Source organism: Capricornis sumatraensis, chromosome 15 (genome assembly GCF_032405125.1).
Source record: "Capricornis sumatraensis isolate serow.1 chromosome 15, serow.2, whole genome shotgun sequence".
NCBI classification, from domain to species: Eukaryota; Metazoa; Chordata; class Mammalia; order Artiodactyla; family Bovidae; genus Capricornis; species Capricornis sumatraensis.
Window position 1 is genome coordinate 50,792,835 of NC_091083.1, and position 144,179 is coordinate 50,937,013.

The 144,179-nt window shown below is 39.7% G+C and overlaps 1 protein-coding gene and 1 non-coding gene across 2 annotated transcripts; one reads left to right on the forward strand and one right to left on the reverse strand.

Moving 5' to 3' along the window:
• Window positions 1-22,281: 22,281 nt before the first annotated feature.
• Window positions 22,282-22,386, forward strand: LOC138091969 (U6 spliceosomal RNA). The gene has a single exon (XR_011145992.1). It is a non-coding gene; the product is annotated as a U6 spliceosomal RNA (small nuclear RNA).
• A 22,084-nt stretch (window positions 22,387-44,470) lies between these two features.
• GPCPD1 (glycerophosphocholine phosphodiesterase 1) lies at window positions 44,471-107,426 on the reverse strand. The gene is made up of 19 exons (XM_068986989.1): window positions 107,378-107,426; window positions 104,293-104,389; window positions 100,257-100,341; window positions 94,046-94,121; window positions 91,979-92,020; window positions 83,776-83,899; window positions 77,386-77,617; window positions 75,461-75,623; window positions 74,832-74,964; window positions 74,430-74,484; window positions 70,430-70,522; window positions 65,935-66,012; window positions 63,252-63,291; window positions 60,963-61,024; window positions 58,444-58,509; window positions 56,822-56,958; window positions 54,040-54,175; window positions 53,471-53,631; window positions 44,471-47,807 (listed from the first exon to the last, which is right to left on the reverse strand). The coding sequence occupies exons 1-19, from the start codon at window positions 107,424-107,426 to the stop codon at window positions 47,618-47,620; spliced, it is 2,019 nt and encodes a 672-aa protein (XP_068843090.1). The 3' UTR covers window positions 44,471-47,617.
• Window positions 107,427-144,179: the final 36,753 nt, after the last annotated feature.

The window sequence follows — 144,179 nt, forward strand, 5'->3', positions numbered from 1 at the left end:
AGTGGCTCACAGGTGTCCAACTCCTCAAACCCATGGACTGTAGCCCATCTGGCTCCTCTGGCCTTCGGATTCTCCAGGCAAGAATACTGGAGTGGGTTGCCATTCTTTTCTCCAGGGCATCGTCCAGACCCAGGGATTGAACCCGGGTCTTCTGCACTGTAGGCTGACTTTTTCCTGTCTAAGCCACCAGAGAAGCCCAAGACTACTAGTACTTTACAATAATCGTTCTTAGAAACTGTAACACATAAATTACTAATACTGGAGGGAAACAGGGAATATCACTGTCACTAAATTTGCTCTGCTGTTTGCACAACAGGTCAATAAATGAGAAGTTGTTGGGGCAGAGAATAATGACTTCAATTGGAAAGCTAGCTGACCTAGTGGAGTGAGCAATGGCACCCCACTCCAGTACTCTTGCCTGGAGAATCCCATGGATGGAGGAGCCTGGGGGGCTGTAGTCCATGGGGTCGCGAAGAGTCGGACACGACTGAGTGACTTCATTTTGACTTTTCACTTTCATGCATTGGAGAAGGAAATGGCAACCCATTCCAGTGTTCTTGCCTGGAGAATCCCAGGGATGGGGGAGCCTGGTGGGCTGCCATCTATGGGGTCACACAGTCGGAGACGACTGAAGTGACTTAGCAGCAGCAGTAGCAGCAGCTGACCTAGAAGATGGACTATTGTCTCAAAAAAATTATCTTCCCTCAGTGGAAATTTGGGCTCCTCCTATACAGAGATGGGGGAGGGGGAGGAGTCCACTGTGATTCCAACCAATGCCTGAGCCAGACTGATAACAGCCGTGCACCTGCCCTGACCATATCACAATTCCCCGCTGTCAATGTCCATTCCACAATCATGTGGGAAAAGGAGCAACGATATTTCTGGCTACATCCTACTAAACAGGAGTAATGAAGAGGTGACTGTGAAATAAAATTGGTCAGTTTGGTGTCCAGAATACTCCTCAACATTTTTAGTAAGTAATCCTATTCTTTTTCTTTATCTATAACTATTTGAATCTGACAAAAATTCCTTCTACAATGAAATTTTAACCTCAATACTTCTACTTTTTGAAGAGCAAACTTAACCCTTTTAAGGGTTCACAAACCCACTGTCCTCTCAGGAGTTGGGTCATTTTCTGATGACATTGGGGCTTCTTTAACCCGAGTGTGATGAATCCATGGCTTTACTCCAGCTAACCTCACAGATGAATGCATGGTGAGTAGGACCACATGTGTTCCTTTCACTTTGCAATCAACTGGTGCTCACACGCTTGTTCTCTCCAGGTTTTAAGAAGGACTTGGTCTCTAGGCTGGAAAGAATGTAAGACTAGCTCATTTGATTAACCAGGCCTGTTGAGGAAAACTCATGAACAGAGGTTAGTATATTGCCCAGAGTTTTAACATAATTGGCAACTGCTAGATATTTCAGAGCATTTATAGATTCTCCCACCTTGGCAGACACCTAGAATGGCGTACCATACAATAGTCCAAAGGGGCTAGATTTAAGTCTACTTCTGCAAACCACTCTGATCTATAGCAGGGCAACTGGCGACGCCTTATCCCAAGTTAAATTAGTCTCTTGACAAATTTTGTCAATGTTTCTCTTCATTTGTATCCAAATGAAGTCTCTTCATTTGTATCCAACTCTTTGGGATCCTATATAATTCATTTTCTCAGTTTTTACTACCTGTGTTTCTGGGTCTTGCCATTCACAAGCTGCTATGATTTTTACCCAGTAGGAACGTGGAAAAAAAGCATTTTCAAGTCCAAAACTGAGAACTAGTAGTAGTAACAGTAATAGTTGTGAGAAGAATGTATAGATTAGGTACCACAGGGTGCAAATCTTGTACCTGTAAGGGGGCCCTCTCATTAATAGTCTCGGACAAAGCAATACTCTATTGAGTTCAGCTTTTTGACTAGGAGGATAAGGTGGTTATATGGGGACCCTGAAAGGTTTAATCAGTCCTGTTTTCAAAACTTTTTGAGAATTGCCTGAATTCCCTTCTGAGCCTCTTGCCTCAGAGGATATTATTTTGGATTAGGTGTCCCAGTGTCCCTTTTAAATAGGATTTATATTGGTCATGAGTTTTTCCCTGGATGCCATCAGCCCACCCTTCCAGCTTTACCTTTTGTAGACCTCAAGGGAAAGAACTCTGTCTGAGTGTGCATGAATGCCATGTTCAAGCATACAGCATGCTCTTTTGGGACCTTGATGTTAAGCTGTCCTGGCAAAAAAGTTACCTGCATGTTTAATATACAAAGGAGATCTCAGCCCAACACTGGTATATATAAAACACTGAATTTCAGGGTGAGGTCCCCTTATTGGGATTCTAGAGTTTGTAAGAAAGAACAATTTTGTACTTCTCCAGAAATTCCCATAACCAGGATGGACTGAGATGCTTTCTGTGCCATCTTGGTATTTACCACAGAGTATGCGTGTGTGCTAAGTCTCTTCATTTGTATCCAACTCTTTGGGATCCTATGGACTGTAGCCTGCCAGGATCTACTGTCCATGGGATTCTTCAGGCAAGAATGCTAGAGTGGGGGAGATGGGAGGTAGATTCAAAATAGAGGGGTTATATGTATATCTATGGCTGATTCACATTGAGGTTTGACAGAAAACAGAAAAATTCTGTAAAATAATTATCCTTCAATTGAGAAAAATAAAAAGAATACCTATAGAGTATACTAACACATATATATGGAATTTAGAAAGAGGGTAATGATAACCCTGTATGTGAGACAGCAGAAGAGACACAGATGTATAGAACAGTCTTTTGGACTCTGTGGGAGAGGGAGAGGGTGGGATGATTTGGGAGAATGGCATTGAAACATGTATACTATCATGTAAGAAACGAATCGCCAGTCTAGGTTCGATACAGGTTACAGGATGCTTGGGGCTGGTGCACTGGGATGACCCAGAGAGATGATATGGGGAGGGTGGTGGGAGCGGGGTTCAGGATTGGGAACTCATGTACGCCGGTGGCGGATTCATGTCAATGTACGGCAAAATCGATACAGTATTGTAAAGTAAAAAGAAAAAAAAGAATACTAGAGTGGGTTGCCATTCCCTCCTCCAGGGGATCTTCCCAATCCAGGGACTGAACCCATGTCCTTTATATCTTCTGCATTGGCAGACAGATACTTTCCTATTAGTGCCACCTGGGAAGCACCCACCACAGAGTATTTTGCACCCATATCTACCAGAAACTCAATCAACTTTTCTGCCACTATCAGAGTTACCTGGGGCTTCTGTTTGGGGCCCCATCAGAGGGTTCCTCTCTTTCTACCATATGAGAGGCTCCTGTCTTCCTTTTATTGTTTTCTTTCTTATTCCTTCAGTTCAATTCAGTTCAGTCACTCAGTCATGTCCAAATCTTTGCGACCCCATGGACTACAGCAGGCCAGGTCCCCCATCCATCACCAGCTCCCAGAGTTCACCCAAACTAATGTCCATTGAGTTGGTGATGCCATCCAACCATCTCATCCTCTGTCATCCCCTTCTCCTCCTGCCTTCAATCTTTCCCAGCATCTTTTCAAATGAGTCAGTTCTTCGATCAGGTGGCCAAAGTATTGGAGCTTCAACATCAGTCCTTCCAATGAACACTCATGACTGATTTCCTTTAGGATGGACTGGTTGGATCTCCTTGCAGTCGAAGGGACTCTCAAGAGTCTTCTCCAACACCACAGTTCAAAAGCATAAATTCTTTGGCACTCAGCTTTCTTTATAGTCCAACTCTCACATGCATACATGACTACTGGGGAAATCATAGCCATGGCTAGACAGACCTATGTTGCAAAGTAATGTCTCTGCTTTATAATATGCATCTAGGTTGGCCATAACTTTTCTTCCAAGGAGTAATGGTCTTTTACTTTTACAGCAGCAGTCATCATCTGCAGTGATTTTGGAGCCCAAAAAATAAAGCCAGCCACTGTTTCCACTGTTTCCCCATCTATTTGCCGTGAAGTGATGGGACCAGATGCCATGATCTTTGTTTTCTGAATGTTGAGCTTTAAGCCAACTTTTTCACTCTCCTCTTTCAATTTCATCAAGAGGCTTTTAGTTCCTCTTCACTTTCTGCCATAAGGGTGGTGTCATCTGCATATCTGAGGTGATTGATATTTCTCCCAGCAATCTTGATTCCAGCTTGTACTTCAACCAGTCCAGCATTTCTCATGATGTACTCTGCATATAAGTTAAATAAGCAGGGTGACAATATACAGCCTTGACGTATTTCTTTTCCTATTTGGAACCAGTCTGTTGTTCCATGTCCCATTCTAACTGTTGCTTCCTGACCTGCATACAGGTTTCTCAAGAGGCAGGCCAGGTGGTCTGGTATTCCCATTTCTTTCAGAAATTTCCACAGTTTATTGTGATCCACACAGTAGCCTAGGGCAAACTCTTTTCCGAAGCCCTTCCTCCTTGCAGTAAGCACATTGTTCCTCCACCAGTGGTATGGCTAACCTCTCTTCAGGTTACTTACCCTCTGGGAATTCAATGCTGCTGCCAGGCAAGTGGTGTTATTTCTTGATCATCTTGATCCTGTCTTTGTTCCCTGCTGTTCAACACCTTAAAAACAACATCTATCAATTGAGAAGGGTTCATTCCAAATACAACATATAACTTTTGTAATTTTCTTCTTATATCTGGGTTGCTTTCACCAATGAAGTTCATATGTACCATCCTTATATTTGGAGGGGCCTCAGAGTCTGCATCTATGTAGCTCCTTGGAAGGAAAGTTATGACCAACCTAGACAGCATATTAAAAGGCAGAGACATTACTTTGTCTACAAAGGTCCATCTAGTCAAGGCTATGGTTTTTCCAGTGGTCATGTGTGGATGTGAGTTGGACTATAAAGAAAGCTGAGCACCAAAGAATTTATGCTTTTGAACTGTGGTGTTGGACAAGACTCTTGAAGAGTCCCTTGGACTGCAAGGAGATCCAACCAGTCCATCTTAAAGGAGATCAGTCTTGGGTGTTCATTGGTAGGACTGATTTTGAAGCTGCAACTCCAATACTTTGCCCACCTGATGCGAAGACCTGACTCATTTGAAAAGCTCCTGATGCTGGGAAAGATTGAGAGAAGGAGAAGAAGGGGATGACAGAGGATGAGATGATTGGATGGCATCACTGACTCAATGGACATGGGTTTGGGTGGACTCCGGGTGTTGGTGATGGACAGGGAGGCCTGGCATGCTGTGGTTCATGGAGTCACAAAGAGTCAGACACAGCTGAGTGACTGAACTGAACTGAATGCCTATAAGCTTGGCAGATTCTTTCTAGAAACCCTAAAAATTTGTTTGTTTTTGTTTTTTTTTACTCTTTGGCCTCAGTTCAGTTCAGTTCAGTTCAGTCACTCAGTCACGTCCGACTCTTTGTGACTCCATGAATCACAGCATGCCAGGCCTCCCTGTCCATCACCAACTCCCAGAGTTTACTCAGATTCACATCCATTGAGTCAGTGATGCCATCCAGCCATCTCATCCTCTGTCGTCCCCTTCTTCTCCTAGGTAATGCCAAAGAATGCTCAAACTACCACACAACTGCACTCATCTCACATGCTAGTAAAGTAACGCTCAAAATTCTCCAAGCCAGGCTTCAGCAATACATGAACCATGAACTTCTAGATGTTCAAGCTGGTTTTAGAAAAGGCAAATGAACCAGAGATCAAATAGCCAACATCCGCTGGATCATCAAAAAAGCAAGAGAGTTCCAGAAAAGCATCCATTTCTGCTTTATTGACTATGCCAAAGCCTTTGACTTGTGGATCACAATAAACTGTGGAAAATTCTGAAAGAAATGGGAATACCAGACCAAGTGACCTGCCTCTTGAGAAATCTGTATGCAGGTCAGGAAGCAACAGTTAGAACTGGACATAGAACAGCTGACTGGTTCCAAATAGGAAAAGGATTACGTCAAGGCTGTATATTGTCACCCTGCTTATTTAACTTCTATGCAGAGTACATCATGAGAAACCCTGGGCTGGATGAAGCACAAGCTGGAATCAAGATTGCCGGGAGAAATATCAATAACCTCAGATATGAAGATGACACCACCCTTATAGCAGAAAGCGAAGAACTAAAGAGCTTCTTGATGAAAGTGAAAGAGGAGAGTGAAAAGCGATTTAAAGCTCAATATTCAGGAAACTAAGATCATGGCATCCGGTTCCATCACTTCATGGCAAATAGATGAGGAAACAGTGGCTGATTTTATTTTGGGGGGCACCAAAATCACTGCAGATGGTGACTGCAGCCATGAAATTAAAAGACACTTACTCCTTAGGAGAAAAGTTATGACCAACAATGGCACCCCACTGCAGTACTCTTGCCTGGAGAATCCCATGGACGGAGGAGCCTGGTAGGCTGCAGTCTATGGGGTCGCACAGAGTCAGACATGACTGAAGCAACTTAGCAGCAGCAGTAGCAGACAGCATATCAAAAAGCAGAGACATTACTTTGCCAAGAAAGGTCCATCTAGTCAAAGGTATGGTTTTCCAGTGGTCATGTATGGATGTGAGACTTGGACTATAAAGAAAGCTGAGTGCAGAAGAATTGATGCTTTTGAACTATGGTGTTGGAGAAGACTCTTGAGAGTCCCTTGGACTGCAAGGAGATCCAACCAGTTCATCCTAAAGGAGATCAGTCCTGAGCATTCATTGGAAGGACTGATGTTGAAGTTGAACTCCAATACTTTGGCCACCTGATGTGAAGAGCTGACTCATTTGAAAAGCCCCTGATCCTGGGGAAGATTGAGGGCAGGAGGGGAAGGGGATGATGGAGGATGAGATGGTTGGATGGCATCAACTACTCAATGGACATTAGTTTGGGTAAACTCTGGGAGTTGGTGATGGACAGGGAGGCCTGGCGTGTGCAGTTCATGGGGTCGCAAAGAATTGGATACGACTGAGCAACTGAACTGAACTGAACTGAACTCCCTTTCAAAGACCTACTAAGATACACTTCCTATAATGCTTTAGGAGTGGCATATCTCCATTATTAGAATCCCAGCCAGGCTCAGCAAGGGGAATTGCATTTTTTTAGTAGTTTTTGTTTATTTGTTGGCTGTGCTGAGTGTTCATTGCTGTGCACTGTTGTTACTGTTCTCTCCTTGCAGTGCGATAGGTTTACTCTGTAGATGTGGTGTGCAGGCTTCTCATTGCAATGACTTCTCTTGTGGTGGACCATGGGCTGTAGGGCACATGGACTTCAGTAGTTGCAGCACATGGGCTCAATAGCTGTGGCACACAGGCTTAGTTTCTCCACGGCATGTGGAATCTTCCTGGACCAGTGATTGAACCCGTGTCCTCTGCCTCTGCACTGGCAAGTGGATGATTAACCACTGGACCACCAGGGAAGTCCAGAACTTCCAGATCTGCTTCTGGAGTTCCATCTGGATCTGCTGGATGAAGCTGGTGCTCTTTCTCTCTAGCCTTGTCAATGACCACCCTCCTTTCAGTAAACATTATGCTCAAGATAGTGTCAATGCCTGCCCAAGAAGGATGATGAGTAACAAAGACAGAAGTGAAAAGTTCAGTCATGTAGAGGGGGTCCTCTCAGTAAGCACAGTTTTTCCAATAAGCAAATGTTGAAGTTGAGAATGGGCTTCCCAGGTGGTGCTAGTGGTAAAGAACCTGTCTGTCAATGCAGGAGATGGAAGAGACACAGGTTTGATCCTTGGGTTGGGAAAATCCCCTGGAAAACAGCATGGCAACCCACTCCGGTATTCTTGCCTGGAGAAGTCCATGGACAGAGGAGCCTGGCAGACTATAGTCCATAGGATCTCAAAGAGTCAGACATGACTGAAGCAATTTAGCATGCACACACAAAGTTGAGAATGGCTTGTGCATCCATAGAAACTCAGTTGGTTGGCCATCTGTATTAATTTAAGGCCTCCTATGAGATATCAGCACAAGGAAAATTGCCCTGCTCCCAAAGTGACTCCCAGTCCAAATTGGGTGCCCTGTTGGATCTTAGATAATAACACTAACCAGGCCCCAGGCCCCTGTGTCCTGAGGGTTAATGTGTGTGTGTGCTAAGTCACTTCAGTCCTGTGCCTCCTGTGGCTCCTGCATTACAGGTGGATTCTTTACTGCTGAGCCACCAGGGAATCCAGAGGGTTAACATAGAAAGTTCTAACTGATCCCCATAAGTAAGGGAAACAGGAGGCAATGAAAGGATGAATATGTTGTTGGCATGGGTATTGTCAGAACAACTGTGGGTGTAGCCTGCTTGGCCAATGGAGGAGTAGGGTTGGCTAGAGGGGGATTAAATTTTGAAATAACATGTCCTCAATCTCATTTTCTCCCTCTCTCTCTTGTAGAACAGGTTTTCCCTTTAGACTGCTGTACCATAAGGCAGCAGCCATCTGACGTTTTCTTCTGATGCAATAGCATAAATGTTTCTACATATGGAATATCATCATGTTACCTGCTCTTTCACAAAACAATTCTAATTGCAATTCTAAATGATAATAATAATAATAATTAAGTGAGCCATTCAAAGGTCATTGTTCTTCTGATCCTAACAGATGTTGGGACAACACACTATTACAATAGAATATCATCTCTTTCTTAGTCACGAGCCACAGCTATATTTTGCTCTTTTATTTAAGATATGCCCCCAAGGACTTTCCTTAGGGACAGATGGAGCATTTTCCATGTTTAAATTCAAAAGCTACAAAACATAAAAATCATAAGCATATACCAATATCAAAAGCACAGACAGATTTCATCATGAATAAACACAAAATGAAAGCAATGAAACAGTTCACAAATCAGGTAGAGTCCAACAACAATTCCCCTCTCCAACAGGGTACCCCCTAACAAATGCAAAACAAATTGGCTTTTCCACTGAAGGAAAAGCCTAAACACCCTACAAATATAGAGCCTGTCAACTCCCAAATGTCAATTCTTTTTTCCAACTGCCAAGTGCTGAGGCAGCTAGTTCCACTTCAGGGAATTTTGAAGGGAAGATTCTCAGGAAAAGTGGTCTTAGCAGTTGCTAGGGCCTGACCCCAAAATTCCCCAATCAGAGCAGTAGGCCACAAGCAGCAAGGCTCCTGGCTGACTTCGCTAAAATTATTACCAAGTCCAAGCTTGCTCTGCTTACCACATAACAGGCCAATAAATCAAGAGACAAGCTGTTGAGGCAAGGAATAATGACTTTAACCTGAAAGTTAGCAGGCTGAAAAGATGGTAGACTAGTGTCAAAAAAAAAATCTGTAATAGGGGTGGGGCAGGCATGACTTATATAGCAGGCCTGTTCAGCCACTGGTCAGTGTTGACATGTGCCCCACCCACTCCCTCTCCTCTGTATAAAAAAAGCCTGAATTTGAACTGGGACAAGATGGTTTTGGGGACAAGAACAACTTAGGCGTGGTAACACATCTTCACACAGTCTGAATTCAGGCTCCTTTTATACAGAGGATTGGGAGGAGTAGGAAGCCCACTGTGATCCTAACCAACGGCTGAGTGGGACTGCTAATGGTTGCTTGATAACAGCGTCTCCTAACAGTTGCTCACTAATGGTCACTCACTTGAGGGAGGGGCCCACTTCAATGCCAACCAATGGCTGAGCAGGACTGCTACTGTTCACTCACTAACAGCTGTGTGCCTGCTCTGCCCCTATTACATCACTGCAGACCATGCAGACATCAAAAGATAATCATGGCATACTACAAACTACTCTATAAACATAGATTTAGCAACAACTACAGTAAGTCCCCTACACGCAAACAAGTTCCATTCGGAGAGCATGTTTGTAAGTCCAATGTGTTAATAAGCCCAACAAATTTAGCCTATGTAACCTAACTAACACAATAGGCTATATAGTACTCTACTGTAATAGGTTTATAATCCTTTTCATACAAGTAATACATAAACAACAAACACAAAAAATAAACATTTCTAATCTTACTGTACCCTGAAAAGTATAGTAGTACAATACAACAGCTGGGACTTCTTAGCAGTGCCAGCTTCATCACCATTGCTTTTACACTTCTTCTGGACATCCTGGGCTTGAAATAAAGATGTTGTACTACTGTTTTCTATACAGTACTGTACAGTAAAGCACACAAAAGCCCAATTCCTTGTAGAGGATGCGTGCAGGTGACGATGTACACCAGACACATGAACTAACTTACATGTTTGGACATGCAAAGGCACATTTGCATCTTTGTAAGCTCACAACTTGAAGGTTCATATGTAGGGGACTCACTGTACTATAAAAGCACAAACTTACCACAACTCACACAATTGAAGTAGATAATTTGAATAGCCAAATATCCATTAAGGACTTTGAATTTATAATTAACCTTCAGAAAGTTTCACTGGAGAATTCCAGCAAGCATTTAAAAAATAATTAAATCGACTTTACAAAATATTTTCCAAAATAGAATAAGAGGAATGAATACTTCCCAACTCATTCTAGGAAACTAGTATTACCTTTGTACCAAAGCCAGTTAAAGACAGTACAAAAAAAAGAAAACTATGGACCAATATTTCTCATGAATATAGATGCAAAAATTCTTAACAAAACAATGACGAATAGAATTCAGCAATATATAGGAAGAACTATATATCATAAACTAGTAGGGCTAATTCCAGAAGTGCAAGACTGATTCCATATTTGAAAACAAATTAACCAACATAATATACAAATTAACAAGCTATTGAAAAAAAAGTCACATAAATATATCAGAAATTTCCTAGCAAAATAAACAGGTCCTCTTTGTGGATGATGTGATCTTCTACTTAGAAAATCCCAAGTAATATTAAAAAAACCAATAATAACCCCCCCCCAGAACTAATAAGTTCACCATACAAAATCAGCCTACACTATCAGCAAATATATGGACACTAAATTTGAAAATACAAAACCATTTACAGTTACTTAAACAGATATGTTTACATGCAAATGTAACATAACTCATGCAAAACTTATATGCTGAAAACTACAAAACACAGATGAGAGAAATCTAAAGAGATCTTAAAAATGGAGGGACATAATATGTTCATGGATTGAAAACCCAGTATAGAAAAGAGGTCAATTATTCCCAAATTGGAATACAGGTTTAGGAAATCATTGAAAAATATCAGCAGGACATTTTTGTAGGTTTAGAAAATATTATTTAAAAATGTATAAGGAAAGGCAAAGGAATTATGACAGTTAAAACAATGAAAAATAAGAATAAAGGGGGGAGGAATCAGTCTGACTATAGGGCTTATTATATAGCTGTCATTAAGACTCTGCGGTTTTGGCAGAGGGATAAAGAAACAGATCAAAGGAACAGAATAGAAAACCCAGAAATCACCCAACTAAAGTGAATGCATTTTTTACAAAGGTGCAAAAGCAATTTAATATCAGAAGGATAGCCTTCTCAAGAAATGGAGATGGAGCAATTGGGCATTTATAGGCAAAGAATGAACCCTGACCCAATTCTCACACGTTATACAACAATTAATTGAAATGGATCATGAACTTTAATGTAAAATGCAGAACTATAAACCTTTCAAGAAAAAACATACAAGAGAAAATGTTTATGTTCTAGGGCTAGAAAAGAGTTACTAAATTTTGTACCAAAATCCTGATAAATAGAAGGCAAAAAAAAAAAAATATTTTCATCATAACCAAAAACTTTTCAGTGTAAGGGACCTGTTAAAGAGGATGAGCATCTCTAGACAGGGAGGAAATATTTGCAAACTACATATCTGAAAAAAAAAAAAAGAGAGATAACTGGAGTATATGAAGAATACTTAAATCTCAATAGCTTGAAAAAACCTGAATCAGTTACACAATGGGCAGAAGAGATTTTTGCTGAAGGGGATACACAGATAGCAAATTGACACACGAAAAAAATCAACATTATGAAACATTAGGGAAATGAAAAATTAAGACCACAGTGAGATAGCACTATATAACTATGATGATAGTGATTAAAACAAAAATAGTGGCAGGAAGAGATCAAGATGATGGAGTAGGGGGAAACTGAGCTCACCTCCCCATGAACATATAAAGAATATATCTACCATTCTCACTGAAAACAAACTAGAGACTGTCAGAAAGACTCTCCTACAACCAAGGCTTCCACATGGAGTTGCACAGGAAGGCAGTAGAAGGGATCAGGTTGGGACTTGAGCTCCAAGCAGCAGACACAGAAGGAAGGGGATTACATGGGCTTGGAGATCCTCCCTGCAGAGTCAGTAGTTAGAACCACATATTGGGAACCTCAGGCCTGAAATTCAACACCCAGAAGACAATTCCTCTTAGCTGGTAAGAAAACCAGTGAGGCTGTAACTGGTCATAGCAAACAGCCTCTTCCAACAACACAAGAGAAGACTCTACACATGGACATCACCAGATGGTCAACACCGAAATCAGATTGATTATATTCTCTGCAGCAAAAGATGGAGAAGCTGTATACAGTCAACAAAAACAAGACCAGGAGCTGACTGTGGCTCAGATCATGAACTCCTTATTACCAAATTCAGACTGAAATTGAAGAAAGCAGGGAAAACTGCTAGACCATTCAGGTATGTCCTAAATCAAATCCCTTATGATTATACAGAGGAAGTGAGAAATAGATTTAAGGGCCTAGATCTGACAGATAGAGTGCCTGATGAACTATGGACGGAGGTTCATGACATTGTACAGGAGACAGGGATCAAGACCATCCCCATGGAAAAGAAATGCAAAAAAGCAAAATGGTTGCCTGAGGAGGCCTTACAAATAGCTGTGAAAAGAAGAGAAGTGAAAAGCCAAGGAGAAAAGGAAAGATATAAGCATCGAATGCAGAGTTCCAAAGAATAGCAAGAAGAGATAAGAAAGCCTCCCTCAGCAATCAATGCAAAGAAATAGAGGAAAACAACAGAATGGGAAAGACTAGAGATCTCTTCAAGAAAATTAGAGATACCAAGGGAACATTTCATGCAAAGATGGGCTTGATAAAGGACAGAAATGGTCTGGACCTAACAGAAGCAGAAGATATTAAGAAGAGTGGCAAGAATACACAGAAGAACTGTACAAAAAAGATCTTCATGACCCAGATAATCACGATGGTGTGATCACTCATCTAGAGCCAGACATCTTGGAATGTGAAGTCAAGTGGGCCTTAGAAAGCATCACTACGAACAAAGCTAGTGGAGCTGATGGAATTCCACTTGAGCTACTTCAAATCCTGAACCATGATGCTGTGAAAGTGCTGCACTCAATATGCCAGCAAATTTGGAAAACTCAGCAGTGGCCACAAGACTGGAAAAGGTCACTTTTCATTCCAATCCCAAAGAAAGGCAATGCCAAAGAATGCTCAAACTACCGCACAATTGCACTCATCTCACATGCTAGTAAAGGAATGCTCAAAATTCTCCAAGCCAGGCTTCAGCAATACATGAACCGTGAACTCCCTGATGTTCAAGCTGGTTTTAGAAAAGGCAGAGAAACCAGATATCAAATTGTCAACATCTGCTGGATCATGGAAAAAGCAAGAGAGTTACAGAAAAATATCTATTTCTGCTTTATTGACTATGCCAAAGCCTTTGACTGTGTGGATCACAATCAACTGTGGAAAATTCTGAAAGAAATGGGAATACCAGACCACCTGACCTGCCTCTTGAGAAATCTGTATGCAGGCCAGGAAGCAACAGTTAGAACTGGACATGGAATAACAGACTGGTTCCAAATAGCAAAAGGAGTACATCAAGGCTGTATATTGTCACCCTGCTTATTTAACTTATATGCAGAGTACATCATGAGAAACGCTGGACTGGAAGAAACACAAGCTGGAATCAAGATTGCCAGGAGAAATATCAATAACCTCAGATATGCAGATGACACCACCCTTATGGCAGAAAGTGAAGAGGAACTAAAGAGCCTCTTAATGAAAGTGAAAGAGGAGAGTGAAAAAGTTGGCTTAAAGCTCAACATTCAGAAAATGAAGATCATGGCATCTGGTCCCATCACTCCATGGGAAATAGATGGGGAAACAGTGGAAACAGTGTCAGACTTTATTTTGGGGGGCTCCAAAATCACTGCAGATGGTGACTGCAGCCATGAAATTAAAAGACGCTTACTCCTTGGAAGAAAAGTTATGACCAACCTAGATAGCGTATTCAAAAGCAGAGACATTACTTTGCCAACAAAGGTCTGTCTAGTCAAGGCTATGGTTTTTCCAGTAGTCATGTATGGATGTGAGTGTTGGACTGTGAAGAAGGCTGAGCGCCAAAGAATTGATGCTTTTGAACTGTGGTGTTGGAGAAGACTCTTGAGAGTCCCTTGGACTGCAAGGAGATCCAACCAGTCCATTCTGAAGGAGATCAACCCTGGGATTTCTTTGGAAGGAATGAGGCTAAAGCTGAAACTCCAGTACTTTTGCCACCTCATGCAAGGAGTTGACTCATTGGAAAAGACTTTGATGCTGGGAGGGATTGGGGGCAGAAAGAGAGGGGGACGACAAAGGATGAGATGGCTGGATGGCAACACTGACTCGATTGACATGAGTCTGAGTGAACTCCAGGAGTTAGTGATGGACAGAGAGGCCTGGCGTGCTGCGATTCATGGGGTCGCAAAGAGTCAGACACGACTGAGCCACTGAACTGAACTGAACTTAAGAAATCTAGGCTTTGCTCATGAAGTTCATGCACCTTCTTGATTCAGTTCAGTTCAGTTCAGTCACTCAGTCGTGTACAACTCTTTGCAACCTCATGAACTGAAGCATGCTAGGCCTCCCTGTCCATCACCAACCCCTGGAGTACACCCAAACCCATGTCCATTGAATTGGTGATACCATCCAACCATCTCATCCTCTGTTGTCCCCTTCTCCTCCTGCCCTCAACTTTCCCAACATCAGGGGTTTTTCAAATGAGTCAGCTCTTCACATCAAGTGGCCAAAGTATTAGTGTTTCAGCTTCAACATCAGTCCTTCCAATGAACACCCAGGACTGATCTCCTTCAGGATGGACTGGTTGGATCTCTTTGCTGTCCAAGGGACTCTCAAGAGTCTTCTCCAACACCATAGTTCAAAAGCATCAATTTTCAGTGCTCACCTTTCTTTATAGTCCAACTCTGACATCCATACATGACCACTGGAAAAACCATAGCCTTGACTAGACTGACCTTTGTTGACAAAGTGATGTCTCTGCTTTTTATTTATTTTTTTTTTTCTGCTTTTTAATGTGCTGTCTAGGTTGGTCATAACTTTCCTTCCCAGGAGTAAGCGTCTTTTAATTTCATGGCTGCAATCACTATCTGCAGTGTAACTCTGCTTGATTACTCCCAGGAAAAGGATCGAAACTGCCCAAGGAATTAGAAAATATAAATAGAATCATTCAGAGCTGAAGAATCCAATGACTAAGATGAAAAACAAAAGAAAGAATTAATAGTAGTCTAGGTGATACAGAAAATGCAAAAGCGACCTGGAATATATAATAGTGGAAAACATCCAATCAGAACAGCAAGGTAAAAAAGAAATGTTTAAAATGAGAATAGGGTTTCCCTGATGGTCCAGTGATTAAGAATCTGCCTTGCAATACAGGGGACACTGGCTCGATTCCTGGACTGGGAAGATTCCACTTGTGACGGGGCAACTAATTTGTTGCACAGCAACTACTGAGCCAGCATTCTAGAGACTTCTAGGCACAACTACTGAACCCACACACTGCAACTACTGAAGGCCAGGCACCCTAAAGCCTGTGTTCTGCAGTGAGGAGCCACCACAATGAGAACCCTTTGCACTGTAGCGGGAGAATAGCCTCCACTCACCACAACTAGAGAAAGAGCAACAAATAATTTTTAAAAATGAAAACAGCTTAAGAGCTTCTAGGATATTACAGAGGTCTCAGAAGGAGATTAGAGAAAGGGGTCAAAAATTTATTTGATGAAATTATGGCTGAAAATTAACTGAACCTGGGGAGGGGAAAAAAAAACAGATACCCAGGCCTATGAAGCACAGAGAATCTCAAACAAGATGAAACGAAGATAAAATATAATTAAAACAGCAAAAGTTAAAGATAGACAATTCTTAAGGCAACAAGAGAAAAACAATGAGTCACATACAAGGGAACTCCCATAAGCTTATCAGCTGATTTTTCTGCAGAAACTTTGCAGCTAGAAGGGAGTGGCATATTTTAAGTGCTGAAAGGGAAAAACCTATAGCCTAGGATACTCTACTGAGAAAGATTATAATTCAGAATTGAAGAGGAGACAAAGAATTCCTTAGACAAGCTAAAACTAAAATAGTTTGTCAATATTAAACTGACCTTGGACTTTCCTGGTAGTTCAGTGGTTAAGAATCCACCTTCCAGTGCAGGGAACACGGATTTGATCCTTGGCATGGGAAGAATCCACATGCCGCCAGGCAACTAAGTCCAAGCACCTTTGCTCTAGAGCCTGTGAGCTGCAACTGCTGGGCCTGTGTGCCACAGACTCCTGAAGCCCACATGCCCTAGAGCCTGTGCTCTGCGACAAGAGAAGCCACCGCAAGAAGCTTACACACCACAGCTAGAGAAAGTCTACACACAGCAGTGAAAGTATGTAAAGAAATAATATTTTTACTAAACTGACCCTAAAGGAAGTGTCAAAAAGGCTTTCTAAATGGAAAAGAAAAGGCTACAAGATACACAATTTATAGGAAATGAAAACTTCCGCTAGTAAAAGCAACTACATGATAAAGTCCATCAACCGCTTAAATCAGTTAGTACAAAGATTAAAAAATAAAAATTGTAAAATCAACTATAACTGCAATAAACATTTAAAGAAGAAACATGAAGAAGTAAAATAAGACATTTAAAACACAAAATATTAGGAAGGGGATTAAAAAATGTAGATCTTTTAGAATGTGTTTGTACTTAAATGATTATCAGTTTAAAACAAGCAGATGCAGTCAACAAATATATACTCCATCGTAACTATGCATCAAAAATCTACAATGGATGCACAAAACTAGAGATAGGAACACAAACATACCATTAAATAAGGTCATGAAACTACATAGAAGAAATGAAAAGGAGAAGAAAAGAATGAAGAACTGCAAAAACAGCTGGAAAACAAATAACAAAATGGCAATGAGCACACACTTATCAATAATCCCTTTAAATGTCAATTGACTAAATGCCCCAAGTAAAAGATGTAGGGTGGCGGATATAATTTAAAAAAACAGGACCCAGTACTGGCCCAAAAATAGACACATAGATCAATGGAACAGAAGATAGCCCAGAAATAAAGCCACACACTTGTAGACAATTAATCTACAACAAAGGAGGCAAGAATACACAGTGGAGAAAAAGCAATCTCTTTGATAAGTGGTGCTGGGAAAACTGGACAGCTACACTTAAAAGAAAGAAGTCAGAACATTCTCTAACACCACATATAAAAATAAACTAAAGTCAAATAGACTAAAGACCTAAATATAAGATTCAAAGCCACAAAATTCCTAGAAGAAAACATAGGCAGAAAACTCTTTGACATAAATAATAGCAATCTATTTTTGGATCTATCTTCTAAAGCAAAGGAAACAAAAGCAAAAATAAACAAGTGGGATCTATTTCAATTAAAGAGCTTTTGCACAACAAAGGAAATCAGTGACAAAACAAAATGACAACGTACAAAATGGAAGAAAATATTTCCTAATGATAGGACCAATACGGGGTTAATATACAAAAGATATAAACAGTTCATACAATATACAGTTCATCATCAAGAAAACAAACAACGCAATTAAAAATGGCCAGAAGACCTGAATATACATTTTTCCAAAGAAGACATACATATGGCCAGCAGGCACATGAAAAGATGTTCAACATCACTAATCATTAGAAAAAGGCAGATCAAAACTGCAATGAGATATCATTTCACACCTGTCACAATGGTTACCATCAAAAAGAACACAAATAACAAATGTTGTGGAGGATGTGGGAAAAATGGGAACCTTCATATACTGCTGGTGAGAATGTTCATTGGTGCAGCCACTGTGGAAAATAGTATAGAAGTTCCTCAAGATATTAAAAAAGAACTACAATATGACCAGCAATTCCACTCCTGGGTTAGTATTTTAAAAAGCAAAAATACTAATTAGAAAAGATACATGCACCTCAACATTCATAGCAGCATATTTACAATTGCCAAGATATGAAAATAAGTTAAATAGCCGTCAACAAATTTTATGCACACAAACACACACACAAAATGGATTATTAACAAAAAAAAGTAATGACATTTTCTGGGCTTCCCTGGTGATTTAGTGGTTAAGAACCCTCCTGCCAATGCAGAGGACACAGGTTTAATCCCTGGTCTGGGAAGAATCCACCGGCTGTGGGACAACCAAGCCCATGCATCGCAGCTACTGAAGCCCACACACTTTAGAGCTCATGGGCCACACTACTGAACCCACATGCTCTAGAGCTCATGGGCCACACTACTGAAGCCCACACACTCTAGAGCTCATGTGCCACACTACTGAACCCACATGCTCTAGGGCCTGTGCTCCACAACAAGAGAAGCCACCACAATGAGAAGCCTGTGCACCACAACTAGAGAGCAGCCCCCACTCACCACAACTAGAAAAAGGCTGCATACAACCAAAAATAAGTAAACAATGTTTTAGAATTAAAAAAAAAACCATTGTGCCATTTGTAACAATATGGAAGGACTACAAGATAGGGAAAGGGAATTAAAAGGTACAAACTACTATGTATCAAATAAGCTACAGGGATATATTGTACAATGTAAGAAATAGGTTGTGTTGTTCAGTCGCTAAGTCATGTCGGACTCTTTGTGACCCCTGGACTGCTTTGCTGCATGTCAGGTTTCCCTGTCCTTCACTGTCGCCCAGAGTTTGCTCTAATTCATGTCCATTGAGTCAGTGATACCATCCAACCATTTCATCCTCTGTCACCCACTTATCCTACTACATTAAATCTTTCCCAGCATCAGGGTCTTTCCCAATAAGCAGGAAATACAGCCAATATTTTATAATAACCAACATTCAGGAAACGAAGATCATGGCATCTGGTCCCATCACTTCATGGGAAATAGATGGGGAAACAGTGGAAACAGTGTCAGACTTTATTTTGGGGAGGGGCTCCAAAATCACTGCAGATAATGACTGCAGCCATGAAATTAAAAGATGCTTATGCCTTGGAAGAAAAGTTATGACCAACCTAGACAGCATATTGAAAAGCAGAGACATTACTTTGCCAACAAAGGTCTGTCTAGTCAGGGCTATGGTTTTCCCAGTGGTCATGTATGGATGTGAGAGTTGGACTGTGAAGAAAGCTGAGCACCGAAGAATTGATGCTTTTGAACTGTGGTGTTGGAGAAGACTCTTGAGAGTACCTTGGACTACAAGGAGATCCAACCAGTCCATTCTAAAGGAGATCAACCCTGAGTGTTCTTTGGAAGGAATGATGCTAAAGCTGAAACTCCCATACTTTTGCCACCTCATGCAAAGAGTTGACTCATTGGAAAAGACTTTGATGCTGGGAGGGATTGGGGGCAGGAGGAAAAGAGGATGACAGAGGGTGAGATGGCTGGATGGCATCACCAACTCAATGGACATGAGCTTGAGTGAACTCTGGGAGATGGTGATGGACAGGGAGGCCTGGGGTGCTGTGATTCATGGGGTCGCAAAGAGTCGGACACGACTGAGCGACTGAAATGAACTGAACTGAACTGATAAATGGAGTATAACTTTTAAAGTTGTGAATTACTATGTTGTATACTTGTAACTTATATAATATTATGTATCAACTGTATCTCAGTTGAAAAGGCCTATCTATATGCTGCTTACAAGATACTCAATTTAGAGGTAAAGACACATACATACTGCAGGTGAGGGAGATGGAAAAGATATTTCAAGCAAATGAAAATGACAAGAAAGCTAAGGTAGCAATGCTCATATCAGACAAAGGAGACTTTAAAATACAACAGAAGACGAAGAAGGGCATTATATAATGATTGAAAGATCAGTATAAGAAGAGGATATAACATTCATTAACATATGTGCATCTAATCTGCTGCTGCTAAGTCACGTCTGTCGTGTCCGACTCTGTGTGACCCCAGAGACGGCAGCCCACCAGACTCCCCCGTCCCTGGGATTCTCCAGGCAAGAACACTGGAATGGGTTGCCATTTCCTTCTCCAAGGCATGAAAGTAAAAAGTGAAAGTGAAGTCGCTCAGTCGTGTCCGACTCTTAGCGACCCCATGGACTACAGCCTACCAGGCTCCTCCGCCCATGGGATTTTCCAGGCAAGAGTATTGGAATGAGGTTCCATTGCCTTCTCTGCATCTAATCTAGGAGTACCTAAATATATAAAGCAAACATTAATAGACATGAAGAAAGAAATTGAGAATAATTGAAATCCCCAATAATAATAGGGGACTTTAACACCCACTTACATCAATGGACAGATCATGCAGACAGAAATCAATAAGAAAAAGTTGATCTTAAATAACAATCAGACCAGTTGAACTTGATATCTATAGAACGTTCCATCCAAAACAGCAGAATACACATTCTTTTCAAATACACATGGAATATTCTCCAGGATAGATCATGTGCTAGGTCACAAAATAAGTCTCAATAAACTTAAAGGGATAAAAATTACATTAAGCAGCTTTACCAACCACAAGGGAAACTGGATATCAGTTACAGAAAGAAAAATGGGGAAAACACAAATATGTGGAGACTAAACAACATGCTACATAAAGAAAAAAAAGGATCAACAAGTAAATCAGAAAATACTTTGAGACAAATGAAAATAAATCTTTCCAAAGTTTGCAGGGAGAAGCAAGAGCAGTCTCACATGCTTGTAAAGTAATGCTCAAAATTCTCCAAGCCAGGCTTCAGCAATTCGTGAACCGTGAACTTCCTGATGTTCAAACTGGTTTTAGAAAAGGCAGAGGAACCAGAGATCAAATTGCCAACATCCACTGGATCGTGGAAAAAGTAAGAGAGTTCCAGAAAAACATCTATTTCTGCTTTGTTGACTTTGCCAAAGCCTTTGACTGCATGGATCATAATAAACTGTGGAAAATTCTGAAAGAGGTGGGAATACCAGACCACCTGACCTGCCTCTTGAGAAACCAATATGCAGGTCAGGAAGCAACAGTTAGAACTGGGCATGGAATAACAGACTGGTTCCAAATAGGAAAAGGAGTACGTCAAGGCTGTATATTGTCACCCTGCTTATTTAACTTCTATGCAGAGTACATCATGAGAAACGCTGGACTGGAAGAAGCACAAACTGGAATCAAGATTGCCGGGAGAAATATCAATAGCCTCAGATATGCAGATGACACCACCCTTATGGCAGAAAGTGAAGAGGAACTAAAGAGCCTCTTGATGAAAGTAAAAGAGGAGGGTGAAAATGTTGGCTTAAAGCTCAATATTCAGAAAATGAAGATCATGGCATCCAGTCCCATCACTTCATGGGAAATAGATGGGGACACAGTGTCAGACTTTATTTTTTTGGGCTCCAAAATCACTGCAGATGGTGATTGCAGCCATGAAATTAAAAGACACTTACTCCTTGGAAGTAAAGTTATGACCAACCTAGATAGCATATTGAAAAGCAGAGACATTACCTTGCCAACAAAGGTCCGTCTAGTCAAGGCTATGATTTTTCCAGTAGTCATGTATGGATGTGAGAGCTGGACTGTGAAGAAGGCAGAGTGCTGAAGAATTGATGCGTTTGAACTGTGGTCTTGGAGAAGACTCTTGAGAGTCCCTTGGACTGCAAGGAGATCCAATCAGCCCTAGGATTTCTTTGGAGGGAATTATGCTAAAGCTGAAACTCCAGTACTTTGGCCACCTCATGCGAAGAGTTGACTCATTGGAAAAGACTCTGATGCTGGCAGGGATTGGGGGCAGGAGGAGAAGGGGACGACAGAGGATGAGATGGCTGGATGGCATAACTGACTCAATGGATGTGAGTTTGAGTGAACTCCAGGAGTTGGTAATGGACAGGGAGGCCTGGCATGCTGTGATTCATGGGGTCACAAAGAGTCGGACACGACTGAGGGACTGAACGGAACTGAAGGGAAGTTTATAGTTATACAGACCTACCTCAAAAAGCATGTAAAATCTCAAATAACCTAACCTATCATCCAAAGAAATTAGAAAAGAAGAAAAAACAAAGTCCCAAATCAGTAAAAGGGAGGAAATTATAAAATATCAGAGCAGAAACAAATAATATAGAGGCCAAAAAATAATAGATAAGATCAACAAAACAAAGGGCTAGTCTTTTGAAAAGATAAACATAATCTTCGACAGGCTCATTAAGAAAAAAGAGAGTGCTGGCTTCAGCAGCACATATACTAAAACCGGAATGATATGGAGAATATTAGCATGGCCCCTGTGCAAAATGATATGCATATTTGGATGCATTCCAAACTTTAAAAAAGAGAAAGACATGAAAAAGGGGAAGGGGACCCAAATAAATAAGAAATGAAAGAGGAGAAATTATACTCAACATCACAGGGAACGAAAAAATGATAAATGGTCCAATGGTTAAGAATCCACCTTGCAATGCAGGAGAAATGGGTTCAGTCCCTGGGCAAGGAACAAGGATCCCACATGCCACAGAGCAACATGTTCCACAATTGCTGAGTCCGCGTGCTCCAGAGCCCTTGTGCTGCAACTAGAGAGCCTGCATGCTGCAACTGATGAAACTCATGCACCACGACTAGAAACTCCACAACCCACAGTGAGAGATCCTGCATGTTGAAATGAAGACCCTGTGTGCTGCGACCAAGACCCAATGCACCAAACAGATTCAATAACTAAAAAGGATACTACAAACAGTTATATGCCAACAAATTCAACAACCTAGAAGAAATGGATAAATTTCCAGAAACATACAGTCTTCCAAAACTGAACTGGAAGAAAAAGACAATCTGAACAGATCAATCATTAGTAGTGAAACTAAATTAGCAAAAAAAAAAAAAAAAAAAGTTGAGTCACTCAGTCGTGTCCAACTCTTTGTGACCCCATGGACTATAGCCCACCAGGCTCCTCCATCCATGGGATTTTCCAGGCAAGAGTACTAGAAGTGAGTTGCCATTTCCTTTTCCAAACAAAGCAAAATAAAAAAAAAAAATTCCCAGCAAACAAAAATCCAGGACCAAAAAGCCTTCACAGGATAAGTCTAACAAACATAATAAAAGCTAAAGCTTATCTTTCTCAAACTATTCCCAAAAAAACTGAAGAGAAAGGAACACTCCCAAATTCGTTCTATGATGCCACTATTACCCTGATACCAAAACCAGAAAAAGATACTACCAAAAAGAAAAAAAAGGAAATTACAGGCCAGTACCTCTGATGTCTATAGACACAAGAATTCTCATCAAAATATTAACAAACCAAATTCAATAATATATTAAAAGGATCATACACCACAATCAGTGAAATTTATTCCAGGGATGCAAGAATAGTTTGATATTTGTGAATCAATCAAAAGTGATCCATCACACTAATAAAAGGAGAGATTAAATCACATGATCATCTCAACAGATTTAAGGAGCATTTCAAAAACTTCAACATCCATTCATGATTTTAAAAAACCTCCCATCAAAGAGGGAGATTATATATGACAAAACCATAGCTAACATTATACTCAATGGGAAAAGCTGAAAGCTTTTCCTTCAAAGTTGGGAACAAGACAAAGAAACCCACTCTTGCCGCTTCTATTTGACACAGTGTTAAAATTCCTAGCCAGCAATTAGACAAGAAAAAGAAATAAAAGGCATCCAGGTCGAAGAGAAGTGACAGTAAAACTGTCACTATTTATATAGAAAACCCTAAAGTCTGTAAGCCAAAAAACTATTAGAACTAATAAATGAATTCAGTAAAGTCTTGGGATAAAGGATTAATATATGGAAATGTTTTTCTATACACTAGTAATGAACTATCAAAAAGAGAAAGCAAGAAAACAATTTTAAATCATATCACAAAGAATAAAATACCTAGAAATATAAACTTAACCAGGAAGGTGAATCACCTATACTCCAAAAAATTGTAAAACACTGACGAAGGAAATTGAAGATTATACTGAAAAAAAGGTAAAGATATCCTGTGTTCATGGGTTGGAAGAATTAATGTTGTTAAAATAACCATACTACCCAAAGAAATCTACATATTTAATGTAATACCTATCAAAATATCCATGATATTTTTCACAAAACTAAAATAACCCTAAAATTTCTATGGAACCAAAAAAAGAGACCAAATAGCCAAAGCAATCGTGAGAAAAAAGAACAAAGCAGGAGGTATCATGCTTGCTGATTTCAGGCTTTACTACAAAGCTATGGCCCCAAAAGAAACGCGAAATCAAATTTACACAAAAACCTGTACACAGATGTTGATAGCAGCCTAATTCATAATAGCTCCAACCTAGGCACAATTTAGATGCCCTTCAGTGGGTGAATGTCCACAGAACTTTGAGGACAGATGCTGCAGTTTAGACTCAGACTGTTTGTGACTTTCCAGAGAATGAATACATGATTAGGACAGAGTCAGGATGTGTGCTGAGAGGCTCGGAAAGAAAAATGATGACCCACTAGCAGAACTGAATAATGCGGTCTATAACTGGTAAATAATGAACTGCATCTGTAAGGCCTTAAGGTTTCCAGATCTGCTTCAGTCCAAAACACTTAGGAAATACAGACTCAGTAGGGCAGCCTCCTAGGCTTACCAAGCAGCATGTGTTTTTCCTCCTTTGGCAGAGATGAGCCTTGGCATCTGTTCTCCTACATTTAGAACAACCTCATAGGCAAAGTGACCCACTTTGTGGAACACAAGTTTTGTGTGTGGATTTATGGGTGTTGGTGTAAGATGTATGTGTATGTAATATGAAGTTTGCAATCCTCAGAAAGGTTGATGTTGTAAGTCACTAAGTTGTGTTAAACTCTTTGAAACCCCATGGACAGCAGCACATCAGGCTTCCCTGTCCTTCACTGTCTCCCAGAGTTTGTTTAAATTCATGTCATTGAGTCAGTGATGCTATCTAACCATCTCATCCTCTGCCACCCTCTTCTCCTTTTGCCTTCAGTCTTCCCCAGCAGCAGTGGCCACAGGATTGGAAAAGGTCAATTTTCATTCCAATCCCAAAGAAAGGCAATGCCAAAGAATGCTCAAACTACCGCACAATTGCACTCATCTCACACGCTAGTAAAGTAATGCTCAAAATTCTCCAAGCCAGGCTTCAACAGTGAACTTCCAGCTGTTCAAGCTGGATTTAGAAAAGGCAGAGGAACCAGAGATCAAATTGCCAACATTTGTGGGATCATTGAAATAGCAAGAGAGTTCCAGAAAAACATCTACTTTATTGACTATGCCAAAGCCTTTGACTGTATGGACCACAACAAACTCTGGAAAACTCTTAAAGAGATGGGAATACCAGACCACCTGACCTGCCTCTTGAGAAATCTGTATAAAGATCAGGAAGCAACAGTTAGAACTGGACATGAAGCAACAGACTGGTTCCAAATTGGGAAAGGAGTATATCAAAGCTGTATATTGTCACCCTGCTTATTTAACTTATATGCAGAGTACATCATGAGAAATGCTGGACTGGTTGAAGCACAAGCTGGAATCAAGATTGCGGCAGAAATATCAATAACCTCAGATATGCAAATGACACCACCCTTATGGCAGAAAGTGGAGAAGAACTAAAGATGAAAGTTGTTCTTGATGAAAGTGAAAGAGGAGAGTGAAAAAGTTGGCTTAAACTCAACATTCAGAAAACTAAGATCATGGCCTCTGTCCCATCACTTCATGGCAAATAGATGGGGAAACAGCAGAAACAGTGACAAACTTTATTTGGGGGGGCTCCAAAATCACTGCAGATGGTAACTGCAACCATGAAATTAAAAGACACTTGCTCCTTGGAAGAAAAGTTATGCTAGACCGCATATTAAAAAGCAGAGACATTACTTTGCAAACAAAGTTCTGTCTAGTCAAAGCTGTGGTTTTCCCAGTAGTCATGTATGGATGTGAGAGCTGGACTATAAAGAAAGCTGAGTGTCGAAGGATTGATGCTTTTGAACTGTGGTGTTGGAAAGGACTCTTGAGAGTCCCTTGGACTGCAAGGAGATCCAACCAGTCAATCCTAAAGGAAATCATTCCTGAATATTCATTGGAAGGAGTGATGTTGAAGTTGAAACTCCATTACTTTGGCCACCTGATGTGAAAAACTGACTCACTGGAAAAGACCCTGATGCTGGGAAAGATTGAAGGTGGGAGGAGAAGGGGACAACAGAGGATGATATGGTTGGATGGCATCACCGACTCAATGTACATGAGTTTGAATAAACTCCAGGAATTGGTGTTGGACAGGGAGGCCTGGTGTGCTGCAGTTCATGGGATTGCAAAGAGTCAGACATGACTGAGCAACTGAACTGAACTGAACTTCCCAAGCATTAGGGTCTTTTCCAGTGAGTCAGCTCTTCGCATTAGGTGGCTAAAGTATTGGAGCTTCAACTTCAGCATCAGTTCTTCCAGTGAATAGTCAGGGTTGATTTCCTTTAGGATGGACTGGTTGGATCTCCTTGCAATCCAAAGGACTCTCAAGAGTTTTGTTTAGCACCACAATTCGAAAGCATCAATTCTTTTGCGCTCGGCTTTCTTTATGGTCCAACTCTCACATCCATACATGACTACTGGGAAAACCATAGCTTTGACTATACAGTTCTTTGTGTAATCAGGCTAAGTGATGTCTCTGCTTTTTAATATGCTGTCTAGGTTTGTCATAGATTTTCTTCCAAGGAGCAAGCGTCTTTTAATTTCATGGCTGCAGTCACCATCCACAGTGATTTTGGAGCTCAAGAAAATAAAATCTGTAACTGCTTTCACTTTTTCCCCCGTCTATTTGCCACAAAGTGTTGTGAGACCTCACCAAGGGAGCAAACGGCATCAGCCTACATCAGAGACATGTTCCTCACTATACCACAAGATGGCAGCACATGCACACAACATTTGAAGTTCCTTCATTCAGAAATGAACCCACTCCAGTATTCTTGCCTGGTGAATCCCATGGACAGAGAAGCCTGGTAGGCTATAGTCCATGGGGTCGCAAAGAGTCGGACAAGACTGAGCGACTTCACTTTCACTTTCATCCAGAAAAGTGAAAGTGAAAATTTAGTCACTCAGTCAAGTCCGATTCTTTGCGACTCCATGGACTGTAGCCCACCAGGTTCCTCCGTCCACGGGATTTTCCAGGCAAGAATACTGGAGTGGGTTGCCATTTCCTTCTCCAGAGGATCTTCCCGACCCAGGGATAGAACCGAGGTCTCCCACATTGTAGGCAGACGCTTTACTGTCTGAGCCAGGAGGGAAGTCATCCAGAGAACAGCGCAATTAAACTGTCCCCTGTCTACCCCTGCCGTCCTGGAAACCTCTACACTAAAGGTTTATGATGAACCTTTATGACATCCTTTGTGGCATCCGTTTATGACAATGTGTTGCAACCACGAAGAATTTTAGGTAAATACATAGATCCAAGAGACGGCCAGAGGGACTTCCTTAGTGGTCCAGTAGTTAAGAATCTGCTTTCCAATGCAGGGAATGAGGGTTCAAGCTCTGGTCTGGAAACTAAGATCCCACGTGCCATGGGGCAACTAAGCCCACATGGGCTTATGAGGGTGTCAGTACTGGACAGGACATCTTTGAGATGTGACTGTGGGAACACACAACTGAGGAGACAAGATCATTGATGGAGAGCTGGGAGGCCAGTGTGTTGGAAATGTTAATATTATCTACCAAGATATTGATCTTACCAAGGAATATGACTAGGGAGTGTTAGAGAAAGTTTAAGTGATTCAGGAAGTGAAACTTCAAGGAATAAACTCATCTACCCAGACTTTCCCTGGAAAAGGAAATGACAACCTATTCCAGTTTTCTTGCCTGGAAAATTCCATGGGCAGAGGAGTCTGGCAGGGTCCTTGGGGTTGCAAAGAGTCAGACACGACTGAGTACACACACACACACACCCAGAATTTGGTAGATAACTGTCACCACAATAACGGTAGGAGAAACAGCTCCTGGTGAGAAGGAGGGAGCGTGTTCCAGGAAAGCAACAGTGAGTGGGGGAGGAAACAGCCCCTTCTCCCCACCTTCAGGTCCACAGAGATAAAAAAAAAACTTCACAAAACATCCTCACCTGAGAGAGCAGAGGGGAAAGGTGATCTAGCATGCCAGCTGCCAGTCATCTGTGGCCATGAGCACTTGAAATGTGACTGGTGTGGCTGAGGAACCGAATCTTTAATTGAATTTAATTCCAATCAGGTTAAAAGCTGAAGTTATATAAAATTTTTTTCTGTTAAAAAATCACAGATCTACTGTTTTGATAGGACTACATTTCACTTTAACTGTTGAAAATCCAAACAGAAATATGCTCTAAGTGCAAAATACACACCATATTTCAAAGACAGTATTTAAGATAAGTTTAAATATATTAATATTTTAAATATTTTAAGTTAATATTTTTATACTTTCACATGATAAGTGTATTATTAACAAGTTACATAAATATGTTTTTGCTTGTTGGATTTGTTTTGTTTGAGAAAATATATCATCAAAATTAGTTTTATCTGCTTCTTTCCACTTTTTTTTTTTTTTAATTTTGTTTATTTGGCTGCACCAGGTTTTAGTTGCAGCATACAGGATCTTTGAACTTCAGTGTGGCCTGTAGGATCTAGTTCCCTGACCAGGGATCAAACCCAGGCCCCCTGAGTTGGGAGTATAAAGTCTTAACCACTGGACAACCAGGGAAGTCCCTTTACTTATTTTAATGTGACTACTAAAAAACTTAGAATTACATGTATGGCTTACTTTACATTTCTATTGGGCAATGCCAGCTTAGGGAAAAATGATGAAAGAAGCTCCTAGAAAAGAAATGGGCACTTAGCTGACAACTGACCAAATGTTCCAAAAGGCACAGTAGAAAGGCCAGAAAGGGTCAGAGGGGCAGAAGCACACTCATGATTGTGGGTGTCTTGGAACTGAGGGATCTCCAGAAAGTCCTGGGCCTCTTGTGGTGCCTGGAGAAAACAGACAAATAAAAAGAGCTGTCTTGATTGTCTCAAAGCAAGAACCAGTGGTGAAGCCGTGACTGGAGGTAAGAAGGTGAACCAGATCTAGTTGGGAACCCTAACTCCCTCTGCCAAAGGAGGCAGGGAAAACAACTCTTTTGAAGGAAACCTATTCTTCAAGGTATGAAAGTAAAGGAGGAGTCAGGGGCGACTTGAAGATTTGGCAACTGGAAGGATGGAGTTGCCTTTTATCAAAAAGGGAAGACTGCAAATCATAGTTGGGGTGGCGGTGATGAACAGCATGGATTCACACTGGGACACGCTAGGTTCAAAGATTCTCTTAGACTTCCAAGGAGAGATCCAGAAGAGGCAATTAGCTGTAGCAGTCTGCAGTTCACAGAAGAGTTGAGGCTAGAGATAATCTGAGAGTCTTCAACATCTTGATTGTATTTAAAGCTATGAAACGTGAATTCTGAGACTTCCCTAGTGACGTAGCAGTAAAGAATCCACCTGCCAGTACAGGAGATGTAGGTTCAATCTCTGGGTTGGGAAGATCCCCTGGAGAAGGAAATGCCAACCCACTCCAGTTGGATTTCCAGTTGGGAAATCTCATGGACAGAGGAGCCTGGCAGACTACAGTCAATGGGGCCTCAAAGAGTCAGACATGACTTAGTAATTAAACAATGACAAAAACAACAATGTGAATTCTGAAGTCAAAAAATTCTAGATCATTACCGCTATTTCCCATTAGTTTGCTGAATAACTATGAAATAAATAACCCCTAATTCATTTTTTAGCTTACTTTTTTCCCCTGATGTATCTTCCTATTGATATTTAACTCAATCGTATATTACACTGAACACCTGCTGATAGAGGGTACAAGGGTCCAGAAGCCAGACTGGTGTTTCTACATTTCATAGCAAAGAGGACTTATTACCATTGACTCATTGAGAGCTTCCCAGCTGCTGCTCACCATGCTTGCAAGTTGCTCCTGCCTCATTGCAAATGTTTCCCTACATGCCTGAAATTTGTTTACAAAAAATTAAATGTTTGGTGAGAGTCTTTAGAACTAAACTAGCTATATCACCTCAACTGACGAAAGTCATTCTCTTTGCATTAGGCCAACTGGTGAATAAGCAGTTCCAGATCCTTAGAATAGAGCTTTCTGCACAGTAATTAAACAAGAGCATATAGAAGAGGAAGAGAAAAAAGCGGGGGAGGGGGAAGAGAAGGAAATTGCATCAGATAAATCTGTCTTTCCTTCTGTGGCTCCTTGGTTAGCTGAAACAAAACAAAAACTCTTAATTTGCACCATTTAACCCTGGTTTGGTTTTGCACTCTACTTCCTTCTGGAAGCACCCCACCGCCACCTGGCATCCCATCCCTCCTCCCCACACAGCTCCCCTCATGGACATAACTGGGAAGGCTTTTTAAAAGTGGCTTCCAAGTTGAAGAGAGAATAAAAAAACCACAGAGGTCAGACTCAAGCTTATCATTTCAATTACCAATTTGCTGAGGAAACTGAAGCTTAAAACTGGTGGTGACAGAATCAGAACCAGAGCCCTTACTCCCTTTTCCGCCTTCTCTTTTAGCTTCTTATTACAATAAATTAAAAACACATACAAAAGTAGACAGAATAGTATAATGATTCCATACATACCCATCAAATTCCCTGGAGGCTCCTCCCTGGAGGCTCAGATGGTAAATTATCTGCCTGCAATGTGGGAGACTCGGGTTTGATCTCTGGGTCGGGAAGATCCCCTGGAGAAGGGAATGGCCACCCACCCAGTATTCTTACCTGGAGAATCCCATGGACAGAGGAGCTTCATCCATGGGGTCGCAAAGAGTCAGATACGACTGAGCAACTAACACTTCCACTTTCTTTCATCAACATTTTGCCAGTATATTGCTGTATTCATCCCCTCTTCTATTTGTACTGAATTGTTGTAAATAAAATCCAAAATACAATGTCATTTCTCTTGTAACTACACTAGCATGCTTCTATAACTGATAAAAATAGTTTAAAAAAGAAAAACACATGCCATTAGACATTCAGTAAAGTTAACAATAATTCCTTTAGTATCATCTAATACCTATCCATATTCATTTCCCTGATTATTAAAGGTGTCTTTGTGTTTGGTCATTGGAATCAGGATTTTAAAAATTCATACATTGCATTTGGTTGCATGTCTCTTAAGTCCCTTGAAGGATGTGGCAATCTTACTGCTCTTTGTGATTTAACGCCATTGATTTCTTCAGGAGAGTGGATCAATTAGCCTCCAGTGCATTCCTTGCTCTGAGTCTGGCTTCCGGCTTGCTGCGGTGCTGTCTGTGTCCCATGGTGCTCGCTTGTTACCTTGTACTCCCTGTACACCAGAAGTCAGGTCCAGAGCCTTACTCAGATTCAGATTCAACTTTTTAGGCAAGAAGAATAGATAGGAGGGATTGTGCGTTTGCTATGGCTTTCCATCAGGGGCATATCATACAGAGCTCCAGGCTGTTTCTGGTGATGCTAAAGCTGTTTGCCAGGTCCAAGTGGTACTGGCCTGATCCCTCCATTATGAAGTGTCCTATCCGGGCTTCTCTGATGGCTCAGTGGTGAAGAATCCACCTGCCAACGTGGATTCCATCACCAGTCCACGAGGATTCCACATGCAGTGGAGCAACTAAGCCTGTGCAACACAACCATTCAACCTGTGCTCTAGAGCCCGGGAACCTCAACGGATGAAGCTCGGGCACTCTGGGGCCTGTGCTCAGTAACAAGAGGAGCCGCTTCAATGAGAAGTCCATGCACCGCAACTAGCGAGTAGCATATGCAGCAACAAAGACCTAGCACAGCCAAAAAAGCAAACAAATAAAATAAACCTTCCTATCAACTTTCACGTTGTGGTGCTAGCATCACATGGAGATACACTCATTGCTTCATTAATGCTTGTTGCTGTGCTGCTGCTGCTAAGTTGCTTCAGTCGTGTCTGACTCTGTGAGACCCCATAGACGGCAGCCCACAGAGGCTCCTCTGTCTCTGGGATTCTCCAGGCAAGAACACTGGAGTGGTGCCATTTCCTTCTCCAGTGCATGAAAGTGAGAAGTGAAAGTGAAGTTGCTCAGTCGTGCCTGACTCTTAGCGACCCCATGGACTGCAGCCTACCAGGCTCCTCCATCCATGGGATTTTCCAGGCAAGAGTGCTGGAGTGGAATGCCATTGCCTTCTCCATCATTAGTGCTTGCAAGATGGCAATTTTTCTAATTCTATCATTACTTTTGCTTCTATTAGCTGGAATTTTTCTATAAAGGGAAATTTGTCTTTATTAACTAATTGGTTTTCCTGCTACAGGACTTCCCAGGTGGCACAGTGGCAAGGCAGATGGTGCAGGAAACACAGGTCCCATCCCTGGGTCAGAAAGATCCCTTGGAATAGGAAATGGCAACCACTCCAGTAATCTTGCCTGGAAAATTCCATGGACAGAGGAATCTGGTGAACTATATAGTCCATGAGGTCGTAAAGAGTCAGACACGACTGTGCACACACCACCTTTCCTGCTACGTAGTTGATCTTATCAAGGATAAGCGTTTGATTCTATCCATTTATTTACCAATTGTCAAAGAACTGAATTTTGCCCTGAAAACTTCTAGTGTTGACAAATGAAGGGCTTTGGTCCTTTCATTTTTTTCTTGTATTGTTACGTTTCAGTCTATTGTCTGTTTTGGTGCTAAACTGTTCAATCTTAGGTGAGTGCACGTCCCTGCACATTGGCTTGTGTGCTCTTTTACTTCTCTGATACCTTCCTTTTTTTAGGCATAATAAGATATCCCATGCTCCTGTCCTTCAAGCCCTGCCTTACACCTGTTGAAATCTATTTTCTGCTGGTCCAGTGACAATCCACAGCCTTTCTTGATACTGCCTGTTCCTTAGGGCATATCTAGGCCTTTCCTTTAGCTAACAGTTGTGGTCATGAGAATCTGCTCTTCACTTGGCAAGATGCCTTGGAAATTTTACTCTGTGGGTTTATATAACCCTTTCTTTTTAAGGCCCCTGAAGCTCTTTGCAAGCCCAGATCTCATGCTTTGCTTTTTGTTTTGTTTTTCCTCTTAACATGACTGCTTCATAGCCACATAGGCAGATACAGAGGAAAAGCAGGAGAAAGAAGAACATTCTGGAAGGCCAGTTTGGCCCTTAAAAGAATCCAGTTTTGATTCAAGCACTGCCTTCTTCCTTCCTCTCCAATCACTGCTTCCCTTGGCCAGAGTGGATGGCTTAGCTGAGGCGACTTCTGGAATGGGCATTTGACATCCAACATCCAAAGAACAAATTCCCACTTGCTATTATCCACTTCTGAGTCTTCCTCCATCTCTGAGGTCAGAGATAAAGTGGGACAGGGAGCAGTGAGTGGAGCTGCAGAAGCAGGGATGGACTGGAGCTCCAGGTGGGAGCGGAGGCCCAGGGCTCACTGCTGGGTGTGGTTCAGGGATATGGGGCAACAAGGAAGCTGGGGAAGAGGAGGGGAGGTATAGTGGGGCAGAGTGAGACTCAAGGGTGGAGTGAAATTACCTGCTGTTCATACACCAGCTGGAAGTTCTGTTGAACAAGTGTTTTTTTTTTTGTTATTGTTGTTCAGTGCTTTGTTTATTTAGCCTGATGGAGTGGTTGTGAAACCATTTTGTTCTGAGATTGCTCAGGACTCAGATTATATCCATTTTCATAAAATCCACATCTCCAAATGGCACCAGCCCTCATGGTCTCAGTTCAGTATCACCAAGGGAGCCACGCCGTGCCCACTAAAGGAAGGATGGCAGGCTCAGTTTGAAAAGATGGGTAGGATGTAGAGTTAGGCAGAGGCTGTAGGGCTGTGGTCCATGAGAGGGCAGCAGCCAGGACTGGGATATTCCAGTGGTGACTCACCACAGGGCTGGGTGATGCCACCGGACCGTCCAGGAAGTCACTGGCCCCAGACTGATAAATTATTTCCTCACTCCTTCTCACTGCTCACCCAGCTGTGGAAAGAAGCCCAGAGTTTGTCGTGACACTATGGAAGAAGTTGGCTAGTTTATGAGGTCAGAACAGCACCAGTGGGTGTTTACAGCACTCATTAAATTTCAATGTTAGCTTTGAAGGTCATCTTGTTCAAAAAGGCAGCTGGGGGCTTTCCCTGAATGTCCAGTGGTTAACAATCCTTCTTCCAATGCAGGGGACACGGGTTTGATCCCTGGTCAGGGAAATAAGATACGATATACTATAGGGCAACTAAGCCCGAGAGCCAAAACTAAGACCTGACGCAGCCAAATAAATAACTGTTAAAAAAAAAAAAAAGGCAGTTGGTGAAGCATCCCATCTCATGAAGGGAAGGGCCCTCACTATACCTGAGGCATCTCCACTTTACACTGTGATGATGGTCAAGGACCCTTAAAATATAGATGAGCTGTGTTTAGTCTGTGTCGCCTCCACCATCGTAGGAACTCAGTAACGGTTTGTGGAATAAATGAATGAATGCATAAACAGTGTCTTCTTTGCAGAAGCAGGAGCTGAAGACAGTCCTCGGAGTATAAGCAGAAGGTGTCTGGACCTTTAAGTTTGTCCTAACCATCTCACCTCCCCTTCATGTTTAAGGAGAATCCAAACGGAAGTGTCTCCCTCACCCACAGGGTTTCTAACTGGCTAGAGGTTAGACACAGGCCCTCAGGGAGTTCAGACAAAGTATCCGTAGGTGAAGAGACTCACTCTGTCAGTTGCCCAATTACCCAGGCTGCCTCCCCAGAGCTTGCTGAGTTTCTCACCAAGTGCACACCCAGTGCTGGGAGGGGAATGAAGGGAGAGCCGCGACCTTCATACACTGGGGCAACATCCCTGCTCTCCTTGAGCAACAAAGACCAGGCACCAAGCAGCCCTTTTAAATGATGCTGATAAGTCTATTGGAGCAGTGCAGTTATTCCTGAAATGTGAAATTCAGTGGAAATAGGCAGATTACAAGCAATACATACTATGTGAGCATATATATACATGCTTCTGTTCAGAGAAAGGCCTGAAACAGCCTAACCAGATCAGTGTTGCCTCTCGGGGATTATTGTGGCCTTTACTTTTATTTTTGTACATTTTTGCTTATCTATACTTTAAATTTCCTTAAAGTAATGAAGTTGCAGATTAAAAAGACATTTTAAAAATTCATTTATTTTTTAATTGAAGGGTAATTCCTTTACAGAATGTTGTTGTTTTCCGTCATTTTGAAGATAAGAAACAAAATGAGATTGTATCTCATAATGTACCATTCATTCAACACTAAGAGGTAGTTTTCTGAGAAGCCTGGAAAAGAGCTCTCACTCTCTCACTCAGCCTTGCCAAGTTCTCTGGGTGGGGCCCACTCCAGGCGTTCAGGAGCATGTGGGCCCTGACTCCACTCCTCTGACAGGGAACAGAAATGAGGTGTTATATTTCGGTCATATTAATTTATTTGTCCATGTATCACTTGGGGCCTAATGAGTGCTAGGCTCTGAACCAAGTGTTAAGGTTAAATTCTGTCCTGGTGAAGAGAAGGGTGTTAGGTACTAAACTGTGGCCCCCAAAACTATATGTTGAAGCCCTAGCCCTCAATGGGATAGTATTTGGAGATGGGACCTTTGGGGAGTAATTAAGTTTGGATGAGGTCATGAGGGTGAGATGCCCGCCATGGGGTTGGTGTTCTTATAAGAAAAGCAGCTCATTCCATCTCCAAGAGCACACACCCAGAAAAGGCTGAGGACCCAGAGAGAAGGTGGCCATCTGCAAGCCAGGAAGAGAGTCTTCACCAAGAACTGACCATGCTGGCGCTCTGATCTTGAATTCAGCCTCCAGAACTGTGCAAAATCAATTTCTATTATTTATGCTGCCTCTGTGTGTAGTGTTTTGTCATGGCAGCCTGAACAGACTAAGACAAAGGGCACATAAAGCAGAAGTACAAGGCAATGTCTCAAGTGCTATAGGTGGGGTGATGGCCAGAAAGTTCTAGCCTGCTCTTCTGCTAGCTACTCAGTGCCCTGGAGCAGAGACATAGCTGGCCTGGAAGATCAGGCCACATAGTACAGAGAAATCTGCCCAGAGGTTGGGTGGGTTTACAGATGGAAGGGGAGGGAACTTTGTGTTCAGGACCCCAGGCCAACACAACATACATGCATGCTGAACGGTGGGCCATAGTCTGGATTTCCTGTCACAGAGGGAAGAGAGAAGAGGAAGTCAAGAAACTTGTCCTTCCCTGGTATGGGGCCAAAGTGTTATTTGTTTCTCTTCTCTTTGGCATCATCTCAACCCTCGTCTTGGAGAAGGCAATGGCAACCCACTCCAGTACTCTTGCCTAGAAAATCCCATGGACGGAGGAGCCTGGTAGGCTGCAGTTCATGGGGTCACCAAGAGTCGGGCACGACTGAGCGACTTCAATTTCACTTTTCACTTTTCACTTTTCACTTTCCTGCATTGGAGAAGGAAATGGCAACCCACTCCAGTGTTCTTGCCTGGAGAATCCCAGGAACAGGGGAGCCTGGTGGGCTGCTATCTATGGGGTTGCACAGAGTTGGACACGACTGAAGCGACTTAGCAGCAGCAACCTTCCTCTAAATCGTGTATCTATTTCCTTGGGCTCTTGTCCCCATAGCATTGAGCTGTATAGGGGGCAAGATAAGACCCATGCATCCTGTATTCCAAAATTATCTGCCTGTACTCCTAGCCAATCAGAACATCCACTCCCTCAACACTTGAATCAGAAATTAATCCACACTGAGATGTAAGTCACTGATTGGATCAAAATCTTACTAGAGCATTTCCCAGAATGAGTGCATAGACAAGAAATTTTAAGTTAGACATATTTCTTTACTACTAATTCTCCAGAGCTTCCAATATGCTCTTGGTCAGAATTTCTGACCTAACATGTCCCTAACCTTTTACCTAGAGAACGCTTTTTTAATGTAACATCTTCCCTTTGACTCCAGAATTCCATAGTAGGCACTATCGAAACTTTGTCCTGAAGATTTTGCATTTTAAAAATAGGCCTAGGACACTAATTAACTGCTACTGAAATTTCTGACTGTGTAACAATGAGTTAAAGAACTTTCCTGGGTTGTGTGTGTATGTAAGCAGGCAGATTTATATGATGATGACTCTGAATTCTCCACCTGACATCTTGCTCAGGCCCAGACCAATATATCCAGCTGCTCAGGGGACTTTCCTGTTGGGTGTTGCCCAGACACCTCAGACCAGACCGTCCCAAAGGGAAAATCAGTATATGTCCTCATGTCAGCACATGGCAGGATTATTCACCCAGTTACTCAAGACAGAAACCTAGGAGTCATGACAGACACCTCCCTTTCCGTCACACCATGCAGTCAAGGCCTGCACACAGCACCTGAGGCCTGCAGCTTCCTCTGCTCACTATCTTCCAGATCTGAAGCTCCCCTCTACCCCTGTCACTCCTGCTAATGCTGGTGTTGAGAACTGCATTACTTTTCTCCTGATTGATAGCAGTCTCTCCTCTGGACAACTGGAGAAATAATGGTACCTGCCTCACTGGGTGGCTATGAAGAATACAACACTTAATAAACATAAAGCAATAACAGGGCAGGCCTGTGCAGCACCCAGGAGCTCACTCTGTCCTCAGCAGTCAGTGTAGCCCAGGTTGTCTAATGAAACCCCTGCTTTCACCAAGTCCCCTGCTGCACCTGCCTCAATCCCGTGTATGTGCAGTGATGCAGCCACTAATGTTCCACAGTCCTCCCTGCTTATCAGGGGGCTTGTTCAGCAACCCTCCCAATTCTGCCTCAAGGGAAGGAAATGGGATTCCAAGAACTCTGGAATCTCACTACTCACTCCTCCTCTATTTTCCCACATGTGGCTGGCTTGGAAGTGCTTCCTCTAACTTTTCTTTCTTGTTGGGATGGGATGTCCCCTGCTGCTTCTTTTCCAGTGTCCCTGACTTGCCCTCTTGCCTAAGGCCATGAGGCAGAACAGTTGTCAGGGAATATCATTAATGAAGCAGAGAAAAATATCTGGAATTACAATTCCAAACTGCTGTCTAATATAAAATTTATGTGTTTGAATTTTCTGTCACATGTGAACATTGTTTAAAAAAAAAAAAAACCACCAAAGAAAAAAGAAAATGCAGGTAAACAAGCTTCTGAATTCATTGTGATGTTGTAATCATCTATAGAAAATTCTGCATTTTAGGCCTGCTTTACTTGATGCTAGGGAATTAATGCATGCTTAATTCTTTTTGATCCAGTTGTTTTTTGTGTATGTGAACCTGAGTTGCCTTAAATCCGTCAAACAAAAAAAATTTTCATGGCATTGGGCATCTCTGATATCTGCAGACTGCTACTATCAGCCGTTACCACAGGTGACACAAAGCATGTGCTGAGCAAGGACTGGCCCACATCCAACATTAGTCCTCAGCATGGCATGGGATCTGATATGGCACAGAGCTGGAAAGGTGTGTGCGGAACACGAGAAATGCAACCAGCCCTTTTCTTCCCTACAAAAGACAATGGTACTTGCTAAGCTGCACAGAACCTTCTTTTCCTGGAATTGGCTTCCAGGAAGACAGACAATGGCCTCCAGCTGGTTCAGTAGACGACAGACACAGCTGCTTTGGACAGTGCTGAGTGGCCACTCTCTCTAGCAGCAAAGACAACAGAGACCACCTCGGCTCAGAGAAGCAGGTTTGACTCAGTGACATTTGGTCACAGCCATGACGTCGGACATTAATTCAATGAATAAGAAAAGGAAAGCATTAAGAGACAAGAGAGAGACAAAGACAGATGTTTTCCTCCATACCTCTAGAATTACGGGTGTTTTGGTAACGGATATCAGCAAAGACTGAAAAAGAATGCATTACCAGGTAGAAGGAGGCAGTCCTCAATTTTTATCCTTGAATAAGTATATTCAAAATTTTTGGAAAAGGGCAGGAAAAAAGCTGGTCTGAGCCATTCAGAGCCCCTAAGAACAGTTACTGAGACCATGGGGAACTCCTCTCTCAAAATGTAGGACTTAGACTTCTCCTCAAAGGTTCACTCATAACCCACTTTTCCCAGGATAAATTGTTGGCTACTGCTACTACTAAGCCATTTAAAAGATAGCAGTACACTCAGAATGTTTTAAATAATGATCAGAAGTGTCAGAGTCCCTCAGTTCAGTCAGTTCGGTGGCTCAGTCGTATCTGACTCTTTGCGACCCCATGAATTGCAGCACGCCAGGCCTCCCTGCCCATCACGAACTCCCGGAGTTCACTCATGCTCCCATCCATCGAGTCAGTGATGCCATCCAGACATCTCATCCTCTGTCATCCCCTTCTCCTCCTGCCCCCAATCCCTCCCACCATCAGGCTCTTTTCCAATGAGTCAACTCTTCGCATGAGCTAGCCAAAGTATGGGAGTTTCAGCTTCAGTGTCAGTCCTTCCAATGAACACCCAGGACTGACCTCCTTTAGGATGGACTGGTTGGATCTCCTTACAGTCCAAGGGGATCTCAAGAGTCTTCTCCAACACCACAGTTCAAAAGCATCAATTCTTCAGTGCTCAGCTTTCTTTATAGTCTAACTCTCACATCCATACATGGCTACTGGAAAAACCATAGCCTTGACTAGATGAACCTTTGTTGGCAAAGTAATGTCTCTGCTTTTTAATATGCTATCTAGGTTGGTCATAACTTTTCTTCCAAGGAGTAAGCATCTTTTAATTTCATGGCTGCAATCACCATCCACAGTGATTTTGGAGCCCAAAAAAATAAAATAAAATCAGCCATTCTTTCCACTGTTTCCCCATCTATTTGCCATGAAGTGATGGGACCAGATGCCATGATCTTCGTTTCCTGAATGTTGAGCTTTAAGCCAAATTTTCACTCTCCTCTTTCACTTTCATCAAGAGGCTCTTTAGTTCCTCTTCACTTTCTGCCAGAAGGGTGGTGTCATCTGCATATCTGAGGTTATTGATATTTCTCCCAGCAATCTAATCTTGATTCCAGCTTGTGCTTCTTCCAGCCCAGCGTTTCTCATGATGTACTCTGCATAGAAGTTAAATAAGCAGGGTGACAATGTACAGCCTTGACATACTCCTTTTCCTACTTGGAACCAGTCTGTTGTTCCATGTCCAGTTCTAACTGTTGCTTCCTGACCTGCATATAGGTTTCTCAAGAGGCAGGGCAGGTGGTCTGGTATTCCCATCTCTTTCAGAATTTTCCACAGTTTATTGTGATCCACACAGTCAAAGGCTTTGGCATAGTCAATAAAGCAGAAATAGATGTTTTTCTGGAACTCCTGCTTTTTCAATGATCCAGCGGATGTTGGCAATTTAGGTAAAGGTTTTGCTTTTTTTTTTTTTTGCAAATGGATATCCAATTGTTCCTGTATCATTTGTTGAAAAGACATTTCTCCATTGATTTGCTTTTACGCCCATGTCAAAAATCAGTCAGCTGTATATATTTCTGTAGATTCTCTACTGTTTCACTGATGTGTCTACCCTTTCACAGTACCATACAGAATCGATTCTTGAAATTATATTAAGCTTTGAACTCAGGAAGTGATTCCTCTCACTTCATTCTTTTTTAAAACTCTTCTTAGATACTCTAGGTCCTTTGCCTTTCCATATAAATTTTAGAATAATGTGTATATCTACAAAACGTTTTGCGGAAAGAGTACAATATGAATTGCATAAAGTCCCATGTGTTTCTGAGGTCATGCTCATTTTTTTTAATCAGTCTACTTTGTTTAGATTGGGTAATTTTTATCTCTGATTCTATCCTCTGTCCTATTCTGCTGTTGAGCCCATTCACTTTTTAAATTTGCTCATTCTAAAACTTTTGTTTGGTGCATTTTATCTTCCATTTCCTTGCTGAGACTATTTTTCCATTTGTTTCCACTTGTTCCACGTTTCTAATTGCTTGCTAAAGCACCTGCTGACAACTGCTTTAAAATCCTTGTCAGATAATTATGTGTCCTCTGTATTGTCTTTTCTCACATGGTTTGAGATCTTCCTGGTTCTTGGCATGAGAAGTGGTTATTGATTGAAACCTGAACGTTTTTAGTATTGTAAGACTCTTACTAAATTTTACTTAAATCTTGTTTTTTAACAGGTCCCCTTTGCCACAGCATTGCCTCATTACTGCCAGGTAGAAGGTTCCTGTTGACGCCTGAGTGGAAGGGCTGGGAATTCAAGCTTTACACTAGACCTCCTCTGACACCACAGGGTGAGAAGCATCTGTTACTGAGGGTGAAGTCTAGGCTCCTTGTGTAGTCTCCACTGACACTGTTATACAGGCCGTCTCTTTGCCACTGTGCAGTGGTAAAAACCCTGATTCTCCTTTGAGAACCCTGTTTCCATCCCAGAAAGCAAGGAGGTTGGAGTCCAGGTTCCTCACTAGACCTTCTCTGACACCATCCTGGCAGAGGGCTGAAGTACTAAGTTTAAGCCTTCTGGGGTGGAATCTAGGCCAGCCCTTTGGCCTTAACTGGTGACGGTGAGGATACGATTGCAGTCTTTCATATTTGACTAGAATAGAGAAGTTACTGTCTAAAGGATTTCTGACTTGTTAAGCTGCCCTTTTCCTGGTCCTTCGCGTGAAGAGATCAGGCTTTTATTGGGTTTTGGTGTTCATTTCATTTTTGCCTACATCTTCTGGTGTTTCCTGGTAACCAACTTCACCAAAATTGTCTGATAAGGAAATAAAAAAACCTAGAAAATTCACGTTTTTCCTTGAGTCCTGAAGTCCATTGCTAAATCTGTCTTCTCTCCATCTTTTGTCTTCTTATGCTTGTTTTGCATATAATTATTCATATGTCAGAGGTTTTAGTTGTATTGGGAGGTATATTCCATGTTTCCTAAGATGTTTAATTTTTCATTGCATACATTATAGTCAAAAAAAATGAAAAAAGATCCAAAATCCTGTTAAAAAATAAAACAGACTATGTGCTTAGAAATCCCAAATTATATTGTTTGGGCAGCAAACTTATCGAAGTTTCTTTTGTGTGCTTAGAAATCCCAAATCACATTAATATTCGGGCAGCAAACTTACGGAAGTTTCTTTTGTGTGCTTAGAAATCCCAAATCACATTAATATTCGGGCAGCAAACTTATGGAAGTTTCTTTTGCTTATCCCTATTTTCCACGTTTAGAATGATGTGCGTGTGTCATTTTGAAATGACATTTTCCCAAGTCGATTTCTACTGCTCTCTTCATGACACACCCCAGCTTATGTTCACTTCTGCAAGTAGTATGGATTCCATCCAACTAACATCAAATAGCAGCTGAATCTTCATTTGGTGTGCTTTTTAAAACTTCCAATAAGCTGATACTTCACAGATTCATGTCCTGGCTACTACTTTCCAGGAATGGATCCTCTGCACTTTCTGTCCAAGAGGCAGAGAGGAGAAAAGTTGGTACCCTGGGCAAAAGTGTAGAGCGTCTGTGATTGCTCTGTTGTTCAGTCACAGTCGTGTCCCAACACTCTGTGACCCCATGGACTGCATCATGCCAGGCTTCTCTGTCCTCCACTATCTCCTAGAGTTTTCTCAAATTCAAGTCAATGAGTTGGTTATTTTATCTAACTTCTGTTGCCCCGTTCTCCTTTCGTCTTCAATCTTTTCCAGTATTAGGGTCTTTTCCAGAGAACCGGCTCTTACCATCATGTGACATGAATCTGTCAAGTATCAGCTTCAGTCCTTCCAATTAATATTCAGGGTTATTTCCTTTAAAATTGACTGGTTTGATCTCCTCACAGTCCCATAGACTCTCTTAAGAGTCTTCTCCAGCAGCAGAATTCAAAGGCATCAGTTCTCCAGCACTCAGTCTTCTTTATGACCCAACTCTCACATACGTACGTGACTACATAGACCTTGGTCAGCAAAAAATGTTGTCTCTGCTTAATATGCTGTGATTTGGACCATACAGTGTTGGACATATCACTGATGGAGGTGAGATGCGAGCAGGTTTGGTGAAAGGAAGGAAAAATCTTTGCTGAGGTGTGTTAAATGTGAGATGCCCATTATATCTCCAAGTGGAGATGCAAATTGACAACTAGATATATGAAGCTGGGGCTTAGAGAGGTCTGGGCCACAGAAAAATACATTTGAAATCATGGGATAACATGGAACTTTTACTAAGGTTTAGTTTCTTTCCCATGAAATTATGTAATTTGGTTCTGCAAGTTTCAGTTCATTCACCCCATATGTATTTGTTTTCTGAGAAAAAAGGCAGAGGTATGTTTGGATCAATTTAGTAGAGGACTAGACAAATTATTTCCATTCATTGCCAAGTTATCTCCAACTCTTTCGCAACCCCATGGACTGCTGATGGGACTTCTCAGCCAAGAATACTGGAGTCGGTTGCCACTTCCTTCTCTAGATCTTCTCAACCCAAGGGTCAAACCTGCATCTCCTGCATTGCTGGGCGGATTCCCTACCACTGAGCCACCAGTGGTTTATTATTCCTATACTAACATTACTTTCTTCGTTATTTAAAAGCTCATTTCACCATGTCATTTTCCTTAAAAATCATCAATGAACTTTCATCTCCTTCAAGGATGCAAGGCCTCTGACATCCCTAAATCCTTTTCCATTGTTGGGATGGCTCCATGATCCTCTCTGAACATACTACTACTTTGGCCTCTGAGTTTACAAAGGCTGTGCCCCAAACTGACCACCACCCCATTCTGCACCGGCTTGAGAGCCTCATGAAAACTCTGTTCCAATCCATGAGCTCTCCTCCAATACATACTTGTGGATCTTAATCATATGCTTACTTTTAAACCATTTCAAATCCATTTCTCAATATATACCCACTAAGAGATTATTTTGATACATTTCCACTCATGAACACCAAATACTACATTACTTCTAGTATGTATACATTCTCTCTACCCCAAAAGTACATGATCCAAACCTAAAACAGAGTAAATCATTTGTATTCAAATCTAAATGAATAGAACTCCACTGTCAACCTAGAGTACCAAGCCAGTGATAATGTATGTGTGTGCACAGTCAGGGTGTGGAGAGTCAAGGAACAAAGGTTAATGATGGTCCCTCAAGACTCATGAGCACTGGCCCCACAGGTCATGCAAGTCCTACCCAAGGCAGTACCTGATTCAGCCACCCACTGCAGGATATAGGTGTACTGCCCTAGAAAGGGGCAGGCCTGGGAGAAAACTACCTTATCTGCCACTCATTCCCATGACTGTCCTCATTCAGCACGGAGGAGAAAATTAGTTATGGTAGCCCATAAACTAAGTGACCCCAAGAAACTGTGGGTGGAGTGAGAACTCTGTGTTTAAATATGCCAACATACATGCACACGCGTGCACACACACTCCAGACAACATGGTTGCACACCATACAAAAACATATGTATACTGTGAAACAATCTGAGTTAGGAAACTAGGATTGTAGTCTCCACCATTTATTCATCTAGTTCATATCTAAGTATAGAACACTATGTAGTGCTAGAAACGCAAAGAGGTCCTTGCCCTTAAGGGGCTTACAATCTTGTAAGGGAAATAGAACAGGCACATAAAAAGTGGGACTACAAGAAAGCATATGCTAACAAACGCCACAGAACTTCAGAGGGCAGCATTGTCCAAGAACATGGGACTAGGAGTCATAAAGCCCAGTTGTAGTCCTGACCCAGTAAGTCAGTTAATTTGTCTGGGTTTACCACCCCAGCTGCAAAAGTGTGAGATTTAGAGGCTGGCTGTACTTGTTTGCATCATGATTCTGATCAAAAGCAGAGGAATGGTTTTTGAGGAGGTGGCACCTGAGCTGAACGCAGAAGGAAGTCAAGGAAAGCGGTGCTGAGGTAGGCCTAAGTATGGGCTTCGGAGGGGAGAAGAAAGACAAATGTCACAAGGAGCAATGGGAGAGAGGTAAACAGGTGGCGGTGGCAGCCCTCAGGCACCACTGACACAGGAATGAACAAGTGTGTTCCTCATATTTACATTCAGTTACAGTACATAATTCCAGATAATGGAAAAAAATCAAAGAACAATGGCAGCACTTTATCAAACATTTCACTCAATTTCCAAAAAAATATAAAAAATAATTTAACATTATACTTCTACATTTTAAATTGACATTAATAAACTATTCCAACTGCCAAAATGTAAACCAACTCACTGCCAAAATGTAAACCAACTCAAAGTTTACATTCTTAGTAAATTAAATCTCTTAACTCAAAAGTACATTTGATACAAATTATATTATCCTCAAAACTCCAACACTTCTTTTCTACTATGTCCCCATGCATTATGGAAATAAAAATTTGTAAAACAATGTCCCTACCCTTGAAGAGCCTGCAGCGTGGTGAGGCAAACATTAACTGTGTCTACCAAGAATGTACCGTGATGCATGACATGATCAAGGAATGAACATTCAGCCATGGAGTAAAAAAAGGGGGATTTATCCCTTCCTAAGTTTTGGCAAGGGTGCAGCAGAGAGGTCGATGAAGGGCTAAAGGAGAAATGAGTGTGAGCAGGGAGAAAGTATCAGGGGCAGAAAAGGCTTCCAGGCAAGGCACATGGCTACAGACAGGGAGCAGTGTGGGAGTACGGCATGGCGAGGGCCCAACACAGGCACAGTGTAGCTAGAGCAGAGTATATGGGGCAACAGCTGGTGATATGGAAGCCAGGACTTAGTCCTATAAAAAGGGAAGCTACTGCTAGCTATGAGTTAATCATCTACTAACCCTGGTGTTTATAAGGTCAGAAAGAGACAGGAGAAAGTGAGCAGTGAGGTTCTGTCCTTGTCACAAGCGGCGGCTGTAAGCTCTACTCAGCAAATTGTACTGTTGAGGAAACTGACCCCTACATCACTTCCTTTCCTGTTGTTCTTCTTTCCATTCATGATCTGCAAGTCTTCAAAATGGAGCTGGAACTAAAAGGCACAGGGGAGGAGCAAACAAACAGGACTAGAAATACACATATGGCTAATCAAGTTATCATAAAGTAATGGTAACTGTATTATACCAGGTCTGTAGATCAAAAAAAGTAATTCTTTTTCAGAAGTTTTCTAAAAGTGCCTAATTCACACCAAGTTAATTTCCACACAAAGTGTTGCAAAATCTCTTTCAACATGAGAAAAGTATATAAAATCCCTGCAGAAAACTCTATTTCCTAAACTATTTTCCATTAAATATCAGTGTTACAAACAGTACCATAGGATTTTAAAGCCTATCTTCACACAATTAAGATCTGACCAAAACTGCATTACTCAGCTTAAAAAAGTAAACATACAACATACAACCCAAGTTTTAGGTTCTCAGCTACTACCAAATCATATCAGTAATGAATAAACTGCCTACATGGAGTAAAAGCTGTATGCAAATAAGCCATCCTTTCAGGTTGGACACTAAATTCCAGTATCTCATAATAATAGTAAAGGACCAATTCTACACAAGTAACATCTTGAAATTTCATTTTATAATGAAGAAAATAAATCTGTGTATTTTATTTAACATTCACTCATAAGTTAGTTATGCCAAAACAATCTGCTTCTAATGAAAGAAACCTTTTTATAATCCTAATAATACGCATACACATACAGTAGAATCTTCTACATTTCTAAATAAATTACATGCATGAGATTCATTAACCAATAAAGAATACCAATGAGAATTCAGGACATTTATTTTCTGCACAGGGTTTTATCTACTGTACAACACACACATACATAAAACAAATCCACAAAGCAATGGTATGTAATAGGTAGTGAGAGACACACTTAAGCATATTTAACATGCCTACAGACAACTTTTTTTTCCTTTTTTTTTAGGCAACAAAATATTTTTTCAGTCCTTGACACCTTCTCACACTCACCTAGCACCACAGATGCAAGGACTTACAGTAAACATGTAGTCTCATGCTTAAAACAGAAAGCATGCATTCAATAGAATTTATACATTATTATCTATTGTATGAAGTCTGCAATCCATACTTGTAATATTTTGTACATTAAGTTACCCTGCAGCTTTTTGGAATTTTAATATTTATGCAAAATAACTTCTGCAAGATTTATGAAACAAGTTTTCAAGGATCACCTTTAGGCTATTTACACAGGTATTGGTTTGGTTAAATGGGAAAATGGCAGCAGCCTCAAGGTTCATACTGAATGAAAATGGTGTGCATGTCAATTCATGTGAAAAATACATTATACACACAGATGGCACAAAGGTTTGTGCAGTTGGAATCACCAGTGCAAATACATGCATTTGAGGTACTTATTTTTCCCATGGTCAGGTATAATTATGCATAGTCATGGTCTTCTGAGTGCTAAGTATTTCTGACCTGATCAAATAAAAAGCTGTAGTAAGTGTAAATATGAGATATTTATATAGCTAATTCCAAAATCCATGTTTAATATCCATTTACATATTTAAAGTATTTACCAACAAATAAATATTCTCATTGTAAAAAGACTGACTGGTAATTATACCTGGCCAAGTGATTTAAATAGCATACTTGAAATTCTAGCAAGAACCGCAATGAAATAGAAAATACTTCATTATTGCTTCATTGGACTGAAAACCTAAAAGGCATAAACAGTGCTTAGTGATGAAAAGTGAATACCCAGAATAGCGGTGCATGCCCCAAATGGTCTCCACCCAGTAATCACTAAGCACTCTCCACATTATCAATGCCATTGGCATCCACAAGAATGTCAGGCTCCCCACACAAAGATGAGGGAACAAAGCGGCTAACAGTAGGACACAAACAGCTCTTAAGCTCTGGTAATTCTTGCTTCAGGCGTTCCAACTGCTCCACTTGGAATATATTTGGCTGTTCAGGCATCCAATCATATATCCTATGATGAGACAAACACAAAACATAAAATAGGTAATTTTATGGCTTACTTAGGATCTCACAACCTACAGAATGCCTAGAACACCTATACTACAAAGTCTTTTAATTTTTTCTTTAAAAGATATAAGCATCAGTTTTATTTAAAACATTTCTCTTCTTCCAGTCTACTCACTGCCTTTTTGCAACCCTGAAGCAAAAGAGCTGATTATAAATTGAATCAGAAAATGAAATCTGTAGCTTACTAGTGATTCTTCAAGTATCTTTTCTCCAATCAGCAATGCCTTATCTGACAGATGGGAAGTTACTACAAGGTAGAGTTGGAATTCATACCTGATTCTGACTTCAAGCAACTAAAGATCAAGATGAAAAGGACTGCTCTGGACTTCCCTGGCAGTTCTGCAGTTAAGGACCCACATTTCCACTGCAGGGTACATGGGTTCCAGCCCTGACTGGGGAACTAAGATCCCACATGCCACATGATGCAGCCAAAACATTAAGATTAAATTAAAAAAAAAAAAAAAAGACTCAGCAGTGTGAAAATTATGCTAAAGCTATGTAGTACTAACAGATGTATCTAGAGTTGAGAGCCCCAAGTGACAATAATGGTACTAGCATTGCCCACCAGCACAGTAAGGCAGGCCTTTCATTGTTTAAATGTAAAAAACCAGACAATTTACATGAGGCACTAACTCTTTATGACATCAAGCCACTCAGCAGTGCTCAGACTCTCTGCAACACCATGGACTGTAGCCTGCCAGGCTCCTCTGTCCATGGGATTTTCCAAGCAAGAATACTGTCCTCCAGGGGATCTTCCCAACCCAGGGACTGAACCCGAATCTCCTGCGTCTCTTGCATTGGCAGGTGGATTCTCTACCACTGCGCCACCTGGGAAACTACTATGGCATCAGAATAGGGAGAATTTTCTTAAAACAAGATTTTTCAAGTATTGATTTTATGAAATATTTCACTATTCTAACACAAAGAATTAAAGGCATGTATAAAATAATGAAAAGTGATCTCTGGATCAAGATATCAGACTGAATACAAGCATCTAAGTTCATACCCTATATCCTGTTAGAAATAAAATAAGGGTATTGAGAGAAAATTCACTAAATATGAGAAAAAACAAAGAGACACAGCAACAAAATTTTGGAAGCTTGAAAACAGATGGGTAAGTAATAAAGTACTTCAATTAGCAGAATAGCAAAGTCCAAACCACAAGCTAGTAGTTGAAAAAATGAAAAGGGTGCATTAAAAGTAGCCCAAACTCCTCCAGAACTGGGTGGGGGGAGGAAGGGGCTCAAAGATGGGAGGATGGGGTGAAGGTTGAGCAGCAGCAAGTGGTTCCCCCTTCCATTTAACTCCCTGCTGTGGAGGCTGCCCCTGCCCTACTTGGTCCAGGTTGAATGAGGGAGAAGACTACATGAGAAGAGTCTGAGACATTTTATGAAATAGCCATCAGCATCAGGGAAATTAGAGACGGTACAAATACAACAAATTCTAAACACAGAGACCTGCCCTACTTCACCCATCTCTCTTTCCTCACTTGACTCCAAGAAACTGAGCAGCCAGACTTGTATCCTCTAAGTACAAAATATTACAGTCTTCTATGAGCAATCTGACCAATCAAAAAGCAAAGTTTTTAATCTAATGATAGATGTATGACCAAAGGGGTCACACAGATTACTGCATAATGATATTTCACAAGCCATATTCATATACTCAAGAGTTTCCAACAAGCTTTTTAGATTCCAATTCCTTAACCAAGGATTTCTAAATATCTGAGGAAAGCTTCTAACATGTAAGATAGTGAGCAAAAGAGAAGAAAAAAAAATTTTTCTAAGTGATCCTTAATGATTTCAGATAAATAGTAATTTCATCAAATGAGAACAGAATTTTTTAAATACATATAGAAAAAAGAGCATTCAGAGGAAAAAAGACAGTTCTTGAAAATTAAAAGCACAACAGCCGATACGAAAAACTCAACAGGATCCGCGGACACAAGGTTGAGGAAATCTCTGAAAGTAGAACAAAAAGACAAAGATATAAAATAGGAAAAAGGCTAAGAATTTAAATCTGGTCGAAGAGTATGTAATATACAAATGAAAGGATTTCTATAAAGAAAAACAAAAGGGATACCAAGTGCATAGCAGACCCACAAGACCATCTTTCTGAAAATTTAGAACACTAGAGACAAAAGTGAAGATTCTCCAGACTTCAGGAAAACAAACAAATCACATGTGAGGGTAGGAATCAACATGGTTTCACATTTCTTAACAGCACAATGGAATTGTGAAGATAATGGAGAAATGCTATTAAAAGTCTAAAAAAATGATTTCTAACATGGAATTTCATGCCCAGCCATTTCCAGACATCCAAGTTTTCAGACTTTCCATCCTCCTTTCTCAAGAAGATACTGAACTATATGTTCGATACAAACGACAGTAAAGCGAGAGAGAAAAAGATCTGGACTACAGGAAGCAGGAGCTCTGACCTAAGAACTGTTGCTCAGCATGGCAGTTGTACCCAAAAGGAGTCAAGCAATATTACTGAAGAAGACGGACTGGATGGACAGGCTTGCTGTGGGCTAGCACTCAAAAGAGCCCCTGTAGCTTTGAAACCTACAGAATGCCCTGAACCATTTAACATTTGTTGATTCAGTTTCCACTCTACTTGACAGGTTTATTTTGGGCTGGCCTACTCCTGAGAACTCTTAGGAGGCTCCAGTGAGCACAGAACAAGCACAGAACAGCCCGCTCCACGTGCCCATATTCCTAGTGTACTTCCAATGCCTAATCCACAGACAAATGCCTGATGCTGAGCTAGAGACCCAGCGGGTCACAAAATTAATCCAGAAAGTTAAAACTAGCATAGAAAAGGTGCAAGCCAATGGCACAATCATTTAAAAAGCACACATACATAAATACTCAGGGACCATTATCTTTTTAACTCATTTAATAGTTTCAGGTCGGAGAAGGCAATGGCACACCACTCCAGTACTCTTGCCTGGAAAATCCCAGGGACGGGGGAGCCTGGTGGGCTGCCGTCTATGGGGTCGCACAGAGTCGGACACGACTGAAGCGACTTTGCAGCAGCAACAGCAATAGTTTCAGGTACGCACTTGTAGATTAAATATCTACATGTGAACTAGGTTGCTATGTAAAATGCATTTAAAACTGGGTTTGGGGTCAACAGGTTTAAGTAAGTCATTCCCCTAAAGAAACTTATACACATAACCTGGTCAACAATATTTACAACAAACAGTGTAACACCAAACTTTGGCAACCACCTCAACATTCTCTAATAGTAGAATAAACTGTGGTAGAATCATAGAGCCATGAAGAGAAACATATCATAACATGCAACAAATGGGTTGACTTTAAGAATGTAACAAGTAGGGAAAGAGTACAAATAAAGTTTAAAGCCATGAAAAACTAAATGTTATATTGTCTGCTGCTATTAAGAATTTAAAAAATTTTGAGAATAACCTGATAATCAGTTATATCTGAGGGAGGGGGTAAGGGAATATAATTAGAGAGGGGCACACAAGGGAGTTCATATCTAATAATAATGTTCTTTAAATGTGGGTTCTGTTACTGAATTATTTTAAATAATTTGAGCAGACAGTATACAAAGAGGAAACATTGCTCAATTTACTATATGAGGCAAGTATTATCCTCATGTCAAAATTAGACAATCATTTGATAAAGGTAAATTAAAGGCCATTTTCGTCATTACTACAAATGCAGAAATTCCAAATATCAGTAAATTAAGCATAGCAGCTTATATAAGATAATACATCACAAAACCATGATTAAATCTAAAATCTGTATTAATGACTTTGTAAAATTAGAACTGGTTTTGACAAATTAAAAACACATCACAATTTCCCCCCATGTAAAATGAAACAAAGATTCTTAATCATTTAGATCTTCAATATGTCTAAAATTGATAATGAAAAAATAACAGCAATAAGCACCTTAAATACCATAAGAAACAGTTTAAAAAAAATTTACACAGGAACTCAGGGACAATGAAAGAGATAGGAAAGATTGCTAGGTTTTTCTTGGTTGCACCTCATTGCTTGCAGGATCTTAGCTGCCCAACCAGGAACTGAACTTAAGCCATTGGCAATGAAAGCACTAACTTCTAACCATAGAGTACGAGGGAATTCCCAGGACTGTTAAGTTTTTATTATTAGTCTTGAACTATTTGAAATACGTACATACACACACACACACACACACACACAGAAGACATATATATATGTAGTTCATATATATAAGTATGGTTGATTATAAATATACATGTAATACTTTGACTAAAAAAAAAAAAATACTTTGACTAATATTCTTTAAAAAAAGAAGAAAAAACTTCCAAGAATAATAAAAACTGACTCTAACCCAGTCCACATCTCACCTCTCATTGGGCCCAAGCAGAAGCCCAGTGCTGGGTCGCCTAAACATCCTCCACACACACCCTCAACACAGTCCTGCCCTGGTGCCTGCTCCCACCTCTGCCTAAAATGCAAAATCTGTCACAGCAAATTTCACCACCACCACCCATGCTCAAATCTATCTCTTGCTTCCTCTTTAAAATTATTTTTGTTGACCCTGTGCCAACAGCACTCACTGTTTTGGCTTTTTATATATATCGCACAGTATCTTCCTGTTTTCCATGCAAGGCCAGTGTTTGCTACAACCAAGTAGGGCCCTTTAGATGAAGGATCTGACTAAAATTTCTATACTCTATAACAGCTGTACATGATATAATCTCACAATATACTTTTCTTACCTGAAAATGTTTGCAATCATTCCTTCCTCCTCCTCCTCAAAGAAATATTCCCTCAAAATTTGCTAAAGACTTCCATCATATTACAACTTAAAATTTTTAATTTTCCTTTAATTAGATGGAAACATCTAACAGAAAGAATCATGAATTATGCAGCTTAAAGAAATATTAGCCAATACTTTAAAAGGCAGGCATTATCCGGGTTGTAGTAAGACAACACTAATACAGACAAATAGCGGGGGTGGGGAAAGCTTTATTAAGCAAGCAATATAACTTTTTAGAACAAACAGTAATATGAACTAAATCCAAGGACTGTATTTTTTTAAAGCAGGTCTGGTAACAAATTTTATCACTTACTTGATGCTGCTCAAGTATTAGTAAGCCCACTAAACCCCCTCGGCAGAGTAAACCTTCTAACCCCAGATTTTTTTACACTGAACAACCTTTTCATCTCTCAGAGATCTCAGACTTACATTTTAAACAACCAGCAAATTTATTTAAAAACAAATTATTTAAGCTACTGTATTGTTCCAAAAACTGGCAATACCAAAGTGTACAAAACAGGTAAAGCCTTGCCCTCATGGAGGATATTTGGGGATGTACAAAGTATGAAAAGCCACAGAACTGGATGAGACCACCAAGAAAGTTCATACAGACAGAGAACAGGTTTAGGGCAAACAGCCACCTCCAACTACAAGATGAGTCAATATATCTTCTAGGTTAGTGAGCAATCTGAATTTTTAACAAACTTCCCAAGTGACTGTGGTATACTCCAAAGTTTGAAAAAATTTCACTGACAAATAAATGTTAAAATAATTATACTACTTTTCCTCTTCTAACAATCCATGAAAATTTTTCATAAAAAACAAATACCTATCATAAATTAGACCATTAACTCCAAATTCCTTTAATTTCTTTCTGTTTTCAGGATCATTGGTATCATCGCCCCAGCAGAATATGACCAGTCCCTTAGCTTTTGCTTCTTGAATATAGGACGGATTTCTGAGTAGGTCTTCAGTATGTGCATTTATCCCCTAAAAGATGAAAAATAAGTTACTAATGAAAAAGTAACATTAACTACAAATTAAAATGGTCATACTCTATATTAGTATTCTGTAAAGTAGAATGGACAGGGAAGGAAAACATTAGCATGTTTTCTTACAATTTAATAAATCAAACAAGTTTAGATGATTCATAAAACCCACTCAGAACACTGAACTACAAAACATACTTAACCAAGGCCTGCAAAAAAATTTTTGTCAGTAGCGGTCATTTAACTACTTTTCAGTCTGTAATTTAATATTCTCATTTCACGTAGAGCTATCTGCTCATTATACATAAGTCAAAACTAACCACTCAGACGTTAAAGTAATGTATAATTTTACTATAACTCTAAAACATTTTTCAAAAACTAAATATTAAAAAATTCAAGCATAGCTTACCAGTAGATTTTCAAATTGTGCAAAGCTCATTGCAATGGGAGTTGTCCGAGATCTGAGGTCCATGAGTTCAGGGTAAATATCAGATTTCCCCTGAGTCAAAAATAATATGGGATATTTGTTCTGCTTTTGCCGAACCCTAAAAAAAGACAATTTAAAAAATATTTTTCACTGGGCAGATAACCATAACATATTGCTTTCAAATTTGAGAAAATACTAAAAATATAAACAAAAAGAAATTAAAGGCATACTCGTTACAGAAGTATAACAAACATTAACATATATTGCCTGTAAGTTAAAAAAAAGAAAAGAAAAAATTAAATTATTCTATAAAAGAGTTAAAATGCTCTCATAAATGGGCCAAAATAAAAAACCCTGAAGGATTACAATTCCATAAGGAGGATTTCATATGTCTGTAAAATGAAACACAGGGTGTGAGGTACTTCAACCCAGTGGTGTACAAGACATCTCAGTTCAGTTCAGTCGCTCAGTAGTGTCGGACTCTTTGTGACCCCATGAATCGCAGCACGCCAGGCCTCCCTATCCATCACCAACTCCTGGAGTTCACTCAGACTCACGGCCATCGAGTCAGTGATGCCATCCAGCCATCTCATCCTCGGTCGTCCCCTTCTCCTCCTGCCCCCAATCCCTCCCAGTATCAGTCTTTTCCAATGAGTCAACTCTTCACATGAGGTGGCCAAAGTACTGGAGTTTCAGCTTTAGCATCATTCCTTTCAAAGAAATCCCAAGGCTGATATCCTTAAGAATGGACTAGCTGGATCTCCTTGCAGTCTCAGAATGGAATACTTGGATCTCCTTGCAGTCCAAGGGACTCTCAAGAGTCTTCTCCAACACCACAGCTCAAACGCATCAATTCTTCGGTGCTCAGCCTTTTTCACAGTCTAACTCTCACATCCATACATGACCACAGGAAAAACCATAGCCTTGACTAGACAGACCTTAGTCGGCAAAGTAATGTACTGCTTTTGAATATGCTATCTAGGTTGGTCATAACTTTTCTTCCAAGGAGTAAGCGTCTTTTAATTTCATGGCTGCAGTCACCATCTACAGTGATTTTGGAGCCCCCCAAAATAAAGTCTGACACTGTTTCCACTATTTCCCCATCTATTTGCCATAAAGTGATGGGACCAGATGCCATGATATTCGTTTTCTGAATGTTGAGCTTTAACCCAACTTTTTCACTCTCCTCTTTCACTTTCATCAAGAGGCTGTTTAGTTCCTCTTCACGTTCCGCCATAAGGGTGGTGTCATCTGCATACCTGAGGTTATTGATATTTCTCCCGGCAATCTTGATTCCAGCTTGTGTTTCTTCTAGTCCAGCATTTCTCATGATGTACTCTGCATATAAGTTAAATAAGCAGGGTGACAATATACAGCCTTGACGTACTCCTTTTCCTATTTGGAACCAGTCTGTTGTTCCATGTCGAGTTCTAACTGTTGCTTCCTGACCTGCATACAGATTTCTCAAGAGGCAGGTCAGGTGGTCTGGTATTCCCATCTCTTTCAGAATTTTCCAGTTTATTGTGATCCACACAGTCAAAGGCTTTGGCATAGTCAATAAAGCAGAAATAGATGTTTTTCTGGAACTCTCTTGCTTTTTCCATGATCCAGTGGATGCTGACAATTTGATCTCTGGTTCCTCTGCCTTTTCTAAAACCAGCTTCTCCATCTGGAAGTTCACGGTTCACATATTGCCGAAGCCTGGCTTGGAGAATTTTGAGCATTCCTTTACTAGTGTGTGAGATGAGTGCAATTGTGTGGTAGTTTGAGCATTCTTTGGCATTGCCTTTCTTTGGGATTGGAATGAAAACTGACCTTTTCCAGTCCTGTGGCCACTGCTGAGTTTTCCCAATTCGCTGGCAGATTGAGTGCAGCACTTTCACAGCATCATCTTTCAAGATTTGAAATAGCTCAACTGGAATTCCATCACCTCCACTAGCTTTGTTCGTAGTGATGTTTTCTAAGGCCCACTTGACTTCACATACCAGGATGTCTGGCTCTAGGTGAGTGATCACACCATCATGATTATCCGGGTCGTGAAGATCTTTTTTGTACAGTTCTTCTGTGTCTTTTTGCCACCTCTTCTTAATATCGTCTGCTTCTGTTAGGTCCAGACCATTTCTGTCCTTTATCGAGCCCATCTTTGCATGAAATGTTCCCTTGGTATCTCTAATTTTCTTGAAGAGATCTCTAGTCTTTCCCATTCTGTTGTTTTCCTCTATTTCTTTGCATTGATCGCTGAAGAAGGCTTTCTTATCTCTACTTGGTATTCTTCGGAACTCTGCATTCAGATACTTCTATCTTTCCTTTTTTCCTTTACTTTTTCACTTCTCTTCTTTTCACAGCTATTTGTAAGGCCTCCCCAGACAGCCATTTTGCTTTTTTGCATTTCTTTTCTATGAGGATGGTCTTGATCCCTGGCTCCTGTACAATGTCACGAACCTCATTCCATAGTTCATCAGGCACTCTTATCTATCAGATCTAGTCCCTTAAATCTATTTCTCACTTCCACTGTATAATCATAAGGGATTTGATTTAGGTCATACCTGAATGGTCTAGCAGTTTTCCCTACTTTCTTCAATTTAATTCTGAATTTGGTAATAAGGAGTTCATGTAGAGAATATATAAAATGCAATACAGAAAACAAATCAAAGGTGAAGGCTGAAAACTTCCTCACCTCCTATTGCAGTAAAACTACTCTAAATCCTAGTTATAGTCTAAGTATATAGGAGAAATAAGTATATAGGAGAAGAAAACTACTTACATTGTGCAAATATCTGCATCAAATGAAGAAAATACTATTCTCCTCTTCCCAGAATTTTCTAAAACAGTTTTTAAAATTATATCCAAAAACAGATTCATGTCAAAATATGTTGATAAGTTACCATCCCACATTCCATCCTATGGAAGAATAGGAAAACAAAAGTCATTAAATACCCTAGAATCACAGTACTAAGAAAAATTCTTGAGAATAGTCCAACTAGTATTTTACAGATAAGGAAAGCAAAGGCCTATGTGAATTATTATAATTAGGTATAGATGCTTTCATACAAAGTGATTATAATACCAATTGACTTTTGCTTTAATGAAGTTTAACAAAATAAAAGCTAAAATTCTAGAAATCTGAAATCTGCTGTGACTTTAATATATTTTTATATAATTTTCATAAACTGTAAGTGGACAAAAAGACTCCACTTTATTTGTTAACTCACTAGCCAAAAATCTCTGGTAATTAAGAATTACCAGTTAAAAATCTCATTCTTGAGTCTTAGGCACATTAAGTACCCTCAAAAACTAATTTTCTAAATATAGGTAAAATACTAAGAGCCCTGTTGATACCCAAATACTAAAAATTTAAAATATTAGTCATTACAGTTATTCTAAAAGCTCTGAAAACTAAAAATCAAGTACTAAGAAAAACATGTTAGCCAGGACCAGCTTATCATAAATAGTGATGTAAAAGACATGCTTTCAGGACAGTTTTGATCATTCTGTCCGAAACAAATACCAAGATTGCCTGGATTAACTACTTCCAATGTCTCCCCACCCCAACCAGCACTCTTAGCATGCAGCCCCATCTGATACATCCAAGAGTTAGTTGTTTTCCTGGAGTAGAACACTACTAGGCTCCACAAAGTCAAGGCTCTTTTTCACCATTTAAGCACAGTAGCAGCTGTTCAATAAATAATTCTTTACTGAACAAAAGAATGACTAAATTTTAGACACGTGTGCAGAAATTTCTTTCCCTAATTACTACTAGCTACTGCCACTAAACAGAAAACTGCTTAGACAATTATTTAAGGTAAATATTGAGATGGGGGTAAAAAAACAAAAACTAACCATTTACAAAGTTCTGACTGGTTAGATTTCTCCCTGTTCCTTTTACAAGTCCCAGAAATTGTCCATATTACTGTGCGCATGAGAGGCATGTAAACTGGATTTTCTAATATAATGTAATAACTGGGCTTCGTCATAACTGATAGCTCAGTTGGTAAAGAATCCACCTCCAATGCAGAAGATCACAGTTTGATTCCTGGGTCAGGAAGATCCCCTGGAGAAGGGATAGGCTACCCACTCCAGTTTTCTTGGGCTTCCCTGGTAGCTCAGCTGGTAAAGAATCTGCCTGCAATCCGGGAGACCTGGGTTCAGTCCCGAGGTTGGGAAGATCCCCTGGAGATGGGAAAGGCTGCCCACTCCATAACTTTTAAGAACTCAAATAAGTGTAAATCATGCTTTATTTAAAAGGTCTAACAAGCACTGTGCCTGCTGGAAGAAGCCATAAGATTTCAGTTTCACTTATTCCACTATAACAAACAGACAAGAATCAATGCATTTAAAGAAATGAGAGGGAGTAAAGAAGAATGGGTCACATGGAGAATGGCTTACCCTTTGTTGGCAGATCCATTTAATTTCTATGTTAAACCCTACATCTTCTGGCAAAGATTCTAAAACCTAGAGTTGTGTTTGTTGGTGGTAAATTTTGTTTCGTTTTTGGTGAGATGAATGGTAGAAGAAGGAAAAAAAAAAGAAACAAATTTATTACAGAAAGCAATCTGTAAGAAAACATATCACTACTAAGGATAAAGCGCTTTGTGTTGTTGGTAAAAACCACTATCTTTTCTTATACTCAAACTCACAACCTGGTTAATGATTAAATTGAATAAGAAAGTAAAAACAAATTAAATAGCAAAGACAGTGGTCTTTAGCATGTGATAATTGATTACTACTAACCATTGAGATGATCCTAACCTAAAATCCTTTTCACCATTAGTACTGAACAACTAAACTGAGCAATAATAACAGACAAGCAGCTTCATGAATTTAAAAAGACATCTGTCATATTTTCTGAATCACATCCAGGCATGTCAATCTACGAAGATATAGTTATACAAAAGAACATAATTTCTAGCTTTGTTTTGAAGGTGATGATACTTAACTTGTACCACAGTGATAACTCCCTGGAAAGATGTTATCTCCAAAGTTAAAGATGCTCATAAATAAAAAAGTCTTTATCTATATAAATAACAGAGTACCAATCTAGCTAAATTATCTAGACACTATGCAGTAATACCACTTGGCCTGGCATAATTAGAAAATATAATCTAAAATATGAAGCTTGAGACTTCCCTCGTGGTCCATCGGTTAAGAATCCGCCTTCCAATCTGGGTGCGATTGCTGGTCAGGAAACTAACTTCCTACATGCCATGGAGCAACGAGAGAACTATTGAGCCTGCATGCTCCACAGTTATTAGAGAAGCCTGCATACCTCAATGAAATGCCCCTGTGGTGCAATTTGAGAAAGCCCATGGGATGCAATGAAAACCCAGCACAGCCAAATTTTTTAAAAAATAAAATAAAATAAAATATGAAGCTTGTTTACTAGCCTACAAGCAGCTGGTTTGTTTATTCAAACACCAATTTGTTTTGTCAAATACTCAAGCATGCTAAAGCAGAAAATTAATTTAGAACAATTTATTTCAAACTTTAGAAACAACATGGATAGTATATATGGTATTTAATTTTATAATAGCAAGTAAAAGAATGCTAACAGAATAAGAATATAGCCCAGAATTCTGGTGACCTTGGATATAGCCCTGGTCTGCATTAACCAGCAGCATGAAAAGTACAATACCTAAAACAAGCTGTACTCAATCTCCTGTGGGGTTTATTACTTTGTTCTCTGATATGTTTAGCCTTACTTAATATATCTGCCATATTTTTACTGGACTAATGCACAATCAGAAAAGGACAATCCTCTGAAACACAATTTTTTAAAAATCTGTTTTTCTATTCTATGAAATCATGTCCAGAAATCATGAAATTTCTAAGAACCAAATGATTTCAGAATTTTGGGCTAGAAGGAATGACTTAGCTAGGCTTCATAAATATCTGAAAAATTATTCAAACCATGACCTAAAGGAACTACTGGTGCTGCTGCTGCTAAGTCGCTTCAGTCGTGTCTGACTCTGTGCGACCCCATAGATGGCAGCCAACCAGGCTCCCCCGTCCCTGGGATTCTCCAGGCAAGAACACTGGAATGGGGTGCCATTTCCTTCTCCAATGCATGAATGTGAAAAGTGAAAGTGAAGTTGCTCATTGGTGTCCAACTCAGCGACCCCATGGACTGCAGCCTTCCAGGCTCCTCCATCCATGGGATTTTCCAGGCAAGAGTACTGGAGTGGGGTGCCAATGCCTTCTCCAAAGGCGCTAGGACAATGACTATTATAGGGTTTTTTTGTAGCATCCTTTTTAGAGGGTAAATAACCATGATAAACAGGTTATTACCTATTTTTTGCCTAAGAAAACTACTGTAGTTGACACATCACCTGAAATACAGTGGAAAACAGGAAAATTAGGAAAGGGAGCCAACAAGAACAAAAGGAGATTCAGCACGATCAAAGAGGGTATATGACCTGCCTGGCAAAGGAATTCCTCTATGAACTGCGTCTAGTTTTAAATCTTCATGTGAATTTTTGTTACACTTTTTCAGAGTGAATTCTTGAAATCTGTATCTCATTTTAAGTAGCCAGGGTACCTATATTCTTTGGTTGGAGAATTTCTCTCTAAAAGCCAGAGTCCAGCCTTAAATTTTGTAAAAATGCCTCTCCCATCGTCACACTGCCCTCTGCACCCCCTTTTCCATGCCCTTTCCTCTCTGTTTATATACAGAAATAAGTGAATTTTCTGTTCTCCAAATTTATCCATTGAGGTAGGAAATTTATTCATCTGAGCAAATCAGTTTCTCATTAAAAAGAGGTACACAAATAGACAAATGTATCTTCTCTAAAAAGCATCAAACATTAGTTTACATTACACAGCCTTTTTAGTGCCCATTTAAAAGACCAAAATAAATTATTCAGATATAAAAGAATTAATGATAGCATTACCCTAAGTAAAGAACTTACCATCTTAAGAGAAGGAAATGGCTGATTTTCAGAAAAGGAATTTTCTTCTTCAACCATAGATTCTGAAATTTTAAATTATAAAAACTCAGTAGATTAATGCCACTTGATCACTAAGACCTTCCCCTAAATTCTTTAAGGAAGTAGTTATGAGATCCTTTCACATACAGTATTTTGAAGGCTCCTGTATTTAGTAATTTCAACCAATAAAACCCCCATTTTCAAAATGAAGGGTTTATGAAGACGACTTTACAGCATTTAGTAGGAACATCTAAGTGTATGACCTCAACAGTCATTATTTTCTTATAAAAATTATACTTTATAAAAAGAAGTTGCAAGCAATTATTTTTTATATCTCATTTAGATTAAGGGCTATATAAAATAATGCTCAAAATTCTCCAAGCCGGGCTTCAGCAATACATGAACTGCAAACTTCCAGATGTTCAAGCTGGTTTTAGAAAGGCAGAGGAACCAGAGATCAAATTGCCAACATCCAATGGATGATGGAAAAAAGTTCTGCCACCCTTATGGCAGAAAGTGAAGAGGAATTAAAAAGCCTCTTGATGAAAGTGAAAGAGGAAAGTGAAAATGTTGGCTTAAAGCTCAACATTCAGAAAACGAAGATCATGGCATCCGGTCCTATCACTTCATGGGAAATAGACGGGGAAACAGTGGAAACAGTCTCAGACTTTATTTTGGGGGGCTCCAAAATCACTGCAGATGGTGACTGCAGCCATGAAATTAAAACATGCTTACTCCTTGGAAGAAAAGTTATGACCAACCCAGGGAGCATATTGAAAAGCAGAGATATTACTTCGCCAACAACATCTGTCTAGTCAAGGCTATGGTTTTTCCAGTGGTCATGTATGGATGTGAGAGTTGGACTCTGAAAATTGATGCTTTTGAACTGTGGTGTTGGAGAAGTCTCCTGAGAGTCCCTTGGACTGCAAGGAGATCCAACCAGTTCATCCTAAAGGAGATCAATCCTGGGTGTTCATTGGAAGAACTGATGCTAAAGCTGAAACTCTAGTACTTTGGCCACCTCATGCGAAGAGTTGACTCACTGGAAAAGACTCTGATGCTAGGAGGGATTGGGGGCAGGAGGAGAAGGGGAAGACAGAGGATGAGATGATTGCATGGCATCACCAACTGGATGGACATGAGTATGAGTGAACTCCGGGAGTTGGTGATGGACAGGGAGGCCTGGCGTGCTGTGATTCATGGGGTTGCAAAGTGTCGGACACAACTGAGAGAATGAACTGAACTGAAGTGAGTCCTGCTAATACTTCTACTTGAAATACCAACTTAAAATTAAGAGACTCTACAGGTACCATTATGTCTTTGTTAGCATATCATTTAATCCAAAATCAATTATGTCAAGGTACACAGAACTTTTTCCTAGAGAAAAAATTTTTCTATCAAGATTTAAACCTCCCCAATAAACAAAAAGTAAAACAAAACCAACAAGTAACTAATCCTGTGCAATGGAAATTCAAAAACTAAGTCATAAAATTTTCCAGTAAAATAACTTAAAAGTAAATTCATTTTACTATAATAGTTATGAAACATTTACAAGCTTTCAAAGTCATATTTATGCTCTGGGGTTTTGGGCACCTCACAATGTCTTTATAAAGGCATTACAACTATCCTGTTATCCTAACTGCAGATGAACATTTAATGAATACCTACTATAACCACTTATTATAAATTTTTCAGGGAATATAAAACTATTTTCACACCCTTGAGAGGTTTACATTCTGGTGGAAGAGATACAACGTGTGCAAAAATAAAGGGTTAAACAAGGACATATTGAGGCTAAGATGAATGCCATACAGTATTAAGTTCTACGGGGGCAGAAAGCAAAGTGGAATTACAAAGGGACTTTATAATCCATTGAGGAAAGTGAAGCACGTAATGGTTAAACACAAAGATGGAGATCATAGCTGATAAATGCTAGCGCTAGTTCACGTAACTATATAGGGCTAGATTCTATATTTGATACACTCTTGTCCTCTGTAATGCTTAAGACTGTGTGGAAAGATTGGTAGCTACAAAATAATAAAGATGTTTGATCATCAGGCTAAGAAAACTCATAAAAGTAAAAAATCATGCTTTCTGTACACATGACACATACGCATTTGACAAGTATTATATGTAAAGCCTTTGCATCTATAACATTACATTTATATAACTAAGTATTATATTAAGGTCACAAAGAGTACATTAAAATGGATAAGAAAATTCATTATGCTAATCATGAAATGAAAACAATGTTTTCATATTGGTACATACCTTTCAGATCTTTAGATTTCAATGCAGTCACATGAGTGAGCTGGAAAACACACACACACACACACACAAAATGCAATCATTAAAAAAAGGCCTTAAATTCTGACAGTATGGCTAACAGAACTATAGCTTGAAAAGCTAGCTAGTTAGAAAAAACATAAAATGTAGAATTATTATTTTAATAAGAATAAGCCCTTATCAGTGTATACATTTTATATTTACATACATATACAAAAGATCATGATCAAATAACCAAGGAGAGGAGAATATATAAATCAATAGCTTAGGAAACTGTTTACACTCAAACAAGCATTTAAGGTATCTAATGAGAACAGAAGGATCATCATATAAAATTATATGGTATCAATAAAATAGAGAAGGATCTTAAGAATAAGTATAAAAATCAACAATAGCATAGAAGGTCAAGTATGAAATAAGAAGAGCTAAAGCAGACCAGCAAAAGAAATGCAAAAAAGCAAAATGGCTGTCTGGGGAGGCCTTACAAATAGCTGTGAAAAGAAGAGAAGTGAAAAAGTAAAGGAAAAAAGGAAAGATAGAAGTATCTGAATGCAGAGTTCCGAAGAATACCAAGTAGAGATAAGAAAGCCTTCTTCAGCGATCAATGCAAAGAAATAGAGGAAAACAACAGAATGGGAAAGACTAGAGATCTCTTCAAGAAAATTAGAGATACCAAGGGAACATTTCATGCAAAGATGGGCTCGATAAAGGACAGAAATGGTCTGGACCTAACAGAAGCAGACGATATTAAGAAGAGGTGGCAAAAAGACACAGAAGAACTGTACAAAAAAGATCTTCATGACCCGGATAATCACGATGGTGTGATCACTCACCTAGAGCCAGACATCCTGGTATGTGAAGTCAAGTGGGCCTTAGAAAACATCACTATGAACAAAGCAAGTGGAGGTGATGGAATTCCAGTTGAGCTATTTCAAATCTTGAAAGATGATGCTGTGAAAGTGCTGCACTCAATATGCCAGCAAATTGGGAAAACTCGGCAGTGGCCACAGGACTGGAAAAAGTCAGTTTTCATTCCAATCCCAAAGAAAGGCAATGCCAGAGAATGCTCAAACTACCGCACAATTGCACTCATCTCACACACTAGTAAAGTAATGCTCAAAATTCTCCAAGCCAGGCTTCAACAATACGTGAACCGTGAACTTTCAGATGGAGAAGCTGGTTTTAGAAAAGGCAGAGGAACCAGAGATCAAATTGTCAGCATCTGCTGGATCATGGAAAAAGCAAGAGAGTTCCAGAAAAACATCTATTTCTGCTTTACTGACTATGCCAAAGTCTTTGACTGTGTGGAGCACAATAAACTGCGGAAAATTCTGAAAGAGATGGGAATACCAGACCACCTGACCTGCCTCTTGAGAAATCCGTATGCAGGTCAGGAAGCAACAGTTAGAACTCGACATGGAACAACAGACTGGTTCCAAATAGGAAAAGGAGTACGTCAAGGCTGTATATTGTCACCCTGCTTATTTAACTTATATGCAGAGTACATCATGAGAAACGCTGGGCTGGAAGAAGCACAAGCTGGAATCAAGATTGCCAGGAGAAATATCAACAACCTCAGATATGCAGATGACACCACTGTTATGGCAGAAAGTGAAGAGGAACTAAAAAGCCTCTTGATGAAAGTGAAAGAGGAGAGTGAAAATGCTGGCTTAAAAACACAAGATTCAGAGAACTAAGATCATGGCATCTGGTCCCATAGCTTCATGTGAAATAGATGGGGAAACAGTGGAAACAGTGTCAGACTTTATTTTGGGGGGCTCCAAAATCACTGCAGATGGTGACTGCAGCCATGAAATTAAAACACGCTTACTCCTTGGAGGGAAAGTTATGACCAATCTAGATAGCATATTCAAAAGCAGAGACATTACTTTGCCAACAAAGGTCCGTCTAGTCAAGGCTATGGTTTTTCCAGTGGTCACGTATGGATGTGATAGCTGGACTGTGAAGAAAGCTGAGTGCCGAAGAACTGATGCTTTTGAACTGTGGTGTTGGAGAAGACTCTTGAGAGTCCCTTGGACTGCAAGGAGATCCAACCAGTTCATCCTAAAGGAGATCAGTCCCAGGTGTTCATTGGAAAGACTGATGCTAATGCTGAAACTCTTTGGCCACCTCATGCAAAGAACTGACTCATTGGAAAAGACCCTGATGCTGGGAGGGATTGGGGGCAGGAGGAGAAAGGGACGACAGAGGATGAGATGGCTTGATGGCATCACCAATTCGATGGACCTGACTTTGAGTGAACTCTGGGAGTTGGTGATGGACAGGGAAGCCTGGCCTGCTGTAATTCATGGGGTTGCAAAGTGTCGGACACAACTGAGAGACTGAACTGAAGTAAACTGAAAGCAGACCAGAGACTACTTAAGATTATAGCTAGTCCCTATGGCCTACAAAGACTTATAGCCCAGTCTCCTTCATGAAAGCAAAAACCGATGGGATCCATGGAAACTGTTAAAGGTGACGGATGAGCACAAACTCATTCTTCCTAATAGAACAGAAAACCAAAGCATAGACTCTACACATGCTGTATATATAGTCATCCCCATGGACAAAGAGAACATTAGTATATATAGACAAATACAAATAGAGCTAAAACTAAATGCTTAATGTAAAGTCAAAAAGATTAACTAACATTTCACACTATTATTACCTTTAACAACTGGAGTTGGTCAAATGTTAACTCTTTCACTGGAATTTCAAATAATTCAACTGGATCAGCGTCAAATTTCTAAAAAGAAGAAAATGGGGCCATAAGTTATTACTGAATATTTACTCTAGACAGTCCCTATGTCTCAATTTTCTGATAAGAGTAATTGTTTGGTGGTCACAGTGAGCCCACGAAGGGGAGCTCTTTCTACCTAACACTACCTTCCAGCTCTTAAATTCTGGCTTTTTCGTTTTTAATGTAGGTAAAAACATTTTTTTTTAGTGAAGAAAAAAACAGCTAGGAAGAAGCTGTAGCACTGAAGACACACTGAGAACCAAGCCATAGATCAGTAATTTCTCCTGTTTCCTGCCAGGCTGTATACATTTGACATATATCCATGCTACATGACTAGGAAATCAACAGGCAAGCATGATCCAAGTATGGATTAGTTTCTGTCAAGTTCTAAACATTTCAAAATCTTTTAAACTGAAGTTTGGTTAAAAACAACAACAGAAATCAATTGTGATGAAAAAATTGATTATAGATGCTTTCACAATAAGCAAATCTGTTTTATTAGATTTTAATAAATCAAAAGTCACACTATTCAGGCACTTCTATCTTAAGGAAACGAGTTAATGCACCACCAGTAAATCATCAGTTCAACAAACAAATTAAAATCCAGTGTATCTCTATTCATTTTCACATCAAGTACATATAGTATGAGACTATGTAAGTTTTTCTAGAAGGATACACAAGAAACTGCCAAGTAGAGAAGAGAGTATGACCAAGGAGAAAAAGGAAGATTAATGTTTCATTTCATAATCTTTTTACTTTTTAAAATTTTATTTGTTTATTATTTTTGGCTGCACTGGGTCCTCATTGCTACGCCCAGGCTTTCTCTAGTTGTGGCAAGTGCAGGCTTTCTTGCAGTGCTCAGGCTTCTCACTGCTGTGGCTTCTCTTATGGCAGAGCACAGGCTCTGGGAGCACAGGCTTCATAGTTGTGGCCAGTAGGCTCAGTAGCTGTGGCAAGTGGGTTTAGTTGCCCCATAGCATGTGGAATCTTCCTGAACCAGGGATTGAACACTAATCCCCTGCACTGGCAGGCAGAAATTCTTAACCACTGGACCACCACTGAAGATCCACTTCATAATCTTCTGAACTATTGGTATAAAAAATACTGGTATATAAAAAATACTGGTATATAAAAATAAATGAACATCAATTGGTTTTATAAGGAAAATACCAACTTAAAAATGACTACTAAAAAAATAAACAATTTATTGTTTTCATTCTGCAATTAACTCAGATTCAATCAAAGAACAATTAAAGTCTGGTAAAAATGAGGGGTCAGTTAAACTCTTCAATTAACCCTCACGGAGTTTAAGAAATTACAGCTAAAGTCACTAATCTCAATCTTGGTTAGTGAGTTCCTTCACCATTCCATCCGTTTTTGTTTCACTTTGCATTAACATTTCCCGCACAGCAAAAACAACCTGTCCCAAGTCTAATTCTCCGTCTTTCATGTAAATAGGTGCATCCTGGGAATTCCCTGGCGATCCAGTGGTTAGTACTCAGCACTCTCACTGCTGAGGGACTGGGTTCAATCCTTAGTAAGGGAAGCAAGAGTCCCCAAGCCATGCAGCATGGTGATCCCCAACAACAGATGATTTAAATAAATAGGTGCATCTCCTTCCTTCTCCTAACACCATTTCACAAAAAGGGAAGGATCCATTTCTATAAATGAAAATAATCCAAACTCATATGACTGATTATAATAGAATCCACCAGCAGGCAGAGTCAGGTGCCTTGTCACAGATTTACACTACATTATGTAGCTCAACATTCAGAAAACTAAGATCATGACATCCGGTACCATCACTTCATGGGAAACAGATGGGGAAACAGTGGAAATAGTGTCAGACTTTATTTTGGGGGGCTCCAAAATCACTGCAGATGGTGACTGCAGCCATGAAATTAAAAGATGCTTACTCCTTAGAAGAAAAGTTATGACCAACCTAGACAGCATATTCAAAAGCAGAGACATTACTTCGCCGATTAAGGTCCGTCTAGTCAAGGCTATGGTTTTTCCAGTGGTCATGTATGGATGTGAGAGTTGGACTGTGAAGAAAGCTGAGCGCCAAAGAATTGATGAGTTTGAACTGTGGTGTTGGAGAAGACTCTTGAGAGTCCCTTGGACTGCAAGGAGATCCAACGAGTCCATTCTGAAGGACATCAGCCCTGGGATTTCTTTGGAAGGAATGATGCTGAAGCTGAAACTCCAGTACTTTGGCCACCTCATGCGAAGAGTTGACTCATTGGAAAAGACTCTGATGCTGGGAGGGATTGGGGGCAGGAGGGAAAAGGCACGAAAGAGGATGAGATGGCTGGATGGCATCACTGACTCGATGGACCTGAGTTTGAGTGAACTCCGGGAGTTGGTGATGGACAGGGAGGCCTGGCGTGCTGCAATTCACGGGGTCGCAAAGAGTCGGACACGACTGAGCGACTGAACTGAACTAACTGTATATCTTAAGTGTATTGCTCTGAACTGAACTGATGCAGCGTCTGGTACATGTTAGTTAATCTACAATGTTTTATCAGTTTCAGGTGTACAGCAGTGATTCAGTTACACAAACATATATATATATAAAAAAATAGATATATCTAGTCTTTTCCATTACAGATTATAAGATACTGAATTAAGATACTGTTCCCTGTGATATACAGTAGGACCATGTTGTTTATTTATTTTATATATTGCAGTTTGTATCTGCTAATCTCAAACTCCAAATTTATATGAAATAATCCCTTTCCCCCTTTGGTAACCATAATTTTATTTTCTAAGTCTCTATTTTGTAAGTTCATTTGTATTATATTTTAGATTCCATGTAAGTGATATCATATGGTATTTGTCTTTCATTTCCTGACTTACTTCACTTAGTATGATAATCTCTAGGTCCATTCATGTCACTCTAAGTGCTATTAAATTTTTTTATGGCTGAGTAGTATTCCACTGTACATGTATGTATCTTCACACATTCATCTGTATCCATTCATCTGCTGATGGACATTCAGGATGCTGCCATGTGTGAGATACTCTAAATACTGCTGCAATAAACATTAAGGTGCATGTTTTTTTTTCAAATTATAATTTTCTCTGGAAATCCCAAGAGTGGTATTGCAGGATCATATAGACTTACTTCGTTTTTTGAGGAATCTCCATACTGTTCTCCATTGTGGCTGCACCAAATTATTCCCATCAACAGTGCAGGAGGGTTCCTTTTTCTCCATACCCTCTCTCCAGTATTTATTATTTCTCAACTTTCTGATAATGGCCATTCTGAGCAGTAAGAGGTGGTACTTCACTATAGCTTGGATCTGCATTTCTCTAACAGTAATACTGAGTATCTTTTCACGTGCCCATTAGCCACCTGTATGTCTTCTTTGGAGAAATGTATATTCAGGTCTTCAGCCCATTTATTGAATTATAGGAGCTGTTTGTATATTTTAGAAATTAATCCACTGTCAGTAGCATCATTTGCAAATATTTTCTCCCAGTCAGTAGGTTGTTTTGTTTGTTGTGCAAAAGCTTCAGAGTAATTAGATCCCCTTTGTTTTTTATTTGCATTACTCTAGGAGACAGATCCAAAAAAATATTGATGCAATTTATATCAAAGAGTATTCTGCCTGTTTCCTCTAAGCTTTATACTGTCTGGTCTTACATTTAGGTTTTTAATCCACTTTGAGGGTTTTTGGATTTTTTTTAATAATTGTATTTATTTTGGGCTGTGTTGAGTCTTTGTTGCTGCATGGGCTTTTCTTTAGTTGTGGTTAGCGACAGCTTTTCTTGATGCAGAGCGTGAATCAAGGGCACGAAGACTTCAGTTCAGTAGTTGTGGCTTCCAGGCTCTAGAGCACAGGCTTGGTAGCACATGGGCTTAACTGCTCCACAGCAAGTGGGATATTCCTGTATCAGGGATCAAACCTGTGTCTCCCACACTGGCAGATGGATTCTTCACCACTGAGTCACAGGGAAGCCCTGAGTTTATTCTTCTATATGGTGTTAGAGAATGTTCTAACTTCATTCTTTCCCATGTAGTTCTCCAGTTTTCTCAGTCTTAACTTCAGATCAACTCAACTGAAAATGATACCCATCACAGTTTTAAAGAAAATGCCAGGAGATGTGGGTTTCCTCCCTGGGTCAGGAAGATCCCCTGGAGGAGGGCATGGCCACCCATTCCAGTATTCTTGCCTGGAGAATCCCATGAACAGAGAAGCCTGGCAGGCTACAGTCCACAGGGTTGTAAAGAGTCAGACATGACTAAAGCAACTGAGCAGACATACATCAGTGTCTGCTGGGGATTGGTTCCAGGACATCTCATGGATACCAAATCTACAGACGCTCAAGTCTCTTATGTATAATGGCATGTATATATAAAACTTGCTAATTTTTAAACTTTTGTCTAACTGTAAGAATTAAAGGAATTTCTACATACCTTTTTCATAGTCAAACAACAAGTCAGATCATGATACACCACAGGCACAAAATCTTTTGAAAGATGTACATCAAATTCTACAAAGGCTGCACCCTGAGAGGAAAAAAAAAATTGAAAAATATTATCTAGCCCACAATACATCTAAAACTCTAAGAATATAACAAATGTATTATTCACTGTAAAAGTATAGACCTATCTATACACACATAAACTTCCTCAAGAATTATTTAATGCTATACTTCAAGCTTTTTCTAAAAGGTAATCTTTTAAAACAAGTATAACTTCTTTTTTGTAACAGCATAACAATTTTTCCTGGCAAAAAATTGGGTACTGATCCTACTCAAACACACTCCAGGGCCTTTCTGTGGCAGTGGACAGCCTTCACCAGTGTCACCTCTGCTCCTGCTATTAGCAGAAATGGAGCCTACAAGGAGTCTGGGGCATGGCTACCTCCCATCTTGTTGCCCCCTGCACATCTCAGTTCAACAGTCAAACCTCAAAGGTGAGGTGGGAACAGGAAAAGCTGCAATCTCTTAGCTCTGCTACTTGGTGCACTTGAACAACACTTTATAGCCTTTCTTAATAAAACCTCAATAATCAGATTAAAGAGGAAACAACAACTTCTGCTGAAAAGAGAAAACAGAAATGGATAACAAGAATAATGCATACACCAAATTTCCTAATAGAAGCTTAAACAGAAGAAATATGTACACCAATTAGACTTAAGTCAGATCCATGACTTATGAATTAATCCAAATAAAGGCTAAAAACATAAACTGACAAATTGGTGAATTCACTATAAGAAAATCAGCTGGGATCAAAGGATACAAGATCTGACGGTGTCTATGGCCCAGAGAAGTGCTGTGTAAGAATGGATGGACATGTTTCCATCCCTTACCCTAGCTTTAGTCAAGAAAAATGCTTAACTTGTCAGTACATATAGATCATAGGCTAAAACCAAAGGAGTCTGCTTCCTCTGTAACTTCTGAAGCAGGAAATAAGCTTAGCTGCTTCCACTGTCAACAAGAAAATAACACAAATCATTTTTATCAAAGAGGGAAAAAAAACCCTATACCCCGTAAAGAGTTAAAACAATTATACATAAAGTATAGCTTCCCAGTTTTAAAGTTTAATTTTAGATTACCATCCTTTAGGAAGATAAATTTACTAAGGGATAAAATCTGATCTCAAAATTCATACATGAGGGACTTTCCTGGTGGTCCAGTTACTAAGACTCCACATTTCACTGCAGGGGGCCCGGGTTCAAGCCCTAGCCAAGAAACTAATCTACCACATGCAGTGTAGCATGGCCAAAAATTAAAAAAAAAAACAAAAATTTTTCTGTGAGCAAGAATAAGCCAATAATAACCGAAACCTCTTCAAGGATGTCTTTAACATGAAACCAAACGAGCCTTTCATAACTAACATAAGACATTCTATAAAATGATCCCTGAGAGTAAAAAGGGTTTCAACAGAAAAGGGCTCAATGGAATCTTCCCTCAAAAAGCAGACACCCTGAAAGCTTAGGGATCTTCATGTGTTCGCAGCTAATAAAACCATGTTTAGATTACTTAACTATAAGGAACTGAAACTAGTTACAAATAATGACCTACAGCACAGCATAATTGTATTTTAACATCTTTTCAACACAAAATTATCAACTAAACATTTTTGAACATAAAATCAATGATTATGATAATCAATCTAAGATCTCAAGAAATATAAAATGCATCATTATTTTATATACCACTAAGAGGGAGAAAAAACAATGCCAATCAAACCATGACAAGTTAAGACAGTTGTAAATCCTATCCCAATTTTAGAGATGCTAAAATACGGGAAAAGTGTGTCTTAGAATAGTTGTTTGCTTCATATAAGTGATAAAATTAAAATCTAACAAATCAAGTTTATTTGCTGAACTATTTTTAAAAAGGCAAAGCTTAAGGCATGTATGTGGAGGACAATAGGAAAAAACTGAAATATAGAGTTTCTCAGTTTTCCCCTTAGTTTAACTTCAAAACATGAGGCTTAACTTGAAGTACAGTAGAAGGTGAGGGGGGAGGAAACACACAGGCTCTTGATTTACAATGTCAAACTTCAGGTACTGAAAAACCTAAACGCTAAAAAAAAACAAAAACAAACCACCACTAACTGAATAACGATATAAAAGGAGTTAAGAAATTCAGCATGATCAGGTTAGAATTAGGACGGTATACAGTATATATATATATATCTGTGTGTATATATATATCTCTCTGTATATATATCTCTCTGTATATATATATGGAGTTTTATATACATATAATACATGTAAGGAGTTTCATACACACACACACACACACACACACACACACACAATACTATAAAAAGTTAAGAAGTTCAACATAATCGGGTTGGTATACAGGAGGCAAACTGACATACTAAGTGTTTTTCTTTGCGACCCCCCCACCAGGCTTCTCTCTCCGTGCAATTATCCAGGCAAGAATACTGGGAGTGGGTAGCCATTCTCTTCTCCAGGGGATCTTCTCCACCCAGGGATTGAACCTGGGTCTCCTGCATTCCAGGCAGATTCTTTACCATTTGAGCCACCAGGGAAGCCCAAGTGAAGAGATAGGACTAATAAGGAGTTAATATCTAACATAAAAATTTACAGCTCAGCATCAAAAAAAACCCCAAACTATCCATTTATTTAAAATGTTAGAAGAACTGAGTATACATTTTTCCAAAGGAAATGCAGATGACCAACAGTTATAGGAAATGTTATAACACTCAGCATGAGGGAAATGCAAATCAAAACCACAAAGAACCGGACTTCCCTGATGGTCCAATGGTTAAGCATCTACCTACCAATGCAGGGGACATGGGATCAAACTCTGGTCTGTGAGATAAATAAGCCTGTGCACCACAACTACCAAGCCTTTGTGCCACAACTACTGAAACTCGCATGCCTTAGAGCTCCTGCTCTGCAGTAAGAGTAGCCACAACTAGAGAAGCCCTCGCAGAGCAACAAAGATCCAAGGATAGCCAGAAAGAAATATAAAACAAAAAAACCACAATGAGTTATCACCTCACTGTCATCAAAAGAATGGCTATTATCATAAAAAACAGAAATAAATGCTGGCAAGCATGTAAAAGGAACCCTCCTACACTGCTGGTGGGAATGTAAACTGGTACTGACACTGTAAGAAACAGTTATGAAGGTTTTTCAAAAAGCTAAAAAGAGAACTACTATATGACCCGCCAATTCCACTCCTAGATATATAGCTGAAAAATACTAATTTGAAAACATATATGCTCTTTAATGTTCACAATAGCATTATTTACAACTCCCAAGATAGAAAGAAACCAAACTGAATGGATAAAGATGTGATGTATGTATGTACACACACACAGCTCAGCTTTGTGTACTGCTCAGCCATAAAAGAGAGTGAAATTTTGCTATCTGTAACAACATGGATGGACTTGGAAGGTATTATGCTAAGTGAACTAAATCAGATAGAGAAAGACTATACTATATGACATCACTTGCATGGAACAGTGTTTACCAGTGGAGAGAGGGAAGGTAGGAGGGGCAATAAAGGCACAGGGGATTAAGTGGTACAAACTATCAGGTTTAAAATAAGCTACAAGGATACAACACAGGGAATATAGCAAACATTTTACAATAACTATAAATGGAGCATAATCTTTAAAAATTTCAATAATTATATTGTATACCTGTAATTTATGCAATATACATCAACCATACTACAAATCACCTAATTAACTTTTAAGAGGATGCTTAGGATTCCATTGCTTTAATTCTAATCCATACCATGAACTGAAATTAAAATGCCTAGAAATATTTTATCTTCACTTAGAAATATATTTAGAAAAAGCAGAAATATTCTCCCTTTTACCCTATTAATGCTGACTGGAGGAGGCTACCCCAACCTACAACTCTCTATTTTTCTACCTGTGGATCACTAGTCCAAAGTTGTTTAAAGAGAGGTTCACTTACATGACTAGCAGCATTTCTTAAAGAAGCAATAGTATTTTCTTGAACTTTAGCAAGCCTGAAAGAAAATAAATATACAGAAATATAGTTATCATTAATAAAGAAAAGATAAATTTAGTAAAGAAGTCAACTGTATTTTCAATAATGGACACAGTATTTATTCTCTATTTTGAGGCTAACTTTACCATCCCCAAAATAAGACTGACCATTACTTGATTGGTGTGTGCATTCCTTAAATCAAGCTCTAATAATCATAGGTATTTACAAGCCAATTTAAAGCCCAATTACAAAATCACATTTAAATCCAGGGTAATAATTAAAAGGATCCTTTGACCTTTAGTTGGTTAAACCTTATCATCAAGCATAAGCTACCAAATGCTAGTACTACTCAAATATTCAACCTACTGAGCAGTTGTTGTAGAATTCCCTGCACCTCGATGTCCAACATCCAATGGTATTCTTGGTTTCCAATACTTGGAAAATGAAGATTTCATGTCACAACTGTATCCTGGTAACGGCTTAATAATTATATAGTCAACTTTCATAGGAAAAATGGGGGAAGGGAAAAAGAAAGACAATTAAAAGGCTACGGTGAACTCAATTACACTTAAACACCATCAAACCAGCTTTATCAGTTGATCAAACAGAGAGAAATCAAGTCAATGACCATTCAGAGTAAAGCTTCCAGAAAATTGCTGTTGTTCAGTCACTAAGTCATGCCCAAATCTTTTGTGATCCCATGGACCGTCACTCCCCAGGATACTATGTCCATGGGATTTCCCAGCAAGAATATTATAGTGAGTTGACATTTCCTTCTCCAGGGGATCTTCTCAACGCAGGGATCAAACCCATGTCTCCTGCTTAGCAGACAGATTCTTTACCAATGAGCAACCAGGGAATGTATTTGTTAAGATTCTGAAACAACTTATTAATTTAATTCTTTACCATTCTCAAAAGCACAATTTGAAACTAATCAGAACCCTAACTTAACGTTTGCTTATTTGTAAAGGGCCACCATGCTTGTCTAAGCTTACCTCTCACTTTGCCTATTGTTTTCCTAGAATTTCTGCTCATGATGGGAAGAGTAAGGATTCCAGCGCTCTTCCCACTCTCTGCAATGGTGGACGATAAGAGACATGCTGTACCCACATGTCCAGGAAAAGCATCACCCTGAACTACATGTTCACTGAGATCTTCCTGAAAAACAAGGATAATAACCCAAATTCTTATAATTCAATATTCTCCGTTAGAAGATCAAAAAAGACACCCTTAAAACCAACTCAGAATCTATGGACGAAAATCAATAATACAACCAAATTTACATTCAGGTAATTTAGATAGCTTTGTTGTAACAAGTAACATATTTTCTTTTAGTATGCAAAGATATTTAATACACAGTATATTTAAGACTTTATGTTCATTAATCGTTACTGTTGATTTGTACTTCTGATCCTCTAACATATATTATGCAAATATAAAGCGTCGACTGAATGTTTCTAAGTACTTTTATATTCAAAGACTAAGATACACCTGTTGGTGTTTAGTTGCTAAGTTGTGATCAACTCTTGCAAACCCATGGACTAAAACCCGCCAGGCTCCTCTGTCCATTGGATTGCCCTGGCAAGAATACTAGAGTGGGTTGCCATTTCCTTCTCCCAGGTTTATTTCTGACCCAGGGACTGAGCCTGCATCTCCTGCTTGGCAGGCAGATTTATTACCACAGAGCACTAAGGAAGCCCAAGATGTAATTATTTTCCTTGTGGCTCAGCTGGTAAACAATCTGTCTGCAATGAGGGAGACCTGGGTTTGATCCCTGGGCTGGGAAGAGCCGCTGTAGAAGGGAAAGGCTACACTCCAGTATTCTGGCCTGGAGAATTCCATAGAATATATATATAGTCCATGGGGTCGCAAAGAGTCGAACGTGACTGAGTGACTTTAACTTTCACTTTTAATGTAAATTTTGTTCCTTATAAATGCATCTACACAGATGACACAGAGGGATAGTAACCTCTAGGACACTGAATACTTGAGATTATATAGTGTTTTATCCACCTAGTCTATGAATAAATTAGTACTTCCAAAACTGCTAACCAAATGAAAGGGAAGTCAGGCTATTCGAGAGATTACTAATAGGTAGGTACTAAAAGAACAAAGAAACATTCAACCAAAACTTCATATTTTTATAATAAATGTTTCACAGATCTTATTAATTAGGCAAGATAACTTTATATTATAAAGCTATAAGACTTACTCAGGTTCTAATCCATCCTGAATTTTGCTATTTTCTGAAACACTGGATAGGTGCTATTCTTAGGGAAGGTTTATTCCCCACCTTCAAAGAGTCAAACTCTAATCTAGTGTAAATGTGAGTGGAAATATCAAAGAGCCAGGACCTTAGGAGAGGACCCAGTTTTATTTGTGAGGAGCAGCTAAACAGCCCAAAAGCCAAGATAAGCATCACAAGCAGCTCTAGAAAGTTGGCAGCACAGAATCTGAATAACTTGGCACAATTTTCACAGCAACTATCTTTTCTTACATATTTATACTATCAAGTAAAGTTGGAAAAATGAGTTCACTATTACAATGGATTCTTATAAAATGCTTCAATAAACAAAACTTCAGTCATGAAGAGGGCTCAATCATGCTAGTTACATCAGTTTGCCTATCAAGTACAGCCTCTATTCTTCAAAGCAGCTTTGGGTACATTCATTTACGTTTAAAATACACAAAGACATCTGGTCATAATTTGAATGCAATTTTGAAGTTCTCAATTATATTGTTAATGAGTCTGGCAACTCTAATTTTTTAACATCTGCTAACATGTACAGAGGAGTAAACATCTAAAAAGTTGTATGAATCATATGTTTACATAAATTAGACTACAATAAAAATCAAAACATATTTAAAAATAAGCTCATGTCTATATTGTCTCTCACCCTCTTCAGTGAAATATACTTACCTCAAAAAAATCAAATATTAGTTCTAGGTTATCTGGTTCCATTGTCTGTATACTATACTCTGTCCAACGGTCAGGCTGTAAGCCATACCCACACTCTGGCTGTGAATGTCTACACTTGAATTCATTGTCGCTTATTAAGGATATCTCCAGGCTATTTGACATTTTGTGAAGAACAGTGGGAGATACTCTATCATCATCATCTTCCTCCAGACCCTCTAATGTCAGCTTTACCCTAAATGAAAGGAAAAGATGATGAAATGCAAAAAGTGAAGAAAGAAAATCTATATATGTTACCTAAACACTAAATTTAAAATTGTTCCCTTTATATGCTAAACCTTCAAATAACAAAAGAACTATACATACTATAGGTTAAGGCATTAGTTGTATTTTATAAAATAGTGGTGTTTTTATCTCCAAACATTTTTGCCAAGTATTAAAATGAGACAAATGTTCATTATGCCTAAGGCTATTTTCATTCTTTTTTTGTAATTTTTTTGCCTATTTTCATTAATTCTTTGAGTTTTTTAAAATGAATCTAAAGAGGCATTTACTATTATCCATTTATAACTGGCTATCTCAATTTCTTATGAGAAGTTTCACAAATATATACATAACAAGTACAATTTTGAACCATATTCTGTTAGTGTGCATTAAAAGACTGTTAGACAGGGACTTCCCCAGTGGTCCAGTTGTTAAGAATCCATGTTCCAATGTATGGGTTTTAGGTTGGATCCCTAGTTGCAGAACTAAGATCCCACATGCTGCAGAGCAATTAAGCCCACACCACAACTACTGAGCCCATGTGCCTTAGAACCTGAGCACCACAACTAGAGAAAAGCCCTCATGCCTCAACTAGAAAAGACCACATGCCACAATGAGAGATCCTGAATGTTGCAACTAAAACCCGATGCAGCCAAATAAACATAAAAAAAAAAAAAAAAGCCTGTTGGAGGTTGTAAATTTTTAAATTTCCCATACTTCTCACTACACTGAGACCAGGTATTTTGTGAACAGATTATTAAAGAAAACTATGGTATTAATGGTATTAAAAGCATGGTATATACATTTGCAAGTATGCATGGCTTTTATGTATTTACATATATGTACTTTTTAATGAAACAAAGGAACAAAACGAGAAACCATGAGTCTTATAACCCCCACAGCAATGAAAATAAAAGACAAGTTACCTAAGCCACTGGGTCACAAAGACTAATTTACTCCCAGGTGAGAAGCAATCAGCTGCAGAGAACACTTGTAATGCCAATAAGTTAACTCAATTCTAGAATATTTCTTGCACCAACTGGAATGTACATAGATCATATAACTTTAATACCAATGATGTAGGAGTAATGTTATTGTATAGAGTACAGTTGAGCTAGGAAAGCTTTTCATTCTAGATTTAAATAAGATCCACTTAATAATACAAGTAATAGAACTGCATTAGTGAGGCCTGTTCTCTGAATGACCTGCTGCCTCCAACAACTGCGCAGACTTATCTTATAGGCACATATTCCAAGATATCCCAAAGGGGACATGACTATTCAATTAATAATAATGTGCCATAGTGATACTGTAAAATCAAAAGTAGCACCACTTTAATAATCCAAACAAAAGAGATCCTTTCTTCTCTTCAAACTCTTAGGAATATCTCTGAACAATTGATTTTGCTAGTGAGCCTGAAAGAACATTCTTTACCAGGACATACAAAAAGCGACCACAAATGGACTGTAATGAATCAGCAAGGAAAGCATGGAAGATTAAATATGACTATTCTCAGGCCTTTCTGGTGGTCCAGTGGTTAAGACTCCAAGATCCCAACATAGGCAACAAGGGTTTGATCCCTTGTAAGGAACTAGGATGCTGCATGCCCAGGCCAAAAAAAAAAAAAACTAGTCTACAAATAGCAATGTGCAACTACCTACCTCTCCCCCCTCCCCCCAAAAAAAACAAGTTTAAAGGGATCAATTAAAGACTAGTCCATTTATATTAAAGGTTTTCTTCAAATAGCTATATAAATGTTATCAGTTCAGTTCAGTCACTCAGTTGTGTCTGACTCTTTGCAACCCCATGGACTACAGCAAGCCAGGCTTCCTTGTCCATCACCAACTCCCGGAGCTTGCTCAAACTCATGTCCATTGAGTTGGTGATGCCATCCAACCATTTCATCCTCTGTTGTGCACTTCTCCTCCCACCTTCAATCTTTCCCAGCATCAGGGTCTTTTCCAAGGAGTCAGTTACTTGTATCAGGTGGCCAAAGTACTGGAGATTCAGCTTTAGCATCAGTCCTTCCAACGAATATTCTGGACTGATTTCCTTTAGGACTGACTGGTTGGATCTCCCTGCAGTCCAAGGCACTCTCAAGAGTCTTTCCCAACACCACAGCATCAATTCTTTGGTGCTCACCCTTTTTTATGGTCCAACTCTCACATCCATACATGATTACTGGAAAAACCATAGCTTTGACTAGACAGACCTTTGCTGACAAAGTAATGTCTATGCTTTTTCATACACTGTCTAGGTTAGTCATAGCTTTCCTTCCATGGAGTAAGTGTCTCTTTTAACGGCTGCAGTCACCATCTGCAACGATTTTGGAGTGCAAGTCTCTCACTGTTTCCATTGTTTCTCCATCTACTTGCCATGACGTGATGGGACCAGATGCCACTATCTTCATTTTCTGAATGTTGAGTTTTAATTGAGCTTTTTCACTCTTCTGTCACTTTCATAAGAGGCTCTTTAGTTCCTCTTCACTTTCTGCCATAAGGGTGGTGTCGTCTGCATATCTGAGGTTATTGATATTTCTCCCGGCATCTTGATTCCAGCTTGTGCTTCATCCAGCCCAGCATTTCACATGATGTACTCTGCATATAGGTTAAATAAGCAGGGTGACAATATACAGCCTTGACGTACTCCTTTCCCAATTTGGAACCAGTCTGTTGTTCCATGTCTACCTGTAACTGTTGCTTCTTGACTTGCATACAGATATAGGTATGCATATAGGACCTGCATACAGGAGGCAGGTAAAGTGGTCTGGTGTTCCCATCTCTTTCAGAATTTTCCAGTTTGTTGTGATCCACACAGTCAAAGGCTTTGGCATAGTCAACAAGGCAGAAGTAGCCGTTTTTCTGGAACTCTTGCTTTTTCTATGATCCAAGAGATGTCGGCAATTTGATCTCTGATTCCTCTGCCTTTTCTAAATCCAGCTTGAACATCAGAAAGTTCACGGTTCACATACTGTTGAAGCCTAGCTTGGAGAATTTTGAGCATTATCTTGCTAGCACGTGAGATGAGTACCATTGTGTGGTAGTCTGAACATTCTTTGGCATTACCTTTCTTTGGAATTGGAATGAATATATAAATGTTATAGTCTATCATAAAGTAACACTACTGCTTTCCAAGTTCTGGTGGAATCAAGTGAAAGAGAAACTTGTGTGTAAAATGTGGTGGTGAGATTTGCTTGTTAGATTACTCCTTTTGGCTTGTGGAAATCACTAAGTAAGCAGTGCTGAAGGCAAGTCCAAGTCAGAGTCTCCCATAGAGCCTGAACAGCTGCAGAAGCTCTTCATCAGGAGTGAGCTTTGCAACAACCAACGAGAGTCTGAGAAGCCATTCTGAGCATTGGGGAATGCTCACACTGTGGCCATGAGAGGTCCAAATATCAAGCGCTCTAAAGGCATGGGTTTGTCACAGTGGAGGCGGCAGATCTCACCATGAATGCAAGACCACACAAGGTGGATGGAAGAGTTGTGGAACCAAAGAGGGGTGTATCAAGAGAAGATTCTCAAACTGCCCACTTAAATGTGAAAAAGGTTTTTGTTCATAGCATTAAAGAAAACACTGAACATCACCTAAGAGATTAATCTGAACAGTATGGGAAAACTGAAGTCATTGAAATCATGAATCACTGAGGCAGTGGCAAAAAGAGAGGCTTTGCTTTTCTAACCTCTGATGACCATGACGCTGTAGATAAGACTGCCATTCAGAAATACCATACTGTGAATGGCGACAACTGTAAAGAAAGTAAGGAAAGTCCTATCTAAGTAAGAGATGGCTACTGCTTCATCCAACCAAAGAGGCAGAAGTACTTCTGGAAACTTTGGTGGTAATCAAGGAGGTTGTTGTGGTGAGGATGACAACTCTGGTTATGGAGGAAACTTCAGTGGCCAAGCTGGCATTGGTAATAGCCATTGGTGGTGGTGGATATGGTGGCAGTGGGGATGGCTATGGATTTGATAATAATGGAAACAATTTTGGAGGTGGCAGAAGCTACAGTGATTTTGGCAATTACAACATCAATCTTCAAATTCTGGACTCATGAAAGGATGAAACTTTGGACGGAGAAGTTCTGGCTCGTACAGTAGTCATGGCCAATACCTTGCTAAACCACAAAAGCAAGGTGACTCTGGTGGTTCCAGCAGTAGCAGTAGCTACAGCAGTGGCAGAAGGTTTTAATTACTGCCAGGAAACAAAGCTTAGCAGGAGAGGATAGCCAGAGAAGTGACAGGGAAGCCACAGGTTGCAACAGATTTTGTGAACTCAGCCAAGCACTGCCACCACTATGAAGAAAGATGTTCTAGACAATACTCATCTGTATGGGTAAAAAAACTTGAGGACTGTATTTGTGACTAATTGTGTAACAGGTTATTCAAGTTTGTTCTGTGTAAAGCATTCCAGGACAGAGTTTTAAAGCAGACTTTTTTTTGCATCCATGCTTTTTTCTGCACCCATGTAACAGTCTGATCATGACATTAAATAAATGTGTCTTTAAAAATAAATAAATCAAATGTGGTGTTAAGGAGATAAAAAATCATGTTAAGTGTTTTATTTAAAATGCAAATACTATTGCTAAGCTTTTAAAATAGTCATGATAAATTTGTAGATAAATTATTTTCTAGCAAATGAAGGCTTAACCTATCAATACTATGAATTTGGGGGAAAGAGATGGTCAAAACAAACATCAACTGCTAGCTATGCACAGTTATTTCAGTAGGAATCAGTAATTTGTAGTGGCCAAATAAGTATGGTTATAAAAATACACCAATTTAAGCCTAAGCAACACAGTAATATATACAAACACTCAACTTTTATATAAACAAGAGAAACATAAGACTCAGTATGCATAAACAATCCAATTAGAACACAATTAATTATCTATTAATTTTTTTGGCTGCATCGCAGTATGCAGGATCTTAGTTCACCAACCAAGGATGGAACCACGTCCCTTACAGTGGAAACGAGAAGTCCTATCATCATCATTTCAAAGTCATAAAACGAAGGCACTTTATAGCTATCACACAACTTATTTGCTTCTTTTAACACGTAAATACAATATCTGATTATTTATGACTATCTGGTTAGAGAATCTTTGCAATCAAACTGACTGAGCAGATCAGCTACGTGGTCCAATTACCTAGGTTTCTCAGAAGCAAAGCAGAGGCCTAAAAAAGCTAATGATCAGAGACAAGGTACACCCAACACACTTTACTCACTCTCAGAACAGGCCAACTGAAAGTGTTGAGAAGTGTCACCCACCCTTTCCCATACGTATTTTATGACTAGGATAAGTAATACAGTATTTTCAGCAGTTACTGTAAAGCGTTTATGGATTTACAAACTCTACCATCATTATTAATTTTATCATGAAAATAGATATTAACTATTATTGTTAACTACTTTAGTTACTAAAAATGGCCCTTTCAACCCAGTCCTGACATTTTGTTAGAAAAACCTGCATTACACAGCGTACTTTGAATTCTCGGTCCCAAAGTTAAAAAAATTCAAATGATAAGGCTGCCTGCTTTGCTAAGAAATCAGTCCATTCAAAGATATACATGGTGACATTACAAAAGTTTAAGTTACTATTTAGTTATTTATACAAAGCTTGACATCTATTTCTTAAATTAAGATTAAAATTGCACTAATCTGGAACTGCTCTGGTAACTGTGACCTTTCCTTAATGAAAAGGTTTTTTGTTTTTAAGACACAGGAAAATTTAGGACACTGAAGTGTATTTCCAGTGACCATTTTTCTGTTTGTGCCATTCTCCCCTCATTTAACACAAAATCATTTCATCACATCAATTTTCAAACAAATTGCTACACTAAGAAATTTCAAATGGTAGGAACTACAAAGACATGTCAGCCTAGAAATCACTTACGTAAGGTAAAAAAAAAATTTTCTGATTTCACATTTGGAGATTAAGACTAATGTAAGTACATTTAACTGTAGTAATCTTCATGCAAGGAAGCAAATTCACTTTTACAAGACCCTGCTGTTTGTTAGAATATAAGAATGCTATTTCCTCAGTTGATACACTTAAAGCCTATAACCAGATGGATCAGAAATCTACAGCAATGGTGAAAATAAATAAGTAACAAATACACATGGTCCTACCTAAATCTAGATTTTTTAAATTTTTTCTTGGTTATTGAGACAGGAGGTTTTTCGGAATAATGCAAACGTAATCTGATTTCGGTCTGACATGTCAGCCATCCAGAATCCAGAGTCTCAATACCATCTAGAAAAAGTATGAAGAACACTAATTAATATACACATTTTAAAAAACAAGCCAATAATTACAAGACATAGTGACAGTTCCAATTCACATTCACAGTTTGATACACTCAGGTTATCTATCATTGGTATTTCTCTTCAAAGCAAATATACAAGTAGTCTTAAGTTTGTCATTAAAAGAAAACTTTTATATGAAGTACATAATGTATATACATATGAAGGGGGAAAAAACTAAATGAACATTAACAACTAAACAAACTAAATTAAAATACCCTTATTGAATATATTATTGAAGCAATACGAATCTATCTCAGAAAGAATACATATCCCAAGAAGGCTTATAACCTAGCAGTTGTTCCACTGCTGACCACAGTTACAATTCCAAAGTGTCACATGAGATACTCAGCTGAAAACTAGTTATTCCACTAGTGCTGGCAGTGGAGATACCAGGAGGTAAGAATCAAACAAAATCAATGCACTGGGAGATGCTAGGGGCAGGGAACAGGCAGTTGCCAACTAGAGGGCAGCCGAGGCCAAACAGGAAAGGGGGCTTGGAACAGAGCCTGACACACACCAAATACTGAAAAAAAATATTTGTTGAAAGATTTTATCGAGTAACAACACCCCATTTCTGGAGCTGTTTATCTCCTGAGCCATGGCATAGTTCATGACTCCAAGGAGATTAAGCCCTGAGCCTTTGGAATGGGAGCACTGACTCTTACAAGACCCTAGACTACCAGAGAACTAACCCTAGGGAGTACCAAATAGTGAGAACTAACACAAAAGAAACCACCTGAATACAAGACCCACCATTACCCAACCACCAGTAGCATCCTGTATAGGACACCTCATCTAAACAACAAACAAAACAAAAATACAAACCAAATCATCAGCAGACAGGCGTACCACCTCACTCAGCACTTCCCATCAGAGGAAAAACAAACAAAAACTCAGCACAAATCTCACCCTATAGGAAGCTCACACAAACCACTGGACCAACCAAAAGGAAGAAAGAATTCAACCTTTTTCAAGAAAAGAATTCAACTTTCCTTGAAGCCTGAGAAAAGGAGACCTCAAACACAATAACTTAAAAAAAAAATAATGAAAAGGCAGAGAAATAATGCACAAATAAAGGAACAAACTAGAAATACAGAAGTCCAAATAAATGAAGAGGAAACAGGGAAACTACCTGAAAAAGAAAACAGAATAATGATAATAAAGATGATCAAAAACCTTGAAAACAAAATGGAGAAAATGCAAGAATCAATAAACAAGGACCTAGAAGAATTAAACAATAAACATACAGAGACAAACACAATTATGGATATTAAAATACTCTAGAAGGAATCAATAGCAGAATATCTGAAGCAGAAGAAAAAATCAGTGAGCTGAAAGATAAAATGGCAGAAATATCTTCTGAAGAGCAGAACGAAGTAAAAAGAATGAAAAGAGCTGAGGACAGTCTCAGAAACCTTTGGGACCATATCAAATGTACAACATTCTAATTATAGGCGTCACAGAAGAAGAGAAAAAGAAAGGGTATGAGAAAATTTTTGGAGATTATAGTTGAAAATTTCCCGAACATGGAAAAGGAAATAGTCAATCAAGTCCAAGAGGCACAAAAAGTCCCATACAGGATAAACCCAAGGGGAAACACCAGGACAGTAACAAAAACTAAACACAAAGAAAGAATATTGAAAGCAGCAAGGGAGATGCAACAAGTAACATACAAGGGAAACCTCATACATTTAACAGCTTATCTTTCAGCAGAAACTCTGCAGGCCAGAAGGGAATGGCAGGATATATTTAAAGTACTGAAAGGGAAAAATCTACAACTAAGATTACTGTACCTGGCAAGGATCTCATTCGAAATTGACGAAAAGCTTTTCAGAAAGCAAAAGTTAAGAGAATTCAGTACAACCAAACCAGCTTTACAACAAATGTTAAATGGACTTACATAGTTAGGAAACACAACAGAAGAAAAGAGATGTACATAATCAACCCCAAACAATTAAAGAAAATGACAATAGGAACATACTTATCAATAAATTACTTTAAATGTAAATATATTAAATTCTCCAACCAACAGGCATAGAATGGCTGAATGATACAAAAGAAGACACATATATATGCTGTCTACAAGAAACCCACTTCAGATCTCAAGACACATAGACTGAAACTGAGAGGATGGAAAAATGTATTCCATGCAAATAGGAAGCAAAAGAAAGCTGGAGTAGCAATCCTCATATCAGACAAAATAGACTTTAAAATAGAGAAGATTACAAGAGATAAGGAAGGACACTACATAATGATTAAGGGATCAATCCAAGAGGAAGGCATAAGTAAGTATGCACCCAACATAGGAACAACTCAATACATAAGAGAAACACTAACAAGACACGAAAGGAGAAATTGACAGTAACACAATAATAGGACACTTTAACACCCCAGTCACACCAATGGACAGACCATTAAAACAAATTAATAAGGAAACACAAGTCTTAAATGATACATTGATGAGATGGATCTCACTGACATCTTCAGGACATTCCATCCAAATGCAGAAGAATACACCTTTTTCTCAAGTGCACAAATCAAACCTCAGTAAATTTAAGAAAACTGAAATCATATCAAGCATCTTCTCAGACCACAATACTATGAGAGACTAGATATCAATTATAAGAAAAACTATAAAAAACCAGGTTTGACATAAACACATGGAGATTAAACAATACATTTCTAAATAACAGGTTACTGAAGAAATCGAAAGAGAAATCAAAAAATTTCTAGAAACAAGTAACAATGAAAACACAACTCAAAAGTATGGGATGCAGCAAAAGCAGTTCTAAGAGAAAGTTTATAGCAACACAATCCTACCTCAAGAAACAAGAAAAACAGTGAAAAGACAACCTAACTTTACACCTAAACAACTGGAAAAAGAAGAAACCCCCAAATTAGTAGAAGGAAATAAATCATAAAATTTGAGCAGAAATAAATGAAAAAGAAATGAAAGAAACAACAGTAAAGATTAATAAAACTAAAAGCTGGTTCTTTGACAAGATAAACAAAATTGACAAACTTTTAGCCAGACTCATCAAGAAAAAAGAAGAATCAAATCAACAAAATTAGAAATGAAAAACGAGAGGTTACAACAGACAATGCAGAAATACAAAGGATTATAAGAGACCATTATGAACACCTATATGGCAATAAAATAGATAACCTGGAAGAAATGGACAGATTCTTAGAAAAGTTCAATCTTCTTAGAAATTGTGAACAACCCAATTCAAGCACTGAAATTGAAGCTGTGATAAAAAATCTCCTAGAAAACAAAAGCCCAGGACCAGATGGCTTCACAGGAGAATTCTATCAAACATTTAGAGAAGAGCTAATGCCTAACCTTCTAAAAATCATTCAAAAAATTGCAGAGGAAGGAACACTTCCAAACTCATTCTATGAGGCCACCATCACCCTGATACCAAAATCAGACAAAGACAACACACAAGAAAGAAAACTAGAGGCCAATATCACTGATGAACATAGATGCAAAAATCCTCACCAAAATGTTAGCAAACAGAATTCAGCAACACGTCGAAAAGCTCATACACCATGATCAAGTTTGGTTTATTCCAGGGATGCAAGGATTCTTCAATATACATAAATCAATTAATGTGATACCCCACATTAACAAATTGAAAAATTAAAACCATATGATCATCCCAATAGATGCAGAAAAAGCTTTTGACAAAATTCAGCACCTATTTATGATTAAAATTCTTCAAAAAATGGGCACAGATGGAACCTACCTCAACACAGTAAAGGCCATATATGATAAGCCTACAGCAAACAGTCTCAACGGTGAAAAACTGAAAGCATCCCCCCTAAGATTAGGGATAAGACAAGGGTGTCTATTTTCACCACTATTATTCAACATAGTTTTGGAGGTTCTAGCTACAGCAAGGGAGAAGGCAATGGCAACCCATTCCAGTACTCTTGCCTGGAAAATCCCATGGACGGAGGAACCCGGTAGGCCGCAGTCCACGGGGTCGCTCAGAGTCGGGCACGACTGAGCAACTTCACTTTCAGTTTTCATGCACTGGAGAAGGAAATGGCAACCCACTCCAGTTCTTGCCTGGAGAATCCCAGGGACAGCGGAGCCTGATGCGCTGCCGTCTATGGGGTCGCACAGAGTCAGACACGACTGAAGCGACTTAGCAGCAGCTACAGTACTCAGAGAAGAAAAACAAATAAAAAGGAATCCCGATCGAAAAAGAAGTAGTAAAGCTCTCACTGTTTGCAGATGATATGACACTTTACAAAGAAAACCCTAAAGATAGTACCAGAAAACTACTAGAGCTAACCAGTGAATTTAGCAAAGTTGCAGGATACAAAATCAATATACAGAAATTACTTGCATTTCTATATACTAACAATGAAAAATCAGAAAAAGCAATTAAGGAAATCAATTCCATTCACCATTACAACAAAAAGAATTAAATATCTAGGAATAAACTTACCTAAGGAAACAAAAGAACTGTACAAAGAATTATAAGACACTAATAAAGAAATCAAAGATGACATTAACAGATGGAAAGATATTCCATGTTCCTAGGTAGGAAGAATCAATATTGTGAAAATGAATACACTAGCAAATGCAATCTACGGATTTAATGTGATCCCTATCAAATTATCAATGGCATTTTCCACAGAACCAGAACAAAAAATTTCACAATTCACATGGAAACACAAAAGACCCCGAATAGCCAAAGCAGTCTTGACAAAGAAGAATGAAGCTGGAGCAATTAACCTTCCTGACTTCAGGTTATACTACAAAGCTACAGGCATCAGGACAGTATGGTACTGGCATGAAAACAGAAATATAGACCAATGGAACAACATAGAAAGCCCAGAAATAAACCCATGCACCTATGGGTACCTTATTTTTGACAAACGAGGCAAGAATATACTATGGGGCAAAGACAGCCTCTTCAATAAGTGGTACTTGGAAAACTGGACAGCTACATGTAAAAAAATGGAATTAGAACACTTTCTAACACCATACACAAGGATAAACTCAAAATGGATTAAAGACCTAAATGTAAGACCAGAAACTATAAAACTCTTAAGAGGAAACATAGGGAGAACCCTCGATGACATAAATCAAACCAAGATCCTCTATGACCCACCTCCTAGAGTAATGGAAATAGAAACAAAAGTAAACAAATGGGACATGATTACACTTAAAAACTCTTGCACAGCAAAGGAAATTATAAGCAAGGTGAAAAGACAAGCCTCAGAATGAGAGAAAATAACAAATGGAACAACTGACAAAGGATTAATTTTCAAAATATACAAGCAGCTCATACAACTCAATACCAGAAAAACAAACTACCCAATCAAAAAGTGGGGAAAAGACCTAAACAGACATTTCTCCAAAGAAGACATACAGATGGCTAATACACACGTGAAAAAATGCTCAACATCACTCATTATTAGAGAGATGTAAATCAAAATTACAAAACAGCCATCAACAAAAAGTCTACAAACAAATGCTGGAGACGGTGTGGAGAAAAGGGAACGCTCTTGCATTGTTGGTGAGAATCTAAATTGATCCAGCCACAATGGAAGAGGGTATGGAGATTCCTTTAAAAACTAGGAATAAAACCACCATGGGACCCAGCAAGCCCACTCCTAAGCATATACCCTGGGGAAACCAAAACTGAAGGAGACACATGTGTCCCACTGTTTATTGCAGCACTATTTACAATGGCTAAAACATGGAAGCAACCTAGATATCCATCGACATATGAATGGATAAACAAGTTGTGGAACGCACACAATGGAATATTACTCAGCCATTAAAAGGAATGCATTTGAGTCCGTTCTAATGAGGTGGATGAATCTAGAACCTACTATACAGAGTGAAGTGAGTCAGAAAGATAAATATTGTATTCTAACGCATATATACGGAATCTAGAAAAATGGTAATGAAGGATTTACTTACAGGGCAGCAATGGGGAAACACAAAGAGAATAGACTTATGGACATGGGGAGAGCAGAGGACAGGATGAGATATATGGAAGGAGTAACATAGAAACCTCCATGATCATATGTAAAATAGATAATCAATGGGAATTTGCTGTATGGCTTGGGAAACTCAAAACAGGGGCTCTACATCAACCTAGATGGGTGGGGTGAGGAGGGAATATATGTGTATCTATGGCTGATTCATGTTGGGATTTGACAGAAAACAGCAAAATTCTGTAAAGCAATTATCCTTCAGTGAAAAATAGGGTGTTTTTTTTTTTAAATGAAAAATAAATAAATAAATAAATGCATTATCCACCTACATATTCTGCCATTGATAAACTGCATGATTGTGATAACACTGCTAGCACTGTTTAATTTGAAGTTTCTTACTAACGAAAGTAATAACATTGTCATAAATACCAGGGAGCTGACAACTGTTTTGTACCTAAGTTTTCCATCAACAGGATTAAAAAAAAAAAAAATCAAGGAAATTTTCTCCTTAGGTCTGATTTCCTAACTATCAAAATTTTATAAATAAAGAGAAACCATTACCATCTCAAGTGTTAGACTACTTTATGACGTAATATAAATAATCCCAAACAAATCAAGAAAGTAAGTTAAATTACTGTCTGAACACTACAAAAGCATATACATCTGTAAAGTGGATAAACACACGTACCTAGTAAAACAACAATCAAAACACTCAGGCCCAGACTTCCCTGATGGCTCAGTGGATGGGAATCCATCCACCAATGAGCAGAATAGTGGCTCGATTGCTGGTCTGGTTATAAGATTTCACATGCCATGGAGCAACTAAGCCCTAGCACCACAACTACTGAGCCCACCAGCGTAGAGGCCATCCTACACAAGAAAAGTCACTGCAATGAGAAGCCTGCAGACCACAATGCACACCACATTGAAGAGTAGCCCTCCCTCACCTCAACTAGAGAAAGCCCACGTGCAGCAATGAAGACCCAGCAGAGCCATATAAATAAATAAAAATAAAACATCCAGGCCCTACTCCTTCCTGTATTCAACAGGAACAAGTAATTCTGGTTATGGGCAATTATCTCTGGTTCTGTAAGCACACATTCTGCTCACCCCCTTTATAACTTTTGATTCCTATGGTATAGTATCTAAAATGAAGATGGAGGTTTAGCATGATAATGAATTCCAGTCATTGAAGAAATAACTTGAATGCTTAGGATAAAATATCTACTGATGCAGAAAGTATAAGAATGCATAACATTTTCAGAAGTAAAAGGACTTTAGACTCCACTGTAAATTGTTTACTCAGCCAGAATGACTAGAACATTATTCTTAATCTGGATTTTAGTATAAATGCACATACAAACAATGCACAAATGTAGGTTATGAGTAATGGTTCACATTTAAAGGTTTAGAACAATTAATATTCTCAAACACGATACTGTTAAGTGTAATGATATAATAACCATTAAGTATAATATTTTTAAGTTAATTCTATTAATTCATACACCTAAAGTCACCAGCCAAATAAAAATCAAAAAGATAAAATTGTAAAGCATAAGAAATATACTAGAGAGAATTCCCTGGTGGTCCAGTGGTTAAGACTCTGCACTTCCACTGCAGAGGACACAGGTTTGATCCCCCAGATTGAGGAACTAAGATTCCACAAGCAGCATGGTGATACAGTAGATCCTGGTGATCCAGTGGATTAAGAGTCCACCTGCCAATGCAGGGGACACAGTTTGATCCCTCGTCCAGGAAGATTCTACACGCCATGGACAACTGAAGCTCATGCACCACAACTGATGAGTCCCTGAGCTGCAACTACTGAAGCCCTTGTGCCTAGACCCTGTACTCTGCAACAAGAGTAGCTACTGTAATGAGAAACCCACGTATTGCAACACCCACTCATCCTAACTAGACAAAGATGCAGTACAACCAAAAATAAATAGATAAATAAATAATCTAAAAAAAAATCATAGTCTTATTTCTCTGTGCTGTTTCTAATGAAATGTAAGATCTCAACCATGTGAATGAAGATTTTTGAAAACTCAGTCTCACTTACTGTGGATTCCAAATTGTCCATCGTCAATAATAATTTCACTTTCTAAAATTGAAGGAAAATAGAAAACTTAGTTACAATTCATGATGTACACACAGAATGAACAACTGAGAAATTACCCACCTTAAGGATTTTTTTAAATTAATTAAAAATATAAAAGCATCCCAAAGTGAATAAGCATATTTATTGTAGCCCTCAATAAAGAAACCGCTTTTAAGGAGGCTATCAGACAGTAATAATTCTTACATTCATGGTGATTATTCACAATGTTACAAGGAAGAGAAAAGAAAACTCCTCAGAGAGGTGCTCCAGACTAGAGGCACTGGGACAAATGTTTATACCAACCAATGTATGAGACTGACAAGTTGCTGGACAACAATATCACCTGGTTTTTTCAAACCAAAGGTCTTGGCACAATTAAAATGCTTATTCTCACATAGTGCCTATTCTGATCTTAACTAAACTATAATGCTCGTCAAACCCCAACTATTCTCTACAGCCAGCTAAAAGCTTTTCAAACAGCATAAACTTACCTGCATACATAGAGCTGTGAGGAACTACCAAAAGTAAGTGCTCCCTTCCAACAGAAATGTCAACTAAATGAGAAAAACTGTTAATCCCCACCCTCTAAGTAAAATACTGATTATCTCCCCTGCTACTTCATTCCCCAGTTTACTTTAAACATAAATCTGAAACAGTTGTCAAAATAAGTGTGATAGTTTCCAGTAAAGATTCTCTGGTATATTTCACACAGCTCTTAAGTTCAAAAGTTATACTTTCCAAAAGCTTAAAATAAATTTATTAAAAAGATCAGAAAATCATCCTACCTCTCAAAGAAAATATATTTAATTGCAGGATGCTTCAAAATGTAATTTTTTAAATATTCAATTCCTAATATTTCCCAACCTCAGTATAATTCTAAAATACACTATCATAACATTTATAAATATAGTATCAGAAATGTATTAAAACATGCAAAAAGAAAATCCAACAGAGGATGGAACAAGATACTTGTTTAAACGAGATATGTCCTTGATGCAGGGTAAAGCAGAATCACTCATTATTTTCTAATCTAAGCTAGTAACTAACAAGCCATTTATTATCTTTAAATTATAATTTTTTCAAGAAACTAAAAGATTTCTCACCACTAATCTATATACAAAACCAAGTGGGTAATTTAATGTATGTGAAAAGAATTTCAAATTTCAATCTCAGTATGGAAAAAGAAATTCAAAAATACTTGTATGAAGAGAAATGCCATTGCTGGGCATAAGAAAACTAAATAACACTTAAACAAACAAAAAAAAATTTATCTGAATAGCAACTTTAACATAGCCAGCAGGTTATTGGGCGAAAATGTCTGCTGTTGCTGCTGCTAAGTTGCTTCAGTCGTGTACGACTCTGTGTGACCCCATAGACGGCAGCCCACCAGGCTCCCCAGTCCCTGGGATTCTCCAGGCAAGAACACTGGAGTGGACTGCCATGTCCTTCTCCAATGCATGAAAGTGAAAAGTGAAAGTGAAGTCGCTCAGTCGTGTCTGGCTCTTAGCGACCCCATGGGCTGCAGCCCACCAGGCTCCTCCGACCAACCGGGAAATTTTAATTCATTCATACAAGTTTATTCAAATATTCACTAGTTTAAAAAAAAACACACACAATAAATAAAATAATATACTACTCAAAGTTAAAAGAATCATTGTTTTGTGTTAGTCCTTTCTTTGAATGTTCTCTAAGTTCTCTGAGCAAGTAATCAAAGCCACAGACGGATGCTCAGTTAAGAGAAATGCTATTTTACAAACTTTTGTAACTACTCCAAATGGAAATATATATTCCATGAAGTCATCTAATCCAAGAAATTAAAAATAACTAAACAAAGGTTTCTAATTAAGTTTACAAAGAAAGGCAATTAAGAACTGCTTAGTTTTGAAAGTAAGACACTAAGTGAAACTTGTAGTATTGACAATGCATTTACCTTAAACTTTAAAATAAATATTTATTAAATCCCACTAAGCCAATGTGCATTAGTAACTTTATGCATATGCCTCAAACAGATGCAGTTAATGCCCATACCTAAAGGGGTTATTGATCGTGGTTGTAGATGAGTCTCCCACTTGTGAACTATGACTTGACATGGGCCACCGATAGTCTGCAATTTAAAAGTTAAACGTCTGCAATAATTTCTTGTATCTTATTTTCTACCCATGATGTCATTAGATGTTTGTGGCCTAAGTCTTATACTAAGCATGAAACCAAGAGATTCATCTTGTTAATATCAATATTATAATGCCCCAAATCAGGAATGTACCAGGTCACAAAACATGATGAACGCTGGAAGAAAATGAGGGTGAGGCAGTAAACAGAAAAATGAGATGAACTGGCACATAAAACCGTTCTAAACCCATTCTTTAATCTGCCAACAAAACTCAGTTTAATCTTTAACTGATACTCTGTTCTGAGTTAAATTAACAGCAAATACACATTATGTTCCGTATGTCGGCAGTCAATGTGATTACTGGAAGAAGCATCTCATCTGAAGTAACTCTTCAAGGGTTTGGAAAAAGCTGAAACTCTCCGATAGAAATAAACAGTAAGAACAAATACTGCAAGATCAATTATCGCAAGTATGCAAGGAACTAGAAGGCATCATAAAGTTCTTCATTTCATGTATTTAAAAACTGCTAAGTAGGTAACGGGAAGAATATCAGATCCTCACATCAAAGCAACCAGTTCTTTTAAGGAGCACAAGAAGCCCTTTCCTTCAGGAAAGGAAACATGCATGGGTAAATCTGAAGAACAAGTTTAATTAAATGGGAGTAGGCATCCAGTTTTACTCTTCATGCCTCGAAGTTTATAAATTCATACAGTGTGAAAAATTATAATACTTGTCTTCTGTTATCAAGTTGTCTTACTAAAAAGAAAGTTAAAGTGTTAGCTGTCCAGTCATGTCTGACTCTTGCCGACCCCACGGACTTGTAGCCTGTCAGGCTCCTCTGTCCATGGGATTTCCCAGGCAAGAACACTGGAGTGGGTAACCAATCCCTTCTCCAGGGTATCTTCCCAACCCAGGGATTGAACCCAGGTCTCCTACACATTGCAGGCAGTTTCTTTACCATCTGAGCCACCTGGAAAGCCCAGCCTTATATACTGTTGATAATGTCTACAGCAATTTAAAAGCTAGAATGAACTACCACAAAGACTCCTCAATGTGTTTCTAAGGGGCTAAAGTATGAAGTGCTTCCTAATTTTTCATTGAAAAAAGAAGCTTGACTAATTAAACTTATGTGCCAAAAACAATTCTTTACATATTTTAAAAGCAAAATTTCAAACCTAACAAGGTTTGATAACCTAACAAGGTATTTTTTCCTCCTGAAAAAGAAACTTAATAAAATACAAAAAAGCAAAAAGAAAACAAAATCACCTATTATCATATCACTTATAGACAATCACTATCAATATTTTCACATATTCAAACTCTTTTCTAGGTATGTATTATATATCCTCTTAAGTCTGGAACATGTACATTTCTCCCTATAGTACATCTGTAGATGGCATTAAATACTCTTTTATAATTTTCTAGGATTTCAATATTGATTTAAGAAATGTGCCAAATGACAGTAAGTATGTAACAAGTTAGGCAAGAGAGAATTCTGCTACTACTTAAAATATCCAGAGGCTAAAACCTTATTTAAAACTTGTAAACTTTCAAAGTTTGAAAACTAAAATTGCATTAGATACACATTCAATTCCTTAATCCTGGACAATACAGGAACTCATTTTCTCCGGCTGAATGCATCCTTGTCAGAAGTGTTCACTTGTGAATTGATAATAAACTGTGTAGACATTTTTAGAAAATGTAATGTGAAAGTGTTCATCTTAAAATATGGTGAATTATGTTTTAAAACGAGGAACATTTGATCCTGCATCTGTTAGATATTTTTCACTAAAACTTTCTGCTGTCATTTTTCTGTATTTTCACAGATAAAACTTTATAATCCTCAAAAGATGCATATATATATATTAAAAATGGGAATGTTTCTTAGCAATAATGGGCAGCCAAAACTAACCAACCTATTCCCTTCTTACACCCTCCCCATGTCCCCTGCACCCACCTCAAAAAAAAATCCTCTTTGCTACAAAAATGGTATAGATCCATATTGTTACAAAAGTTACTAATGAAATGTGACTTGAAAGGGTGCCATGAATGTAAATACCAGTGGGCATTAAAAGTGAGTAGAAGAGAGACTGTTTCTGTTTTAATTCTGTTATCAGAGGAATTTCACAAAGTGTTGACTGAAGTATCTATAATCATATAAGAATAACCCTGTGGATTAAACATTTGAGAGTGAACATATTATAGTAATTAAGTTTAAAAACCTCACCCCCATCTGTTTTAGTAACAAACCCTCTAATCATAGCATAAAGCAAACGAGGCTCAAACAGAATGGAGTTTTGAGGAGCAGTCCGAAGGGCCAATTACAAGTCCGAAGGGCTTGTGAGTGAGTCTACAAGCATTCACATTAAAAATTCATGATTGGTACATAAAATGTTATGGTACTGACAAATGAACCAAATCTTAAAACACACTGAATTTCCAAAATTGTAATGCCTACTTTATTAAACTTCAGAAGATAATCTTAAATTTTAGCTTACTAATATTTTTTCAAACAAAAAAACTTAAGACTTGAGCACGGGGAAATTAAAGATCTCGGTAACAATTCCAAAACATGCAGTCCTTTTTAATACTCTAAATGTAATAAGTCACTCTTCAAGATCTTAGAAAAAAACAAGAGTTCTATTCTGTAAAAGACTATCAAAATGTTAAGTGCTTTGGAATGAAATGGAAGGTGGGTCTTTGGAGAAAAAAAGTAACTATTAGCCGAAGACAGTATTCTAGTAACAGTACTGTTAGAGTTATTCCACATCTTATTTTTATTATTATTACTGAAAGTCACTCAGTTGTGTCTGACTCTTTGCAACCCCATGGACTATACAGTCCATGGATTTGATTTCTCCAGGCCAGAATACTGGCGTGGGTGGCCTTTCCCTTTTCCAGGGGATCTTCCTAACCCAAGAAATCAAACCAGGGTTTCCTACATTGCAGGCAGATTCTTTATCAACTGAGCTATCAGCGAAGCCCATCATAGCATGTATTGAATCAGATGACTGCTGGAACACTTTTCAAAATGCATATTAACCAAAAAAAACAAAGAAAAAAATGTTTCCAGAAAAACATCATAAAGACTGCTCTCTTAAACAGTTACTGATTGACATCACTCAGCTACATCAAGCACTGAGAAATAAGATTATATAACAGAGTGCAGTTTTTGTTTTTAACAAACCACCAAGCAAAATAATCACTATCATGTAATATCACTGCTTTCAAATATCCTAAAAACTGTTAAGTGTAAATTTTAGAAATTTCACTGTTTTCTTTCTACAATTTTGAAACAAATACCCATGTGAAAGGAGCTCACACGTGAAGTCAATTCCCCTGCAACTGGTAATTCCCCCATTCCCCACCCACAGTGAAGACTGCTACCATGTCCTGCCTGCAAAGGTTTGCACATGGTCAGGTGTTGCTCCAAGATTTGTTTCATACATGCAAGCTTCCCCATTCATTAAACTATTGATGTCTCCATAAAAAAGAAAAAAAGAAAGGGACTCTGAAGAATTATTAATCTATGTCAGAGGCCAGATACATAGTTATTTAAAAATCACTATTTTTAATAAGACCAGTAAGAAACAACTGTCTGCCTATCAAATGATGTTTCTTAAAGGATTTAAACAATAATCAAGGGAGATAAACCACAAGATAAAAAAATATGTAATGAATCTAATTATGAGTGAATGTTAGCACCTGTAAAAATTAAAAGTAGATGTTATTGTAAAATAAAGAGCTGTTTCACTGAAATGAATGAAAAATTTCAAAGACAATATAATCTTAGTATGAGACAATCCCTAATTCCAGCCACAAATAAAAAGGGGTGAACATGGATTTTAAAATGTTTAAGTTACATGTTAATTCAAAAATTATCTTTGGTGAAGATGTGAAAATAATGGGTTATCTTCAGACTCACAGCAATGTTTCCATTCCAAGAATATCTACTATTTTTGTGTGCTACGTTTAATATATTTGTTACCTGTAAAATTATTTTAAAATTCAATTATTAATACCTTATTCTAATTCTACAAAGTATACGAATATGAAAAATTAGGAGAAAAAGGACCTCAAGACTCTTCTAAACTTAAGAGGAATATGCCAGAAAGAGCAAATTATGAAGAGAAACTATGAATGGTAAAATGTTCTATAGAAAAGTTTTAGCAATGAAAGAGACCTAAAAAATTCACAGTTCAAACCCTTCATGTTATAGATGAGGAAGCTGAATTCTGAAGGTCAAGCGACAACATCACAAGATTTTTGGTTTAGGTTCTACAACTGTCTGGATAGACTACCAAAAACTTGACTCAGTAAAATTAACTTTATTACCCATTTCAGTTTTTCAATGCTTTTATAATTATTTTTCTTTCCAATCATTCTTTATATTCATAAAACATATACTCTAATGATTTACATCATTTCACAATTTAAGATTCCTTGCACATTGGTTCTATCATTGCACAATTGAGACAAAGTTTCTATTTGAAATCATTATTCATTTAAAAAGCGCCACCAACTTTAAAAAGAAAAGCGTCACTTTAAGCTGGCATATGGGGGAAAAAATCTCTAGCCATATGCATGGAATTTATTATGTGACTATTTACTCTATTCCATGAAAAACATACTTACCATGGCAGCCCCTGCATCACACGGTACATGTGTACACGATACAGAGCACCTACTTAAAGAAACACACTCACCAACACATACTGTAAACTTTTGCAAGTATTACAAGGGGAAAAACTTGTTTCTTACTGTAAACAGAATTCTTGCCAATTTTTTGAAAAGACATTTTGGATTGATTTGCTGCTTTTGGTTACATCTTCAATGAAAAGAGAAAATAGATTGGCTTAATTTGACCTGTGTTGCCAACAGTCTTACTTTAGGAAACTATGCCCAAAGGATTCATTATGATTTTTCTTGTCCATATGTCCCCTTAAGTAAAATTTAGTTAATTTCACGTTACAGATTTCATATACTAGGATCCTCAAATAAGCTTAGTCATAAGAGCTATGATCTACATTCTATGCACAAATGTTCACTGTATACTGAAGAATTCTGCCACAATCCAACCCCTCAGCCAAATAAATGATCTCTTCCCAAGCCATTAAAGTGAGACTATTGTCAAGATAAGCCAACATAATGATCAACTATAATGTAATTTAATTTTAATTACTGAGTATATTTACAATATATTTTTGGAATAAGAAACGTAATAGGTGCAAAAGACAGCTGAAGTGGGTTTGTCAATTTTTTTGTTTTTTATAATGGTGGCTAAAGAGACTGAGGAAACAGTGGCTGCTTGCATTTTTTTTTCTTTCCTCACATGTAACTAGTATTCAAGGACCCCACAGGGAAATACATTTTTAAAAAGATCTAATCCACATTCTGCTTCCTAGACTCCTGCTTAAGCTCTTTTTCACATGCAGCCCATAGTGTGCTCAGATAAAAATCTGAAAGAAAAGAATCCTTTCAGCAAGCAACTATCTTTAAAATAAGAAAGAATCGATTTTCCTTTCTAAACATGAAAATGATCCCAAAATAATAAGCCATTGTGAGCAAGCAGATTTAGAGCTAATTGATACTTCAAAGCCTTTAGAAAAGATCCTGATTTATCAACACCATCACTGAAAAAAATCTAAAAAGAATGACTTCAGTTTTGATAGCAGTTAATGCAGCCACTAAGAGTTGGCTGCAGTGAAATAATTTTTAAAATAGTACTTAAGAGTTGGCTATATACTCCTCTAAATATATTTTACCACAAACAAATCAAAAACATGAAACACACAGAAAAACCCTTACTACGGGTTACTAACTAGTTCACAAAAGTTATAGAAAATGCACACCTATCAAGAACATTTATCATTAAAACGAATTTCATGATAAGAATATTGCAGAACATACTTACTATTAGTCTTTTAAAAAAATTCCACTGCACACACTGTCTGCCTCTGAAGTGGCTATTTCCTTTCTTTTGGGTACTGAAACATTATTAATCTAGAGTTCTTTTTTCCTTATTTAATCAAAACAAACTCATTTTACTTTTAATGTTTCCAAACTTAAGTTATTTGCTTTTGAAAGAAGTGTTCTAAAGAAACTGGAAACTAGATAAAGAAAACATACCTTTGGTTCTAAAAAGCACCCTTTGAAATAGCGGTACTGAACTGATACTCCTCTACTGAGTACAATGGTTGCTTTCCATAACATGCTGTGAGAAAAAAAGAAAGCAGCAGCATCAGTATCAAATTAAAAGGTAAGACTTCATTAATTCATAAAATCCTTCAAGTAAGATGTGTAATCAATACCATTTATCCCTACAAAAATTTTTATTTGAGGCCTGATATCAATTGGGAACTGGGAACATAATACCATGCTGGGCCCCATGGAGCTACTGGGCTCAAGACCTTTGTGTCTCCCATTTCTTTGATTAATAGGAAACAACCTTCATTCAGTCTCCATGACCTTCTCTGAGTTCCAATGGGCAGATTCCAGCAGTTCTTAATTAGGGAAGGGAGGGGATGCAAGACCAGGGAGAAAGGAACAGTCAAGAGCAGTCTTGTGGCAAGGTCCTGTTTCCCTACTAAGTATACATACAACAGTTATCCTTGAGCTATTTTACAGATACTGAAATCCCCTCCAGGTGGGAGAAGTTAATGGTATGCAGACCACAAGCATGAAGACTCCAGACCAGTTAGATCTGAAGCTTGATGAAGTTGACTCCCATTCACCTCACCCATCAGAAGAAACGTCCAACGAGCTGATCATGCCTTCTTTGGGCAAATACTATAAAACTTTTGATTATCTTTCCCAATTTGGGACACAGTTTTGAGGGGATTAACCCACTGTGGCCTGCTTTGCCTAGCAAAGCAATAAACCTGTCCTTTTCTACTTCAACCAAAATTCGTTTCCAAGATTCATTTTGGCATTGATGTACAGAGAAGCTGAGCTTTAGGCATCAAACATAGTAATGAGTAAGGGACAAAAAGTTTTATCTTCAAGGAGAGTGTTTGCTTACATGAGTAGACAAACAAACATAGGAAGGACTAACTGACCTTTCTGAGGGGACAAATTTTGGAGGGAGACCTCAACAAGAGCTGTTTGAGCTGAGACCTAAACAATGAGTCATACAAAGAACCAGAAATATTCCAAACAAAAAAAGGCAAGCAAGCACTGCAGACTTCTGAATCTCTTCACTTTTCACTTAGCTAGGGATGTTGCTGCTGCTGCTAAGTCCCAGCCCACCAAGCTCCCCCATCCCTGGGATTCTCCCAGCAAGAACACTGGAGTGGGTTGCCATTTCCTTCTCCAATGCAGGAAAATGAAAAGTGGAAGTGAAAGTCGCTCAGTCGTGTCCGACTCTTAGTGACCCCATGGATTGCAGCCTACCAGGCTCCTCCGTCCATGAGATTTTCCAGGCAAGAGTACTGGAGTGGGTTGCCACTGCCTTCTCCGAGCTAGGGATATTACATGGCTGCTAAGAGGCTTTGAGGCTAAGAGTTGGCTTAACCTCCTGTTTCCACTGTCTCTTATTCTCCTGCCCAGCCTCTAGCTATTCCCCCCTAGTCAAGCAGAGTCTGTGTCTTATTTGTTTGTAAGTCTCACAACTTAATGTCTTCCTTTGAACTATGCTATTCTAACATATTCTAAATGCTATTTCTAAAGTTTGGACTCAACAGTTATAGAATTCACTACAATTCAAGTCATTTTTAACTTCAAATCATAGACCAATAGCATTTAAAGTGTGGTCCCAGGACCATATCACCTGGGAGCTTATAGAAATGCAAAATCTCAGAATACATCTAAAACTATTGAATTGGAAACTCCCAGGGAGGGCCCAAGCACTCTATAATTTAACAAGCCTCCAGGCTTTGATGAACACTTAAGTTTGAGAGCCCATGTCATAGATCATTACCCAAACATTAATTCAGCATGAATAGTTCAGTGACTAAACAGGAGCTCCGAGTGTTCGTCCATGATACCAGATGGTCAGCACTGCTCCCCACCTGGCTCTGCCAAGATAGACTTAAGGCATTACCCTTACTCTGACTCAATTCTGGTCTCTAACAAATATCCACAACCAGCTGTCAACCCTGGTCTTCAGCTACAACAATCAGATTAACCTGGCAATAATAAAATACATATGTCCTGGCTCCACCTTGGGACACTGGTTTCACAGGTCTGGGGTGAAGCCTGGTCACGTGGAGTTTGATACACTGGATGCATATGGTTGGTTGAGCAACACTACTGCACAGCAAGGACAGACCAAATGCTCAGCACATGTGCCCTGTCTACTTCTCCCTGATAAGCCTCAGAATCCTCTTCAATACAGGGCTCTAGACAGATTCTACCAACTCTGGGGTGAAACTTAGTGCCCATCTCTGCTACCAAAATTATGGCAAATGTCCAGTATTACTTCATAGACAAAATCAACCAGATTAAGTGAAACTTGCCCCAGATGTGCACAGTAGAATTAATATGAAGCTTTAAAAATGTGTTGGGGTCCCTCTCCCGTGCAGTATTTATCCATCTTCCAGGAGTAGGGCCTAAGCATATGTACTTTTTTTTAAAAGCCCCTTTTAAAAGTGCTTTAAATCATTTAAAGTCCTTTTAAAATACTTTTTAAAAGTGGTTTTAGGACTTTCCTGGGTCTACTGGTTAAGAATTTGCCTGCCAATGCAGGAGACATGGGTTCAGTCCCTGGTCCTGGAAGATCCCAAATGCCAGGGAGCAACTAAGCCCGTGCACAACAATGGCACCCACGTGCTACAATTACTGAAGCCCTCGGGCCCTAGAGCCCTCCTTCACAACGCAAGAAGGCACTGCAATGAGAAGACAGATAATAGGGCAGCTCAAGAATTCAGAGCAGAGGTAAACAAGTTCAGAAGGACATGAGGTTTCACCTCAGACAAGAGTGATAGATCCACAAATCAAGGAAAAAATAGCCACTTGAACAGAATAAACATTTCATTTGTGATCCCAATATTATTTGTCAACAGAATTTAACATATATATATAAAGAAGAGAACTAGCTGAGAAAACGTGTCACACAAATGACAGAGAAAATGATATTCTGTGTGTTTGTTTTCTTTTCCTAAGATAACATTATGGTCTTGTTCTACTTTCCCTGTTATTTCCCTGTCCTCCTCAAACTATCTGCTGTGAAGGATCAGTTTCTGTTAGTGTGTGTTAACCTACCAATACTCCTAGTCTACAACACATCCAGTTCAGTAAGTCCATTACATGTATCAGTGTCCTAGCAATGCCAAATTGCCATAAGCATTTCTAAACACTTGCTCTCAATCTGAGCATTTCTCACATCATGCACTAGTAAAAAAATGTTTTTTGTCTAACATTGGGTCTACAGGCCCCAGTTTTAGTAGAAATGCTTAATAATCATCTAACTGATATTTCTCCCTGGGGGCACTGCATGTATTTGTACACTACTTACAATCAATCTCATCTCTCCTTTACCCCCACACATACATTTGACAATCAGTAACACTTCAAAATATCTGCAGGCAGAGAAGGATTACCATTGTTCACATCACTGATTCTATCCTAACCTCTTTACCATGTAGATGAGGGAACTGAGGCTTAAGAGATACGGGATCTGCCCCAAATCAGAACAGCAGAGAACTGAGCTGGCACCCAGGCCCTCCTTTCTCCACTCCAATGCACCAACACACCCATGCTAAGTTTAGTGCTGTAATTAATGTCAGTAGTGAACTCATTTCATTAGTTAAAAATTCTAATGATGTGTTCCACTCTCTGCTTTTAATAGTATATATGTCTCAAGAAAATTATTTCTTAGGCTAAAGCAAAAATTAGATCTTTTAAAAAGAGTATGTAACAAGAAGCCAAAGGCAATGTCTTAAAAAGATTTTTAAAATAAGAAACAACAACATAAGCCTGTTTAGGAACATGGTATTAACTACCAAAAGATGCAGCTAACAGCCAAGACTTGAAACTATTTGAGAGGTCAAAACTGAGAAACAAAAGAATTTGTTTTTCACAGCAAAGTTTGTAAAATGACTTTACTCTCTATGCATATGTGATGTTTGCTAAAAATTAAAAGAAAAATACACCAAGATATCTTAAAAAAAAAGGTTTATAATCTGAATGTCACAATTACTTAGTAATATGACATGTCCATGCTTACCTTTCACCTGTTTCATTCTCTGGAAGAAGAGCCACAGCTTTTTGAGGATTCCAGTTTCCCAAAGCATCACAGCTTCCACATATTGCAAAAACCTCTCCTAAAAAACCATAATGGGTTAAGTAGGAACATCTCATTTTGTTTTAAGAAGTTGCACTGGTTTAACAGGCTGCAGAGTCCCCTTTAGCAGAGACAAAAAGGCTTCACTGGAGAAATGGGTTTGAACCCAGGTGGCACACACACTAGCACCTGTGATTTTGGGGGGAGGTTTCTTTTTTCCGTTTTGATTACACCTGCATTTTGATTACACCTGCATTTTGATTACACCTGCATTATTAACCTGACCCACCTCTACAGAACCAAAGGCAGAGAAAAGGAAGGATGTACAAGGACAGAATTTTCTTCATTTTTCAACTACTTACTGAGCTAATAATGAGCACCAAGAAGACAAAGTGATCAAACCACAGTCCTTGTCTTCAAGGCAGCTTCCAATTTAAAGGGGAAACCACTAAAGGCATATAAGTATCCTAGAGAAATAATAATTGATATTTTTCAGGAACTCAAACAGTAGCTATCAAAAAGTTAAAGATCAAGAAAATTATCAATGGGACACGAGCAATGTAACCATCACTGAAAAAAAAAAAGGAAAAAAACACCTCAATACAAAATCTAATTATTCTTTACTTAAAAAAAAGAGATTATCACACTTCATCTGAACACTTCTCAACACACAAACCAACATCACCTATATTTGCTAATTTCATACATTTAGCAAAACTCTACAAGTTCTTGAATTTAAGTATGCAGAAGTCTTTAATTTATATATCAACACATTCTGAATTACTGTAATTAAAATTCATGAAGACAAAGACAATGAACTGAGCCCAAATGAACAAAACTTCAGGACAAACTCCTTCACACTCTGTGTAGCTTGGCTTCCAAGCTTTGTATTCCAGTAAGACTGAAGTTATACTTGGCTTTAGCAACCTGCATGAGCATTTTGTATACTTGGACTGTCTAAAACTTAACTAAAATCACAAGTGTGGCAGTCATTCAGAAGTTTTCAAGGTTTTAAATACATGTCTATAAAGGCATATGGTGGTTATACATAAAGATTTCATTTTAAAATATTCACCAATCCTTAAAGTTATCAGATTTTTTTTTGCAATTAACTTAGGTTATCACTACCTTTTCTGATGTAAAGAAAAAAAGATAAACACTTTTGTTAAATACAAAGCACAAATATTTATTCTCAAGATCACATATGCTGCTATGCATATGTATAGCATATAAGATGGTTCCTAGCTTAAAGTATAGATTACCATAAAATCACTGATTCAGGCCTGTTATACTTCTTTTATAAAGGAGAGTCTCATCAAACTTTTTCATGGACTCGGTTATTTCCTATTCCCACACAGAACAGTAGCTACCCTTTGTTCTGGAAAGAACATGTATCTGACATGGAAAAAAGTGAAACCTAGACAAACTTGGTTACTTTCCTTCTATATAAAAGCTCCTGCATTTTACCAACACCCTCCTACAATGTTACTCTTTCTGCTGATTGGCTTTGAATATGGCTTCTATGAGAAAAAAAGGGAAACTTTTTACTAGAATAGGCCTCTTTCTTTCATTGGCTTTCATTTATCAAGAGACTAACTAAAGGAATTTCAAACAGTACTGCCACATATTCTTTTTAACTTGTTCCCTCTAACTTCACCCCTCTTTGCACTCTCTCCACATTTAGCAGAGAATACATCCTCGTTGCTTTGGGGAGGAAATTAAAGTAACACGAGATTTAGGCAGAAGGTGAGAGTCCTTCTTGTCCCTCCACTTTCTTTCCTCCTACTTAGACTCACCTACATTCACATCTACCACTATCTTCCCTCTAGTCCTTCAGGAATTACACCTTGTCAAGCTGGCTCCTCTAGAGCTAATTCTGCAGTCATCCTATTTGTCTCACATGGTCAGCCCCTTCTAGCTTAAAGTGCCTATGCACAAAAGTCAATAAAAGATACAGGTCTGCAGTCTTCTCTCCACAAAGGAGAATTACACACTGGACAAGAGGTGAGTACTGGACCCAAGGGACCAGCAATCTTCAACCTGCAGAATCTTGCCCAGAGATGGAGCTGTCCAAGATCATCTTGGCTAAGAATGTGTGTTAGACAAACACACACACAATCAGGTGCTGTAATAGCTACTGGATCAAAGATGCTTGATATATAGAATGAATAATTTAAGAGGTGGTGGGAAGGGGCACAGATCTAAACAAAGGAAACAATTTGAGAAAGCCCCAAGGGAGAAGAGGAATGCAACAGATTTGAGGACTAGCCAGTGTAACCAGAGTGCACTAAACAAGGAAGTATATAACCCAGGCGTGATACTATATTTTTCTTTTGTTCATTTTTTGGGCTACACTGTGCAGGCATGTAGGATCTTAATTCCCTGACCAGGGATTGAAAGAAGACAGAATTCATGTCCTCTGCAATGGAAGCCAGGAAGGAGTGTCAACCACTGTACTACCAGGGAAGTCCCAAGGTGTGACTGCTCTGACATGCTACCTTACACTGAAATTATTTCACACTGCTTTAATAGACAGCAAAAAAACAAAATGAAGCTTTTAAAAATAGATGTATAAGTAAGGAACTAATTTATCTTAGCCAAATATTTAACCAACTTTTCACACTAGAAACATTTCCATCATTTTCATGCAACTTAAAACCTCTCTCACTGCTGAGGGCCCAAGTTCAATCCCTAGTCAGGGAACAACTAAGATCCCACAGGCTATGGGTGTGATGAAAAAAAACTTGGCTCAAATGTCTTTATCCTATACAAAATTCACAGCTTTCCTGGAAAATATGATAATAAAACACTATTTGAGACAGCTTTTTGTTTTTTTCTTGAGCTTACTATGCTCCAAGCACATTTCTGTTATCAGGCATGCTCTGAAGATACTTTCATCTAAAAATCAGAAATATATTTAAAAAATAAATAAAAATTAGGTCCACTCTAGTAACAACTCTATATTTAAGACAATCCAGATAAGGAAAATGTAATTTTTAAAATGTTTAAAAGTAAAGCTTTACAATACCTGGTAAAAGAGTTCCTCTTATTTCAAAGGTAACCTGAGAAGGTGTCATTCTGATGGATTTATTTTAGGATGTCGTGCTATAAAGAAAAAGATGATGTCATTTATAGTACATCTAAATACCTAGCACCAAGAAATAAGCTAAAAAGCACAAAACAAAAATGAATCTCAACTGTGAGCAAAAGATTTCAGAGACTTTATTTAGAGAGACTGAATTACTTGGGAATCACCCGGCAAGTCTTAGGGCCTAATGTTACAAAGCTATTCTGTAAGAACGCATGGACCAGAAAAAACTGCAAAACAAGTGTGTCCAAGCTTTTTTTTTTGTTTGTTAGAATTCAAGACTATCTTGTCACACAGTTACTCCTCTAATAAGCAGCTGTTTTGAACTCCACCTATCTTTCCTGACCAGGCTCATGTTTACAGTGGAGGGAAATATACACACACACAACTACAGACAGAAAAAAGCTTGGCTCAAGAGTATTTTTACTTTAATTAAGAAGGTTCCAATTTTAATAACAAGAAAACAACCAAAGAACTTAAGCACCATCCACTGAAACAAACTGGTTATGTTTCGTAACAAGTTTGAGAATCTGCTTCTAAATGATCTGATGGCTTTAAAAAGAAAAAACCCATTCCCCTACAAATCATTTTTCAAGTTTCTCTTTATTAACTATAGGGCCATCATTACTCCAGTCCCGTAGTCTCAATTCTGCAATCTATTACCAAGCCCTGTAGATATGAATCTATCTTACATACATGTCTTTCTAAGTTTAAACTTATTTAAAAACTCAAGCCTCTTGTATTTTGTCTTCCAATCGCTTTCCAACAATACATTTTTATGTCAATTAGAATGCTTCTCGCATCCCTGGCTTAGAATCACATCCATTATTTTACAGAAATCTAAACCCCTAAGCTCTTAGTGTCCTTTACTCCTTTAGCCACATCTTCGCTCCAGCTTGCTTTCCACTTCTTTGCTGTTTTTCCCAGCCTAACCAACTTGCCTTACCATCTCTTTACTTAAGTACTTAAGATAGGAAATTTTTAAAGACTTTAATGTACATCAATTCTCCCACAGTTTTTAGAATTTAAATATAGAAAGAACATACTCCACACAAAAGGCCACATCATATTGTACATAACCTATCCCAAACACCTCCAATAAAACTTTTGTACCCTCCATCCATCAATGTTCCTAGAAGAACTCCAATGTCTTTATGTCATTTCCATTAATTTTCCAGCTTAAATATTGTTTACTTGCATTTACACATTTTATTCCAAAAAAATCCTGAAGTACCTTTCTCGGCCATTCATTCTTCCATTTTTGCTATGCTCCCTTCCCCTGCCTGTGAACACATGCATAGCTCTGCAATGGTCATTTAATGAACACTAACACCCACAGTTAACCACACTTTCAAGTCAAAGCAGATAGATCTAAAGCTGCAGTTGCCACTGGAAGCAATTTTGTCCTCTAAGGGTATTTGGCAATGTCAGGAGACATTCCTGGTTACCACAACTGTGGGTGATACTCCTGGCATCTAGTGGTAAAAGCTGGGAGTGCTGCTCAATACCATATAATGCACAGAACAGCAACTCCACAAATAATTATCCAGCTCCAAGTATCAAGAGGGCTAAGGATGAGGAATCTCTAATAACTAACCCTTGTGGGGGCTGCAATGAAAATCAAAGAGTCACTATGCATCATCTCACCTCCATCAATTATAAAATGTAAATATAGTAAATAAACTAATCAAGTGAAGTGAAAGTCGCTTAGTCGTGTTGGACTCTTAGGGACACCAGACTGTAGCCCACCAGGCTCCTCTGTCCATGGAATTCTCCAGGCTAGGAGTGGGTAGCCCTTCCCTTCTCCAGGTGATCCTCCCAAACCAGGGATCGAATCCAGGTCTCCCACATTGCAGGCGGGTTCTTTACCATCTAAGCCACCAGGAAGACCATCAGTCAACGTGGTTTCACATCACTTGGCTAAAGAAATCCCTATTTAGTAACTCTATTCAGTTAGAAAACCCAAGATTCCACACTGGAGGGGAAAAAAACCTGTCCTTGATCAAACCACATATGCTAGTCTACTTTCTATGTCTAAGAGTAAACCTGATCTACTTAAAACATATTAATACATCTAGTTTGAGCACAGTCAAAAATGTTTTAAATCTAAAATTAGTTCTAGATTGTTACCAGCCATTTAACCTATAGAACTCAAACAACCTTCATCTGATAGGAACATGAGTATAACCCTAAGAATAGGATGATTTCCTTTCCTAATAAATGATTCATTGAAGCACTGCAATCTACTTTTAATTTATCTCTTACATTTATCTACATCAATCATATCAAGCAGAAACCTTAAGGCTATCTAAAAAACTAGGCTTTTTAAGTTAACTGAATCGAGACAAAGCAAAAAGTTCTATCACCCAGCAAACTGCTGAATAACCAATCTCAACATATAACCTGAACTTTCACCCAATGCTTACTGCCAGTTACTAAGAACAATCTCATGTATATAATTAAAAATTGGTACTTGATTATTTGTTGATCAATTTTAAGGAATTGTTTTAACCAATTTTAGGGAAACAGATGTAATTATTCCTATGTATTAAAATCAACACCTAGTAAAAAATATCTGAATTTCTACTGCATTAAATTTATGAAAAGGGCATTAGCTGATTATAGTTGAGCCTCTCATTATTAAGGTTGCTGGTAAGAGTGGCTACTGTAACTTGGCTAGAAACAGCTGCAGTTTATATTATGTACTATATACCAAAGCTGAATATACAAGCACAAAATTAACCCCACTCCTCCAAAAAAAACACCTCACTGGGTGTCAACAAAGCATCATCTCCAACTTGGATTGCCAAAACAGTCATATAATCTGTTTAAGTTTCACTTCCCTCACTGCCCAAATTTAAGACCATTCCAAATAAAAGCCTGCAGAGCTGCTCCTACAGCAGTTTACTTGATAGTGGACAGAGGCCAAAACTCTGGTGCAGGACTGAAGTGCACCATTTTGGCACCCTGTTACCACCAAAGTAAAATATTGTTTTGTTATGGAACAAAAAATTTACACAACCAAAATTCCCTCTTCTTCCAAACAGGCAAAGGAAATCTCAACTTGAACAGGGACAGATATTCTAGATACATGCAAGAATAAGATGGAAAATGCTAGTCATTTTATATACACGAGCTGACTGTATATGTAATTTAACTAATTCACCTATACCCTAACGTACAAAACATGCGTCCTGAGATATGTTTTTGGTTTGGTTTTAAACATAACCTCCATTTTTTGCTTTCTGAAGTATTAAACAGCATTCTCACCTGAGACTTTGAGTTGCATTTAACATTATTTTAACACTTTTTTAAGGACTCGAATAATTTGCAAAATGACACTGTAATTTACATTTTAAAAATACTTCAAAAATATTACCTGGCAAAGTAAGTTTTACTTTATTCTTTTTGTCAAATAAACTGTTCTAACATATTCCTTTACTGGCTTGCCAGCTTAGGGAACAAAAGAAAGATTTAAACAAACAGAGGTACAATTTAGAACTAAACTGAAGTCACAGATATTTTCAGCAAAAATGGATTTTTTTCCTAGCCAAAAAGACATATTTCACTGTTTTCCTTCAAATATTTTTTCAAAGAAAAAAGCAGTTTCCAATTCTCTAGGCTCCAACAGCTTTGCCTCCTAAATGCATATTAGAAAGCAATATATAAATAAATGCCTATACTTTCCTGAGCTAACTTCTGCTCATCCTGGTGGAGGATCATTATGATCCCTCTAGTCCAACCCCAGTATACTGAGTCAATACTTTAATCAAGTGTACACAGACATGAGGGTTTCCCGGGTGGCTCAGAGGTTAAAGCGTCTGCCTGCAATGCGGAAGTCCTGGGTTCGATCCCTGTGTTGGGAAGATCCCCTGGAGAAGGAAATGGCAAGCCACTCCAGTATTCTTGCCTGGAGAATCCCATGGACGGAGGAGCCTGGTGGGCTACAGTCCACAGGGTTGCAAAGAGTCAGACATGATGGGTTTTTACTAAGAAAGCAGTTCTGAAGATTTCATTAAGCCAGTAAACTCGTTAATCATCTTTCAACACAATGCCAGAAAACCATTCCAAATTTTTTTTCATTTCATCTAGATATTATTTTCATATACATTTACTTTTCCTGGTTAAGTTATACACAAAGATTTGATTCATCAACTTACTTTGTACATATCAAATTTTAGTCACTCTGCCACTGAAATATCCTTTGTGGTCATCATTTGAGTCGAACTTTCCTAATCTCATCTTGTCTAGAATATCAGTTCTCGCTAGTGATGCCAAGATCGGACCGAACCATGTGCAGTTTTACCTGTTTGTTTTACCTTATGTTACTTACTTGTACCCAGAATGTTAGGCGTTGTGAAAATGACTGATAGCTTGTATTTATTTCTCAGCTAAGTCACAACTGTCAGAAATGTAGCAAGACGTGGGGCGGGGGTGGGGGGGGGGGCCGCGAGGAAGGGCGGAGAAGGGGCGGGAGGGGAGCAGTGGATAGAAATTGGGCAGAAATAGGAAGGGCAACAGGAAAGTGTGAAGAAAACATCAAGCCCAAACATCCAGCCAGTTCCTCTATGTGTTACATCAGACTAGACCGCTGTCTCAATGGTGAAAGATCGCCACACTTCGTTACTGAATTCATGATTCATGCCTGATTTCCTTTATAACCCGGGAAGTGGGAAAGAGGGGGGTCGATGAACTAGGTTTTCTACCACAAGGTAATCTGAAGAGCTTGGAAAAAGTAGAGCTTTAGAAAAAGGGGCAGCTGTCTTAAAATTGTATCAAGGGCACTGATGTCTATTACTGGAACCTTTTCCTAAAAAAGTAAGGCACTTCGGTTTCTTGGAATAACTGAATTATACAAGCACGCCCTAGACTACTTGGATAAGCAATTTCAGAAAAAGAGCAGTTGTCAAAACACTACGAATTACTTATGGGTGAAGTCAGAGAGTGGCGGTGAGCGAGTTCTGCGGCATTTACGTTTCTTCGCTCCCTAAATGGTTCTTCCAACACTTAGGTGGTCTCATGCTCTATGCATTCTGGTATCACCGAAAACGCTACAGAATTTTCGTACGGGAACTAAGCACTAGGCAGCACAGCGTAATCGCCGCAGCAAACGATAAATACTGTAAACATGTGTAACCCACCGATTTACAGGAGCAAACCTCCAGGCCGCCGTTCCCCGACCGGCTGCCAGTCCAGGGTGAGGGATCCTGCCCACAACTCGCCCCCCGCCCCGCCGCGCAGCCCTGACAGTTCGGCCGCAACGTGAGCGACCGCCAAGGCCCCCGCACCGAGCGCCCAGCCCGCCCGGCCTCCCACCTCACCTGCTGGGTCCACGGGTCAGCGCCACCACCGACGCCGCGCCCGACAGTCAGTGTCGCAGGCCCAGGTGCCGGGTACCGGCCGCCAGCACCTCGCCAGCACCTCGCCAGCACTCCCTCAGGCAGCCCGCAGCGGCACCAAGCTACAGGAAGCGGCTCCGCTCAAACCGGTTTCAGCTGCTCCAGACCAAACCGCCAGGCCACCTCGAGGGGCGGGGCCTGAGAAGCGGCGAGGCGGAGCCTGACGTCACGCCCGGCGCCCTCCATGCCAATGGATGGCCGAGCGTTGGGGGCGGGCCCGCGCGATTCTGGTAAGGGCAGGCATCAGTGACTGAGGGCTACTGGGCATTCCAGGGGTTTCCGGCGTGGGATTTTTCGGCTGACTGGGTCCGGCGGCAGAGGCCTGACCTGGGTTCTTAGACACCTACCTTGGTCCCCTAAGCCGTCCTAGGACAAACTAGAATGGAAGGTGGAGCTGAGATCCTGAATTGCGTCTTTTGTCCCATTGAAAAGCGGGGGAGATTAACAAGATTAACGTTCTGTGGAAACTATTTCGTTACAAAATGAAAAGCGCACTTGGACCAAATCTTTAGGGTTAAGGAGAATTGACAAACCTAAGATTGTTGAGAGTTTTTCCCTTCCTTATGTAAAGGACGGGATTCATACTTGCAGTATCACCTGGTGGTTATTATCACAGTTGCCCTCTGGAGACCCTGTCTGACCTGCCTATTCCAATTCCTTTTAAGGGCTTCCCAGGTGCAGTGATAAAAGAATTCTGCCTGCCGATACAGAAGACGGCAAGAAAAGGGGTTCGATCCCTGAGTTGGGAAGATCCCCTGGAGAAGGAAATGACAACTCCAGAATTGTCTGGGAAATCTCATAGACGGAGGAGCCTCGCATTTTTACAGTCCATGGTATCTGCAAAAGAGTGAGACACAATTTAGCGATTCAGCAACAACAACGTCAGTCGGCATGAATTGCATGTAACAAGACCCAGGTTATTCATATGTAAAATAAAGCTTGAAGCTAGAAAGATTTACTCTCTCCTTTGATAGCTCCTTTGAGGGATTTCCCTGGTGGCTCAGACGGTTAAGCGTCTGTCCACAATGTGGGAAACACGGGTTCGATCTCTGGGTCGGGAAGATCCCCTGGAGAAGGAATATGGCAATCCACTCCAGTACTATTGCCTGTAAAATCCCATGGACAGAGGAGCCTGATAGGCTACAGTCCATGGAATCGCGAAGAGTCAGACACGATTGAGCGACTTCACTTTCACTTCGATGGTTCCAGAAAAAGTTAATCAGCCAACTTAAACTGTTGCTTTCCAGCCTTCAAGGTTAACTGCTAGTTTACCCGTAATAGAAAATTGTTATCAGATTTCATTTAAAACGAGTGAGATTCCAACTTGAAAATTTCATAGTTCTATAGCAATATGATAATATATTTGTAATTATATTTAAAAAATCGAGTAAGATATCGAAAATATCTTAAGATACAGAAAAAGGACTCAAGAGCTAGCTCCAGCTGCAAATTGGTTAGAATGGTCCTATCGAAAAGGCATTTGGGTTAGAGGCGCTCTAGCTTTTAGACAGCTCCTAGCTTTACAAGTAGGACTTTATAAATAGATCTATTTGTTAATAAAATAAAATTTTATATATCGGGTGACTGAATTTTATATTTAATCTTGGATTAGCTCCCAGAGCATTTTTGACTGTTGTCTATTCAGTTAATAAATAATTACTAAGTGCCTGCTTAGTGCAAGATACAGGATGCAATGTTTTCTTGCTGTCACTAGTTTTAATCACAATTTTCATAAGGAATTAAGATTTCCTCTTAATTATGTACTATTATCTGCTAAAGTCAGCTGTTAACATTTCCTAATACCTTAGAGTTTATTTCATTCTTCTGCTGTTAGTCACACTTTAGTGATGAATTTCTTTCATGTTTGCTTTTTTTAAATGTTTATACTAGATCTTTTTTTTTACTGTAATCACCATTTAATCAAGCCTAACGTTTATAGTTCAAATTGATGGATCGAAACCATGCTCTTTCCCTAAATCCTATTGAAATCACAGAAGAATTATACATATTTTAAAATCACCATCAGTGGGCCAGAAATTGAGGAATTTCTAGATTTAAAACAAGCCAGCAGCATTGGATAATTGAAAAACTGAGAACAGAGAAACGTGGACCTGCAAAGGGAAAGAAGGGACTCCTAGAGCTGCCACTTTACACAGCCGTGCTTAAAAATTCTTATAATAATTCAACATATTTTAAATTATATATGCCTTGTTATGATTGCTATATTAGAGTAAAGTATAAACAATACATTCCTTCCTCCTACTTCTGTGGAATGTTATAAGTTTTGCAAGAAATGTTTAATGAGATTAACTTGGATCTTATCTCATTTAAAATATTTAATGTTATCTTATTTGATTAAATAATGAAACATATTTACTCATTTGTCCAAAATCAGCTGCATGATCTCTCTTTGTCTTTCATGTATTAATGATGGTAGTAGCATTGGTGGAAAATCTTCTAGACTTAGGTCCCACAGTTGAACTTAAATCCTACCCCTCACTATCTGTGATTGAATATAAATTTTTGGAAAATTTTTTACTGCAATTGATGAACTTAAATATATTTATTTATTTGTTTCCTCCAGATCTTAGCTGTGGTGCTAGGGATCTTCAGTTGCATCATGGGGGTGGAATCTGCTTGCCTGAGGGGGGATTGAACCCAGGCCCCCTGCATTGGGAGTGCACAGTCTTAGCCACTGGGCCACCAGGGAGATGTCTTCAAATTGATGAATTATGAGGCTTTCTTTCTGGACAAAACGATTAAGCCAATTTCCTTTCTTTCTTATATTTTGTAGAGGTGTTGCAGGAAGGAACCCAATTCTGACTCCATGTTCAGTTCAGATCAGTTCAGTTCAGTTCAGTCGCTCAGTCGTGTCCGACTCTTCGCGACCCTATGAATCGCAGCACGCCAGGCCTCCCTGTCTATCACCAACTCCAGGAGTTCACTCAGACTCACGTCCATCGAGTCCGTGATGCTATCCAGCCATCTCATCCTCGGTCGTCCCCTTCTCCTCCTGCCCCCAATCCCTCCCAGCATCAGAGTCTTTTCCAATGAGTCAACTCTTCGCATGAGGTGGCCAAAGTACTGGAGCTTCAGCTTTAGCATCATTCCTTCCAAAGAAATCCCAGGGTTGACCTCCTTCAGAATGGACTGGTTGGATCTCCTTGCAGTCCATGGGACTCTCAAGAGTCTTCTCCAACACCACAGTTCAAACGCACCAATTCTTCAGTGCTCAGCCTTCTTCACAGTCCAACTCTCACATCCATACATGACCACAGGAAAAACCATAGCCTTGACTAGGCGGACCTTAGTCGGCAAAGTAATGTGTCTGCTTTTGAATATCTATCTAAGTTGGTCATAACTTTTCTTCCAAGGAGTAAGCGTCTTTTAATTTCATGGCTGCAGTCACCATCTGCAGTGATTTTGGAGCCCCCCAAAATAAAGTCTGACACTGTTTCCACTGTTTCCCCATCTATTTCCCATGAAGTGATGGGACCAGATGCCATGATCTTCGTTTTCTGAATGTTGAGCTTTAAGCCAACATTTTCACTCTCCTCTTTCACTTTCATCAAGAGGCTTTTTAGTTCCTCTTCACTTTCTGCCATAAGGGTGGTGTTATCTGCACATCTGAGGTTATTGGTATTTCTCCTGGCAATCTTGATTCCAGCTTGTGTTTTTTCCAGTCCAGCGTTTCTCATGATGTACTCTGCATATAAGTTAAATAAGCAGGATGACAATATACAGCCTTGACATACTCCTTTTCCTATTTGGAACCTGTTGTCCATGTCCAGTTCTGACTGTTGCTTCCTGACCTGCATACAGATTTCTCAAGAGGCAGGTCAGGTGGTCTGGTATTCCCATCTCTTTCAGAATTTTCCACACTTAATTGTGATCCACACAGTAAAGGCTTTGGCATAGTCAATAAAGCAGAAATAGATGTTTTTCTGGAAGTCTCTTGCTTTTTCCATGATCCAGCGGATGTTGGCAATTTGATCTCTGGTTCCTCTGTCTTTTCTAAAACCAGCTTGAACATCAGGGAGTTCACGGTTCACGTATTGCTGAAGCCTGGCTTGGAGAATTCTGAGCATTACTTTACTAGCATGTGAGATGAGTGCAATTGTGCGGTAATTTGAGCATTCTTTTGCATTGCCTTTCTTTGGAAACTATTTTTTTGACCTCCTTTTATTATTATAATCATACTCAATGGCTTGCTTGGAGGACCCTGCCTCTCTGCTTGACTGTAAACTAAAGTGCCTTTGTTCAGCTCCTGGAAAGATAGTTTGTCCCTGCCCACTAGTGAATAGAAGAGATTAACACACCCCTTCTGAAGGGAGATGTTTTGCAAGACTGAAGATCTTTCCACTTTATTTCCCCACTGCATTTCCCTCTCTATTATTCTGCCTTTTGACTTTAGTTCCTCAATGCTTCTTTCTTTCCAGTCTGTAAGAGAACCTGGCATCCAGACCCAAATAAATTTGGGTTATTTTGAGGCACTAGCTTGCCACCTTCTCGATCTGCGGGCTCCCCAGTTAAAGGCTCTTCCTTACCTCAACCAGCTGGTAGCTCAGATGGTAAAGCATCTGCCTGCAATGCAGGAGACCTAGGTTTGATCCCTGGGTCAGGAAGATCCCCTGGAGAAGGGAATGGCAACCCACTCCAGTATTCTTGCCTGGAGAATCCCACGGATGGAGGAGCCTGGTAGGCTACAGTTCACAGGGTCACAAAGACTGTGGACACAACTGAGCGAGCAACTTCACTTTCTTTACCTCAACACCTCATCTCTTGGATTCATTGCCCTATCGTGGCAAGTAGAGTGAGCTTGAACTCGGTAATAGAGGTAGAAGTAAGCTGTTGCTAGTTTCATTTTTATTTTATTGAAATTACTTTTGTTGAGTTCAGGGTTTTAAAATAAATTTTTAGCTGTGCTGGGTTTTCAATTTTGTGCTTGGGGTTTTCTCTAACTGCAGGGGGGTGGGTAGCATGGAGACCTACTCTTCTTTAAGGTGTGCAAGCTTCTCATTGCAGTGGCTTCTCTTGTTAGAGAGCATGGGCTCTAGTTGCACAGGCTCAGTAGTTGTGGTGCAGGGTCTTAGTTGACCCTCAGCATGTGGGATTTTCCCAAATCAAGGATCAAACTCATGACCCCTACATTCTTAACCACTGAACCACCAGAGAAATCTTGGGTTCAGTTTTTTCATATAAATTTTACTACAAAAAATAAGTTTTATGTGATATCAGTATTTTTTTAACGAAGTATAGCATCTACTTTTGTGGCCACTATTTTACCAAGTCTAATTTTGCAAGCCTTTATTTTTATCACAGAGTGTTGATTCTTCCAGCAATGGAATTCCCTGATGGCTCAGACTATAAAGAATCTGCCAGCAATGCAGGAGACCCAGGTTTGATCCCTGGCTTGGGAAGATTTCTGGAAAAGGAAATGGCTACCCATTCCAGTATTCTTCCCTGGAGAATTCTGTGGACAAAGGAGCTGGTTCAGTCCATGGGGTTGCAAAGAGTCAGATGGGATTGCAAAAAGTCAGACACTCATGATAAGTGACTAACGTACACCTGTACACCTTTGGTAATTTTAACTAATCAGTTTTGATTTGTGCTGAGTCTTCTCCCAGAAATATTCATTATGACGTAGATAAAAGATCATTTGGGAACTTCCCTGGTGGTCCAGTAGTTAAGACAAGGGACACAGGTTCAATCCCTGGTCAAGGAACTAAGATCCCACATGCCTTGGAGCAACTAAGTTCACACACTGAAACTACTGAAGTCCACACTCCAGAGACTGTTTGCCACAACTAGAGAGAGTCCATGCACCGCAACAAAAACTCCACATGATGCAATGAAGGTCCTTTGCACAAAACTAAGACTGCACCTGCGTGTGTCCCTGCTAAGTGGTTTCATACTTCCGACTTGATGCAACACTGTGAACCGAAGCCTGCCAGGCTCCTCTGATCATGGAATTTTCCAGGCAAGAATACTGGAGTAGATTGCTATGTTCCTCCAGAGGACCTTTGACACAGCCTAATTAATTAATTAATTTTTGAAAAAGAGTGATCATTCGTACTTACCTCTTGATCAACCTGTGTAAATATTTTGAATATTCTCCTGAGATATTCCACAATCTCTGTACTGTCAGAATCTTTTACAGATTCAAAAGGCTATCAATTTCATGTATCATTCACCTCACAGGTGGCTCTGTCCCTTGAAGTTAAGGTCCATGCCTTTCATTCCCTCTGCATGAGTCCATGAGCAATTCCCAAGTTATAGAAGGCACTACCAATTCTTTAGCAGTGGCCACAGGATTGGTAAAGGTCAGTTTTCATTCCAACCCCAAAGAACAGCAATGCCAAAGAATGTTCAAACTACCACACAATTGCACTCATCTCACACACTAGGAAAATAATGCTCAAAATTCTCCAAGCAAGGCTTCAGCAATACATGAACCATGAACTTCCATATGTTCAATCTGGATTTAGAAAAGGCAGAGGAACCAGAGATCAAATTGCCAACATCCATTGCATCAGCGAAAAAGCCAGAGTTCCAGAAAAACATCTGCTACTGCTTCTGCTAAGTCGCTTCAGTCGTGTCCAACTCTGTGCAACCCCATAGATGGCAGCCCACTAGGCTCCTCTGTCCCTGGGATTCTCCAGGCAAGAATACTGGAGTGGGTTGCCATTTCCTTCTCCAATGCATGAAAGTGAAAGGTGAAAGTGAAGTCACTCAGTCGTGTCCGACTCTTAGTGACCCCATGGATTGCAGCCTACCAGGCTCCTCCGTCCATGGGATTTTCCAGGCAAGAGTACTGGAGTGGGTTGCCATTGCCTTCTCCAAGAAAAACATCTACTTCTGCTTTATTGACTACGCCAAACCCTTTGACTGTGTGGATCACAACAAACTATGAAAAATTCTTCAAGAGATGGGAATACCAGACCACCTTACCTGCCTTCTGAGACATCTGTATGCAGATCAAGAAGCAATAGTTAGAACTGGACATTGAAAACAGTCATTTCCTAGGCAGGTTGATAAGAAGTCTAGGGGTCCCCAAGGAGAGAGGGGTCTGGAATTCTTAAGCAGGAAGAAAGGACAAACTTTTTTTTCCCTCTACATTCCTTAGGATTATGTATCCTGCCTGAGGACACTCCCTGGATTAAACCTTCTGGCTAATCTTGTTACCTTGAAATGTAAATTATGGGAGTAGGTCTGGTCTTTACAAGGATTATATAACAATGTATCCTGCCTGAGGACAGTCTCTGGATTAAACCTTCTGGCTAATTCTGTTATCTTCAAATGTAAATTATGGAAGTAGGTCTGGTGAGGTCTTTAAAACCTTCAGACATTCTTTGGAGAGTATATAACTGCATTGCTAACACTAGCAAGGGGGTACTCTCTCTACCCCCTTCTGATGTTTATGTCAGAAGCTTTCTCTATCTCCTTTATACTTTAATAAAACTTTATTACACAAAAGCTCTGAGCGATCAAGCCTCATCTCTGGCACTGGATTGAATTCTTCTCCTCCAGAGGCCAAGGATCCCAGAGTCTTTTTGTGGTTCAACAACAACCTTTCAACATGGAATAACAGACTGGTTACACAATGGGCAAGGAGTATGTCAAGGCTATATATTGTCACCCTGCTTATTTAACTTATATGCAGAGTACATCATGCGAAATGCCAGGCTGGATGAAGCACAAGCTGGAACCAAGATTGCTGGGAGAAATATCAATAACCTCAGACACACAGATGACACCAAACTTACAGCAGAAAGTGAAGAACTAAAGAACCCCTTGATGAAAGTGAAAGAGGAGAGTGAAAAAGTTCCTTTAAAACTCAATACTCACAAAAGTAAGATCATGGCATCTGGTCCCATGCTTCATGGCAAATAGATGGAGAAACAATGGAAACAGTGAGAGACTATTTTCTTGGGCTCCAAAATCATTGCAGATGGTGACTGCAGCCATGAAATTAAAAGACACTTACTCCTTGGAAGAAAAGCTATGATCAACCTAGATAGCATATTAAGAAAAGAGACGTTATTTTGCCAACAAAGGTCCATCTAGTCAAAGCTATGGTTTTTCCAGTAGTCATGTATGGATGTGAGAGTTGGACCATAAAGAAGGCTGAGCACAGAAGAACTGATGCTTTTGAACTGTGATGTTGAAGACTCTTCCCTTGAACTCCAAGGAGATCCAACCAGTCAATCCTAAAGGAAATCAGTCCTGAATATTCACTGGAAGGGCTGATGCTGAAGCTCCAATATTTTAGCCACCTGATAGAAAGAACTGACTCATTGGAAACAACCCTGATGTTGGGAAAGATTGAAGGCAGGAGGAGAAGGAGATGACAGAAGATGAGTTGGTTGGATAGTATCACCGAATCAATGGATATGAGTTTGAGGAAGCTTCAGGAGTTGGTGATGGACAGGGAAGCCTGGAGTGCTGTAGTCCATGGGGTCACAAAGACTTGGACATGACTGAGTGACTGAACTGAACTAATTCTTCATAAAAGGGACTCAGTTGCTACAGTTTGTTCTTGCTGTTAATTTTTCTTTCATATAGAGATCAATTCTATATGGAGGAAATCAAGGGAATTGCTGATTCCAAAATTTTTTAAGTGCTGCAAATGTGAACCTTTAAACCAATTTCAAATTGGCTGCTGCTTTTCTGGTCCATGCTTTCCAAGCTCTCAGTTGTTTCATCATATTGAAATATCTGTAGCACCTAAGGTTCTGATGGTTAGCTCAAAATGTCTTTGACCTGTTTCTTCACTGGTGAAGTGGAAATTTAAATACCATAGGTTATTTCAAATGATGCTGGAGAAGGCACCCAGCCTCTGATTCAGTACCTGCTGCTACCTAAAGACTAAGTCCCTCCTGAAAGTGAAAGTGAAGTCACTCAGTCGTGTCTGACTCTTCAAGACCCCATGGACTGTAGCCTACCAGGCTCCTTCGCTCATGGGATTTTCCAGGCAAGAATACTGGAGTGGGTTGCCATTTCCTTCTCCAGGGGATCTTCCTGACCCAGGGATCGAACCCGAGTCTCCCACACTGTAGGCAGACACTTTACCATCCTCCCTAGACCTTCCCTATACCTCAATTCAATGAAAGAACTACCAATTTCAACATATGTAAGAAGTTGATTGTAAGACAATACTAAGAATCAAAAAGTGTTGACCTTTAAAATATGTCATAACATCTTATATTTTGTTTCATTTAATTTAATGAAAGTGTTCTTTTATATCTATTTAGACACGAATTTTATTATATATCATTATTGTGCATATATGCATGAAAAGGAAAATATAAGTGAAATAAATTGCTTAGTTCAATACAGTCGCTCAGTCATGTCTTTGCGAATCAGTCCATGGAGTCTTTGCGCTGCCATGGACTGCAGCACACCAGGCTTCCCTGTCCATCACTAGCTCCCAGAGCTTCCTCAAACTCATGTCCATCGAGTTGGTGATGCCATCCTTCATCTCCTGCCTTCAATCTTTCCCAATTTCAGGGTCTTTTCCAAGGAGTCAGTTCTTCACACCAGGTGACCAAAGTATTGGAGCTTCAGCTTCAGCTTCAGCATCTGTCCTTCCAATGAACATTCAGGACTGATTTCCTTTAGGATGGACTAGTTGGATCTCCTTGCTGTCTGGACTCTCAATAGTCTTATCCAACACCACAGTTCAAAAGCATCAATTCTTCGGTGCTCAGCTTTCTTTATAGTCAAACTCTCACATCCATACATGACTACTGGAAAAACCATAGCTTTGACTAGAAGGACATTTGTTGGCAAAGTAATGTCTCTGGTTTTTAATTTTCTGACTAGGTTGATCTTAGCTTTTCTTTCAAGGAGCAAGCGTCTTTTAATTTCATGGTTGCAGTCACCATCTGTGGTGATTTTGCAGCCCAAGAAAATAAAGTCTCTCACTTTTTCCATTCTTTCCCCATCTATTTCCCATGAAGTGATGGGACCGGATGCCATGATCTTAGCTTTCTCCATGTTGAGTTTTAAGCCAACTTTTTCACTCTCCTCTTTCACTTTCAAGAGGTTCTTTAGTTCTTCTTCACTTTCTGCCGTAAGGGTGGTATCATCTGCGTATCTGAGGTTATTGATATTTCTCCTGGTATTCCTGAAACATCTTCACATTTATAGTTCAACCATAAATAACATTGTAATGCTCTTGTTTTCTAAACAATATTATCCAATAACATTCGTGGCGAAACATTTGTTTTAAAGTGCTCAAATATCATCACCAGGACCTAAGTCACTGATACCAATGGCCAAGTTTTGATGCCATTACTGGTTTTGCGCCTAAGGGAAGCTATCAACAAAGGTCTGCAGATAATAGTCTGGATTCCTACTCCATCTTCAAAGGTCTTCAGGGAAAACAACGACATTCAAGTATGTCTAGAGGACAAGTATGTCAGGGCTGCTCCTCCCTGGCTATCAGTGATTTCAGAGGTTAAATTTTTTAAAGGGGATAGTAGAATGGGTGGAATAAGGTAATGCCCAGCAGAATTCACAGAATTGTGGAAATTATGCTAATAGTTTTGGTAGAGTACCATTACGCTTTTAACTTCCCTATCACATTTTAAATTTATATAACCAAAAAGGGAGTGCTTTAAAAACAGTTGTTTTAAGTAAACGGAAAAATTAATTAGAAAGCTTTGTCAGTTGCTATATAGAGTCTCCTCCACAAAAAGGGAGAATAGAATTACAATTTTCTCATTTTGTTGAAACTGGATACAATGAAGCAGAACAATTAAATGATGGGCAGAGGACATAACATTTTTCCAATGAAGACATACAGATTGGCCAACATGAAAAGATGCTCAGCGTCACTAATCATCAGGGAAATGCAAAACCACAATGAGCTATCGCATCATGCCTGTCAGAATAGCTATTATCAAAAAGACAAGAGACTAGAAATCTTGGCTATGATGTGAAAAATGGGAAGTTCTTGTGCATTCCTTGGTGGTAATGTAAATTGGTGGAAAACAGTATTGAGGTGCCTCAAAAATTAAAAATAGAACTACCATATGATCCAGCAATTCCACTTGTAGGTATTCACCTGAAGAAAACAAAAATACTAATTCAAAAAGATAAATGCACTCCTATGTTCACAAAAATGAATGCAATTGTCAAATCATTATGTATTACTCCTGAACTAACACTATATTTCAGACTTTTTAATACACACACAAAAAATTTAACAGAAAATCCTGAACATTTTGTCTTCAGTCTGTTCCACTTATTACTATTTTCTTGTCTTTCCAAATGCCTCTGACTCTTGTGCATTTTGCATTACAATGGATCCCCCCAAAGAGTTCCCTTTACTGTTCAAACTGTTCCACAGTTGACTGGCTATCATTTTACCATTTTAGTGAAAATATTGATTGTCCACAAAATGAGCTGCTGTTTCAGGGCATATCCTTACTCTGAACAGAAAAAAAAAAAAAAAAAACAACCACTATCAGCACTGCTACCACACACAAGGGCCAAAAACCCAGCTGCTCAATCCAGGCTGGTGCCAGGCCAAAGAATGCTGGAACCAGAGTGAGGAAGGCAGGGTTTTGGCACTGGTGGTGCATCTATTATGCGAATGATTTAGATGGGAGATTAGCAGCAATAACCCTTCTCTCTGTTCTACTCTTAACTTGTTGTGCACTATACCTTTGTTATTTTACCTAAAAATGAAAACAAGACTGAGAACTAACACTTCATTGCTTTTATTTACTATATCCCAGTTTTGTACCCCTGTAATCCAGTCTTTTTTTCTCTAGATTTATTTAACTATCAGAATCTGCCTGCCAATGCAGGAGACCCAAGAGATGACGATTCAATCCCTGGGTTGGGAAGATCCTCTAGAGAAGGAAATGGCAAGCCACTCTGGTGTTTTTGCCTGGAAAATTCTATGGACAGAGGAGCCTGGCCGGCTACAGTCCATGGGGCCACAAAGAGCCCGACATGACTGAGTGACTGAGCACACAGGCATTAAAAAAAAAAAAAAACTGAATAAATGACCTTTATTTAATACAAATATTATATCTATGATTAATGGTTAGAAGACTCAGTTATAGTGTGTGTAGTCAACCAAAGTTCATCAGAAATGGAAATTGTCTCCCAAGTTATTTCATTACCCAGCCAACTACAGACGTGAGCATTAGTAACTTCAACTAATTAGTTGTTTTTAGAGATGTTTATTTTACTGGATTTGGAGAGAGAAGTTTCCTGTAGGGAGTTATTAGAGATAAGTTCTTTAGGAAATGACATCCTAGGCTGATAAAACTTATTAAAATCAGTGATTATTTTTTAGGTCACAGATTTCAAATCATAGACTAATTGAAACTGAGCAAGACTTGTGGGGCCCTCCCAGGTACAAATCCTTCCACAATGCCTTTTCTCCTTTGCACAAAACAGGCTTTACTTGGCCTCCTTGACCTTCCTTAATTTCCAAAGGGCAGATTAAAACAGTTGTTAACAGAAAAGGGAAAAAAGTGAAAGTGAAAGTTAGTCACTCAGTCGTGTCCAACTCTTTGTGACCCCATGGACTGTAGCTCACCAGGCTCCTCTGTCCCCGGAATTTTCCAGGCAAGAATTCTGGAGTGGGTTGCCATTTCCTTCTCCAGGGGATTTTCCCAATCCAGTGATCAAACCCAGGCCACCTGCACTGTGACAGACTATTGACCAACTGAGCCACCAGGGAAGCCTTAAGCCATAAACCACCAGAAAAGGGAGGGAATGCAGAAAAAGAGGAGGGGCAGTCAAAGAAACAATAGTGTAGGGATGGGGCAGAATCCTGGCTCCTCCTCAAGGGGTATGCATTACAATGTATCTTTGAGCTCTTTTGCAGGAACTAAGGCCCCCACCCACCTTAAGAATCACCTGCAATTCAGGAGTCTGCCAGCAATGCAGGGGACCAGAGTTCGATTCCTGAGTTCCAAAGATCCCCTGGAGAAGGAAATGGCTATCCACTCCAGTATTCTTGCCTGGAAAATCCCGCGGACAGAGGAGCCTGGCAAGGTACAGTCCATGGGGTTGTATGACTTAGCGACTAAACCATCACCAAGGCCCCCACCCAGGTGGAGGATGGAAACTTCAGGCTGAGCTCAAGATTCCTGAAACCACACCCTCACAGTGTGCGATAACAAAGATTCTTGACACCTTCCCCCAAATAATCAACTTTCTCTTTCTCCATTTAAAAAATTTTCATGGTCGACCAGAAACTTCAGAATTGGTTCTTGAACATGAGTTTGTTTTCTCCACAGGTTGCCAGCCCCCTGAATAAAGCAAGCTTTACTTTCCAACTAACACTCGTCTATTGACAAGGTGTTTCTTGCATATTGACTTTCAAGCAGCAAATAGCCTCATTTGAGTTCAGTAACGTGGCCAAAGCAGGCACCCACTACTTAAGGCAAACAGCCAAATTCTTTTTGTAGGAGATTAAAACTCATCTTGGAAATTTTAAGAAATTCAGAGACCTAGGAATTCTGTAATAGCCAGAAATTTCTGTTTGTCTTCAAAACAGAGAAGCCTTCCTCTTTGTTTGCTTCATGTAAGGTTGGGGTGTGGAGGAGCGGATAGGGGGAAGGCAAAGAAAGCAAAAAGGTAGATTTATTCTCACAGTCTACCTCTCTGGATTAAATTTCACCATCACCTCCATGGCTCTCCAAGATTAGTAAATCCTGTTGCTGCTGCTGCTGCTGCTAAGTTGCTTCAGTTGTGTCCGACTCTGTGTGACCCCATAGACGGCAGCCCACCAGGCTCCCCCATCCCTGGGATTCTCCAGGCAAGAACACTGGAGTGGGTTGCCATTTCCTTCTCCAATGCATGAAAGTGAAAAGTGAAAGTGAAGATGCTCAGTCGTGTCCGACTCTTAGCGACCACATGGACTGCAGCCCACCAGGCTCCTCTGTCCATGGGATTTTTCAGGCAAGAATACTGGAGTGGGGTGCCATTGCCTTCTCCGTTAGTGAATCCTACCTACCTATAAAGCTTTGTCTCTGGCCCAAGCCACTCTCTTCCTTCCCAGTCTGGCTCAGACGGGAAAGCGTCTGCCTACAATGCGGGAGACCCGGGCTCAATCCCTGGATCGGGAAGATCTCCTGGAGAAGGAAATGGTAACCCACTCCAGTATTCTTGCCTGGAAAAACCCATGGACCGAGAAGCCTGGTGGGCTACAGGCCATGGGGTCGCAAAGAGTCGGACTCGACTGAGCAACTTCACTTTCACCTTCACTTTTCAGTCTTCTCAGTCCCAACTGATTAGTGAAAGTAAAAGTTGCTCAGTCATGTCCATGTCTGACTCTTTGCAACCCCATGGACTGTATAGTCCATGGACTTCTCCAGGCCAGAATACTGGAGTGGGTAGCCTTTCCCTTCACCAGGGAATCTTCCCAACCCAGGGACTGAACCCAGGTCTCCCACATTGCAGGCAGACTCTTTAGCAGCTAAGCCACAAGGGAGGCCCAAGAACATTGGAGGGGCAACTAATTTGTAAACTCCTTGAATTTACTGACTCTTATGTTATTCTATTTTGAAGCCTAGTGTCTATAACTAAGCCTATCAGATGGACTTGATAAGTTCTGTTGCCTGAGGGAATAAATAATTGACTTCTAAAGCCCCTGCTTTCTTTTTTTTTTTTTTAATTTTATTTTTTTTAAATTTTAAAATCTTTAATTCTTACATGTGTTCCCAAACATGAACCCCCCTCCCACCTCCCTCCCCATAACATCTCAGTGGGTCATCCCCATGCACCAACCCCAAGCATGCTGTATCCCCCTGCTTTCTTGTAATTAATCTCAACTACCAGAAGGGCCATCTAACCTTTAGAAAAGTTTGGAGTGATTTCAGAACCACAGACTTTAATCTCACATGGCTATTCAAAAACATATTTGTTTATTTATTTGGCTGTGCTAGGTCTTCATTGCTGCGCCTGTGCTTGCTCTAGTTGTGGCAAGAGGAGGCTACTCTCTAGTGGTGGTGCATGGGCTTCTCATTGCGGTGGCTTTCCTTACTGCAGAGCATGTGTCCTAGGCGCGGGGGCTTAGTTGCCCCTCGGCATATGGAATCTTCCTGGACCAGGAATCAAACCCATGTCCCTTGAATTGGCAGGCAGATTCTTAAGCACTGGACCACCAGGGAAGTCCAAAGTTTGTTTAATTTTTGACCGCGCTTCATGGCATGTGGGACCTTAGTTCCTCAACTGGGAATTGAACCCATGCTCTCTGCTTTGGAAGGTGGAGTCTTAACCACTGGACCTCTCGGGAAGTCCCTCACATGACTATTTGAATTTGGCACAGGGCTGAGCACAACTATTCTAACAGATGCAATATCTCCTCATCCTGTTTCTAGTCAGAAGATACTGCCCTGAGCCAAAAGGAATGTGGTGGTGGTGGTTTAGTTGCTAAGTCACGTCCAACTCTTGCAATCCAATGGACTATAGCCTGCCAGGCTCCTCTGTCCATGGGATTCTCCAGGCAAGAATATTGAAGTGAGTTGTCATTTCCTTCTCCAGAGGATCTTCCCAACCCAGGAATTGAACCCAGGTCTCCTGAATTGCAGGCAGATTCTTTACCAACTGAACTATGAGGAAAGCCCTAAGGAAGGTGTCTGCCATCTAATTATGCCACCACAGGCTTATGCTCTGTGTAATCCTTTGGTCTACAGACAAGCATGATCTCTTCCTGCTCAGACCCCAGAATGGCCCTCTTTGATTTCAGAGCCAAAACTTTTCTAGCAGCCAACAGAGCAATTCATTCCACCATATCTCTAGTTCTATGACCTTCAACCTCCTGGGTTTCCAACAGTCTTTAACAAAGAGAAACCATAGCAACTTATCAGTAATAGAAGTAAGAATTTATAACACCCAGTTTTGGAAGGATGTGAAAAAACAAATAATCTGGCACATTATTGTTAAGGATTTTCATTGCTAGCAGTCTTTTGGAGAGTATTTGAATCATAGCTATGAAAAATTTGTGTGCATAGCTTTCAACCCAGAATTTATATTTTTTAGAAAGGTATACTTGCAAGCATATGAAAATATACTAAGAATTAAGAAAAAAAGTAGAAACAATACAAACATTTGGTAGTGGTTACATAAATGATGCTCAGTTATCTACAAAAGAAATAAATAGTCACTTAAAGAAGAATTTGATTACTCCTTATGTACCTGCTTAAAAAGATGTCCACAGTCTATTACTAAGTAAAAAACAGTGGTAGAGTTTTTAGTATGATCCTAATTTTTAATAAAAGTATTTCTTGATATATATGTATTTATAGAAATATATGTTAGCATACTACTTTTAAAAGGCTCAGTGAATACACAAAAATGTAGTGGAAATATGTGAGGTTGTGGCTTTTTTGTGTGTTTTTCTCAGCTTTTCAAATATTCTGTGTGAATATGTATTAATTTTTAATCATGCTCGAAAACAATAGAAAAGGCATATACAAGCAAACTACAAGCTCATCTTCTAACTACTGAATTATGGTAACAAATTGTAGTAACAAATGAAACAAAAAGGAAAGAGGGTGGGTGTTTGTTTTTTGATCACTCTGCACAGCTTCTAGAATCTTACTTCCCAACCAGGGATCAAACCTGCACCCTCAGCAATGAGAGCACAGAGCCCTAACCACCAGACCCCCAGGGAATTCCCAATAAAGTTGTTTTGAAGGAAAAAGAAATTTGTGAAATTTTCAGGAGAAAAAAAAAAAGTGTCACGTCTTGGATTTCACTGGTAGTTCAGCAGTGCAGTTCAGTTCAATTTCAGTCGCTCAGTTGTGTCTGACTCTTTGCGACCCCATGACTGCAACACGCCAGGCCTCCCTGTCTATCACCAAGTCCTTGGAATTTACCCAAACTCATGTCCATTGAGTCGGTGATGCCATCCAACCATCTTATCTTCTGTCGTCCCCTTCTCCTCCTGCCTTTTTCAAATGAGTCAGCTCTTTGCATCAGGTGGCCAAAGTATTGGAGTTTCAGCTTCAACATCAGTCCTTCCAATGAACACTCAAGACTGATCTCCTTTTGGATGGACTGGTTGGATCTCCTTGCAGTCCAAGGGACTCTCAAAAGTCTTCTCCAACACCACAGTTCAAAACATCAAGACGCAGTAATTCCACTACAGGAGGCTCAAGCTCAGTCTCTGGTTGGGTAAGTCCTACATGCTGCCTCGGTGTGGTCCAAAAAAAAAAAAGTATCACTTTTTGTTTCCACTGAAATCCACTGAAATTCCTCTGTCAAATCAGGTGGAGAATTGTGATCTACTGAAAAATAGCACACAGCCCCCTGCATCCCACCCCCACACCCAGAGAAGCTCCACTACCCCTTACAGGGAACTCTAAGTAATGACTTGTAAGAAGCACACTAGCTCTCCCTAACTGAATTTGTCTGACTCAGTTCTCTCCCCATCTTTCTTGCAGCATTCACCAAGGGTATAATTTACAGCCACCACATGTACTCATGGATGTTCCAGACATGATTATTATATGTTTTGGACCTTGGCTTCATCTTCTTTCCTAGGACTCCCACTTTAGAGAGAACATGATATACTCAGAGTGACAAAAATATTATTGTTTCTGCTCTAATTTATTTTTTAAAGTAATTTGCATACTTCTGTATGTAACCTAAGCTTCCATCATGATCCAAACAAAATTGCACTCAACAATTGCTCAAATGCTTTATCATTGGAAAAATATTTTATGCTTGGATTGCCCTTCATAAATCCTATAAACCAGAACTAAAATCCTGCACCAGGATTGTTAGCAGTTAGATGTATTTTAACTTTTCTTCCTTTTTGCATATTGGTATTTTTTAATGTTTCACACTGAATATTTATTGCATTGGAAATAGAGAATGACTGCACAGCAGGCAATGCGCTAAGAAGTTTACATACCTTATCTTAGTAAATCCTCCCAACTGTGTTTGAGGTACTATTATTAACACATATTGCAAGAAAGGAAATAAAAGCCGTTAGGTTAAATAACTTGACTAATTCAGCCCCACTACCTGGTTTTATACAAACCACTCATACTCTTAGGCTTTCAATTTTATAGCCTATAAAACTAAGATAGTATCTACCTCATCGAGTGTAAGAATTTTAAAAGAATGTCAACTGTGAATGAGTTCTCATGTGAAACACCTGGCATAAAGAAAACAAATTCTTCGAAGTTCCCTAACAATGTCAAGTACAACTATTAAACTCTTAAGTCCTGTGCAGGAGCCAGCTAGATGTGGGTGGTACCCATCTCCCGACTTCAAGTTCACTGTCTTCACATTGGTGACTTGAAATCAGCCACAGGGGGAGTCTGAAACCAGTAAATGCTGCAGATCAGATCTTTCCCTGAGGAGGACTGGTTGTCGGATATTTACCGGCACACCACAGCTCCCAGATTAAAATATAATGGGTTTACTGAACTAGCTCAAATTCAGTTTTATTTACTGATGTAGGGAGAATGATTCATAATTTGGATCTGCATGTTATGAGGCCTATTTTCCCAGCTGCAGTGTGAAGGAATTCCAAGAATGGCAAAAACCCCCTAGAAAATGATTTTCCCATTTCAGCTATTTCAATCTGATTAAGGAAACACAATATGCTAGACACATTGTTGGGTTTTTGTTGTTGTTGTTGTTAATCTCTGCCCTGCTTATTACTGCCATAAAGGGCTCAGATAAATCACTTTGTGAATAGCCCAATTTGTTTGCCATACTAGTGTCTTGGAGTAGCTAGCTCATTAAGCAGTATTTATTCTCCTGTGGAACCACATCTTGTAAGAATGGCTGGCATGGAGAAATTGAGATATTTTGTCAAAATAAGGCAGTATTGGTCAACGTTATTTCAGTGGTTCATGTTTGGCCCCAGAAAGCTTCCCTTTCCTCAATGATAAAATAATGAGACTACTTCATTATGGCTGAAAAAATGCAAAACTTTGTTGGACTTCATTGTGCCCTCCTGAAACTCAAGCTTCAACTTAAGCGGGTACACAGGGTAAGTCCTGCTTCCCCCTCGATGTGATCAAGTCACTGGGTACATCCACTGGCCTTTCTCCCATGGGTCCTGCCAGCTTTCCTGTATCAGACATGTAGGTCAAAGTATCCCACTCACAGCTACCCAGTCTGGGAGGCAAAGCTTGGCTGGCCTCTGACTAGACTAGAGTTAGGTTTCTGATCAGATGGAAGCTAACTGGCTTCTCTAAGCAGTTCTCCTGGGTTCCCTTACCCTACTGCTCTCCACCCGGGTGCCCTTTCCCAATAAAATCTCTTGCTTTGTCAGCACATGTGTCTCCTTGGACAATTCATTTCTGAGTGTTAGAAAGGGGCCCAGTTTTGGGCCCTGGAAGGGGTCCACCTTCTTGCAACAAATGGCAACTCTGGTGGGACTCTTCTTTGCTGAGACTGACATCCTGACCACTCGGCGTACTCAGGGGCCAGCTTGCCTGCCGGTGGACCAGACCCAGTGGCTGCAACTGGGACCCTTTTCTCCCGGGTCCCCTCCTGACACGGACAACTGGCCAGAGTGCCCCAACCGGTAGGGAACAAGAGACTTTCTTGACCTCTCTCCCCTTCCCTCTCTCTTTCCTCTCCTTAACCTTTCCTATCCTTCCCTGTTTTTCTAGTCCCCCAGTCCTGGACCCTGGAATCTGGTCGAAGGGCCCTCAGCCTGAGCTGAGGATTGGAGACTGGTCACCTCTTCCTGGCAGAGAACTCAAATTCTGGTTCTGGTCTGGTCTGATTTCTGGTAGGGCCAAGTTCCAATCCTCCCTTCTCTGGAGGCCCAGAGAAAAGTCCCATAATGCCTGGGTATCTGTAGGTGGCAGGAGACATCTGTAAAACCACCCCTTTCACCTCCCTTCCCCCGCTTACTCCCCCTTCTTCTTTCAACCTGGCTTCCTTTCCTCCCTTGAAATCATTGATGTTAGTACTTGGATCTGAAGTTCTGTGTTTCTATAGGAGGTTTTCTGAGAGACTGTATTCTTGTATTTAAGGGCTTCCCTGGTGGTGCAGAGGTTAAAGCATCTGCCTGCAATGTGAGAGAACTGGGTTCAATCCCTAGGTCAGGAAGATCCCCTGGAGAAGGAAATGGCAACCCACTCCAGTATTCTTGCCTGGAGAATCCCATGGACGGGGGAGCTTGGTGGGCTATAGTCCACGGGTCGCAAAGAGTTGGACATAACTGAGAGACTTCACTTTCAGCAACTTCAGCTAGGATACCACATGTTTCCCAAGACTCATGTAGCAAAGTACAACAAATTTAGTGACTTACAACAACAGAAATTTATTCTGTCACATTTCTGGAGGCCACGGTGCCAGCAGAGCCATGCTCTCCCTAAAGACACCAGGAGAGAATCTGTTCCATGCCTTTTTCTTAACTTCTGGTGATGCCAGCAATCTTTACCCTTCTTTAACTTGTATAGATGCATTACTCCAATCTCTGCTGCCATCATTGTACACCATTTCTCCTGTGTGTCTGTCTTTACATTCTCTCCTCTGTGTGTATCTATCTCTGTGCTTCTTACACTCTTCCAAAAACATCAGCCATATTGGATTACCTACCCTACTGACCTTATTTTAACTTGGTTGTATCTGCAAACCCCTATTTCCAAACAAGGTCATGTTCAAAGATACAGGGGTTGAACTTGAACATATCTTTCTATGGGACAGATTCCACAACAGATACTAAGAAGAAAGTCCTCAGTGAATGCTCTATAGATCAGTTCAGTTCAGTTCAGTTCAGTTCAGTCACTCAGTCGTGTCTGACTCTTTGCGACCCCATGAATTGCAGCACGCCAGGCCTCCCTGTCCATCACCAACTCCCGGAGTTCATTCAGACTCATGTCCATCGAGTCAGTGATGCCATCCAGCCATCTCATCCTCTGTCATCCCCTTCTCCTCCTGCCCCCAATCCCTCCCAGCATCAGAGTCTTTTCCAATGAGTCAGCCTTTCGCATCAGGTGGCCAAAGTACTGGAGTTTCAGCTTTAGCATCATTCCTTCCAAAGAAATCCCAGGGCTGATCTCCTTCAGAATGGACTGGTTGGATCTCCTTGCAGTCCAAGGGACTCTCAAGAGTCTTCTCCAACACCACAGTTCAAACGCATCAATTCTTCGGTGCTCAGCTTTCTTCACAGTCCAACTCTCACATCCATACATGACCACAGGAAAAACCATAGCCTTGACTAGACGGATCTTAGTCGGCAAAGTAATATATCTGCTTTATAATATGCTATCTAAGTTGGTCATAACTTTTCTTTCAAAGAGTAAGTGTCTTTTAATTTCATGGCTGCAGTCACCATCTTCAGTGATTTTGGAGCCCCCCAAAAATAAAGTCTGACACTGTTTCCACTGTTTCCCCATCTATTTGCCATGAAGCGATGGGACCAGATGCCATGATCTTCGTTTTCTGAATGTTGAGCTTTAAGCCAACTTTTTCGCTCTCCTCTTTCACTTTCATCAAGAGGGTTTTTAGTTCCTCTTCGCTTTCTGCCATAAGGGTGGTGTCATCTGCATATCTGAGGTTATTGATATTTCTCCCGGCAATCTTGACTCCAGCTTGTGTTTCTTCTAGTCCAGCATTTCTCATGATGTACTCTGCATACGAGTTAAATAAGCAGGGTGACAATATACAGACTTGACGTACTCCTTTTCCTATTTGGAACCAGTCTGTTGTTCCATGTCCTGTTCTAACTGTTGCTTTCTGACCTGCATACAGATTTCTTAAGAGGCAGGTCAGGTGGTCTGGTATTCCCATCTCTCTCAGAATTTTCTGTAGTTTATTGTGATCCACACAGTCAAAGGCTTTGGCATAGTCAAGAAAGCAGAAATCGATGTTTTTCTAGAACTCTCTTGCTTTTTCCATGATCCAGCGGATGTTGGCAATTGGATCTCTGGTTCCTCTGCCTTTTCTAAAACCAGCTTGAACATCAGGAAGTTCACCGTTCACGTATTGCCGAAGCCTGGCTTGGAGAATTTTGAGCGTTACTTTCCTAGCGTGTGAGATGAGTGTAATTGTGCGGTAGTTGGAACATTCTTTGGCATTGCCTTTCTTTGGGGTTGGAATGAAAACTGACCTTTTCCAGTCCTGTGGCCACTGCTGAGTTTTCCAAATTTGCTGGCAGATTGAGTGCAGCACTTTCACAGCATCATCTTTCAGGATTTGAAATAGCTCAACTGGAATTCCATCACCTCCACCAGCTTTGTTCATAGTGATGCTTTCTAAGGCCCACTTGACTTCACATTCCAAGATGTCAGGCTCTAGGTGAGTGATCACACCATCGTGATTATCTGGGTCGTGAAGATCTTTTTTGTACAGTTCTTCTGTGTATTCTTGCCACCTCTTCTTAATATCTTCTGCTTCTGTTAGGTCCATACCATTTCTGTCCTTTATCGAGCCCATCTTTGCATGAAATGTTCCCTTGGTATCTCTAATTTTCTTGAAGAGATTTCTAGTCTTTCCCATTCTGTTGTTTTCCTCTATTTCTTTGCATTGATCGCTGAGGAAGGCTTTCTTATCTCTTCTTGCTATTCTTTGGAACTCTGCATTCAGATGCGTATATCTTTCCTTTTCTCCAGACAGGGGTTTGTAAATAATCAGGCCAAGATGACTCAACAAGGGAAGGCAATTGGAAAAGGAAGGCACAGGCAGAACAGATGTAAAAACGGAAACAGAAAAAAAAAAAGATGGGCAATGTGGTCTCCACTGCATCCCTTCCATGAACTCAATCATTCCCTCCTTTGATTTTGTTCACTTGAGAGACTTTTTCAAAACTGTAAGCCATCAGAACCTTCATGAGAAGTTGCCCCAAAGTCCATGTGGAATGGTTGATGATCCCTAAAGACATATTTACAGCCTCAAGAAAATTAAGAAATACAAAGGAAATGTCATAAGTTCTTCATGAAGCCAAGTTTATCCCATAAAAAGATATCCTATGATAAATGACATTTATTTCTATTTTTAAAGGTTAAAAATATCCTTTGAAACAATCAGAGTTTGTTTCATTTTATAGTGTTCTATTTGGGACAAAATGAAAACCAGCAATCTTATATCTAAACTCAGAATTTTAAAAAATTTACTTTGTTGGATCAAAATTTTCTAAAAGTCTGATAAGCACAGACCTAAAGTGCACTGAAGCCCCGTGATGTTCACACACAATATCCATAAGCTTTGCTGAGTAGGAGATTCAATTCATCTTCTGACAAATTCTATGTAAGCCACTTTCCCCCGCAAAGTCTCTTTGGATAGAAATTTTCACCAGACTACTTCAGGCTCTCTTGCAGTAAGCATGGGGCTCATGACAATTCTTTGTTGCTTCGAAACTGCACTCATCTATAAAGGGGGATACATCGGCTGGATCATCGAAAAGGCAAGAGAGTTCCAGAAAAATATCTATTTCTGCTTTATTGACTATGCCAAAGCCTTTGACTGTGTGGATCACAATAAACTGTGGAAAATTCTGAAAGAGATGGGCATACCAGACCACCTGACCTGCCTCTTGAGAAACCTGTATGCAGGTTAGGAGGCAACAGTTAGAACTGGACATGGAACAACAGACTGGTTCCAAATAGGAAAAGGAGTACATCAAGGCTGTATATTGTCACCCTGCTTATTTAACTCATATGCAGAGTACATCATGAAAAACGCTGGACTGGAAGAAACACAAGCGGGAATCAAGATTGCCAGGAGAAATATCAATAACCTCAGATATGCAGATGACATCACCCTTATGGCAGAAAGTGAAGACAAACTAAAGAGCCTCTTGATGAAAGTAAAAGAGGAGAGTGAAAAAGTTGGCTTAAAGCTCAACATTCAGAAAATGAAGATCATGGCATCCAGTCCCATCACTTCATGGGAAATAGACGGGGAAACAGTGGAAACAGTGTCAGACTTTATTTTTTGGGGCTCCAAAATCACTGAAGATGGTGACTGCAGCCATGAAATTAAAAGACACTTGCTCCTTGGAAGGAAGGTTATGACCAACCTAGATAGCATATTCAAAAGCAGAGACATTACTTTGCCAACAAAGGTCCATCTAGTCAAGGCTATGGTTTTTCCAGTAGTCATGTATGGATGTGAGAGTTGGACTGTGAAGAAAGCTGAGCACCAAAGAATTGATGCGTTTGAACTGTGGGGCTGGAGAAGACTCTTGAGAGTCCCCTGGACTGCAAGGAGATCCAACCAGTCCATTCTGAAGGAGATCAGCCCTGGAATTTCTTTAGAAGGAATGATGCTAAAGCTGAAACTCCAGTACTTTGGCCACCTGATGCGAAAGGCTGACTCATTGGAAAAGACTCTGATGCTGGGAGGGATTGGGGGCAGGAGGAGAAGGGGATGACAGAGGATAAGATGGCTGAATGGCATCACTTACTCGATGGACATGAGTCTGAGTGAACTCCGGGAGTTGGTGATGGACAGGGAGGCCTGGCGTGCTGCGATTTATGGGGTCGCGAAGAGTCGGGCATGACTGAGCAACTGAACTGAACTGAACTGAACTGATTTAGCAGCCAGTTCTATGCTAAGAGGCCAACCTCCCTGGCCAACAACAGTATCAGCTTGGAATGGTCGGATTTTTCATTCCCGTTGTTTCTCTGAGACAAAGAGTTGTGTGCAAATAGCTTATTTGTAAGGTGATCTCAGAATTTTGAGAGAGGGGGAAGGGGACAGGGAAGGGAGAAAACCCAATAAAGAATAATATAAGTAATATGTAAGTCAGTGGCTCTTCAAAAAATAATTCTGATTTGTCCCATTTGCCAGTTTCCATGGTACAAATACTCTCACCATGGCCATTTTTGAGCTACCTATGTGGCATCACTAAAGTTGAGCTGGGGTTAGATGCACAACTGAGGACGTTATAAAACATTTACACCATACAAATATAATATTCAGAATATGTCACCCCAAAATATGCCACCTTGACATATTGATTATTTTGAAATAAATGTACTTGAAAAACAGTGATGTAAGGAGGATATTCTGACCCTCCTTTGTCCCCCTGAAAGCAAGAGATGAATTTTCCATGTGAAATGCATCTTCCCTGTATCCAGAGTGGAGATGGCATCCTTGTCAGCCAAGACAGGGAATTTAGGACTGAGAGGCTATATTGAAATTTTTTTTTAAATTTCTTCACCAATTTACTACCCCAAACCCAAGCTCCTTTGTCTTTTCTACAACAAAGAGAGAACATCTCAAACTCAGGGGTGAGAACTATAACCTCACATTCTTCACCACTCCTCTAAGATCCAGTCTCAGCTCCTTTATAGATTAATGCTCCATGTAGGCTGAGTTATTTGTTATTTGGCTTTGTGAATATGCATATGTGTATGTGAGTTAAAGATCTCTATTTTCCTAGCATATATTCTATAGATGAAAGAGGAGAAAGAGGGTGAGAGTACAGAGTCTAGCGGGGAGAGAGAAAGAGGGAAGAGGAGAAGAGGGAGGAGGAAGAAAAGAAGGAAGTGGAGGAAAAGAAGATGGAGGAGAAAGAGGTGGAGGAGGAAGAAGAGGAAGAGATGGAGAGAGCAGAACAGAAGTGGAGAGAAAGGAGTGAGGGGGTGATATGGGTCACTTGCATAATTTGCAGAGATCAAATATAATTATGGAATGCCCTAGAATCTAGGATCTAGAGCAGTGTTTCTCAAATTTTAACTTATCCTGAATCACCAGGGGCTCTTGTTAAAGTACAGGTTCTAATTCAGCAGGTCTGGGGTCTGAAATTCTGAATTTCTAACAAGCTTCCACAGGGTGCTGATGCTACCATCTCTTCAAGTAAGCAAGCACTCTTTCAAATTTATTTATTTATTTTTGGCTGCATTGGGTCTTCATTGCAGTGCCGTCTCTTGTTGTGGAGCATGGGCTGTAGGTACATGGGCTTCTGTAGTTGTGATGCATAGGCTTAGTTGCTCCGCAGTATGTGGGATTTTCCCTGACCAGAAATTGAACCCATGTCCCCTTCATTGGCAGGTGGACCCTGAACCACTTGATCACCAGGGAAGTTCCGAGACACAACCAGTCTTTGATCAGGAAGGCTCACCACTGTCTAGGCCCGGTAGATAAATGCTCAAGGAGTACATCATTTTGTAGGCCTTTGGTATCTGTGGTTCATCTCTCACCTGATGTTCTTAGGTTAGTTCATATATTTTCAGGAGTTCTAGATGATGGAACACTAACCAAATGTGAAGGCAATACCAAGACAAGTCATCGAAGATTATGTGTACCAAAAACTGTACTGAAACTGTTAGTCTAGTGTGAGTCAGTCACGTCTGACTATTTGCAACCCCATGGACTGTAGCCTCTGTCCATGGGATTCTCCAGGCAAGAGTACTGGAGTGGGTAGTCATTCCCTTCTCCAGGGGATCTATCTTCCCAACCCAGGGATCAAAGCTGGGTCTCCTACATTGCAGGTAGATTCATCTTTTAAACAAAAGAATCAGTCATTGCATATGACCTGGTGCTGCAATTGTAGGTTTAAATTTCATCCCTATAGGCAGAGGCTAACTGATAATCAACACCCCACTGGTGTACACTCTCTTTCATAATGACTCATAAAAGCAAACAAAAAGTGAGAAAATATTTACACAGAAAGTAAATAACAGATATCAGGACTGTATTCAATATCTCTGGTTCTAATTTCATTTACCTTTTCCCACATTACATTTATGAAGAACTTAGGTAAATCACCAAACTTCTTATGCTATTTCTAGAGCTAGTAAGCAGAAAAAAATAATATTTACAACACACTGAAGATGTTGGAAGCAACATCTCTTGTGCGCACTCTCTCCTCCCTCCTCCACAAAATTATTTTTTGGTGTGATAAACCTGGATGCAGAAGTCAAAAATTCAGAGATAAATTCTATAAATTCCCCAAGTCAAGTAGAATTTCAGTTCAGTTCAGTTCAGTCACTCAGTCGTGTCCAACCCTTTGCAACCCCATGAACTGCATCATGCCAGGCCTCCCCGTCCATCACCAACTCCCGGAGTTCACTCAAACTCATGTCCATCAAGTCGGTGATACTATCCAGCCGTCTTATCCTCTGTCATCCCCTTCTCCTTCTGCCCCCAATCCCTCCCAGCATCAGAGTCTTTTTGAATGAGTCAACTCTTAGCATGAGGAGGCCAAAGTACTGGAGTTTCAGCTTTAGCATCACTCCTTCCAAAGAACACCCAGGACTGATTTCCTTTAGAATGGACTGGTTGGATCTCCTTGAAGTCCAAGGGACTCTCAAGAGTCTTCCCAACACCACAGTTCAAAAGCATCAATTCTTCGGCGCTCAGCTTTCTTCACAGTCCAACTCTCACATCCATACATGACCACAGGAAAAACCATAGCCTTGACTAGACCGGACCTTTGTTGACAAGGTGATGTCTCTGCTTTTTAATATGCTGTCTAGGTTCGTCATAACTTTCCTTCCAAGGAGTAAGTGTCTTTTAATTTCATGGCTGCAATCACTATCTGCCGTGATTTTGGAGCCCCCCAAAATAAAGTCTGACACTGTTTCCACTGTTTCCCTATCTATTTGCCATAAAGTGATGGGACCAGATGTCATGATCTTAGTTTTCTGAATGTTGAGCTTTAAGCCAACTTTTTTAACTTTCCTCTTTCGGGTAAACTAAATTATATCATATCATTTTCACCTAACAAACCTATGATATGAGCTTTTAGATTCCATACAAGTTGATTACTTGGGGAAAATATCTCAGTAGCTAAAAAGGATAACTACTTGCATTAAATATGTATAATCAAAGCACATAGTTTGCTACCGAATGTTCACAGCAGCATTACTTACAGTCACTAAGATATGGAAGCAATCTAAGTTTTCATTAACAGAGGATGAATAAAGAAGATGTGGTATACATCATTTTGGAGCCCTCCCTCTAGCTTTTTAGTATCTGGACCCAGCCCTGCCCACCAGCTTGTCAGCCAGCGCCAGTATGTCTCAAGTCAAACAGCTAGCCAGACAGGGACACAGTACTACCCACCAGCAGGTGGGCTCCATTAAGACCCGCAGAAGACCATAGCCACCCTAGGACCTGACCCTTTGTACCAGAGGGCCCAGGACCCAGACCCACATACCAGTCCTCAGACACTATCCTCGGGACTCCCCCAGGACCCTGTCTCATGAACCACTTGGCTGATACCAATGCCTGGACACCCAGGGCCCTATAGCCAGAGATCCCAGGACCCAGCTCCACTCACCAGTGGACCAGAACTAGCCCTTGAACTAGTATCACCCATTAGTGGGCATGCATCAGCCCCAGGACTCCCTGTGTCCTGGCCCCACCCAACAATGGGCAAATACGTAAACCTCAGGATACTTAGGGCCCAACAGCCAGACATGCTAGGACCCAACTTTATCCACCAGTGGGCCAGAACTAACCTTGAGACCAGACTTATACACCACTGAGCTGGCACTAGCCCCAGGAGTCCCTGGGGATCTGCCTTGACCACTAGCAAGCTGGCACCAGCTCCAGAACTCCTAAGCCCTCAAGCAGAGAATCTAGAACCTAGCTCTGCTCACAGTAGGCTGGGAGTGCCCAAGGACCCATCCACATTTATCATGACAACAGTCCCACAGCCAGCCCTATCAGGACCTACCCTACCCACTAGCATGCCAACTGGGAAACCTTGGACCTCTTAGTCAGTGTCCCCAGGAGCCAGCCCCACCATTAGCAGGGTGACACCAGATCCAGGGACCCCACTGCACAACCACGCACCTCAGAAGCTGGCTCTGCACACCAGTGAGCCAGCACTAGCCCCAGGACACCTTCCTTCCCTAGGGCTCTGCAGCCAGCTGCTTCATAACCCAGCGCTGACCACCAGTGGCTGGCAGCCCCCACACAAGGCAGGACCTGGCAACGTATCAGACCAAGGGCCAGTCACACTTACCAGGCCACCCACAGTAGTATGCAAACCGCCACAGAAGGATCTATGCTGCCTACATAAGCAGCAACCCTAGAGCATAGCTCTAGAGACTAGAGGGGGTTGTTCATAGGATGTCTCCAAGGTTTGGAAACATAACCTTCCAAATACGTAGAAATAAAAACAGCAAATGAGGCAAAATGAGGCAAGAAAGGAACATTATCCAAAGGAAGGAACAAGATAAAACCCAAGAAGAAGAGCTAAGGGAAATGGAGATAATCTACCAGAAAAGAGTCCAAAGTAATTATTTTAAAGTCGCTCAAAGATCTTGGAAGAAGATTGGATAAACAGAGTGAGAATTTAGAAGTTTTTAATGAAGCATTAGAAAATATAAAGAAAATCCAGACAGTGATGAAAAATACAGTACCTGAAATAACATGTACATTGGAAAAAATCAAGAATAGAGTCGATGATACAGAGAAACAGATCAGTGAGCTGGAAGACAGAGTAGTGGAAACCACTCAAGCTGAAAAAAGAAATAAGGACTATTTAAGAGACCCCTGGGATAATATCAAGCATACTAATATTCACATTATAGGAGTCCCAGAAGGAGAAGTCCCTTTTGAAGTCCCAGACCCCTACTTCCTTCTCCTTGGCTCATGATGTATAAGAAGGTCTCTTATATTTGGGCTCCCTTATATACAAAGTTAAACTATATATATTTTTCTCTTCCTAATCTCTCTTTTATTGCAAGGAGATGTCTCAGCCAAGAACATAGAAGGGTTTAAAATTATTTTTCCTTCCTAACACCTTCCTCACACCATAAAAATCTACCTGTTATAATTTCACAACACCACTCTTTTCAATAGCAAAAGGATTAAAAGCTACTAACAAAGTACATAAGGAAGAGACTTATTGGTCTCTTTAAACATCAAAAAACAAAGTTTTCCAAGTTGACTCTGAGAGTCACAAAATATCGTACACATTTTATGTGTGATTATAGAATTACTTCAGCTTCTTCAGCGTTACTGGTTGGGGCATAGGCTTGGATTACTGTGATATTGAATGGCTTGCCTTGGAAACAAACAGAGATCATTCTGTCGTTTTGAGATTGCATCCAAGTACTGCATTTCGGACTCTTGTTGACCATGATGGCTATTCCATTTCTTCTGAGGGATTCCTGCCCACAGTAGTAGATATAATGGTCATCTGAGTTAAATTCACCCATTCCAGTCCATTTTAGTTCGCTGATTCCTAGAATGTTGACGTTCGCTCTTGCCATCTCCTGTTTGACAACTTCCAATTTGCCTTGATTCATGGACCTAACATTCCAGGTTCCTATGCAATATTGCTCTGTACAGCATCGGATCTTGCTTCTATCACCAGTCACATCCACAGCTGGGTATTGTTTTTGCTTTGGCTCCATCCCTTCATTCTTTCTGGAGTTATTTCTCCATTGATCTCCAGTAGCATTTTGGGCACCTACCGACCCAGGGAGTTCCCCTTTCAGTATCCTATCATTTTGCCTTTTCATACTGTTCATGGGGTTCTCAAGGCAAGAATACTAAAGTGGCTTGCCATTCCCTTCTCCAGTGGACCACATTCTGTCAGACCTCTCCACCATGACCCTCCAGTCTTGGGTGGCCCCACACAGCATGGCTGAGTTTCATTGAGTTAGACAAGGCTGTGGTCTGTGTGATCAGATTGGCTAGTTTTCTGTGGTTTCAGTGTGTCTGCCCTCTTGCAACACCTACTGTCTTACTTGGGTTTCTCTTACCTTGGATGTGGGGTATCTCTTCACGGCTGCTCTAGCAAAGCGCAGCCGCTGTTCCTTACCTTGGACGAGGGGTATCTCCTCACGGCTGCCCCTCCTGACCTTGGATGTGGGGTTGCTCCTCTTGGCCACTTCCCCTGACGTTGGGCGTGAGGTCTTCCAACAACACAAAAGAAGACTCTACACATGGACATAACCAGATGGTCAACACCAAAATCAGATTGATTATATTCTTTGTAGCCAAAGATGGAGAAACTCTATACAGTCAGCAAAAACAAGACCGGGAGCTGACTGTGGCTCAGATCATGAACTCCTTATTGCCAAATTCAGACTTAAATTGAAGAAAGTGGGGAAAACCACTAGACCATTCACGTATGACCTAAATCAAATCCCTTATGATTATACAGTGGAAGTGAGAAATAGATTTAAGGGACTAGATCTGTTAGACAGAGTGCCTGATGAACTATGGATGGAGGTTCGTGACGTTGTACATGAGACAGGGATCAAGACCATCCCCATGGAAAGAAATGCAAAAAAGCAAAATGGCTGTCTGAGGAGGCCTTACAAATAGCTATGAAAAGAATAGAAGTGAAAAGCAAAGGAGAAAAGGAAAGATATAAGCATCTGAATGCAGAGTTCCAAAGAATAGCAAGAAGAGATAAGAAAGCCTTCTTCAGCGATCAGTGCAAAGAAATAGAGGAAAACAACAGAATGGGAAAGACT

What these genes read in the sequence shown, in the direction of transcription:
- GPCPD1 (XM_068986989.1), bottom strand. Translation starts at nt 107,426, where the DNA reads ATGACACCTTCTCAGGTTACCTTTGAAATAAGAGGAACTCTTTTACCA. An exon ending in GGTGCTTTTTAGAACCAAAG is followed by an intron (nt 94,122 to 100,256) that starts GTATGTTTTCTT and finishes TTTAAATTGCAG; the next exon opens with ACTATCGGTGGCCCATGTCA. An exon ending in AATTCTACAACAACTGCTCA is followed by an intron (nt 74,485 to 74,831) that starts GTAGGTTGAATA and finishes ATTTTCTTTCAG; the next exon opens with GCTTGCTAAAGTTCAAGAAA.